Raw genomic sequence first — 128,241 nt, 5'->3', positions numbered from 1 at the left:
TGGATAACAACTGTCATAATCCTGACTTGATACAGGCATTTCATTATGTAGAAAATTGAGAGTAACTAAAAACATAATTAGCAATAATACATGATCAACAAAATATATATTTTCGTCATTTAAATAATGTTCTAGTCTACAATTGTGTCCACTGTTGCAGATGAACACAGACCTAGACAAGCGACGCATGTTCTGTAGTGCCTCTTGGTTTTTTTACGGTTGGTTTGTTATATGGTGATTATCTTGTAAAATATCTTTCTGTCTATGGTTTATTTTGGTATCATATGAAGTACATTTCCTTACAGACTGTACCTGTCCTTAAAAGTACAGAGAACGTTATACAATGTATATATACATGTGTATATATAATCTCGGAGTCCACTATTAGTAAGAGCTGTGTTAACTTTAACATATTTAGTTTAGAAAATTCATATATGGAGTAAATGAGGATAAGAAAAGGAAGAAGTATATTTCCATTAAATGGGCTCACAAGGAGCATAGCACAATACAAGACACAAATAAGACAATAACAAAAAGAAACAACAATAGTCCAATATACATATAGTTGAACATCATGAACTACACTCATATATAAATATATATATATTCCCTCTTACACAGGTACACTCGTCCGTCCGTCCGTCCGTCCGTCTGTCCCACTTCAGGTTAAAGTTTTTGGTCGAGGTAGTTTTTGATGAAGTTGAAGTCCAATCAACTTGAAACTTAGTACACATGATCCCTATGATATGATCTTTCTAATTTTCATGTCCAAATTAAATTTTAACCCATTTTCACGGTCCACTGAACATAGAAAATGATAGCTCGGATCGGCCATCTGTGTACTATGGACATATTCTTGTTTAATTTCTATTTCGGTTTTATAATTGGGTTATCTAAAAAACTTTTATTGTTATTGTTGTAATCAAGAAAAAACTAAACAAAGCATTGCAATTTCTTTATTTGACATACTAGAATTATATTATTTTTGCGAGATTCATTGAATTCAATCGTGCTCTGATAAGCAAATTATTTTTCGTTAATAAAAGAGGAGCAAAAGATACCAGAGGGACATTCAAACTCATAGATCATAACTTAAACTGACAGCGCCATGACTAAGAAATGAGACAAACAGAGAAACAATGGTACACAAGACACAACAGAAAACTAAAGTCTAAGCAAAAAATAAAAATCACAAAAATACTGAACTCCGAGGAAAATTCAAAACGGTAAGTCCCTAATCAAATGGCAAAATCAAATGGTAAAACACATCAAACGAATGTTAAACAACTGTCATTTTCCTTTTATTCTTCTTTCTGCTATATAGATGATGTTCTCTCACTAAATAATTCAAAATTTGGTGACTATGTTGAACGCATCTATCCCATCGAACTAGAGATAAAGGATACAACAGATACAGTTAAGTCGGCCTCATATATCTTGACTTACATCTAGATATTGAAAATGAGGGTCGGTTGAAAACACTAGAAAACTTTACGACAAAAGAGATGATTTCAGCTTTCTAATTGTGAACTTTCCATTTCTAAGTAGCAATATTCCAGCAGCACCTGCATACGGAGTATATATCTCCCAATTGATATCAACTTCACCATTTGGAACTCTTGGATTAATAGCTTCCTTGTGAGCAGCAATCCTTTATCAAGGAAATCATGATAGGAATTCCAAGCACAGGAATATCGTATCAATTAGGAGATAATGATATACTCTGTATGCAGGCGCTGCTGGAATGTTGCTACAAATAGAAAGTCAACAATAGCCTAGGGAAGCTGAAATCATCTATTGTCGTACAAAAGTTTTGTTTTCAAACGACAATAATTATGTCTCCGTTTACATTCAAAGAAGGACAACTCTTATCTATGAGTGAGACAACTCATAATTGTGAAATGATTGACTGATTTATTGATTGGCTGTTGGTTTCTCCTTAATACATATAGCATACTTGGCTATTATATTGCTGTCAGTTGTTTACTGATGAGGTTGACAGAAAACCCGGATATAACCATCGAACTTCGGTCAGAAAACTGGTAATCTTAGGCAATTTAAGATTCTGAGTCGAACGCACCTTGAATAATTCGCACCTTCAGGCTCAGTCCACAGGTATTTGGGGAATGGACCCCCCTTTTTTTTTGGACCTCACTAAAATAAAATTTTGGCGTTTTTTTTATTCATTTACAATTTTCTACAATGTATAAACATATATCAAGTCTCAACAATCCATTGCTAGTCGATTACAATATTTTTTTTACTATCCATACGAGCCCCAAGTGAAAAAAGAAGCTTCTTTTTTCACAACCATTGTCGAAGAAAAAGTGTACTGCTGAAGTTTGGATCAAGGAGGTGCAATTCACAATAAATGAAGCTTATACTAAAATGCATAGAACAAAATAGAAAAGAATAATTGTTTTTCTAAATTACAAGGTTCATATTATCCATGACACACAGGGGTTCGATACAATTGCCGGGTTTACTATCCATACGAACCCCTAATTAAATCAGAGACAAAAAAAAAATTATGAAGATATTTGCACAGGTATTTGGGGCATGGACCCCCCTTTTTTGGACCTTACTAAAAAAAAAATTGTTAGGTGTTTTTTTTTATTTATTTACAATTTTCATTGCCAGTCGATTGTTGAGACTTGATATATGTTTATACATTGTAGAAAATTGTAAATAAATAAAAAAAACACCAAACAATTTTTTTTTAGTTAGGTCCAAAAAAGGGGGGTCCATGCCCCAAATACAGTAACCTGTGGATATTTGTACTGCACTAAAGTTTGTATCAGGTCAAATTTTCATCACATTACAAAATTCATGATAGGTAACCAACAAACAATATATTTACAACTCTTATAGAAAAGTTATATACATGGTGAAATAATTGTATAAAATCCAGCTTAGCAGATGTGTGCCAAAATTAGCAGCGCAATTCAAACCTTTGTGGTCTTCAAATGGTCCTGGAGATAATGCATATGGTCCCCTTCTTTCTGCTTTCCATACTTTCAATTTATATATTTTGGAAGGTATCAATTTTTGTGGATCAAAATCTAGTGACAAAATACCTTACAGCGGCAGTGCTGGGTCCAAAGGGAGGGGGGATTGGTGGTGGTTCCAGAGGTTGGAACACCCCTTTATTTTGGACGATCAATGCATTTGAATCAGGACATGTGGTTGGAACCCCCCTTTGTTTTGGACGATCAATGCATTTGAATCGGGACATGTGGTTGGAACCCCCATTCTTAAAATAGCTGGATCCGCGGCTGAGGGGGTTAAAATTTCACGATTTTCAGTGAATAAGGCATACAAAATATTTTGGCATATTCAAAACTTCTATGAATACCTTTGCATGTACACTTTTAAATTGGTGGAATTTATTTTGCGATTTTGTACTAAAATAAGCGAAAATTAACACCCCGTGAAAATAATCCGCTATACGGTATTACCTACCCTGTAAACACTGGGAACTAGATCTTTTCAATGTTTGTCACATTGTAGCAAAGATGCTATCAATTATGGATTCACTGAAAAACACACTGGTCAGTAGTTAGAATAGAAATATAGTGGAAAAAACCAAAACTTCCACTCACTGTTATCATTTTTCTCCTTAAGTAGCCATCAACGAGTACATCAGGCTATAGAAGCTTGGTGTAAAATTGGTTTACAATATTGCTATGCCAATAAATTCCTGAATTACCTGAACTTCAACTAATTTTTTACTGTCTGAATACCTTTCTGGAACATGCTTATTTTACATCTTCATAACAGAAAGTCAGAATTAAATTTGCAAGGAATTGTTTGATATGCAGCACTTTTAAAAAATTTTACAAATTACTAAGCAAAATCAAACACAGCTTATCTTGATGTACACATTGAATGTGAATAGATTTGAGAAACCACAAATACTTATACAAAATTTGAGATGATCTTTTGTTAAACTCGTATTCAAAGTAGTAAAAAGATAAGCATAGTTTGGGAAAATGTAACATGCTAAAGTAAGGGATTTTTTTTGGAACACTCAGAAAAACGGTGACCTGAAAGAACTTTCGATTTTGTATGTAGATGATTTTTTCCATTTTTTCCTCAATATTGAGCAAAGATTTGCAGTTTTAAAATTTCAGTTTTTCAAGCTTTTAAAGCAATTATCTCTATAAATACTGATCATAAAACATTATATATTTGCATGTTTATTTCTTTAAACCAGGGCTTCCAAAATTTTTCTGAGCCAGCCGGACATTTGATATCTGATCCGAATTTTAATCCCCAAGACTAAGTCACAAAAGACAATTATGGTAATCAGATGGCCATCTAAACTGGACCCCTGCTGTTGTTTCAATCTTATCTACACAAACTTTAAAATTAGAAAGCACTGTAGTAGGGATTGTTTTGATAGTAATTAATCATCATGTCACTTTTATGACCGGAAATGTGTGGTTGTTAAATGCAAATGGTTTGGTCAAAAAGATCGTGAATTATATTAAAATGACCGAAAAAGCCTTGAAAACTAAAAAGTAGATGACCGTTTCATGCTTTGCCCAGCCGGTCTTTTACCGGACATTATACAAATGACCGGAATATATCACCGTTTTGGAAGCCCTGCTTTAAACTCTTTAAATATCTTTAAAATGTATAATTATCATTTAGTATCGTCACTGGTATTTTATTATTGACTTTCTCTTCTCTATTATAAGAAGAGTGAGTTTTCTTTTATTTTAGTTCACTGTTCAATAATTATGTATCCAAAGTAAAATAAAATAATTTTGAGTTATCTCCCATTATAAGGCAATTTTAATTTTGATGTAAATACATGTATAATGCCTTTTATTTCTATTGCAGTAAACAAACACCATATTAATCATGTTATAACTTAGATGTGACTGCATAAAGTTAAGTATGTTTAGAAAAAAAACCTTTGAAATCTACAGAATTTAGGAAAAAATAAAGCAATTTTATGGAGTGTATACAGACAACTGTAAAAATGTGCCATTTGATGATTTTAGTTCTCTGTTTTGTAACATAATAAAAACCCATGTTATCAAAAGAAAGTTTGATGCATATTTATGGCATTAATGTTAGAGAATAAATCATTAAAATTAAAAAAAAAAAAGGTTGACAAGACTTAACTAATTGGCTAATAGTGTAAAATTATTTGAAAAAAATAGATATTTGGTCTTAAAAAAATAGCATGCCGTACTTTTAACAGTAACACTATAAAATAAGGAGATTTGACATGATTGCCAATGAGAAGTATCCAAGACTAAAAAGATTGAAAAAGAAGTTTTATGTTTAATGGCAATACAAACTAACTGTGACCTGATTGAACTCTTTCAGTTCAAAGATACATTCAAGGAAATAAATTAGTCTAACACAGTGTATTGACCTCTTATAAGTTCATTGTGCACCCTGTTCAAAGAAATATTTTATTGGAATTATATTGACAGATTTATACATTTCTCTTTGAGTTTGAAGTAATTAATACATTATTTTACTAATGAAAATTCAGTGACCTTATAAGTCTAAAATTTTAAGACAAGTACAGTGGAGTAGACGGACTAAAAATATTTGTATCTAAAGGGAACTGACTCTATAATGACCTCCTTCATTTAAATTGTGCATGAAAGGGATTAAGGTCCTTCAAACGCATGTTCTTCATAAAGAGATATATTTTGAGGGTGCAATGAAATGATCATTTACTGATTTTTTTCTGCCAAAAGTGTGATAGATATTGTATATATATATATATATATATACATACATGCAGTGGTCTTAATTTCGTTAGCATGTTTTAATTTACTACAAAATTATGTATATAACAATTATGCAATTGTTAGTTACTTGTAAAGTGTCAAATGTAAAATGTAAATATTTTTGTCTAGTTTATCACAGCTTTCAATACATCAAATATTGACTTTTAAGGGGAAATAACTGTTTAATCATTTTTCCTTTCTCTTTTATCTTAAATTGCTAGCTAAGCTGAGAAAGTATCAAGTAGTTCATTATTTTTGCAATATTTTGATTTACTCCAAATGTATATAACAGTTAGGTAATTTTAACATACTTTTAGAATGTCCAGCCTTGATTTAAATTTATTTGTCTTTGATTGTGTTTCACAGCTTTTAATACATTAAATATTGACATTTAAGGGGGAATAACTCTAAAACCAATTCTATTCTTCTCTTTAATCTTAAATTGCTAGCTAAGCTGAAATAGTATCAAGTAGTTCATTATGTTTGAAAGTAAGATCAGCACATTAACAAGTCTACTTTTGTTTTATTATGTTCTTTGTTTAAATTCTGATCAAGTGAATTAACTTTCTATTCAAATATGTGTAGTGTTATAATAAGGTATTTTACCCTTCATTGGTCGTATTGTGCTGTCGGCAAACTATTATCAATAGTCATTTAATTTGGGATCATGTGAAAAATTAGCTCAATATCAGATCACCATAAGAATTATGGACTTACTGACTTACAAATTAATCATTGCGGAATGAGGATTTTTATTTACCGAAGTTAGGATTTATGATCGAAATTTGTTTACTTTAATATGCTTTACAAGAATTTCTGTCAAATAAATAGTGATAAATATTTCCAAGGATAAATATTTCGTCAAATGAATAGACAAAAGTGAATTGAATAGACTGCAGTAAATCTCATGTTGCCAGTTTTGTCTTTCAGATTTGTTATTTCTCAACACTTGTGTATACTTATATGTGATGGAGATTTTAAGAATTTTTATTTCAAATTAGGATTCAGGAAATGAAAAGATTAGAATGAATTCAGAAGAAGTTGAAAACAGATATGAAGAAGAGGAAGACCTTGATAGAGAAAGGTAATTAAATAAAATAAATTGATAATCGTTGAGGCCATAAATATTCAAACATTAAGATGTCTTCATTTCACAATTTGAAGTTGAATTATTAAATTATGGATATATGAGGGGGGAAAGGACCTTTATTGGGACTCCGGGATCGGGTGTATTTAAGCTTAGGATTTCAGGATTGAACCTTTCGGGATCTGGGAATTCTTTTTTTTCGAATTTCGGGACTCTCTGGATGTTGTGTTTTTAAGCCCGGGATTTCGGGATCAGGACCCCTCCTACCCTCTCTCATATGGGAAATGATTGTGAATGATATCCACCAGAGACCAAATGATGAAGGTTAGCAAATATAGGTCACACAGAATATATATATATATATGTCACAATATATCTAGCTAATAATGATGTGATTGAAACACAGTTCCGCTACCTCCAGTCACTGTACATGTACATCTATACAGCACACTTCATGTAGCTTAAAACAAACTGATTGCCTGCACAAGGCTCTGTTACTTTCAGTTCAGCCCTATAGTCCTAGTAACTTATGATTTGTTTTTAAAACTTTTTAATGGCATCCGTGTTAAGGAGGCTCGAGGGTGTAAAAATTTCAGAAAAAAATTAAACATTTGTTTTTCATTACAAATTTTATTTATTACCTTTTGTAGTTGTTACTTTATCATATGGTACAAAAATCATTCAAAGCAATCAATTTGTATTGGCCCCAGATGACTTTTAAAATGTATACATGATTGAAAAAGTTCCAAATTATCTCCCTTTGGTGGAAAAATGCCATTTTTTTGCTTTAAAATTGAAATATCTTTTTCAACTCATCGGTTGTCGCGAACCGCGATTTATATTCTTTTCATTTTCAATGTGCTCCATACTTATTATTATGTAATTTACAGATCCGTTCATTGTATTCATAACTCCGTTAATTGTCTATTATTTATGTAATTTATTCACGTGGCATATCTTCAACGGAGAAACGGAGTTGTATTTTGTTTAAAAGAAAAAGATTTGTAATTTGAAATTAGAGTAAAAATAAATGTTATACAGTGATTATGAGTTGTGTCTTAAATAAATTCCAATGATTGTGTTGACAAGGACTTACGCAACATTGTTTGGTGCCGGAACCCAGGAGTGAAAAACAAATTACAAAGTGAGTTAACAAAATATTGTGCAAAATGCCAGCTTCTAGTTATCTGAAAGGTGTTAGAACAAGATATCGTAATTGTCTTCAAGTGGAAATTAAATCAGGATTATCAATTCTACAGACAGAAGTGCCTCTACCTGAACATCAGCAATATGTGTTTAAGTCGTCAAAGTGTGTTGAAAAATTGAAACTTTATGTAAACAAATTGGAAGTTCAGAGCAGTAAAGTGGCCGATGCACTTGGAGAAGAAGAAACAGAAGAAATTGAAAAAGTAGTAGAAGAGGATTGTCAACTATGTTCTGCGGCTACAGATTGTTATCTAGAGTTGGAGCAATACAAAGAAAGGTTAGTTGAATTTATCAAACAGGAAAGTGGTGAAAAACATGAAAAAATCAATCCTATCCAAATAGTGGAACTTCAAAGAGAAATGAAAGATATAGTTGAAACTCAAATGAAACAGCAAAATGAAATATTAATTAGACAACAAATGAAAGAAAACGATGAGTCATCTGTGAAACTGCCAAAGATAGATATAATTTCATTTTATGGTGACAAAATTAAATGGATAGAATTCTGGGATTCTTTCGAAAGCACTATTGTCAAGAACAAAAAACTTTCGAAGGTTGAGAAATTCAATTATTTGAAAAGTAAACTTGGTGGTGAAGCAAAACAAGCAATATCAGGTTTAAACTTGTCAAATGATAATTACGAAGTTGCAGTTTCAATTTTGCAAGAAAGATTCGGAAACATTCAGGTTGTTATTGATTTACATTATAATGAGATGATTAATTTAGAATCGGCGTCAAACAAAACTTCGTCTCTGAGAAAGTTCATGGATACATTAAATCGTCATCTACGTAGTTTAGAGGTGCTAAAGCAAAATGTGAGCCAAGACATATTCGTATCTATGGTTAAAAGCAAGTTACCAGAGGAAGTTCTTCTTCAGTTAGAAATTCAAAAGGAATCACAAGAAAAATGGACAGTTATGAGTTTATGTGACAAATTACGTGATTATGTGGTTGCGAGAGAAAAGTCTGATAAAAAGGAGACACCCAAAGAACGATCCAACGGAGCGTCAAACGGATCGTCCAACAGAGCGTTCAACGGAGGACAGACATTCCGTCCTAAGAATAAACCTTGGCAGACAAAAAATTCCAGATATCAGAATGGTAATCGAAATGGTCAATTAGTGAATTCAGCTGAAGCTTTAGTGGCAACTACAGATAGTAAACCAAGTAACATATCTTATTTTGACAAATGTAGATATTGTTATCAACAACATTGGAGTGATGAATGCCCAAAGTATCAAAGTATTGAAGAACGCAAACGACAATTAAAAGGAAGTTGTTATAAATGTCTAAAATATGGACACCAATCAACTGATTGCAAAAGAAACAAAATATGCATCCATTGTAATGAAAAAGATTCTCACCATAGAAGTTTATGTCCTAAGAAATTCAAGTTAAAATTAACCAGTGTTCATTTGTCAGAAGAATACAATGGTAATGTCAACGAAGAATGTGTCAATGGTATAAATTTGGACTCTTATTCTGATGAAGGATGTGAAGTTGTTCATGAAAATGTGTTTATTTCATCTAGTGAAATGGTTTTGATGCAAACAGCTAAAACTAAAATTGGGAATCCTACTAATTCTATGCAACAGGAGACAAGAATTTTATTTGATTCTGGATCCCAGAGGACATATATTTCCCAGAAACTGGCCAACAAACTCAAACTGAAAGGTGAAAAAGAAGAGGAAATAAAACTTATAACATTCGGCAGTGATAAACCGAAAATTGTGAAGACATCTTCAACAAAATTGAACATCAAACTTAACAACGGGAAATTCTTCAGTATTGTCGCCAATATTGTGCCTGTCATTAGTGGAAGTATTCAAAGGAAAAGAATTGATATGTCATCTGTGGAACATTTAAAGCATTTCGTAAAAGATGTCGAACTAGCCGACGATATTCCATTACGAAGTGAGTCTTCTTCAGTAGAATTGTTAATTGGCAATGATTATTATTTGGATTTGATATTGTCTCAGAGAATAGAAATACAACCTGGATTATATTTGCTAGCTTCAAAATTAGGATGGATATTGACAGGAAGATCACAGGAAATGGATGATGAAAAAACTGAATCAGGATTGCTGATCCTTTCAAATACAGGTGATATGTTGATGACAAACCATAATGCAACTGATTCTTCGGTTTCTGTAATACCAGACATTACAGACCTTTGGAATTTAGATTCAATAGGAATTATGGAACAAATTGAAAATGTTGGTGATTCAAAGGCCATGGAAACGTTCAAAGAAACCTTGCAATATGAAAATATGAGATATTTTGTTAAATGGCCATGGAAAGAAGAAAAATATGAACTACCAGTGAATAGAGAACTTGCCATGGGTCGATTGAAGTCGTGTGTAGCGCGAATGCGAAATAAACCAGAGTTGATGACTCAATATAATTCAGTTATTCAAGATCAGTTAACGAAAGGTATAATTGAATTGGTAGACGAGAAAGGAGTTGATGGAAGAAAACATTTTATTCCACATCACGCAGTTATAACTCCACAGAAATCAACAACTAAGATGAGAATAGTGTATGATGCTTCTGCTAAGATGAACAAGGATGTCAACAGCTTAATTAAACGAGTGTCTATATCGTGGTCCAGTTATTCTTCGCAATCTGTGTGGTATATTAATAAGATTCAGGCTTTACAGAATAGCTCTAGTTGCAGCATATTGAGAAGGCATTTCTTCAAGTCGGGCTTCAAAACAGCGATCGAGATGTAACAAGATTTTTATGGTTAAAAGATATTGAGAATTTTTCATTGAATATATTTTTTAATATAATTTCCATATGACCTGTACTTATACTAAATTATTGTAAAATTTGAGCAATTTCTGTAATAAATGTCTTTTCTTATTTCGATATTAACTTTATTTCTCCTATTACTTCAACAGAAAAACCCACTTTTACAAAAAAGTATGCTTCTTTCCAAGGCAGATCGTGAGCGAAAAAATGAACGGTGACCCCACTTTTTTATTTTATTTTTCTGTTAACTATAAGATAAAGTTCATTTATAGAAAAATTTAGAGAAATCCTATATAAATGATTTAGACCCGTGAACCCCCTTAAATATTTATCTTGTGCACCTGATTAAGTTTTAAAAGAAAGGGAATACACTGGTGTCAAGTGAAAAGTGCTTCTTTTCTGTTTATGTAACTACATGTATATGCATGTATGAAAATAAGATATGTGGGCCATATGTACACAATATCAGAAATCTTGATTGTTCAATTTCTGCTCTGAGAATGCTTGAGATTTGCTCTCTAAGTTAAAAACACTATACATGTACTTGTCAATGAATGTTGGATTTAAAGAAATATGATTTAAAATTTTAAACCAGCCTTGCTTATTTTGATAAATGTGTGCCAATTTAAGTTTCAATATTAATTTTAATCACAAAAATAACATACATACATATATATATTTCTTTTTAATAGCTAGTTCACAAATGAATTTGTTTCTTTTTCCTGGACTTAAACATTTCATTTTACATTTGTTAGTCAGAAGCAGTTTAAATCGTTTGAATAGAAATCTATCAAACTGTGATTAACAAATTTTATTGATCACAGATTTTGATTTTCTATAATGAAAAATAATAAAAGGGTTAAGTTCTTACATGTGAAAAATAGATTTGTAGACATTTTTTTTGTGATGTCTTGATATTAAAAGTTATAAAAGGAACCGATAAAAACAGGAGTATAATCAATGTATAAATAAATAACAATATGAGTTGAAACTTTTATGTTATTAAATTTGTTTCTTAAAATAAATTGAAATTTTAAAATAAAATTGGAAATGGAAATACCTTGTGTTCTTTTAAAGTCAGTTATTACATTTGTTTTATTTAGTAAATTGCTCTTTTGTCCAGTTCTGGCAAAGTAGGAGGGGACTTTAAGTTTGAAGTCTGTCTGTCTGTTTGTCAGTCCAGTAAATCAGTTTTCAACACTTATTATTTACAATGTAATATGATCTTTTAAATTTTAATGTCAAATTAGAGTTTTGTGCCATAATTTTATGGTCCACTGAACAAAGAAAATAATAGAGTGAGTTCTTGACTGTGGGTCATCTGTGTACTATGGACATATTCTTGCTAGGTCATATGGTTCTAATATACTCCTCAGACTTATAAAATTCATGCTAGTAATTTTAATCTGATTTCTGCATTGGTTTTTGTTATGCTTGAAGATATTAGTTGGACATTTGTTATATAGTTTAATCATGACAAGTTGCAGCTCAAAATTTTGATTTGTTTCTGTTCGAATGATTTTTTTTGGCAGATATCCCCCCTAGAAATGACACTGTATGTTGATCTGTCTATATTATCTTTTTGATACAGAAAAACTTTTCATTTATATTAGCATAATTATTATGATTAAGTATTAAAAATTTACATGTGTCTGAGCTACTCAGGAACATTAACTCTAAATGATCTTTGTTCTTTAAAGAATTGGTGGGGGGGGGGGCCTTGTTGGCCAAGTGGTTTAAGTTGTTCTACTAATCAATCACTAGTCTACTTTTAAAGGAGGATTATAAGTATGCCTAACCTAATAATGACTTAATTATCACAGTTCAGCTAGCAAGCAAGCTAACCTAAGACAATAACCTTTACCTACACTATCAAGTCATTTTGCTGGAAGCAACAGAAAAGATTAAGATTTCTAGGACAATTTCTAAACTTGCTAGCTTTATAAATAGTATTATGATTAAAAGCTGGGTGTGCTATACTGTTATCAGTTTAGATAATTTAAATTAAAATATATAATAAAAAATGCTGTGAATATCCAATTTTTAGATCGCAGAATTTGATAATGTTTAAAAAGAAAAGGGTTAAGGTCTATTTTGTGAAAAAAAAATATGTAGATTCTTTGTGATATCATGAATTAAATGTCATAAAAAGAAATGATACCACTTGAACATATCTAAGTAAAAATTTAAACTGACAATAAAATGAGATTCAGAGTAATTAAATGGAAACTTTGGCCCTGTAGTGTCATGTTTAACACTTTCTGATTTAAAATATATACTTTCTCAGCAGTTCAAATGGATATACTGTTATTAAATTATGTATAGAAGATACTGGAATTTTCCAAGTTCTTTAAATTCGACTTGTGCTTCTCTTGCAATGATAGTAGAAATGGGAATATTTGCAATCTTAGACTGTTAAACATTTGGAACACCTAATGTCACTCTTAATATAAGGTCTAAAATACATAACCAGCGTAATTATTTTGGAACAACCACGAAATGATTTTCATGTTATTCTCAGGTTTTATGCTAAATACTGTGGATTCATTTATTTTCGTGGATACCAATTTTCGTGGTTTGAGGAAAACTTACATATTCGTGGATATTTAATTTCATTGTTTTAGCAAAGTCTACCATCATTCCTTTACAAAATTTGTTTTTCGTTGAACATTTGAATTCGTGGTTCTCTTGTACCCACGAAATCCACGAAAATTGGTATCCAACGAATATTAATGAATCCACAGTAGGTCAATAGGTCCGACCATTTTTTATTCCCCACCTACAATAGTAGAGGGGCATTATGTTTTCTGGTCTGTACGTCTGTCTGTGCATCCGTTCCCCAGGATTCAGGTTCAAGTTTTTGGTCAAGGTAGTTTTTGAAAAAGTTGAAGTCCAATCAACTTTAAACATAGTACACATGTCCCCCATGGTATGATCTTTTTAATTTTAATGCCAAATTAAAGTTTTGAGCCCCATTTTACGGTCCACTGAACATGGAAAATGATAGTGGGAGTGGGGCATCCGTGTACTATGGACACATTCTTGTTTCAATATAAACTATTGATGTTTGCTTGCTTAAAACAACCAGTGGCAAATGCTTCGATCATAATCCCATTTGTTTAAAAAAAAAATGGTTGCACTTGAAATGAAAATTATCTCTTGTAAATAAATTGATTTATTATTAGTTATATTTATGAACAAAAGAAATTGGGCCTAATTTATATTCGATCATATTACCAGGGTACATTGAGGATTTGAAATGGATAACAATATTATGTTATGGTAAAATGCCTTGTAGGCATTAAATTTGTTGAACAATAAAGTTAAATTCCTTTGACTAGGTGATAATTTATTGATATAAATATACTTTTAATTATCATGACAAACAGATTTTAATCTTCAGGTGATAAAAGTTAAAAAGTAAAATTAATATTAAAGTCATAAAAAACATCAAATTAAAAAAAAATATATGTATATGTTTTTTATAACTAAATGGATAGTTTTTAGTTTACAACTTATGTGCATATACTTTTTTCTGAGGATTTTTTTTTAGTTTGTCCACATTTAAAAGAAGTTTACTTATTTTTAATTGCTTGCTTCCAGGAAGCAATTCGCTGACATATTTTCCGTATGCATAGTGACCAGAGCGTAACCCTCCTAGTAAACATCTGGTGACCACAATACGCATGTATCTGTCATTGAAATAAAAAGATATCTGATTATACATGTTTAACACGTGCTCAATACCCATGCTTTTTGTGATTTGTTTACTATAAGTGACAATCGGTAAAACTCGGCTTCAAAACACGGCATTTAATGAGCAGTCATATTTGTTAAATCATAATGAACAGAGAGAAAAAAAATTGACGAATATGATATATTTGCGAAAATAATGATAAAATCGTGCACAGAGGACTAAGTTAATGGTGTATACATGCATTGGTTCAAGAATTGAACAAACATTATTTTTCACCACTCATTCGTTTCATATGACTTAAAGGCTAGTTTATACCACACTTTATAATCAACAATATAATGTTCATCTTAATTAAAAGTTAGAATATAAGTTGTTAGATATTTTTAAATAACACATAGCTCACTCAGAGAGAGTGAAAGAGTGAAAGAGCAGATTGTTACCTGAAGAAAACATTTTTAACTGAGGCAAAGTTTTTTGGGAGGGTAGAGACTAATTGTGTTAGATGAAATATCCTAAAACAGAATGCAGTAAGATTTCCAGGGTTGTTCCAACACTACTACCCAACAATTCATGGTTGGGCAAAAAATCTTCATTACTCTTTAGCAGCTCTAAGCAAAATTTGGTCAATAGCTACAAAAACAATTTTGAAATCTTTTGACACCTTCCAGTGTGCTAATTTTTAACCTTTTTCAACTGGACCAAATCACTACTTTCCTTTAAAATTCATGACCCAAATTATTTGACAGTGTCATTGCTATTTGAGGCATTAAAAACATGGAGAAATACATTTGGAAGTGGTATACAAAAACTTGACAATTAATAAGTAACAAACTGTTCACACTAGGGACTACATTCCTGAACAACGAAAAATCAAGGGACGACAATTGTGGTCTTGGACCATCTTATCTTGATCAATGTAGACTCGACAGACACTATTTGAATATTTTATATAGTCCATAGTCAATAATTTATTGAATTTCACTCGATGTCCAGTGACAAATATTTCATGCATATTCAGACCATGAACATGAATTCCAAGGTCAAAAGTCAGAGCATGCTCAAGTTCATGATCCCCATAGTGGTGACTCTTTATAGTATACAATTTGATTTAAATTCTCTTTAACATATCAATAGTAAGAAGTTAATTTACAATGACTTATATGAATGAAGGATATTCTCTGGCCAAAAAATAAGAGGAATGTCAAAAGTCAGGGCATGGTCCAGAGTATGACTGTCCTTATAGTGCTGACCCCATCATAGAACTTGATTTGAAGTCCATTTAACATATAAATAGTAAGAAGTTAATTTACAGTGACTTATATGAATGAAGGACGATCTCTAGTATTGTTAATTTTCAAAAAACTAAGTGGAATGTCAAAAGTCAGGGTATGATCCAGTGTGTCTTTATAGTGCTGACCCCATCATAGGACTTGATTTGAATTCCATTTAACATTTAAATGAGAACTTGATTTACAGTGACTTATATAAATGAAGTTCATTCCCTGAGTATTGCCAATACTCAATAAAATAAGTGGAATGTCAAAAGTCAGGGCATGGTCCAGAGTATGTCCTTATATAGCTGACCCCATCATAGAATTTGATTTTAAGTCCATTTAACATATAAATAGTAAGAACTTAATTTACAGTGACTTATATGAAGGAAGGACAATCTCTTGTACTCAATAAAGTAGTTCAGGTATGTTCATCAGATTCAAATCAATGGCAATAAATATTAAATGGCCAGGACTATTAGCCATAGGACTGGAAACTTATGTTTATTGGTAGATTAAATGGACTTTTATTATATGTACTTAATTTGAAAATATGGTGGAGAAATATAAAGTTAATTTTATGTTCTTAGTATAATTAGGGGAATGGTGTCATATTTAAGTTAAAAAGTCATAAATTGGAAGTTAAAATGATTTATGCTTTTAGTATAATTTTGAAATGTTGCTTTTATTTTGAATAAATTTCCATCAGAAATTTTACTGTGAGCAAGCACTTAACTTTGAGGTACATTGTTGTTGGGTCATATGAAACAATAACACACAAGCAATGAGATCTTATATGATTGCAAATGTATATAAAGCATATATAACTCATTATTTTAATCTTTTGAAGAAGAAATTAAGCACTTCTGATAAGATATATTATATAAATATATTTATAACAGAGTGGCCTCGTGGCAAAGTGCATGTGGTCTAAGTAATTCGACTACTGTAATCACTGAGGCAGTCAATACTGAGGTTGTGAGTTAGAGCCATGCTCATGCGGGTGCACTTAACTCCAATCTTAATTGACCTAAGATTTCTCATTTTTCCTCTTGAAGTTCACTCCAGATTCATCCACCCCAAAAAAAACTATCTGCCACGAAATAGCCAAAAATTAGTGCTTAAAAATGTGTTAAAACACCAACAATCAATATAAATACAATTCGTCCAAACATCAGCCCAACAATGTTATATTTTTATCAGATAGACATATTATAATGCAGATTTTGTCATAGAAAATAAAATATCGATGTGTCTTATAAGCTCGAGTGTCTGATTAATTTGCTAGATACATAGCAAAAACTTTCATTATGTAGCTTGGCTTAAAAACATTGTATTGAGGGGGAGGACAGGGGGGTATCCTTCTCCCTTCTCCCATCCTTCTTCTCCTTTCTCCTACCCCTCTTCTCCTTATTTTTTTTTTAATTTACCGTAAAAAAGAGATATTTTATTTTTTCATATTTTATTTTTTTCTCCAACTTTTTCTCCTTTCTCCCAGCCTTCCTCTCCTTTCTCCCACCCCCTTTCTCCTTTCTCTTACCCCCTTTCTCCCTGTCTCCCTTACCCCTGTCCTCCCCCTCTGTATTGGGCTAACTAGTATAATTACTTTCCACTTGAGACATGCTTCACAAGTCTCCCTGTCTATTCGGTCAGCTGGACATAGATAGGCAGTCTAAATATTTCAATTACTATGTACAGTGTAATTGAAGTCTTGATGACTTTTATCTTTTACTACTATCAAATTTTCTTAATCTATCCTTTATTCATTCTACAGGTAAACTCCAGCTGCTGGCAATAATTGAATTTTTAATGACTTTAAGATTGATCAAATGGACAATTTATCTTGTGAAATGACCAGTTATTTCTTTGTAGGTGTAAAATTGTCTTTCTTATTTTGATTGACAAATACCATAGGGGTCAGGTAAGCTAATTAAATATATTTCAAAAGTCATTCTAAACAGTAGTTGTAGAAAATGTTTAATGAATTGACCATTCTAATAACATTTTGAACAGCTTATTTTGGACCACCTCAGCCATAGTGGAGGTTTCAAGTACTCTAGGAGCTAAATTTTGCTACTGATTTACAGTTAATTTCCATGGAAAAATAAGGTATCAGATAGATAAATCTACAAACTAATTCATTTGTTGATTTTGTTTATTTCTCTCTATTGTGCAGTAAAAAATTGTTATTGGAAGAGATTTTAGAACTTTATAAGTGAACATTATATAAGACTATCAATCGCTTAGTCCTATTTATGGACTCATGGGAAAAGTTTCCCAATTTTTTTTATTCTACGCTCTTGTATAATTCAGTCTTTTAAGTGGTAAAAAGATATGATATTAATTTATGATTAATGAATAATTAAAAAGATTATTCATTCTAACACTTTTGAAAAAAATATTTGAACACATGTCTCCTAGTTCTAATACACTGGGCCAGGTTAAAGGTTGATGCCCTAGCAATGATATATATTTATATTTATGATAATCTTTTATTTAAATAAATTGTTCTTAAATCATTTAGGTAAGAATTCTTTCCATGTCATTAGAGTCTCTTTGTAAACTTTTGTAATCTTTGGTCTTTCATCTTTGTCATATTACAGAGTTTCAGTTTCTGAATGTTTGTATTGTTACTTAAGAATCTTTTTTGACAAATTGGATTAAACTTCAAATTAAACTTTCGGAGATACATTTCTAATTAAAAGTTATCTAGAATTTTAAAATGTTTGTTTAAAAATGTTTACTTTTAAGGTTGAAGTTAAAAGTTTTTGACCTGTTGATTCTTATTTTTTCAGGACTTCAAAGGATTCGTTTGAATTATAAACTTTTGTGTCCACATACACTGAAATATGGGTGGTTTATTAAAAGTCATTCAAATTTCAAAAAAAATATAAGACATTGAATTTCAAACATTTGATAGCATTCAAAATTTGTTTTAATGTTGAAGTCACAAAGTTTGAATTTTAACACTACTTTTTTTTTTTTTCGTTTTATAGCAAATATGTAAATTTTAGCAGTAAAAATACAGTATAAAAAAAGTAATGCATTCTGGGTATTTCCATGCAGCTTCTTCGTTTACATATTGAATAATTTATGATATTATAATTCAAAAAAAGTATTCACTATAGTCCAAATAACCACTGTTTGTCTCATATGTATGAATAATGCATTACATTATGACTGACAGATATACCATATCTGTTTAAAATGTTATAAAACAAGAGTTATGGCCCTTGCTCATCTGAAAAAAATGTACTGTGGATTCATTTATTTTCGTGGGTATCAATTTTAGTGTATGGTTGAAAACTTGCATATTCGTGGATATTTAATTTCGTGGTTTTGACCTTCTCTGTATACAAAGTCTATAAAAAATATGCATTTCTTTGAACATTAGATTTCGTGGTTCACCTGTACCCATGAAACCCACAAAAATTGGTATCCAACGAATAATAATGAATTCACAGTATTAATGTTGGAAGTGGGTTATTTGTCATGTTTGTGATTTTATGATGAATGATAAGATCACTTAATTTTTTAACTTCATTCATAGCATTAATCCCAGCCTCATTCTGTGTATTTTTTTTTTTTTGTATTTGAGGGTCCACTAGATTTTAAGCAAACAACAATCAATCAATCAATCCATTTGAGGGTATAATATTTCACTTAATATGGTCCATTTCATCAGGGCTAGTGAGTAATATTTTAAAGTAAAATGATCTAAGGTTAGGGTTAGGATTCTGCTAGAAGTCAGGAGATGTGAAATAAGAGATTAAATTAAGGCACTTATAATATATATCCATTCTATCAATGATGAGTGGTCAAATGATTTCATGGAAAGAAAATTTCAGTCCAAATTTAAAAAAAAGAAGTTTTGGTTGATGTACATGTATCATCTGTTTCATAAAGTATATATTTTTTTAGAAAACAATCAACCTTACATTGTTGTTTTAATTAATTCATTATGATGAATACCCCTACTACCTCGAAAATATAAGGGTTTTCCCTGATAATTAGGATTTACTTCACATATGTGATCATAATTTCACAGTAACTATTGGTGTCTAATGCATTTCTGATTAAATTTTTACTATACATGTCAAAAAACCTTCCATTCTCCAATGTCTGACAGACTGAATAACAAATATTATTTTTATCCTAATTGAAGAAAGATGAGCACTTTGACCTTTAGAGAGTACCTTTATTTTATTGTTTGGTTGATTCAGGTCCAAATCATAAATTCTAAAGATGTTTACAAGTTGAACTGTGAATAAAAACAGGTTAAATTGATTAAAGTACCCATCGAAATTTAACCCCAACTTAGATCAAAGTGGTTTTCACCTGTGTACAGGTATTTTGTAAAGATTGAACTCAGATTGTCTTGTGAAAAATGGCAAATTAGTGTTTTTGGAAATACCGATTCAATGTCAGAAAGTTCTGAAGGATCTTATATAATGTTTAAGAAAAGGTGAGGATGATTTCGATAAATATAAAAATGGAATTGTTTTTGATAAATTGAAATATATCATGTCATTTAATTGATATCATTCTGACGGTTATTATTAAATTCCTATACTTTTCAATTTGATGTAAGATATTTCTTCTGTAAAAAAATAAATATTGTAATATGTTTTAATTTTTAGAAAGTTGAAGGATAAATTAATTTAACTCGATGACCTGATTATTGTGGTTTATAAATGTTTCTATGATTTATAGGCAACTTTTGATATTGAATGTTTTATGCACGAACATACATATCTATTACATGACATATACATTTGTAATTTTGAATATGAATATCAATAGATAAGCAGATAGTTATGAATTTGCTGAATATGTTTATAATTTCCATTTTAAAATCAGAATGGTATAATACCTGTGTACTTTTATTTTGAAGATAAGTAAATAGACCATAAGATAAAGTAAATCTCATCAGAAAGATATAATCCTGTACCTGAAAATGCATGATATATTTGCCACTGGAAGTAAAAAAAACTTAAAATAAATCCAAAACATGGAATTATTACTTAAATATTAATAGATGTAGCTTACTATGGGAAAATAGAAGATATATTAACCTTTGCAACTTGAGACTTATCATCAGACTTCTGTGGGAAATGTCAGAATAAAAACAAAATTTATTCAAAATCTTGAAATTAGTTCCTTGCTTTGTAGAAACAACTAAACCAAAGTTTCCTACTTTTTATGTTTATTTTTACACTCAAACTTGGTGTGAAAATGCACCTAGTATATTTTTACAATGCACTTTATTTAAAAAGTCGTATATATTTTAAAGTTCTTATACATGTATGACACAATCGGTAACTTGTTGACTTGTTAATAGTTTTATTACTGTTTGTACAGTTGGCAACTTTCCACTCTATATTTTTTCTCAATGAACTTGATGATCTCTCCTTTAAAGTATTGCCAACATTGTTTTTGAAAGTGTTCTTAACATTCATTAGATAAGTTACATGGAGTCAAGAACTGGTTTATTATGGTAAGACATTTATTGCTCCTGTAAAACTGCATAGTCCTGAAGGGCTTAGTATTAATTCTGTCCTAGGCTAGTACTAAAGGCCTTTAGTAATACATGTACTGTTAACCACACACACAGTCTTTGGAGTCGTAGAAATCAGCCAATTCTTTCATTTAAAACTGCAATTTCATGATTTCAAATGCTTCCAACATTGTTTATGAAAGTTTTCTTACATCCACCAGATCTTACATGGAGTCAAGAAATGGTTCACTATAGTAAGATATTTATTGGTCCTGTAAAACTATGAAGCCAGGGAGAGGTTAGTTTAACTTCAGTCTTAGGCTAGCAAAACAGTCCTCCTTTAATAATGCTGTTGATAACTCATGTAAGAGCCACAAGTAGAAAATAGCAAATTATTTCATTTGAAACTTCATTAAGATCGACTCTTTATCTTATAGAAAGACTAAGATATTTAAGTTCTTAATTGGAAGTCAAGGGTCTGACGGCCTTACTCCAATGATAATTGTTAGATTGTGCTGCTCTGTTAAGGCTTATCATACAATTCAGAGAATTAGTTAAGAGAGACCTTCAACTAATCCAATGGTCTAGAGGGGTTATTGATAAATATACAGAAGCCAAAAGAAACCTGGCCTGGCCTGACTTGAGAGGGAGGGGACACGATTCTTACTTCCAGTACATTGCTCTAGTGGTAAAGGTCAAGGACACGATTCTTACTTCCAGTACATTGCTCTAGTGGTAAAGGTCAAGGACATGATTCTTACTTCCAGTACATTGCTCTAGTGGTAAAGGTCAAGGACACGATTCTTACTTCCAGTTCATTGCTCTAGTGGTAAAGGTCAAGGACATGATTCTTACTTCCAGTACATTGCTCTAGTGGTAAAGGTCAAGGACATGATTCTTACTTCCAGTACATTGCTCTAGTGGTAAAGGTCAAGGACACGATTCTTACTTCCAGTACATTGCTCTAGTGGTAAAGGTCAAGGACACGATTCTTACTTCCAGTACATTGCTCTAGTGGTAAAGGTCAAGGACATGATTCTTACTTCCAGTACATTGCTCTAGTGGTAAAGGTCAAGTAATCTGCAGTTTCACCAATATGAACATCTGATTTCAAAACTTGCATCATGATGAATATTAGAATTAAGATGTGGTTTTGCCAATGGGAAAGCTTTCCACCAAAGACTAAATGACATACCATTATAAGTTTTGTCATGCAATCATCTTGCATTTCATTACTTTGTTTTATATTCAGGTTATTATCTTGTGACCATTACCATCAAATTTGAATGAAGGTTACTACTCTTTTAAAAAATGAAGATCTATTATATTTGTAATGTGGGCTTGCTCAAATATAAAATTTTTCGATATATATTTGGTGTTCCTATAAGATTCCTTGTATACAAAAATTTAATGGAATGTTTTTATGTTGAAAGTTATTGTGTTTTAAGCTATTTGGGAAAAAGAACTTCCTTAATGATAAATTCTATTTTACTTTTCATTTGAAATTCATTTTTTTTGTCTAGGTTTTCACTCTCAACTCAGACTCCTTCCCCATTTAGAACATTATAAAATTAGAAGATGACTTGGTATGATTGCCAATAAGACAACTTTCCACCAGATACCAAATAACAATTGACATTTTGAAATACCTATATATATGTTTGTATGAGGGATTTATTGTCCGATAAGTTAAAAATACAGGAGTATACCTGTAATATCGGGAAATCTAATATCATGACAATATGTATTAAAGTTTGACAGTTTATATAACGTAAAATTTATGATATGTAAATTAGGACTGCTTATCTGTTCGGCTATTAGAAAGTTAATGTATAAATATATAGAAAAACTGGTTGTCGGGTTTGGTCGGTGGTGTATGCCGCCAAGAAAATCTCCCACTGATAAATAACTTTTGTTTGCATGTCTATTTATACACGGGCATGTAATGTAGGTCTTTGTTGAATTTAAGAATTTTAATTATTGGATGATAAATGTTGTTGTTGGAAGGCCATGTAAATACATGTGTAATTAAAATTCTCTTTGGATTTAAAGATTTTTAATTTGAATGGACAATGATATGTGAATTTTCACACGTTAAAGTTTCTTCTGTATATATATATGGACTATTATTTTGACAGAATAGATTTATTCATATGAAAATATATAAAGGTGCTGGAAAAATTCAGTAAAAAAACTAAACCGTTTTACAATACATGTGTGCGTCTCAGATTAGTAAAGAATAAATTGATAAATTAAAGGGAAATTACTGTTTGAAGCAACAAATCTGAAGATTTGGATAGAAATAGTGGATTTATTTTTAAATTTTCAATAACAGCTAGTGCAGTGTAAAATGTGAAATGAATTCATTAACTTATATGTGATAGTATTTGTAACTTTCTACAACTTAAAACAGATATCCGTCTGATAATTTACATTTAGATAGAAATGTTTAGAAAGAGGTAAGGCATAAATTTATATAATTAAATGGGTGTCTGCAAGTAGGCCAGGTTTTTGTCATTAAAACACATCCCTTCCTTTTAACTGAGGCCACAATTAAAAAAAATATTTTGGTTTGCCCAAACCCTACCCAAAGTTTGAGACAGTGGGTAGGTAGGTAGTAGGCATTTTCTTTTTTTTTCAAAAAGAGAAATTGAAGTATTGGGTGTTTATTAGTCTTCATGTCTATCTGATTAAAACAGTTACTTCTTCAAATCAGGACAATAAAAGAATTTGAGTAGGCAGCTTTTTTCTGGGTAGATAGCGTTTGGGCAAACAAACCTATTCTTTTTTATGGCCTGAGTTCCTTCTCTTGTTGACACTTGAGGATACACAAAGCAGCATAAAACATCGAGTTATCTCCCATTTTCAAGTTAGTATAATCTGTCTGTGAAAAAGATGAATATTGATATATTTAAAACACTGTTTTTGCGATCCTTTTAACTGAGTTCATCCCCCTTGCTGACACCTAGAGATACACAACACAACACATGAGATAGAGTTATCTCCCATTTTCAAGTTTGTGATCTGGTTGTGAAAAAGATAAATTCTGAAATATTTAAAACACTGTTTTCCTATCCTTTTAACTGAGTTCTTTCCCTTGCTGAAACCTGGGAATTCACAAGGCAGCATACAAGATAGAGTTATCTCCCATTTTGAAATTACTTTTCAACTGTGCTAATAATCAGGCCCGTAGCCAGGAATTTCCAAAGGGGGTTCGTTTGACTAACAAACTCGACTTTAACAGTCACAATTCGAACAGAGCATCGACTTTAACAGTGCTTATTAGTTTTCAAGGGGGGGTTCGTCTGAACCCCCCGAACCCCCCTGGCTACGGGTATGATAATTATATATATGAAAATAAGGCGATGATGTTTGATTGCTGATGAGACTTTTGAGGTTCTCATAAATCAGATGTAATCAAATTTGTTCCATTTGTGAAATAAACTATTTATGAAATTGAAATATATAAAAACAGATATTTTCTTATTTTTTAAGACGACCTGAAGGAAAGATTTCATTCAGTTCTGTTCATAGATATAGGAAGATGTGGTGTGAGTGCCAATGAGACAACTCTCCATCCAAATAACAATTTAAAAATTAAACCATTATAGGTTAAAGTACGGCCTTCAACACGGAGCCTTGGCTCACACCGAACAACAAGCTATAAAGGGCCCCAAAATTACTAGTGTAAAACCATTCAAACGGGAAAACCAACGGTCTAATCTATATAAACAAAACGAGAAACGAGAAACACGTATATATTACATAAACAAACGACAACTACTGTACATCAGATTCCTGACTTAGGACAGGTGCAAACATTTGCAGCGGGATTAAACATTTTAATGGGCCCAAACCTTCTCCCTTTTTCTGAAACAATAGCATAACATCACAACATATAAAAACATACGATAAAATATCAATTAGCAGACTTAACTCAATAAAAAAACGTATGATTACACAAAGAACGAATAAATTTGATCTGCGATATCTGAATACAAATGCACAGTTAATTAAATATTATAGACAAACAGTCATGACCAAAAGGCTATCAAACAAATTCAAACACACTGAGAAATATTTAACCAATCAATGTTCACTTTAGAAAAAAAACGGTTTTTTATAATCTTGAAGTTTATACAAATGTTGTAAGAATAAGTGAAAAATTGAAGATATTACAAATAATCAAAGCTGGTATACAGCCAAGATCCATATAAATAAAAAATGACAAAAAAGCATTATAAACAGTATCAACAGGTCGAATTAACAAGAAAATACGATTTGAGAGTACTCGCAGTTACTGACAGCTAGTTAAAAGCCAAAACCAATTAATAGTAAAAAATCATGCATCAGAGACTAAAATCGACTAAAACACATCACAGGGATTTAGTATTTTAACGTCATTAATAGTCAAAGAAGACATGACTTGTGCAATGCCAAAAAGAAATGTATCGACAGGTAGTAGTATAGTGAAGAGCGACTTCTATAGAAATAAAAGTTAATGTGGCTGTGTCCCCTATACATCTCGCCTCAAAAGATAATGAAATTTAGTTATGTTTTAATTTGCTAATGACAAAATCAATATTAGTGCCAATGTGAACTATATTCAGAGTTCTAATTACAATATTGGTACGATAACCCTTACTTATAAGTTTGTTTAAAGGTTCGATGAGTTTACAAGGATCACATAGTGATTTCCTCGCTTTAAGTACAATATTACCATAAAATTTAGGATGAGAAATACCATCTTTAATAAGCTTTCTACAGGTATAGCCAAATTTACTAATCAAATCTTTGTATCTATGAAAGAATTTAGTAAAAGTTTTAAGTAATTTATGGTATCGAAATCCCTGACACAACAATTTACCAGTGATGCATTGATTACGTTCGTTAAAATCTATGACATCAGAACACACACGGGCAAACCGAACGAGTTGCGATATATAAACACCGTATGATGGAGCCAAAGGCACATCGCCGTCTAAAAAAGGAAAATTAACAATAGGAAATGAAAAATCGTCTCTTTTGTCGTAAATTTTAGTGTGAAGTTTCCCGTTTGAAATTGAAATGTCTAAATCTAGAAAAGGACAACTGCTGCTGTTTATGTTAGATTTAGTTAAAGTAAGTTCGTTTGGGTAAATTTCTGAAGTATATTTAGAGAACTCTGGATTATTCAACGAAAAAATATCATCCAGATAACGGTAGGTATTTTTGAATGTATCAACCAAATGTAACAATGATGGGTCTTTACTGAGTTTGGTCATAAACTGAGATTCATAGCAATATAGAAATAAATCTGCTATTAAAGGGGCACAGTTGGTGCCCATAGGAATACCTACTACCTGACGATACACTTTATCGCCGAAACGTACATAAATGTTATCAAGCAGAAAGTTTAAAGCTTCAATCATATCCTCACATTTCCAGTAAGTGTATCTAGCATACTTTCCTTTTTCGTTACAGAAAAAGGCCTTAAACGAGTTACAGCAAATAAAATTACAATGAGATTTTTCGAAAGACCATTTTATCAAATACAAAAACTTTTTCTTTATAAGATTGTGTGGAAGTGTAGTGTACAGAGTAGAAAAATCATAACTGTCAACAGAATTGTAAGGACCATTGAAAGCATGTATTTTATCTAAAACCTCTAAAGAATTTTTAACACTCCAAAAATAATTAATACCATTATTTTCATAAGCTTTATTACAAAAGTTAATAACCAGTTCTTTGATAGTAGTAAGGGAGGTGGTTAGAAGCACTGATAGATTAGTAGTAGAACACTTACTCGAAGCGGAGATGAAACGGAATTTAAATGGTTTTTTGTGTAATTTCGGTAACCAGTACATGGTAGGGACTTTCAAATGTTCGGAAGATGCTTTAAGCTGGGCAGTGGCAGTGGTATGCTTGTTAACGATTTGACTCTCTGTGGTGCGCACTGACCTGAATGTAGAGGAATTTATTATTTCGTTTTGAAGAACTTTCGTGTAGTATATGCGTCACACCACCACTACATTATTTGCTGCCTTGTCTGCCGGTACGAACACAAACTGCTCTGCGAGTACCTTGAGTTTGTTTTTTATTCTAGAAATGGGTATATCATGGTTCCTATTATTAATTTCAGAATTGTTTTCTAAATGAGATATTCGAATATCAACAGTATTCATAATTTTATTCAAATAACTGTCTAAAGATTTTTTATCGGATTTTTCACGTTTGCACCAATTTTTACAATAGGCAGACAGAGCGTCTTTAATGACCTGACGACACTGTTTCCAATCTATTGTAGATGGAGGACGGTATTTCGGTCCTTTCTTTAGAAAAGTTATGACTTCACGGTCATCGACTATGTTGAGGTCTCCTGTGATAACATGACCATAGGGAACATATTTAAAACTAGATGTTTCGCAATCTCAAGTGGAAGGAACATTATTTTCTATATTGACGTCTGTTGTAATGTTTGCTTGCATAGATTTTATTCATTATTTCTTACAATTTATCCAAAATTGACAAATGATATAATATATTAGTTATATTACCTACTTTCCATATTCTAAAGGTAAAATACAAGATCAACTTAAAAATCATTATGGATTGTTGAATTTTAGCCCTATGAACTTGTTTCAGTAATTGTGGTTGCATTCTATGGTATCATAGATTTGTGACAAACCCCAATAATCTGGGGTCTACAGATTATGTTGTACTATCTATATAAATAGACTTATCATGTAGGTATAAAGACTGTACACTGATAATTGATTAGTACCTGGTGTTTAGGAAGTGTGAACAGAGTTCTCATCACCTCACCCAAGATATGTAGATAAAACAGGGACTGATTATTTACATGTAGATAGTCAATATCTGAGTTTCATCAAAATATGGGAAGTCAGGGAATTACTACTCGTCTTCTTCAACCAAGGATAACACTATATCCAGTCCCTTCCTCTCCATTCCAATTTACCCCTGGCTTACAGAAGAGGGGACTGGATTGTAATCCTTTGCTAGCAAAGATGTAACTAACTGCACAATACTAAGAAAGAGGGTGTCTCATTTTTTTTAATCTTTAATTTTTTTAAAAGACCACTTTTCTCAATTTACAATTTATTTATTGCGACTCATAATAAAAGATAATCTCCATGCCTGCATGAGATGGAGTTAAACAGAGTACTGGTATAATTTTAATGTACAATGTATGATCAGACCATATTATATACTGTAAACCAACTTATTTTCGTGAGAGATTTATTTTTTTGCGAATTTCACAATTATGTAAAACTTGAATATATATCCTTTATTAAACTACAACAAGCAAATTAGAAAATCGCTTAATTGAATAGTGGCAAAGTGGCCTAGAAAGGGTAGGACACAAAATAAAGTACAAATGTATCTTAGAAAGATAGTTTTCCTGCTAACAGCAAGATACCTGAGAACATTTTTCCATTTCATTATCATGCACCTCAAAGTCCTTAAAAAATAATTTGGAACCAATTTTTTCTTGCAATCACACAACATAAGTAAAAAGTATGTGGGTTTGGATAGTATCGATAAAAACAGGATTCATGGCTTAATTTAGGTGTTTTCTGTTCAATTTTAAATTTGAGAGATCCTTAAAAAATTATGTTTCTGTTTATTTTGTAGAGTGAAAATGAAGAAAACAGGTCGTACATTCAGTGTATATGATGGCAGAAGGTGGCCAGTGGTGAGTTATTAGTTATCAAGTCATATAATGAATCATTGAATAAATAAAATTGAGAATGGAAATGGGGAATGTGCCAAATGTGTCAAAGAGACAACAACCCAACCATAGAACAGACAACAGCAGAAGGTCACCAATAGGTCTGCAATGCAGCAAGACACTTCTGAACCAGAAGGTGTCCTTCAGCTGGTCCCTAAACAAATATCTATACTAGTTTTAAAAAAAGCAGAAAAAAAACACACTAAGAAAACCAATAAGGTCTCAGGTAGGGGAAAGACTTTTATAACCATGTACACCCAGGCCCCAATGGTAGCATATTTTTTTCTATTGAATCACACTGATAAATTTATGTTTTCCAATTAAAAAATTATAAAATAAATTATTAGACATATTAAAAATCTAAATATGGCTGACTTTATTTTGCAAAATATTGAGTTATCTCCCTTGCTGTGAATTCCTTATTTTAAAATCTTTGCCAAACTTAGTATTAAGACTCGATATATAGTTCCTGTAGGACAAATAAACATACTTTATTTTGACAGTATTTATATAAAAAGTAGATCAAAAGATGTCCAGGTAAAAAATATCAGGTGTTAAACAAATCTAATCTGATATTTTTCATAAAAAATGTCTTGTAATCACCTGAGTGATGAAGTTCTACTAGACTTTTTTCTCAGTTCAAATTTTATATAACAACCCTGCCCTTGTGTTGCTATTTTCTTTAATTCATTGTCACATATATAAGTATGAAGTTGTAAACAACCACAAAATTATCCAATAAACTTTCCTTTTTGTCGTGTTATTAGTCTTAATAGGTTACCGAATGTAAGTAAACTTAAAATTATTGGTCATTTAAATGGATTACGAATTCTCATTAAATTTTCATTGACGAAAGTAAAAATTTCTTGAATTATTGCCAGAACCTTGTGTTCAATTCATGAGATTTTATACTAAGACAGGCCCATTACAAAGAAAATGTTCTGGAAAATCAAATCACTCTTATAATACTCCCTTTGCACAGTTAGATTCTTTTTGATAAGATTTGACTGAATCTGTTTAAAAACAAATGAGTAGTTTTGATAGAAAAGGCTAAAAGCTGGGTTTCATTGGAATAAATTGGAATTTTTTATATAAAAGAGCATTTGTCTATAAATTAAGGTTTATATTGTTTGATTAAACACTAAACTAATGATGGAATTAAAGCCCTGTTTGTTGGAAAAAGCACACTGGTCTGATTATAGTTTTGTTGAAATAAGCACTGGTCATAATACAGGTTTTGTTTAAATAACAGCACTCCGGTCTTACAAAATACTTTATTGGAATATTAGCACTGGTCTGCATATAGAGTTGTTGAAATGAGATCTTGATTGAATAAGGAGTTGTTGAAATAAGAACTGGTCTGAATAAAGAGTTGTTGAAATAAGATTTGGTCTGAATAGAGTTGATAAATTGAGAACTGTTCTGAATAAAGACTTGTTGTAATGAGAACTGGTTTAAAAAAAGATTTGTTGAAATGAGAACTGGTCTGAATAAAGAATTGTTGAAATGAGAACTGGTCTGAATAAAGAGTTGTTGAAATGAGAACTGTTCTGAATAAAGAATTGTTAAATGAGAACTGGTCTGAATACAGAGTTGTTGAAATGAGAACTGGTCTGAATAAAGAGTTGTTGAAATGGGAACTGGTCTGAATAAAGAGTTGTTGAAATAAGATTTGGTCTGAATAGAGTTGATAAATTGAGAACTGTTCTGAATAAAGACTTGTTGTAATGAGAACTGGTTTAAAAAAAGATTTGTTGAAATGAGAACTGGTCTGAATAAAGAATTGTTGAAATGAGAACTGGTCTGAATAAAGAGTTGTTGAAATGAGAACTGTTCTGAATAAAGAATTGTTAAATGAGAACTGGTCTGAATACAGAGTTGTTGAAATGAGAACTGGTCTGAATAAAGAGTTGTTGAAATGAGAACTGGTCTGAATAAAGAATTGTTAAATGAGAACTGGTCTGAATACAGAGTTGTTGATTAGTAAGAACTGGTCTGAATAAAGATCTATTGATTAGTAAGAACTGGTCTGAATAAAGAGTTGTTGAAATGAGAACTGGTCTGAATAAAGAATTGTTAAATGAGAACTGGTCTGAATACAGAGTTGTTGATTAGTAAGAACTGGTCTGAATACAGAGTTGTTGATTAGTAAGAACTGGTTTGAATAAAGATCTATTGATTAGTAAGAACTGGTCTGAATAAAGAGTTGTTGAAATGAGAACTGGTCTAAAGAGAGAGTTGTTAAATGAGAACTGGTCTGAATAAAGAGTTGTTTGAACTTCACTTTGAAGGAGAAGTCAGGTCTGAATACAGAGTTGTTGATTAGTAAGAACTGGTCTGAATAAAGAGTTGTTGCAATGAGAACTCAGGTCTGAATAAAGAGTTGTTGAAATGAGAACTCAGGTCTGAATTAAGAGTTGTTGGAAGGAGAAGTCTGGTCTGAATAAAGATCTGTTGATTAGTAAGAATTGGTCTGCAATTGAATAAAGAGTTGTTGAAATGAGAACTCAGGTCTGAATAAATAGTTGTTGAAAGGAGAACCTAGTCTGAATAAAGAGTTGTTGAATTGAGAACTCAGGTCTGAATAAAGAGTTGTTGAAAGGAGAACCCAGTCTGAATAAAGAGTTGTTGAATTGAGATCTCAGGTCTGATTAAAGAGTTGTTGAAAGGAGAACTTAGTCTGAAAACAGAGTTGTTGAATTGAGAACAGGTCTGAATAAATAGTCGATAAATTGAGAACTCAGGTTCATTCTATTTTTTTAATCTTACCTTGTTACAATGTGAAACATGTATTTTGTTTCAAGACATCAATCTTTGACTGTTGTATTTATTTAGCAACCATGCAAGAACCTCCTGGGTTATGTCAAGGTCTTTAAACACCCCCTATTAGTGTATTCATTACAGGTTAATTTGCTCTATTGTAACGGAAAAAGTATAAACTTGATCTGTAAACATACTAAAGTGTATAAAAAATAATTCTTATAGGATCTTATTGCTGCGGTTAAAAAATGCATGAATGAAATGAAACGAACACACACTAACAAATTAGAAATGTTGATCAATAAATCACTTCTTATGAATGGAAGACTAACCAATCCTTTTAACAATGAAATTCCATGTGATCAGCTTCATTCATAAACTTGACATTACCATACAAAACTCATTTTGTTCAAGGCACATTAATGTACTTAACATAAAATCTATTATGTACAAACCACATGGGATTTCGTGTTTTATTTCCGACACTTCCTAAATAACAATACCCTATGTGTAACACTAATCTTCTTGTATAACTTTGTGTGGTTAATTGGCCACATCATTTGAGAATTTTTAACACCCCATAACAGGTCACCTTGGTTATAGAGATACTTGTAGAGTGAAACACTTAATTTTTATTGGAATAATTACTATTCGTAAATTTGGGATATTTTCCGAATGTTCATGTCATGAATTTAGTTACTTAAAATTATGGAATGATGTTATGCAAATTTATTTGATTTTATCAAGTCTCTGGAGCAGGACGGACATTACATAGGCAAGTTCAGTAATATTTTGTTTTTAAATTTTCTAATTTATCAAGTAATTTAGTAATTTTTTTTTAGTAGGGAAGTCAACATTGAGTTTTCCTATTTGGTTATAAAGTATAGCTCTTCAACCATGTCAACTATTACACTGATATTGTTGGCTTTTTTCAAAACTACCTGTACCCTTTTGTATTGTGAAAATATGCATCATTTTTATCGAATTTATAATTAAACATGAGTTTAACTGGAACTTCAATTTGCGGACCACTTTCAAGAGGTAAACCCTCATGTGAAATATGACCCCTTAGTGTTAGTGATGATACAAAAATAGACCTTCAAATATGCACATATAGTCATTTTAGGCATGAAAAATATTTAAATGAGTGTTTTTCAGTTGGTATTCATGTACAATTACTACCGAGACTGCACTGGTTGGGAAAAAAGTTGTCTTTTTGGGAATAATTTTGAGCCATTTTTTTTCAAATTGGGATTCTATTCCAGGGGAAAAAGCCTGAAGTTATTCTCCAGTAATTTAAGGCAAACAATATCACTGTATTAATAACTTAAAGGTTCTCATATACATTCTTCAACCAGGCTTTCAAATATAGGGCTTTGAGTGTTCCTGTTAAAGGTTATGATCCAGAAAAAAAGCTTCTGGTGAATGTAATGTATAATATGTTGTTTTCATATTTTGTTGACTGTCAAAGATTGATTTTGCTATTGTTTTAGATCACTTTTGGTCATTTACTTGTTGCTCTTAATGTGTTTCGGTATGTACCAATCATTGACTTTTCGATTGACTTGGGTCCCTTTGAGCTGAACAAAGTAATCCATCAAGAAAAGTGCTTTAGACCTTGAGACCCATAATATAGAGTATAATTTTCAATTTGTTGTATATATTACATAATTATGTAACTTAGTGTGACATTACACCATTATCTTTCTCTGTATGTGATTTGTCAGTGACTGCCTTGAAGCAAGGCAATTAGTTGGCTCCTCAACCTGTTTTAATTCTCACTTAAATACATGTTTTTTCACTGAAGGCATAAATAGTGTTACATAATATGTAATTGTCACCTTCAAGTTTTTGCTATATATTTCATATAAATTATGTGTTTTTAAAAATTGATTGTTACAAATTAAGGTACTTCCTGGTTAGACTTTTAATCATCTTGGAACCAATATATAAACAACAATTTGAAAGAAAGGTAATTTTCCAAATGCATTTTTGATGTACTCATTATGTTAATTATCTGATTTGTCTTGATCTGCCTTTAAGCGAGCTAATTTAGTTTACTTCAGCACCTTAAATGTTATAACTCTCACTTGTACTGGTACATGTAAGAAATGTCACTGACGTAGGCATGCAAACTGTTATGCAATTAGTATTTGTCACCAACAATTTTTATATTATTTTATGTAAAAAAATTTAAAAAAATCTCAAAATATTGTAAGTTCATTTCTGGTTGTGTTTTAATGAACTTGAAATCAAAACAAACAACAATTTTTCTAACATGTTTAAGAAGGGAAATTTTGCAAATGCAATTTGGATGTACTTATTATGTAATTATTTGACTGTTTGGTTATGCATGCCTTTATTAGCAAGCTTACTAATTTCATTCTTACTGAGAACCGGAACCTTTGTCTTAATTCTCGCACTTGTACATGTAAGAAATGTCAATGACGTAGGCATATATAGTGTTATGCAATAAGTAATTGTCATCTAATATTTTTTGCCTACTGTAAATCCAGAAATTATTGTGAAAAATGTGACAGGGTTTATAATCGCAATAATTTAAACTTGCATTTTGAAATATTTTATATGAATAAAAAAGGATTTTTCTCAATATCACAGAGATTTAAATAGCATTTGAGTTTTAAATGACAAAATCGCAATAAGTTCATGCAATAATTTCTGAATTTACAGTATATATATCATATAAATAATGTGGTTTATGATGATATAACAACAAGCAATTGTGAGGTAAATCTAGTTGGATTTTAATCAGAATGGTACCAATATAGAAACTCTCAATAGTTAAAGAATTGACAAAGGTTTGAGTATTGTTTGTTTAAGTCTTTTTGTTGTGAATTAATCTTCCTGATTTTTAAAATTCTTAAATGGGTTTGTTATAAACTTTTAAAGTTAAATTGATTATTATAGTTTGTAGTTAATTTGTTTAACATGATGACAGCAGATATTTTATGCACATTCAGGACAACTTACTCTTATAGATTAGCTTTTCAAGTTTCTGAAATAATAAAAATTGCAATGCCATAAAATATTTTAAAACTATATAACACACTGAAGGAGAAACATAAGCGGTATTATATTACAGCGCCTTAAAACAAAATGACAAACTATTATAGTGTTGCGTAAACAAGGGTATTAAAATAGATTATGTGATGTAAATAACATTAGCTGTTTGGCTAAATTCAGACTTTTGATTGTCAGTATTAAGTGGATCTTATCTGGAAATGTTAAGTCAGGTAAATTTCATGTGGTAAGGTACAAAAGTTCAACATGAAAATAACTATGCACTGAAATTTACCTGAGCACAAAAGAAGGAGTTGTGGTCCACATCATGTGGGAGTCTGTTCAACAGCCTCCTTGTATAGTAAGGGGAGATGTCTAGATGTCTAGATGTCTAGATGTCTGGATGCAAGCTCAAAATCATGTACCATTAACTTAATGGCCTGAAGATTTTTCAGAGTGGAAAAATTCAGCAACTTTATAAATATGTAATAATTAGTAGAAAAAGCTATAAAACATATATCTAGTATTTGGAGTTCAAGATGCATAGTTTTAACTTTTCGACAATCCGAGTAAATTATTAGCCTTTATCAATTTTCTTAGAGAAATAACTTTGGTCATTTTAGCAGTTGTAAATTGACATATTCTGCATTCTATTCTAAAACTTGATCTTATTTAAAAAGTGAGGGCCAAGTGAGCTTTTCCCATCACTTTGCGTCCGTCGTTGTTGTTAACCTTTACAAAAATCTTCTCCTCTGAAACTACTGGGCCAAATTTAACCAAACTTGGCCACAATCATAATTAAGGTATCTAGTTTTAAAAATGTTTCCAATGACTCTGCCAACTAACCAAGATGGCCGCCATGGCTAAAAATAGAACATTGGGGTAAAATGTAGATTTTGCATTTTATCTCTGAAACCAAAGCATTTAGAGCAAATCTGACAAAGGGTAAAATTGTTAATCAGGTCAAGATCTATCTGACAACCCATTTTTGGGTTGCTGCCCCTGAATTGATAATTTTAAGGAATTTTGCCGTTTTTGGTTATTATCTTGCATATTATAATAGATAGAGATAAACTGTAAACAGCAAATTTGTTCACTAAAGTAAGATCTACAAATAAGTCAACATAACCAAAATGGTCAGTTGACACCTTAAGGAGTTATTGCCCCTTTTAGTCAATTTTTAACAATTTTTCGTAAATTTTTGTTATGTTTTACAAAAATCTTCTCCTCTGAAACTATAAAGACAAATTTAACCAAACTTGTCCACAATCACCATAAGGGTATCATGATTAAAAAATGTGTCCGATGACCCTGCCCACAAACCAAGATGGCAGACATGGCTAAAAATAGTACATAGGGTAAAATGCAGTTTTTGGCTCATATTTCTGAAACCAAAGCATTTAGAGCAAATCTTACAGGATAACATTGTTCATTATGTAAAGATCTATCTGCCCTGAAATTTTCAGACCAATCAGGCAACCTGTTTTTGGGTTGCTGCCCATGAATTGGTAATTTTTAGAAAATTTGGCAGCTTTTGGTTATTATCTTGAATATTATTATAGATAGAGATAAACTTTAAACAGCAATTAAATGTACAACAAAGTAAGACCTACAAATAAGTTCACATGATCAAAATGGTCAATTGACCCCTTAAGGAGTCAATGCCCTTCATAGTCAATATTTAACAATTTTCATAAATTTTGTAAATTTTTGTAAATTTTTACGAAATATTTTCCACTGTAACTACTGGGCCGATTTTCATTATAGATAGAGATAATTATAAGCAGCAAGAATGTTCAGTAAAATAAGATCTAAAAACATATCACCATCACCAAAACACAATTTGGTCATTAATTCATCTGTGTCCTTTGTTTAATATGCACAATGACCAAGTTGAGCATAGTTTTCATAAAATAAAATTAAGAAAATATGGATTGATTGCAAATGAGACAACTCTCCATCAGAGATCAAATGACATATAAGAACTGACGGTCACTGTACAGCTTTCAACAATGAGCAAACCACATACCACAAAGTAAGCTATAAAAGGCCCTGCAAGAATAAATATAAAACAATAGACAACTTTTGAGTTCGATGCATTACCGTCAAAAACTCTGGTTTTAGTGAATGTCGTTTGTGCGTTTAGAGGCGTCATCACTTTCATTCAAATGTTGAGCAAGTGGTTGAAAAACTATGATTCTATATTGTACGAATTATTCGGCAAATTGAATTCTCAAAATTTACAATCAGCACTGCTGTCATTAGGGAATTGTCATTAAGTACCTACAGAACAACTCACTTTAGTGAATGTCGTTTGTGCGTTTAGAGGCGTCATCACTTCCATTCAAATGTTGAGCAAGTGGTTGAAAAACTATGATTCTATATTGTACGAATTATTCGGCAAATTGAATTCTCAAAATTTACAATCAGCACTGCTGTCATTAGGGAATTGTCATTAAGTACCTACAGAACAACAATTATTTCTTGATGAACGTTAATAGTGCAGGGATACAGGCGATCCCCTCTCTGGTAAATGATGTCATAAAGGTTGTATAATTGATCAGTTTTTTCCAGTGACAGATGAACTCGAAAGTGGTCTATTCAAATGAAAAAATAAAATTTACTAAAGAGATAAGGGGCTTGCTTCTCTGTGAGAAACATGCAAGAATTTAGGAGGACATTTTTCAGATATCACAACTGGTGAGTGTTTTTGTGGACATGAAAAATGTACAAAAACAATAATTTTTTCTATTAGAACCTGGTGAGTTGACGTCATCTGCTTATTCTTAAGAGTTTTGGACACACAGCAGGAATATCAGTTATCGTATCTGAATCATAGATTTACAATCAATCTCTTTGTCCATTTTGACATTTTAATCGTTTTAAATTGGTGAGATTTGAAATGATTTAAATTCTTTTTGCAACAATAGAGATTTAAACGATGTTATTTACGATTAGACATAGTTCAGGGATGAGGTGTGGTTTTTATGCATTTAAACATTTTCTGTTACTTCAAAAATACAAAGAAGGTTACTGCCCCTGTCTTTCAGTCTACTTTCAGGTTACTTCTGCATGGGAAACCTCAGAAGAAATTGTTTGATCATTATTTTGTTACTTGGTAAAAATTAAGTGAAAAAGAAATAATATTCAATAGTTATGCCCCTATTGTAGTGGAGGGGCATTAATGATTAGCCTTGTGGCTGAGAACATCTTTGTACTTATTGAAATTCGGGTTTATGTACTCTAACTTAATTTTACAGTAACCGAATGTTATTAAACTGTTTATATACACAAAACACCAATCAAGGAAAAATTTGGGTGGCATCACAGTTAAAATTATGCCTCTTTTCTGTTTTTGAACATTATTTTTTCATTGTTTTTAAAAGGGGGAATAGATAAAAAACACAGCAATTATCTGAAGCAAAATTTTTCAGAATTTGTTTCTTTTTAAAGAGCAGTAATGAAATATTTACCAAGAGCATCTAGCATCTAAGCATTCTTATATCTTGTTTGTATTTGATTAGGTTGTCTGGTTGCTGTCTCATTATTTGAAAATTAATATTATTACAAAGTAATAAAGCTCTTGCTGTTTTATTGATAATTTCATCCAAACGATTTTGTTAATTTAAAAGACATTTCAAATTAGAAATAGACTATATTTTATAAACTCCAGCTGTTTTAGTCAATATGTAAATTTAAATTAAATGGACTATAGTCTAGGGAACAGAGGGAATACCTGTGTGATTTCTGTTGGAGTATTGATAAGTCATAAACCTATAAGTTAACATACTTGTAAACATCACAATTTAATTGAGAGGAAAATCATAAAATATGAGTGTTTCTTGTCAACAAGGAAATTCTCTGATTTAAGGTAAGAAAGTTTTAATTTGATTTTTTCCACGTTTGGTAGAAATTTGTAGAAAATTATTAAGAAAAGCCATAGTTTTTACTAATAAACATGCTAGATATTTTTTTGAACAAGTTTAGTTGTGTTTCATGTTTTTTCAAAAGTTTATTTTTTTCAAGAAATGAATGGGAATCATCAAGCCAGAATTTTACTAGTTTTTTTATATATTGAAGCTGAGTCTAATTTTGTCTCAATTTAAACTTGTATTCATAACAAATTTAAATGTTTTACAACATCTTTTAAAACTTTATAAAACTTCTTTTAAAAAATTGTACCCATAAACTTATTCTAGTGTGAAATCCAATTATTTTTCAAGCCCATTCAGTCTGGCTATTTTAAGGAATGCTGGGGATAGAAAGAGTAAAAATTTGTATTTAAGATATACTGGTATATATTCAATAATAATAAGCCTCTAATAGGCGGATCCAGGGGGAGGGGGGCTGCCCCTCCTTTTATGGGAAAATTTGGTTGATTACATAGGGAATCACTGAAGCATGGCTGGAGCTGGCCCCCCTTTAGGTCAGTCAGCGGGCCCCCATTAGGAAAAGTTCTGGATCCGCCACTGGCCTCTTCTTATATGGTCAGTTAGATAAAGATATTTCTTTAAAAAAGCCTTAAGGGAAGGAATGTGTGCCTAGATGCCTGTTGGTATCTTTGTATTGTTAAGTCGGTTCCACTTGACCTTTAAAAGCCATCTGCTTTTAATTCACACTAAATATTTTGTGGATACAATGCTTTAATTCAACTTGTATTTGTATTTGTATTTAGAAGGGTTTTGATGCTTGACAGCAAAGGTCATTAAAACCAGACTTGAGATATGACAATAAAAAAATATATTCACACGATTGGTTGGGGGAAATGGTTGTGAACTGATTGAATTGTTATATTTTCTTTTCATTTCATTTTTGAATGTAGATTAAAAATACAATTGGTATAAAATTGTTCTGATTGCTAACAGGATAAAGATATTTTGAATGTTATTTGTCACAATGAACTTCTGAGAAGGGATAAGAGAACCTTGGGATGAGGGGGGGGGGGGGGGGGAGATATGGGAGTCTCAGGGAGGGAACAAGGAGAAGAGGGGCAGTAAAATATAGGTGTATGCCGGACAGAAGTTTAGATTATTTGAGTTGAGAATGGGAATTTGAAGAAAGAGTGGAGAAAAGTGAGTAAAGGGAGAGAAATAAGAGTTGGGGAGGGGACATAGAAGTTACTTTAGATGAGAAAACTCTGTCCATCCTTCCTTTATTACGCTCATTTGATCCATATGTTACATGAAATTTTAACAGCAGTTGTAGAAAAATGTAAGGGGCATGCAATCATGCAATTAAACTACCTGAAAAAAAGGTCTTTGTGGTGCAATGTCATTATAAACCAATAAAACCAGATGTAGATCAAATGTCAATGAGGCAGCCGCAATCAAATTACATAATTTAAAACTAGAAGACATCTAGAGGTCAACATCATTGTCTTCAACAATGAAGACATGTCTATACTATGTCAAGTTCTGAATGGCACGTGTCTCGAAAAAAAAAGAAGATTAAATTTAAACGGAGCACTCAAGCTTAGTACTAGTATTTAAAAAAAATTCCATGACTATTAAGTGACTGCCCTTCTTATAAGCCAAATTTTTACTCTCGTAAAACCCCCTTCAATATTAAAAACTCAGCATCTGTGACTGCCATTATATATGTTCAACTTATTTCACCCTATCCCCCTTTTTTAAATCCATTTTTCCATGATTATAAGTTGTTTATAATGTTTTGATAGGTTCTATAATACACAATAGTTCTACTCTTAGATTAAACTGAATTATTACTTCATACATTGAAAGATTACCCAAACATATATATGATCTTTTAATTGGATTAATCACTGTTTTTAAGAGGATTAAGATTTCATGAACTCCAGACTGAAATTTTCAAAGTATTGTTAATTTGGTTTCAAATAAACTCTATCAACAATAGATTTAACAGTATTAATTACATTTATGTGAGTCAGGTTTAATGTTTCTGTGTATTGTCAAACTTAATGAATATTTATTAAGTAACGACATGCGATGCATGGTATATGATAGATAGCAGGCCTGGATAGGCAGTATAGGTATGAATTAATTGGTTATGTAACCCCAAAGATAAAGAGTTCCGTAAAGGTCATCAGATTTTGGTGTGGTCTATTCTTGTGAGGAAGCTCATCAGGTTGTGGTATGTCATATATAGCTGAGCCTTTTTCTTTATTTAGCATGTTCTGGGAAATAGGATTCTTCATTGCGTAAACCCCTGAGGGTTTACGCAGTATATATTGGACGAGTGATGTAGTCTTTCGGAACACCGTTTGTTATTCGGAACACTTCTGTTCTTTCTATGCCCACCTTTCAAATACATGCGCAATAGCTATGACCACCTTTCAAATGCATGCGCAATAGCTTACTAATCTGTTGAATATGCATTAGCATCTGAAGTTGCTATAGAGATATTTTACGTATGATCTGAAATTTATTATGATATAATATTTTCTTGTACACGATTACAAGCTGCTAATATTAACCTACATGCGTAGTATTTTAATTAGTCAAACGAGGTAACCAGCTGTGTTTAGATATGAGATAAGATTTCATGTAAACAATGCGCTTTATATTCTGAACGAGAATAATTAAAAATTAAAAATTAAATCTTTAGAAAGAGTTTTAGTAGCATTATATTTTAAATTTTACGTTTAGTGAAGATGTACATGTTGTAAAAAGCAAGCTATTTATTTTTTTATACTGAAATTAAAGGGAAGTCTTTCTTGCATATGATTAATTTTTTTTTTTTGTGAAATATTGCAACTTAAAAGTCTTCAATAAAAAAAAATGGTTATTAAAGATAAAATTAAATAGATATCGAATATGAAAAAATAAAATATATTGAACGAGGACAATTAAAGATAAAATCTTTAAAAAAAAGTATTAGCACTTTTTGAAATTTTACGTCTATGATAGACCAAGGACATGGAAATATAATCATAAATACGTGCCTCAAATAGATGTAAAAACGATTATTTAAAAAAAAAATCTTTCATTCAGCTCCAGCGTTTGTCCAGCGCATTGCATACAAAAATACTCGTCGCCTTAAAGCTTTCATTCAGGAGAAGAAGTCCGATACGCGTGAAACTACATCAAAGGTGCATAGGATCGACCATGGTCCAGCACTAATAATACAAGTACCAACCAGAGTTACAATGACGTGATAGTAAGTCTTTAAAGGCCACCGAGCGGCCTCCAAAAATGAAAAAAACACTATTTTGTCTGCTATTAAATGCCCCGACCATTAAGATTTAAAAACAAAAATCAAAATCAAACAAAACTAAACAGCGTTATTGATAACAAAATAATTTACGAAAAAAACTTGACCGACATGAATTATGAACAACAACCACTGTACTACATGTTCCTGGCTTTTATAATGTACATTGGCACATAAAGAATGTGGTGGCCATAAACCCAACCCTCACAAATGAACCAAACCTTAAGGACATCACATCGCAAGAAAAAACTGTAAAATATTCGCGTCCCTAAAAATATGGGTACGGTGCACAATAATCACTTACATAAAAACAATAGACACAAATCACTGAAATAATCGCACTTACCGAAAGCTATTTCAAAGCTCGTGAACATGTAGACGAACCAGTGGACACAGACGGACTGGTAAACATGTAAACAGACGGGCGAATGTGACAGACTTATTGACAAACATTCACATATAGACAGACCTGCAGTTGGGAATGTACAAAGACTATGAGAAACGCTTAGGTACGCTTCACGCACACCCAATACACGCTGTAAGCTAGTTGTGCACACCATGCAGATATGATTGACAGGTTGAATGCATCAAAATTACTAGCGTATAATTGGTAGCGTGCATGATTTTTTTTACCTCGGCCGACGTACGTCGGATCTATACGTTGATGTGTGGTGCCGGTATTACATTAAGTAAACTGGCAATGTCAGTTTCTAATTCTTCTGCACAACAAAAGTAATATAAGACAATACATCTTTATTAAACAATTATCTAATATATATATAATGCCAAACAAGCATTTAGGTTTACGATTGCATTTCTTTTTTAAAGAAAGCAACTTGTTGTCTCTTTTTATTCACAACTTTTACATCATCTGAACAGATTAAAGGTTGGGGTATACAGACTGGATTGTAAGTTCATCCTAGGCAGCAATAATTTAATTTGGGATGTAACGCGTCTTCTGATTGGCTGAAGTTATTGTGTTATGTGCCCATAGATATAATTAAGAAATGTGACCGTGACGTCATATCTGGTTTTTCATGGTTTTCTTCGGTTTAAAATGGAATTTAGAATTAAATTATAAGAAATGACTGTAATATTTTTTCTGTCTATTCGAAATAACATAAAAAATGTGGTGCACTGTAGCACTGTTAAATAACCCGCTACGCGCTTTATTCAGTGTGTATCAATTTTTTTATGTTATTTCTGCATAGACAGAAAAAATATTACAGTCATTCAGAATTATTACCTTTCTAATCCTGCATTTCTTTTCACAAAAATCCTTTATGCTATAAGCACATTTCACAGGTAGGATCCAGCCATTTAAAAAAAGGGGGGGGGGTAGTTCCAACTATATGTCCCCATTCAAATGCATTGATCGTAAAAAAAAAAAGGGGGGGTTCCAATTCCCTTGGAACTCTCCCCCTGGACCTGCCACTGTTTTAAGTATAACTGATGATAATTTTTAATTGTTAGATATTTGGTGAAAAGAGTGACACAGTATTGTATCACATTTCATTTACAGTACTGCACAGCTTTAAAAAAAAATAAGTTAAAAGTGAAAATTTAAAAACTTGACCAATGAAGATATCTCTAATAACCTATGAATAGAATGAGTGAGTAATATGATAATTATGATATGGCCTAAGGGATGGTTAGTATTATCTTATAATCCATGAAATGTGATTCTCTTATCAGATAGGAACAATAAGACGACTTTGACTTAGTAAACATGAATTTCTAATATGGATATAAAATTCAATTTAAAAATTATTTATCACAAGAAATACTATCATTTAATTTTCTTTTAAATCCAAGAGGCAGCGTAAATTGTGGTTATAGTATATTACATATAGACATAAGTTATTTTAAATCTCTTTCCTTACTCTTAAAATTAAATGATGGTATTAACAAAAAATGTACTTGAGAATTAAAAATATTCACTTAAAAGGCTATGAGATGATGTTATTCAAGCAAATAGGATTTATATAAGCTTTGAACATTTATAATAGAAATCTTTGATGTTGAACATTCTAGATTTTTGTGTGAATTAAACCTTGAAGTGAAATTAAAAGGAATAAATAAAAAGTATTTTGGGGTTTTGGCTGGATAACAAAATGGTCCCTTTGTACTGTAAATGATAAAGGAGTTATGTGTACAAATAAAAAAATCCTAATGCCTGAAAGGTCAATGGATAAATACAATTATATTTTTCATTATTGTGTATTATATATATATGTGTCATAAGCCTCGTCAATTTTTGGTCTACATTTATGAGAGCTGGTTAAATATATTATTGCTCTTCATGCAGAAGAGCTGCCATGGATTATAAGGTTTATTTTCGTGTAACATATTTTCAATTCGTTATTTCACATGTTTCTTTGTTGAATCTTAAAAGTATCACATCACTGTACTTTGTAAATATAAGTCTTTTTTTAAATTTTTTGTACATACTGAAATTGATGTTTTATTTCCCCTTTTTCCAATACCATCCCCCGTTTACAACAATCAGAAGATATTGTTGTCATTTACATTTGTCTGAAGGCTGTATGGTGACTTATACCTGTTAATTTCTGTGTCATTTGGTTTCTCTGAGTTGTCTCATTGGCAATATGATACCACATTTTCTTTTTCATATATTATAAGCCCCTCCAAAAATAAATTGTTCGTGCCTAAGCACTCTGATCAATAGTGTCATAAAGTAACTGAACATGTGCACATTTACGAATATTTGATTATGCATTATGCAGTTGTATGCATAAAATAAGACCATAGTTGTGGCCTATGATCTTACTTTCTTCTATATATTTATATATAAAAATTGTATAATATATTGTTTGGATCAGTGTTGATGTTTTTCAATGGAAATTGAATTAAAGAATTTATTCAAGACTTAATGGAAAATGTATTATCAAATAAGGAAATTGATTTGATTTGTATGGATATAGAACGTTGTTGACAATATTTGTTCCTAGACAAAAGCCACATATAATAAAGTTTATATTGGGTAAATATCCAAGGCGTTTACATATTTGCTTTAAGTATCAAATATTAGAAGGATTTTATTTTGGTAAAGGTCTTTATGACATGTAGAGGTGAGGTATTTTTCTTTTAAAATGTGTGAAATATTTCACCTAGATTATTTAATTATTACTTTGATTTTAAAAGTATGTTAACATGTATTATATAAGTAATTTAGTCTGAAAGCTTTTCTGTGAAGATTTTTTGTGGTGTTTATTTTATTGAGAAAATTGGGACTGGATTATATAAGGTTTCGCATGAAAAAAAAGTGTTATAATGAATGATAAATTTTCTTCGTAAGCACCATTTTCTGAAATCGCTGTTAAATTTGCATTATTGTTTATTCTTAAAAATTCACAATGATAAAAATGCATGCAAAAATTAAAAAATCTTAAAAACAGACAAATTCAGTCACATTGGTAAATTAAATGTGCTAACGATAGAATATCAGAAAACACTTAGGTGCGTTGTCTCTTCCGTTCCAATGTTGAGCGAGTGGTGGGAAAACTAAAAAACTATATTGTACGAATTATACGCAAATGGAATTCTCATAATTGACACTTATAAGCACTGCTGTCATTAGGGAATTGTGATTAAGTACAGGTCTACAAAACACCTATTATTTCTAGTTTATCCTGCTAATGACGATCACTAAGAAGGCAGGAATACAGGTGACCCCCTCTATCTGGTAAATGAAGTCACAAAGGCGTGCATAATTGACTATTTTTTTCCGGGGATGGATGACCTCGAAAGTGGTCTTTTCACCAGACACACTGTATCATTATAGTACTATTGAAGACTAGTTATCCTGTTATTTGTATTGTTGGTCTGCTGTCTCATTGACATAATACTCAACACATTAGTTTTAAATCATAGGTCAACTTAAATTTTAAAAAAATGCTATTATAAATGAAAGAATAATGAAATAATTAACTAACTATGGCCTGTTTAAGATCTATGTTGACATGTATTGATTTTAGAATAACCATATATAAATATAATTTGATAATACAAGTTTAATTATGCATTATTCATGTAATGTTATCAAGGTACAATGTAAGATGACAGTCTATGTCAAATATTGATAATGTATGTATTCACACCTTATAGAATAATCTGATAAAGGGAATATTTAATTACTATATACTATATTTACAATTTGAAGCCATTATTTAATAAGATCATATTAAAATTTTGTAAAAGGGGTATGTCCATCCTCTTGTCCTTGTGTATTCAGTTAAAGATTTAGATAAATTTTCCCTTTGTTGCTAGTAGAATAGTATATAGTTATAAGCAGAAGCAAATCCAGAACTTTTAATATGGAAGGCTCTCTCGTAGTCATGCTTCAGTGATAAAATCAAGCAATTTTTTTTCACAAAAGGGGGCTCATGCCCTTTAAAAGGAAAATTGTTTTGTGAAAATTTGCAAGATGATGGATAATAATTGATCATGTGAAATTAATCAAATACAATGATTTTCTAGGAGATTTATGCACACATATGTGGCTATAATCTTAGTTTCTTCATTCAACTGCAACAAATTATACATTCATTGATTTGGGATTAAGATTCTCTTTTGATGATTTTTAGGACATTTACTGATACAAGCTTGTTTCACCTTCCAATTCCAACAAATTATACATTCATTGATTTGGGATTAAGATTCTCTTTTGATGATTTTTAGGACATTTACTGATACAAGCTTGTTTCACCTTCCAATTCCAACAAATTATACATTCATTGATTTACGATTAAGTTTCTCCTTCAAATCTTTTGCACCAATACATGTCAATTGCTCAGATTTATAACTCATGATAAGTGTCCCCGTGCTTATTGCACTTCAAATAGTACAAGAGAATATTACATTGATTCAATAATTTAGTCCACCATAAAACCGGTTTTACTTTTATCAAACGTAGTTATCGTAATCACCTACAAAATCATTAAATTGTTATTGTCAACACAGAGATGATTAGTGCGCTTTCATTTTTACCTGAGCTTGTTTATTTATTGCGGTAATTAACATGTATGGCAATCTATCAAATACTATAAGGGGAGATAACTCATTACATTTTTGTTTGGGAATTACATTCATACTGAGGTGAGGAATTTTCTTTTGTTATTTAATTTCTCATCAATGTTATTCAATGAAAATAAAAGAAAAATGAAGGATTTAAAGTATAATGAAACAGCTTCCTGCAATGAGCCACTTGAAGACAAAAAATATATGTGTAAAAAATTATTACAGTACTTGCTTAAAAAATGTATAATATGTTCACCTTGAAAGAGGATTTCTGAAGTTGCTTACGATCATATTATTGAAACAATGGCTGAGATAAGTTTTTTTGTAGATAAAGATGGATATTGAAGAAGATTAAGAACTAAATTAAACCAAGAATTAATGTCTTATTATACAAATGCTTTAAATATACCGTAGAACTTTTATAATAGTCTTGATCAATTGTTAATGTTGAAAGTAAACTTGCAAATTCTTATTCCTTTAATTTAATTAATGTTATTTTGAAACCCTGAAATGTTCACAAAATTTAATAGCAAAAGGAAGGGGGGGGGGGGGGGGCATCTAAGTTCTAACCCCAAGACCTCCCTCAAACTCCTCCACTTGGATCTGCCAATGCATGGTAAATAATATTAAACTAGTAATCAATTAATTCAGCATTTGATTGGTTTAAAATGTGGTCTGATAATCACTTATAATTGTGGTGTTACTTTAATTCTCATTATTTATACTGTTGCACATATATTATGTTTTTATCAACCTTTTTGATGTGGAAAAAGAACAAAAAATCACAACATAGTTGTTTGACAGTTTACAAGTTAAGTTTGATTGGATGGTCAAAATGTTATTTGACATACTATGTTAACTGTCAAAGTAGGAACAAAAAAGATGTCAAGGAAAAGATTGACAAATTACATACAAGATCTATAATGTTCTTATATTCGTCATATAACAGTATGAAAAGGTAATTTAAGATAGTTGAAGTTAAGTCATCTTTCAGTGGCAGATCCAGAAATTTTCATTAGAGGTGGCCCACTGACTGTCTAAGTCATGCTTCACAGTGATTCCCTATATAAGCAACCAAATTTTTCCCACAAAAGGGGGGGGGGGGCCTAGGCCCCTGAAAAACCCTCTAAATCTGATTCAAGATTTTGATGACGGTTAGTTTAGTATGATGTTATAAGTCACTCCAGCTTGATCATACTAAGAATAAATGTTTTTAAAAAAATCGAATAAGGGTTTTGACTTCACTGAAAAATGAAAATAGAAATTTGGGAGCAGGTCACATGGTAAATTCTGTGTCATTTGGTCTCTTTTGTGGAGTAATGTCTCTTTGGCAATAATTTTTTATTTTATTTTTTTACATAAATAAGGCCGTTAGTTTTCTCGTTTGAATTGTTTTACATTGTCTTATCAGAGACTTTTATAGCTGACTGTGCAGTATGGGCGTTTGCTCATTGTTGAAAGCCGTACAGTGACCTATAGTTGTTAATGCCTGTGTCATTTGGTCTTTTGTAGATAGTTGTCTCATTGGCAATCATACCACATCTTCTTTTTTTATACCACATATCTTCTTATTTATATTTAGAGCTTTAATATCATCATAATAGTATACCCAACCCTTTCTCTGCTGTATGTACTACGTACTGTGGTCTAATCATTATGACATTGTTTATAAACCTAATGATGAAACATGATGTTGTCTGGTCAAATCTGTTTCAATGTCATAACAGCTGGTCAACAAGATGATCTGACCAGGCTAAATAAACAGTATGATGTAGGTAAGGAAGTTTAATAAATGAAAAATTAAATGAATATTTTTAAGCAAAAACAACAAAAAAACTATTTATGATTAGAGAGAAAAGAAAATCCCAAAATTTTAAGTTTATGAAATTATAAAAAAAATAAAAAATGGCCATTAGTTTTGTAACATTTATATTTAGGTTTAACAATTATCATTTAGTTTTGTAACAATTTTTCATTTACAGAATGTAGTTTTGTTTACACAATTATCTCTGGTGATCTTTATATTTATCTTTGAAAGTTATACAATACTTATAATCAATAATGCTAGGTAACAGAAAATAGATTTTCTCAGTTCAAATTACATAATTTTTATTTTGGTCCTATTTTGATATTGGTTTTCTCATCTTGAAAGGACTCTGTCATATTTGAAATACCAATACAATTTATGTATAACCTAAATATTTGTTTTTGAATTTTGAAATATGTCATATCGATAATATACAACCTATTACAATCAAATTGGTTATTGTTTGAATGCCCTTTATAAACTGTGTGTTTGTGCTATAAATTCCTCTGAAAATACCTGAAAAAAGGGATATAACTCTTACTGAACTTGTGATTCAGTCTTTTGTCTAAATTGTTCAACACCACCAATCTAATTAAAAATTTGTCACGCGACATATCAGAACAGGAGCAATTAAAGGATTTAATTTTAATTAGATTGTCAACACCACATGTTTAATACTCATTTTGAATATTTCTGAAAAGGAGAAGTAACCCTTACTGAACTGGAGATTCAGTATTTGTATAATTGCTCAACGTCATATGAAAATTCCAGAAAAGGGGGAGTTACTCTTGCTGAACTTAGAGATTACGTTTTAGTACAAGTGTGCAACTTCATGAGAATTAAAGTCTGTAAAAAATATCCTAAGTGAAAGGCTACAACTGTAGTATAGAAAGTCCCAACTAAAAGGGAAGTAACTGTTTATATGACCTTATAAATTAGAAAAATATTTATATAAAAAAATTATAAAATTTATGACAGCTATATCACAGCCTTAAGTTACAAAGTTCACTGTCATGACAAATTTCCATTTTTTGTTTTGTCCCTGTTGTTGAAGCAGGTTGACAAAGGACATAATGTGTATTATCATTGACAAGAGGATCGAGTCACTTTGTTATGTTAGACATAAAATATGACTAGGTGTTGTGATTGGCCTCGTGCCCTGTTTTACCTGATGTATATACCTACCTGAAGGACAACACAGGTGTGTACAGATCCAAGATATAATCGGAGAAAAATGTGAACTAGCTGACATTTTTAATAATGAGTTTTGATAAAGACTGATAGTATCTTATCCCCAAGTATAATTGATCATGTAATTATACAAAAAAATGTTCTTTTGTCCTCATGCGGGACTCCTACTCCAAAACATGTATAATATATATAGTAATTAAGTTCTGTTGAGAAAGAGGTATGTGTTTAGATATACTGACAAAAAAGAATTATTCTTAGGTAGTGGATGCATTGTAAATTTGAATGTTATGATTGTTCAGTGATCTCTTGGTTAGGTGGAGATGGGGTTTTTGTTATGATATACTGACAAAAAAGAATTATTTTGTACCAATTATTCTTAGCTAGTGGATGCAACAATAATATGATCGGAACTGTTATGATTGTTCAGTGAACTCTTGTTAAGGTCAGTGGTGTGTTTAATGGTTCCCATCTGTTTGGGAAATACATGTATATTTAAAGAAACAAGATAACTCAAAATGATTTACTTTAAAACTTTTTTTACTATTTATAAACACATGAATTAAGAAAAAACAATTGTCATGTATATGTTTGAGTACATTATAAAAGATTATTCATTTGTTGTTCATGTAGATTAAAGATAAAGAAATCAAAGTTGCTTTGCAAAATCTGCCAAACACCCTCCCCCTTAAAAAAAGCACAGACTTTAATAGGCTCCATAAGGCCGTACATTGGCCTATAATGATTTACTTTTATAAATTGTTATTTGGATGGAGAGTTGTCTCATATTCTCCTATTTATATTTTAGTAACTTATTTTGCAATAAGTGGTGGTGATGGCACGCTGGAATATGTTACTATTCTAAGCTAGCACTCACACCACACCACATCTTCCTATATCTATTCAGATGTCTTTTGGTTTGTGCATTGCTGTCTCATTGATATTCCATATTTACCCTTTATCAATTTTTACAATTCATTAGCTTGCTGACTTTTTTGCTATAAATAATGATTATTAATAAGCATATACTCAAAAGATGAATATAAAAAACCTAAATAATCGTAAAGTTAGGAATGATAAACAAGGAGAAAAGTTATGATTGATTTAACAATATTGATGTTATGATTTGCACAGCTTGTCAGTTTCGCATTGTTGATTTCATTAGCTTATCAGTTATTATGCTTGAGGAGATATTGGACTGGGATTTTCCATAAATTTTGTAAACATTTATTCCATTGAACATAATTATTTTAAACAAAGGTTTAAATTGAGCTTGACTTGTTACTTTTTTATGATTTTTTTGTAAAAGTTATGAAATTGGTTGGTTATAATGTATGAGAGAATAAAGCTTCATCTGAGTGCATCTGGACCCATTCTCTGTATAATTGTTCATTCTTATTTAAGTGATTATTTTTACAGTTTCAAATATCAGTTATGTAACAGTTGTTAAAAGAAACCAAACATAGAATAAATCACATGCATAAATCATAAAATCTGCCCTTTTAAGAGCAGTAACATTGCAAAAGTCCATTAGAGTGTGGGTGAATTTATTAAGAAATGCAATGAATTGATTTTATTTTTTACAATACTTGAACTGCATAATATCAGATTACCAAGAAAATTGGATTTCCGGATAAACAGTTGTTTTCGAGGCAAAATCGTTTATAAAGTTTATAAGTTCTAAGCAGACTCCCCTAAAGTGTTATCGTCTCTGAAATCATTATTGAAGCTCTGTATTAACAAATGAATAAGTATTCCATATTAAATCATATTTTGATTTCATCTTTTTGTGTTAATTAGTTTTTAAACTTGAAAGGTTGAAAGCCTCTTTTCAACATATTCAATTACATCTCCAAAAATAATGGATATCTGCCCTGAGTAATCCCCAATACCTGCATTATTACATGTACAGATATAGAATAGTACATTGGTACCCAGCTAAACTTGACTAATGAGACACGTACTATATAATGCATTTTGTAAACTTAAAAAAAAATAATTGTGGAACCTCTTGTTGTAATTATCAAATTGCCACATAAAAGAGTAAGAATTTTAATAAAAGCAATCTACAATCTAATCTATTCAGAGTGTTACAAATCAAATTCACATTGTTATTCAATTATTTATCATTATTCAGTGATTGCCTAGGGGCAAAACAAAAGTTTGTTGTGAAGTAAATGTGTAAAAATCCTGATTTATTTATTTATTTATTTATTTTAGAAATTAACATTTTCTAATGGTCAATTGAGACATTAACACTCTTGACAACAGGCTTGACCAGATTAAATGTGTCATTTATAATCAAAAACTAAAGTTTGTAGTGGAGTAAATGTGTAAAAATCCTGAATTATTTATTTATTTTAGAAATTAACATTTTATAATGGTCAATGGTCATTTAACAATGGTCAATGGAGACATTAACACTCAGGACAACAGGCTTGACCAGATTAAAGAGATTATAATGTGTCATTTATAATTAAAAAGATGAAAAGAGTTTTATAATCTCTGATAATCTAAGTTTAGATAAAATTAATGTTATAACATCATAATAATGTTCCTTCATCCAAGCATATCTTGGATGTGCAGGATGAAGGTCATTCTTAGAATATGAGCCTGAGGCTCGAAAGTAATGAATTAGCTTAACTTCTCTATGAGGGATGAAGTTAACATGTAATATCTCTGTTTAAAGAAACGAACTATAGCCATCGGACTATAGATAGCCAGTGACCTTGACCCTAGTATATAAGCACCTGTTCCATAATAACTCGTCATAATTTAAAGCAAGTTTGTGTCGACCAAAAAACCCATAAGAAAAGGGTGGGTCTAACTCATAATCCCTAGGGTGGGAATTAATTACTTTCGAGCCTCAGGCTCATATTCTAAGAATGACCTTCATCCTGCACATCCAAGATATGCTTGGATGAAGGAACATTCTTATTCATATTTCGCCTTCGGTCTCAAGTAATGAATTAGCTTGTTTAAAGTGTAGACACAAACTAAAAACAAAAGCATACAAATGCAACATTTAATAAAGCTTAAACAAATACAAGATCAAGCATTAATAACTGCAGAAGCAAAGTCTGTATTGCCAATATCATTAAATTCTCTGTTATAAAACTTATAAAATGTATTAGCACATGTCCAATTAGCTGTTGCCATAATGTCTTTCACAGAACATCCAGAAGCTAACGCAGCTGAAGTAGAGGCACCTCTAAATGAATGTGCCTTGAAAATGTTAATATCTATGCCCGCTAAAAGTAACACGGTTTTTAACCATCTAGATAACGTAGAAGTAGAAACTTTACGAAAAGTTGCATAAGAAATGAATAAACTAGAAGTCTTCCTGACATCTCTTGTACGTAAAACATAATTAATCAATGTCTTCACCACGCAAAGTTCTGGTTTAACAAAACGCTTAAACACCACATTAGGCAGACTAAAACCAGGTCTAGTAGTTTTCAAAAGTTCCTGTATATGAAACACTATAATCCCTTGTCTTTGACTAAAAGACATAAAATTTAAATCTAGTGCTGATATAGATTGTGCTCTAGCAGCTGTGGTCAAAGCAACTAAAGCTACAAGTTTAAAAGTCAAATATTTCAATGTTAAATCCTCCAATGGATATAAAGAACTCAAGAACGAAAGTACTAAATTTACATCCCAAGTGAAAGAGTATCTTGCTCTTGGCGGATTCAGGTTAAAGCAACCTTTCAACATACGTTCAACAAAAACAAATTTAGTAACCTCTACTCCAAAAAAGGATAAAGTCTGTGTCAACATTGACCGAGTAGTATTTAACACTGAATATGAAAAGTTACTGTTTTTCAAAAAATTTAAATAATCTATTACATCCTTTTCAGATGGTCGAAAATAATTGGTTTTCCTTTGAACACACCAAATAACGAATTTTCTCCAAGAATATTGGTATTGCTTGATTGTAGAAGGTCTCCAAGATGCAATGATGACATCTGCAGATGATTCTGAAAATCCTCTATCAAGTAACGATTTCCGGATACAATACACACGGTTAAACTTAGTCTCTTCCTTAATGGATGGCATTCTCCTGTATGCGGCATCATTACTAAATCTTTGTGTTGAGGCAGTCTAACTGGCAAAGAAATTAACATTGGTATTAGTAAAGAAAACCAACTTTGTGCAGGCCAAAATGGAATAATCAAAATAGCCTTCTCAACCTTGTCACTTAAAATTTTCATTAAAATTTTCCCCAACAAAGTAAAAGGTGGGAAAATATATGGTCTAAAATTAGACCATGAAATAGTAAAAGCATCAACATAAGTAGCTTGTGGGTCAAATGACCATGATGCAAATCTAGGGACCTGAAAATTCAAACGTGAAGCAAACAAATCAACGTTTGGAACAAAGAAATGTTTACAAATTCTATCAAATATTTCTACTTTCAATTGCCACTCTGTGGAATCTGTAAAATTTCTAGACATATGATCAGCATCAAAATTTTCTATTCCAGGAATATACTGAGCTGTGATAAAAATATCTCTTTCTGAACACCAAGCCCAAATCTCTGCAGCAAGCCTGTCAAGTGACAATGAGGCCATGCCTCCCATTTCATTAATATAAGCTACTGCAGTAGTATTGTCTGATCGTATACCAATATGGCATGACTCTTTGTGACTAAAAAATGCTCTTAAAGAGAAAAATATAGCCAACAATTCTAAGAAGTTTATATGAAAAGAGCGTTCTGACAAGCTCCATCTACCACCAGCAAATTGTCCTTCAAAATTAGTTCTCCAACCTTCTAATGAAGCGTCTGTTTCAATCCAAAAGTTAATTTGTATGGGTCTTATCAGTTTTCCATTCTCAGATCTTAAATTGTTAACCCACCAAAAGATTTCAGTTCTTGACTCTTGTGTGATAAAAATTTTTGAGTCAAAATCACCATGACAACTATTCAGTGCTCCCACTTTATTTCTCTCCATGTTTCAGTAATGAAGTGGTCCCACAGATACTGCATTAAAAGCATGTACCACAAGACCAATAAATGATGCAAAGCATCTTACAGTAACACACTTCTGTTGAAGAATAGTTTTCCCAAGGGAGATAATTTTATTCAATTTCTCATCTGTCAGAAAAATCTTAAATAACTCAGTATCAATAATGAGACCAAAGAAAACAATGCGTTTTGAAGGAATAAGGACAGACTTCTTATAATTAATTCTGAAACCAAGTTCATCAAGCTTCTGCACCATTTTTTCTGTATTTACAATACAACTTTCTAAATTCTGATCCATAACAAGAGAATCATCAATGTAATAAATACATCTAATGCCATTTTTCCGAAAAAATGCATAAACAGGTTTTAAAACCTTAGTAAAAACTCTTGGTGCAGAAGCCAATCCAAAACAAAGAACCTGAAATTCATATAAATGTCCTTTCCACATGAAACGCAAATATCTCTTAAAATCATTATTTATACTTATACTAAAATAAGCATCTGTGAGATCTATGGATGTTAGATAATCATCCTTCTGAATTACATCTAAAACAAATGATAAATGTTCTTGTTTAAAATGATGATAAGCCACAAAATTGTTTAAATATTTTAAATTGATAACAGGCCTTGAAGACCCATCTTTCTTAGGAACTAAGAAAATATTGGAAATAAACTGGTTCTCCAATGATTCAACTTTTTTAATAGCTCCCTTAGCCAATAATTTTTGGACTTCTTCTGAAATAATTTCAATCTTATGAACAGGGAAATGTATTTCATGCATAAAAGATGAAGCTTGTGGCTCAACATCAAATTCAATTTTATAACCATTTCTAACTGTATCTAATATCCATAGATCACTTGTAATACTTTCCCATACGGGATAATTAAGTTCTCTCACCTTAACTAATGTCGATAATGGTTGTTCTGGTTGAACCCTCTCTGAGAGTTGTGACCTCTTTGGGACCCTCTGTTCCCTGTCTGGAAACCTCTCCCTCTGCCTCTTAGGGAGGGGAATTGTCGTCCGCCCTGTCGACCGACAGGGCCTCTGGAGTTTAAAGACTGATAATGGTCTCTACTAAAGTTGCTTGGAGCACTAAAGTTGTTGGACCTAGATCCTCTACCTAGGAACCTAGGACTAGCTATTGGAATCTTGGTGTAGTCACCAAGTTCCTTCATCTGCTTCATGCAGTCAGCCCCAAAGAGTGATGAATCCACCGGTACATCAGAATTACATATAGGTTTAAACTTGTCATTAAAATAAGGTCTAAGTGCTGAGCGTCTCCTCTGTGTCAGAGAGAGAAAACCATGGCCTAACAAACAAATAGAGTCAGACAAAAGCTTTCTAGTGTTGTCGACATCTAAAGGCTCATTCCTACAGCACTGATTGGCCAACTGAACAATAGGGGTCAACCCCTTAACAAAATATCTTTGAGTTTCTTGCATTTTGGAATCAACAGTGTGGGCCTGTCTAGGCAAAGCGGTCCAAATCTCCTTATTGACCCTAGGAACACAAAGGTTCTCACAATTTTCTGGCCGTAAATATCTCTCCTCGATCAATTTAATACTCTCGTAATTTGATTTAACCGACATTGCAGCATTAACAGCCTTTGAAAGCCCAGAAGATAATTTTGGCCCAGTCTTCTCTTCAGTATTCAACTGTGGGATTTCCCAATCAAAATCATATTGTTCACCCTGTTCAACAACAGGTTGAGAAAGTGGTACATTAACCTCACTAAGAGGAGCCCTAAAGGCATTAGAAAACCCTAGGGCTGGGTCAAAAGAAGTGTCAAAATCAACTGGTGCTGGACTGTCATCAGCCCTAGCAGAGACTCCAGAAGGAGGTAAATATACTGGATCCTCCAAGTAATCCATATCAAAATCCTGAACAGAATCTGTATTTAAATTAGCATCTAAAGGCAAAATTTGAGTGTTAGAGGATACAGCAGCAGGGTTCACAACCTCTGCTTGAATGGAAGACTGTGAAACTGTCTCACACCTAGGGGCCCTTACAGGCTCTTTCCCACAATTATTAATAAATCCTCTAAAAAGATGAGTCAAAGTGTCAATTGACTTGCCCATTGTAGATATGCCCATTTTATCCCTCAACACTGATAATTCCTCAGGAGATAAATCCTCAACTCTAGGAGATTTAGTGGCTTTACTAGTAGCACTAGTAGCCTTAGCTTTCCTTTTGACTGATTTAGGTGCCTTGTCACTCGAAATGGCAGTGCCTTTTATAATTCTATTAGGCTTTTAGGAGGTTTATTGACACTACCTCTAGTTTTCCTATTCAAATCATCATTATTTATTTCATTAGCAACATACAGATGCTGAAAATCATAGCCATCGGCTTCATTATCAATATCATTTTCATCATGCAAAAGCAAAACATCTTCATTTTCAGACTCAGTCATTTTAAAAGTTTGAATAATATAACGTGTACCTGTGCAGGTAAAACACGTGCTAAACCTGAAGAGTACAAGCGACCTTCAGTTAAAGAGAAATACACCTGTAATTATCTACCTGTTTAACAAACAGGAGTAAAATAACAAACTAACAACTTGCCGTACTACGTAGGCAAAAACTTTAATGAAAAAACTTGTCATACAACGTAGACAATATTTATTTATTTATTTACAACAACACTTGTCGTACAACGTAGACAAGAAATTCTTTATTTCTAATTAATATCAACACTTGTCGTACCTCGTAGACAAGAAATTCTTTATTTCTAATTAATATCAACACTTGTCGTACCTCGTAGACAAGAAATTCTTTAATTCTCAAGACAATGGGATTTAAGAAACTAGGAAAAAATAACTTACCAACCAAAAAAAAAAAACTATAACTATTAAGAAAAATAACTGTGAAGTAAGTGGTTACTTCACCCCTCTAGAAAAATAATGACGAGTTATTATGGAACAGGTGCTTATATACTAGGGTCAAGGTCACTGGCTATCTATAGTCCGATGGCTATAGTTCGTTTCTTTAAACAGAGATATTACATGTTAACTTCATCCCTCATAGAGAAGTTAAGCTAATTCATTACTTGAGACCGAAGGCGAAATATGAATAAGAATGGTATATTGACTTTTATACCTTCGCAAGCAGGTGAAATGGTAAACTTTAACAATAGGAAATTAGATTGGTTTAATTGATGTTCATTCATTAGGAAATTATTTACTGAAAGTTGTCTTAATGGTTTTTGGTAAAATGAACTAGCAACTTTATTCAGAGTTCATCATTATTTTCATGATATTGTAATAAAAGCTAAGAATTGGACGCTTACGGTGCTATTGTATTTGGATAGAATAGCAATTAGATATTTGCATTATTTGTGTTTCAAATTTGGACTGCTGTACTAAGTGTGCCGTATAAGGGGATATATAACAATTTAAGATATCTGATAAACAAGAGGCAATAAGAGAAATGTTTGCATAATTTTTGCTTCCAATTTGGACTCCTGTACTAAGTTTGCTGTTTAAGTGGATATATAAAAATTTAAGAGGTCTGATAACCAAGAGACCATTTAGAAATATTTGCATAATTTGTGTCTCCTTTTTGGACTCCTGTACTAAATGTGCCAATTAAGGGGATATAATTCCAATTAGATGTCTAATCAAGAGCAAAATATTTGCATAATATGTGCTTTGAATTTGGACTCCTGTTAACTTAAAGTGTGCCATTGTAATTCCAATTAGATGTCTGCAGACCCTGATAATTTTATAATCAAGAGAGATAATTGCTTCATAAATGGGATTTGTACCTTTTGTGGAAATTTTACCGTAATACAACAATAAAGGAACCATAAATATTTTATACATTTGCAATGCTACTGGTATAGTAGACATTTGTGGAGTTTTTTTTTTTATATTATATATAAAACATATATTGGCAATATATGCAACAATTGACGGACTTACATTATTGATATGTTTTAGTTTCTTGTGAAGAAAAAAATAACATCTGTTACCTAATCATATTAAAGATTTAACTTAGAGAAATTTGTTATTCTTATTCAAGTGAAAAAAGAGGTTTTAACAATATATGCGTATTTGTCAGTTACATGAAACGTGAAATTGTGGAATAATCTCCAAAAATGGTATTCCTGTAGACATAAGAAAATGTCATAGGGGATTGCTAATACATTGAGTTTTCGTAACTAAATATTGGAAAACAATTCGACAATTATCTTGCTATGGATGCAAAAACAAAACATATAAAGCAAAAGCAGTGATATTTTGTTGATTTTAAATTTAAGCTTATATGATGCATTTGACATTTGCTTCTACTTCAAAATTGAAGCAAGAATTATATATTCAAAATAAATTGGGATAATTAAAAGTTTAAATTCACATCCGGACTGTGCATGAAATATTTACGACTGGACATTATTTTACAATCCTAAGTACTAATAAATCAGTGGAGTTAATTGAGCTGACTGTATCCCTGTCTGCATCAGATTGTTTTCAATACAAAGACATCATAATTATCAGATTGAGTCTTTTGTGAATAATTAACATTTATTATTCATGAGCTATTACAAAAGAGATTATATTTCTTATAAATATTACATTATGTATAGTCTACAAAAATTGTATATAAGTGTTGTGTGATATTGTTATCTAGTGACAATTTTATTATCCCATGACATAAAAGTTTTCATATAGGATATACTGGAAATTTAAGATTTAAATAGAATACAAGAGAAAAAATCAACAGCTGAGTTATAAGACCTAGTTGGTAGTTTGTTAGAAGCCTTGTTTAGATAAAACAATTTAACATTGGTTCGTTCTTTTCTGTGATTGAAACAATACAAAGGAAATATTGAAAGGAACTAATTGACAAAAGGAGGAAATTTGTTAGTTGCCTTGTAGGATAAAAGTTTGTTCTTTTCTGTGATTGAAAGTTTGAAACAGAAATACCAGGAAAATATTGCTAGGAACTAATAGACAAAAGAAGGATATAAGTGTGTTAGCAAACTAATGTTTTAAAACAATTTTATATTGGTTTCGTTCATTTTTGCGATTTAAAACAATACAAGGAAAATATCGATTGGAACTAATTGACAAAGTTGCAATGATGTTTAAGTGTGTTAGATAACTTGTAAAGTTGAAACAATTTTATATTTGTTTGTTCTTTTCTGCAATGGAAAATATCAATAGAAACTAATTGATAGAGTTGTGATGATTTTGGTGTGTTAGTTAAACTTGTAAAGTTGAAACAATTCTATATTGATTTGTTCCTTGCATCCAGGAGATAATAGAATAGTCGATTTTAAACATAGTTAAATTGTGCATTCATCATGGTGTGGTTTGCTGCAGTTGCTCAAACTTGTAAAGGACCAGGAATTGTAGATCCAAATCAGGTCGGTAATTTCCTCATTTGTCTCGATATTGAATCCACTGTACATCTTTTATAATTGAAAATCCTACTGTTGGAAGTTTATTGGATGAGTACACTAACTATATTATTAAATCAGATAAAAAGGAAAAACAATCAGAGGCGGATTTAGGAGGGGGAACCCCCCCCCCCCTCCCCCCCCTTTTCTCGGAAAAAAAATGGTTAATTATATAGGGAATCACTGAAGCAGTCAGTGGACCCCCCACTTATGAAAATTTCTGGATCCACCACTGACAATTTTATTTTAAAAGGTATTTTATTTCACAGCTTTATCATTTCATATGTGATGATTGAGTGTAAAACATTTTATTTGTTTATTTGGAGACAGCCTTTTTGTGAAACTTTATCTGATAATATAATGTAAGTGCAAACTTTGAAGTCACTGTGTCTATGTCATGTATGTGTCTAAAAAAAATAATTGTGTATAGATAGAAACCTGCATCTGAAAACCTGAGTCTCCCAGCATAATTCTGGGGTCAGATCTTTTTTCTCCCTCTTTCATCAATATTTTGTCAGACATACATTTTTTTCTGACGTCCTGTCAAAATTTGGTTTGTTTGTACATATCATGCATAGTTCCTAAGCACTTCGATATTTTGTTAAAGCAAGTTTTGTATTTACTTTAATATAATACAATTTGACATTGTAGGAATATTTTAAAACACTGATGATTTAAGTGTAAAAATTAAGATAAAGTATTATGAAAAACTGTATAATTATCTGGTACTATATCACACCTTATAATGGTGAGAACTTAATATGATACTTTTGAGGTTAATAGAGGGTTAAAACCTTTGAAATACAATTTATCACAGTTTTATTCAATAACCAGGATAACTTACAGTATTTTTAAAATAGATACATAAAACTTTTAAGGTTATGTTCTATTCTTTGATTTTGATTCATTTTGTTTGACGTATATTCTTCCCACAATAATTTGTTAATATTTGTTAAAAAATATGAAAAAAACTTAAACAGATCATCTCACACAGGTGATAATTATATTCAGATGAAAATATCTGAACAAACCAACAATCCGAAAGTATTTGATAAAAAAAGAAGTGAAAAAAATCTAAGACATCTCACAGGTCATAATGATAATCAGATGAAAAGATCTGAAAAGATGAAACAGGCCACTGATTGTACTGACAAGACATACAAAAGATGAAAAGGTTAACTGACAGGTCTATGTATTGACAAAAGAATAGTCAATCATTTACCATCAACAGAAGTGTATCCCCTCCCTCTTACTAAACTAAATTAACCTTAATACTGGACAAGTGTATCCCTACAGATCTATTTGTCAATAATAAATCTTGAATTCCTTTCCAGTATGATATTGATTTGATTATAAATGCTTTAATCTATAAATATTTATGGAATTTGGAATATGGAAGTTATCAATTTTGACTCCTTTACATTGCAAAGTTGTTATTTCAACAGCTGTAGTTTTGTTTGAAATATAGTATTGATCATTTGTTGTTGATGTGAACATGGTCAATATACCTCATGATTAAAGTGAAGAGAAACTGAATTGAATTTATCAATTTTACTGATTTCTGAAAGGTTTTTATAATGACAGAAAGGGGGGATAACTTAATTTATACATAAGAATGTTGCTGAATTTGGAGAGGAGGGAAATGGTTAACATTGATTTTTGTTTGAACTCATGCTGGCAAAGTTGACCGTAGATCATGAGTTTGCTATTGTTGTAAGGTCACTTTTGGTAATGAATAGCTCTTAAAGTATTTTGTTCTTGAACATCCTTAGCTTTCAAATATTTAGTTGTGAATAATTGTTACTGATGATGGTATAAATTAAAAAAACAAAAGTACTTCATGCCAGAATAAAATTGAGATTGTGGCATCTATAAAACATTGGAATGGAATTGTAACTTCAGCCTTTCTCAGTTTACACTTAGAAACCATTGGTTCAAGCTTTCTTGTTAGCAGCAACAATTATTAACTACAATTAAAAAAGTGTTTATTTTCATAATTAAAATATATATATGTGTTAATAATGAATTTTTATTATTTTGTTTTTTAGATCCATTGTGGTAATGTGATTGTCTCCCCTGAAGAAAAAGTTTCTGATGTGAAGACCAGCATAGTCTCAGGGAATCTTACAAGAGATAAAAGGAAGAAAAGTTCAAAATATGCTCTGGCTGTAGCCTCTAGTTTTGGACATGGTAATTAATATATACATTTTAGATGCAATCACATGACATGGATTTCAATCTGCAATTTAAAGTGACACAAGGTGTCAAATTCGTGTTCACTTATTTGACTCAAATTTTCATTTTATTTATAACCATGTAAAATATCTATATAAATTAAAAAAAAAAAATTAAAAAAAACTATTAACAGGGCATGGGCTCAATAATATGTAGCCTCATTTCGTTTGTATTTTAGTCTTGACCCATTGAATTAACTATTGAGTTGACCTCTGAAGAACTTGATGGTCTGAATAATATATAAGCAATAAAAACTTAAATATAAATATGAATTAACAGCAAACATGTGCAATTTGATTTTTCTAAGTTTGTTTAATTTAATTTTATAGACTAATAAAACTATTATTATTTCACTCATTAATGATCGATTGAACAAAATAACATCATTCTCTAGGTTTTTTTTTTGTATATCTCATAGCTGGTCCCACATTAATCTTTGGATTATACATTGGACAAATTTTCATATGAAAAAAACAGTTTCTAGTTCTCTAGATTTCATTTGTGTTCCTGTTGTGAGATAGTGGAGAATTTTAAGAATCAGGTCCAGATGCACTAATAAGTCTGTAAATTTATTTTGTACTTTGTTACTGAAAAATTCCTACAATAATTTAATAAAAAAATTAGCTCATTTGAAACAAACCGTGTTCTGCCTTTGATTTAAGATAATTATGGTAAAAAAAAAAATGTTTGCAAAATGTATGGGAAATCCCAATTAAACCAGAGAAAGTTGGTTATATACTATTGATACACACTATATTCTCCAATACTGTAAAAAGTATTTCCCTTTAAACATGTATGCTTGATAGATGAAATAGAAAAGAAGAAAAAAATATAAAGTAATTAAATTTCTACTTTCCAAAAACTAGTCAATTGTAAAACAAATAAGGATGATTAAATTTTAGCTTTCATGAAACAAATTTAATTCTGCAAACATTCAGTTAAAATAAGAATAAAAGGAGGAAAATAATTACTGTTACATGCAGTGATACTTTGTGTATTTTGAAATCATTGGTAAAACCAAGAATTTCAGATTCTATGAAATGCATATTTTCCATGGATTCTTGCAATATCTATAAAACTTGACTCATAAAGTAACAATTTTAAAAATGCAGAACAAGAAAAATCTGATATTTAATACTAAATTCTTCTTTTTTTTCAGCTATTTTAATTTAATTTTAAAGTCCATCCTTATAACCTTAAAGGCCTCTTTTAATATCAGTGCCTGGCCCACTCATTTAATGTTTTTTGGGTCAGTCCTTAAATACAAAGGAACACGCGAATAAATTATGACAGATTTTTGTGTCTAATATCGCTGATAAATTTGATCTATCATTTAAACAAATGATCTTATATCAGTACATTTAATACTGAAAAAATATATGACATAAAGAAACAAGGATCACGAATTATATGTTTAGATGACAGCATTATATTGCCAAATTCTTAAATAATTGCCAATTTGTCGGTGCAAAATTACATTTTATACTATACTCGTCTTAAATATACTCGATTTGACAGAAAAAGACACCTTTCCCCCTCTAAAACAAATAGATACTTAATGCGTCTGATAGATGTCCTCCTTTTGTGAAGTTCTTGAGAGGGTCGGTGCATACGAAACAGTTTGAACGAGAAAAACTGTATTTACATAAATGACAAATTTTAAATTAGTTTGAAATCAAATAAACCCATTGTTTGTCTTTAAACGCGAAGAAACGTAGAATTTGTATTAGGTACTTAGAAGAATGATAATTTACTCACTTTCATGCACACAAAGTGTCAAGATAAAAATAAATAAAAGATTTAAATCTAGTTAATTATAAATCTCCTATCGGTGCCTCTCTAGGGGTCATCTATTGTCTCTTAGATACCCATTCTTTGGTCGGAATCTTGAGAGGCTTCAGTCAACGAAGTTTGGATAGATCTCTCAACAGTTTAGACAATAATATTTTACGTTGCAGAGTTTTTACTGACACTTCCATTGCATTGTTTTTTACGTCGTAAAATATTACAATCGGATTGAAAATTTGTGATATGGAATTGTCCGTGCAGTGTAATATTTTTGTGCATCATAAGATAATATACTAACAGAAGTTTTGTTTATAATATTGTTTGAAGCCTTACGATGCTTGTAGTGAAGTTGTTTGTAAACTGTTAAAGTTTACACATCATTATTGGAGATTTATTATTAAAATTCAAGCTTTGTATAGAATCACTTGAAAATATTTGTTTATCCTATTATGGAGTTTGAACTTTGGAAAAAACTTCTTGAGATGAAATTAAATACACTTCGTTTAGAGGAGGATATTTGTAAGTGGACGTTAATAACCTCATTGAATAAAATAAATATTCTAAAATTGAAGATAAGTATAATAATGGGAACATCTTGAAAAAATGTGATTTCATAAATGAGTTAAACAGCTACTGTACATGTGGATTCCATATTATTTTTGGGATACCAATTTTCGTTGATTAATAGTGGGAAAACAGGAACCACAAATTAAAATGTTCACTTTATAAACTTCTATGCAGACTTTATTAATACCATGAAATCATATATCAACAAAAAAGCAAATTTCCACCAAGTCATGAAAATTAGTTCCCACGAAAATATGTGATGGGGGATAGGACCTTTATTGGGACTCCGAATTGGGTGTTTTTAAGCTCGGGATTTCAGGATTTACCCTTTCTGGATCTGGGAATTCTTTATTTGAATTTCAGGACCAGGGGATTATGTTGTTTAAAGCCTGGGATTTAGGGATTTTGTGTTTTTAAGCCCGGGATTTCGGGGGCAGGACCCCTCCTTCCCTCCTTCATATGTGAATCCACAATTAAAGGAAACATGAGAAAACCAACGAAAGAAGGCTTTCCACATCAGGAATATTTATAAGGAGTCATATAAATACAGTGAAACCTGATTAAACCGAACCCTGAATAAACCAGAAACCTGTCTAATCCAAACTTGTTCTGAAGACCACTCATACCACATTTTATGCACTGTGAACCTGATGAAACCGAATACCTGCCAAATCCGAACAAAATCTCAAGTCCCGAAAGGGTTCGGTTTAGTCAGGTTTTACTGTAGTAAATAAAAAAAATAAAATGTTATCACAAATATTGTCATATCGTAGTATTTTATGTACATTATTATAATACTCTGTGATACTCTTTTTTTACAAACATCATTGAGATTTTTTGTTTATTTCAGTTCATGCATTTCTACAAGATGAAGACTTTGTTGTAGACAAGATAGATAGCACAACAGCTGAGGAGAAATGTTTGATGCTGATTAAGAAACCAAAATCTTCATCAAAGAAGGTATATTGTATACTTTGTTATGTTGTTAATAGGATGTTTGATTGCCATGTTTTGGACTTTTTGTCAGATTTTCGAAATCCTCTGCTTTTATCCATTTAACCTCATTTTTCTTTTTTTATATCTTTTACAATTGTATAATGATAAGCCATCTGTAAAAGTCTTATAAAATTTGAATTACTTTTTAACAGTTTTTGAGAACTTCAACTTGTCAATGATAAAGCTATGAAAAGTCAAGAGAGAATATTTTCCCACCAAAATTTCAATGGCTAATATCTAAAAAACAAGCACCGTGACCTATATATATTTTTTTGCTCTTTGGATTCTTTTATTAATCCCCTATCTATTTAAACTAGTGTTTTGAAAAGTTAATTACTATGAAACTGAGAAGCGAACTCCCTTAATAGGGGCCTGTATGGTTTTAATTTTGATATCCAGGTCTGAAGAGCACTGCTATTGTGTTTTGAAGAAATGTGTGATATGAGATTCATTCATTTGATAATTACATCTAAATAAACTTATCAAAGATACTAGGACTAAATTTTGTATATACGCCAGACGCCCATTTCGTCTACAAAAGACTCATCAGTGACGCTAGAATAAAAAAAAAAGAGTTAAAAATGCACACAAAAAAAAGTAAAAAGTTGAAGAGCATTGAGGACCAAAATTCCTAAAATTTTTGCCAAATACAGCTAAGGTAATCTATGCGTGAGGTAGAAAAGCCTTAGCATTCTAAAATAAATGCGTACGAAAAAATAAAGAGGTGGGATATTTGTCAATGAGTCAGCAATCCCCCCAAAAAACACAAGGAATTGCAGTTCATGTCTTTTTCTTTTCCACGATTTACAATAAAGACATGTGCATTGTCCCTTTAAAAAAAATCAGTAAAACACCCCTCCCTTAATGCCTATATATATAATACCTCCTTGTAAGGGGTATGTTTGTTTGAAGTTAGTGATCCGTATAGTAATAAATGTGATTCTATACAGGGGCGGATCCAGCCATTTTAAAAGGGGGGGGGGTTCCAACTATATGTCCACATTCAAATGCATTGATCGGCCCAAAAAAAGGGGGGTCCAACCCCTGGAACCGCCACTGCTCTAAGCATAATGTACCGTACCTCACATGGGTAGAACTAATTATACTGGTTTATGTGAGAAAAAATGCTACACAATAATAAATGTAAAATCATAGCTGTTTTAAAAAAAGATTGCAGACATGTTTTTTTTGTATTGAAAGTTTCATGTATATAGAAATAGGAAGATGTGGTGTGAGTGCCAATGTCTCTAATTTTGTTTATTTCAGATGTTTAAATCACAAAGTTGGGCCAATCTGAGTCTGTCTGACTCCCACTTATACAACCAACCAAACTACAACACGGAGGGACGAAAACATAAATACAGGGTAAGACAGCAATCCAACAAACATTTGTCAACCAAAAACACAAATTCAGGGGTCATTACATAGATCCACTGACATGTTTTCCATCTTTAGCCAATCATACAGTTTGGGATTTTCTCATTATTTAAGGAGATATTTGCTTACATCCACTTTTAATTATGTAATCTTTGATGGATGTTCATCTAAAAATAACACATGAAGAGTTCATGTATTTGTTTAGGGGCCAGCTGAAGGACGCCTCTGGGTGTGCGGGAATTTCTTGCTTCATTGAAGACCTGTTGGTGACCTTCTGTTGTTGTTTTTTCTATGGTCGGGTTGTTGTCTCTTTGACACATTCCCCATTTCCATTCTCAATTTTATGTATAGGACAGTGTGAAATTTTATTTTAGCATTATATTTGACAAAGTATTTGGTTTCACATTTCAATATTTCATTAAAGTTCATAGGAAAAAGCCATCATGCAGTCTTCCAAAACAGCCAGGTGTCCCATAAATATACAGTCAAGCTCTAAATTGTCACAAGTCTATGGAAATTGTGAATAGATTTAACAGGCTATAGTACTATAAGTTCACAGGAACCTAAATATTATTTTTTGGATCTACTCCAAATGACGTAATACTATGCTCATAATAAGTTGTTCTTTGAAAATAACATATATTATCAATACATGTACATTGTACTAGTATTTGTCACTGTTATTTTTTTTTCTGAGATTATTTCTTATCACAGATGTTAAATTACGTAAACATTCTTGGCAACTTTATGTAGGTAACTGTGCAAATAAGTGCAGCTAATATTATTTCCTGAACGATCAGTAGGATTTTGAAATTTGAGCTATTATCTCAATATAAAGGGCTCATTTTCTAAACAAGTTTTAAATGTTTGAGAACTGAAGAAATTGGTCAGCTTTAAGCTGATTCAATGTACATTTAAAACAAATAAAAATTAAAATGGATATACCTGAGACAATAATATAATGAAATATTACGTAAAGTTTCAAAATATAATGTGGATTTATTACTTTTCATGGGATATCAATCTTGCATATTCTGAATGAAGGCAAACAATATATTTTAATGATTAAAGTCAGAAGTACAAATTTTCTACAGGCTTGTATGCAGACAGATAAGTTATCATAAGGAAATCAAATACTTATGAAAATACAATTCTTCTTATACCCACGAAAATTAACACACAGGAAAATAAATGAATCCACAGAATAGCTTTTCATCCTAATATGCCATGTGTACCGAGATGGTTATTTAACTATAACATTTTAAAATAAGAACATGATTGGCTGCAGTACTTTTGTGAACACTTTGTCTGATTTGTCTTTTATTATATTTTATAGATGAGGAGAAAGCCTTCAGATCTACAGACAGTACCATCAGAGAGTATGATGAACTTAACTGATTATGGATTACGTGTAGACTCTTATATTCCACAACAGAGAGACATTAAAAATCGTGATTCTAGGAGTGGACATAACAGATTTACTGGAGTTGCTTCCCCTAATTCATGTCATAGTGATGATGTAACGTATAGAAACGGAAAGTCATCTCATAGCGATGATTTAACATATAGAAACAGGAAGTCATCTCATAGCGATGATTTAACATATAAAAATGGCAATGTGAAAGGGAATACTGAAATTAACAATAACAAGTTGGCTAGTCAGACAGGAAGTCGAATGTACAGTAGTCACATGGATATTTATAAAACGGCACCAAAATTGTCTTATATTAAAGAAAAAACAGAAAATTGTATTATTCGTAGTGATGAAATGTATACAGATACCTCTTCCAAAAATGGATCAGTTTATTCTAATGATCAAGATTCTGTATCGCGTGCTCATAGTGTCGGAGATTTGTCGACAGGTTTGACCTTTTCTGTTGTAGGTCAGCGGAAAGCTGACAGTGTACATTCTTTAGCAATTTCACAAAACTCAACATTTAAACCAGTGATAGAAGACAATGGGAAAGTAAGAAAATCAGAAGGAAAAAACTACTCGCACAGCGATGCAAAACGGAAAGAAAGTGCAAGGAGATGCATAGAAAATAAAAAAGATTTACAAAATACTCTACGTGATTTATTATCCAACATTTCTGAAAAGGAAAAGGCTTCTAAAGTTCAAAATATAAGCAATGATAAAAGGGACAGTAGTACACCTGTAAAACCAAAGAGAGCATTACCTTCTGTGCCTCAGGGTCAAGCAAATGACCGCAAAAAACATTATACTGAAATGGTCAAAATGAGAATGTCTCAGCACAGTAGATCAGGAGGTCAAAGCTCATCAAGTGGAACTAGTTCAAGTGTGCGGACAGTACAGGACACTCCGCTGGACAAAGAGGTGTCAGACTTACTCGGTTGTGAAAGAGAAAGCTGCCCAGGAATGTTAGAAAATTCTAAATATTCCGAAAAAAATGGCAATTCATCTTCGCATTTAAATACCACCTCTCATCAGGATACTCTTAATGTTTCAATACCTTCAAGCTTAAGGTCATGTGATTCAGGTCAAGCTACGATTACCTCCCTTAGTAGTACCGTTGATTCTGGCTACTTGACGAATGATGCAGATAATGATATGTACTCGTCTGTTTCTTACACAAAGAGCTTACAAAGGTCAGCACAAAATTTTTATTCAAAGAAGGCTCCAGTTGTTCATACCCAAAGCTTACACAATGAAACTGCCGCTTATAAAAAGCATCAGGGTTTACAAAAAGAGAGTGCAATAGAGAGAGGACCATTTGTTAAGGAACCTAAACCTGTCAATATTGTCAGCAGTGTTGAAGGTCAAAGAACGGGTACTTTCCCAAGGTCAAGTCAGTCAAGGGATTTAAGTGCAAGTGACATTACTCAGGAAAATCAAAAATTCAAACCTCAAATCTGTGATAAACTGGTCAAATACTCCTCAATGAAACATTTGCCAACAAATGACCTTATGGTTGAAGGTCAGTGGTCACAAAAAAACAATGTAATGGCTGGAAGTTCACAAAATCTAAACAAAATGCTTGAACCTAAACAAGTGATCAGGGTTCAGAGTGAAATTCCTGTAAAAGACAGTAAAACACTTAATACTGAAATATTGTCACCTCAGTTTGAAGGTGAAGGTGAAGTTCCTGTGATAGAATCTCATTATAATACACTGCCTGGAAACTGGAAATTTCAAAATAGCCAAAATAGTGATGGTGGATTTAAAAAATGTATTCCAAGCTTATACCAACTTTCCCAAAGTTATCGATTCATACCAGTAATTTTGACAATTGGACTAGAATATAATATTTTGGATCATATACATTTATGTGAAAGTTGTGTTGAATTACAAAATGTCAAAAAGACCCAAAAAAGAGAATCGACTGCCATGTCCCCACCACAGGGGAAATATGCTCAACTTGGCGGGCCAGGAAGTGCATTTAAACCAGTTAGAACATTGAGTGCTGATACAGCCATTTATTCTGTTATTTCTGTTCAGGAATTATCGACTGTGTTCCAAAATAAAGCTTCACTAAAAGGGGATATACTTATAGAGGTTTGTATATATAGAATTTAGGTCATTTATTTTACAATTATTATAATTTATTCATAATTTCTTTATTTAATCAGCAGCCAAAAACGCACATACTCGTCTTTATGAGAACATTACAACAATGTATTGAAATTTTAAAAACGAAACAAACAAAAATATTTAGCCACTATACATGCTATAAGGAACACTTAAATTAATTTCTGGATTTAGCGTTATCATGGTTATGGTACATTTAATGACATGAATTAAATGCTCCTTTATTTTTTTACATTTTGCAATTTAATTATACTTTGTTAATAAAAACTAAAAGAAGCTGCATTGAAATGCTCAAGGTCAAATATTGGAGAATCCAAACCTAATTAAAAAAAAATCAAAATGACAAAAAAATATTGTAAAAACTTGGCAATGAATTAGAGCTTCATATGAGGGAGATATTATATCTTTCTAATAGTAAAATGAAAATAAAAATAAATCAACAAATTTAGATAAGACAATTATACATATTTTCTTGGCAGTACTGAATTACTGGCTACTGGGCTTCCTGGTGATACCATCAGAGACCAACAGTCTACCAGTTCTAAAGCTTCATGTAGATAATAGTGTCTGAATTTATCTAGATTTCTCAATTTTCATTAATTTTGTCTTTTTATACTCATATTAATCTTACATTTACCTTGGGCTCATGAACACTGACATGATAAAAGATTTCTTATGTAATTTTTCGGTCACAATTGCTGTAGTTTCATTAATGTCTTTATAATGTTTAGTATTGCTTCTGTTCAATTGCATTTGCAAATTCTATTTATGTTTTTAAATTCATTGATTAGGTCAACCAACAGATAGTACTTGGAGAGCCACTAAATTCAGTAAGAGATTTGATATCAAGTGCCTCAGGAGAACTTATATTGACTGTAGCTAGAACTCCAGTTCATACTGCAATATCTACTCAAACAACCAATGAAATGGCAAAACAGAACATACCATCAACCAATGAACACTCAGCAATTAATCATGTTCAAAATGGCAGTCAACAGCCTAAAAATCTGGTAAGTTTAAAAAAGAAAGAAGATGATACAGGGCCAGTAAAATATCATAAATTCAATTGTAATAGTCAATACTTTGGCAAAAAATAAAAACAATAAAAAGACAAAACCAAAATATTATTACGTACGTACATGAAGAAAATAATATCACCAAAAACCAGGGTTGCTCTAAAAGGATCACCATTACCTGCTCTACGTGTGACTTCCATTTTGGTACTATTTTTAAAATAGTGTATAAACAGTCTACCCAGTAATAAGAATAAGGGAAATGTGGTTTTATTGCCAATGAGACAATTTTCACCAAAACTATATGATGAAGAAGTTAGCAACTGTAAGTGACCAATCAACAATGAGTAAAACCATTACTACATAGCAAGCTATAAAAGGACCTAACATGAAAAATGTAAAACAATTTGAAGGGGCAAACGTCTGACATCTACAAAATATACTTCTTAAAGGGACTATGGCATACCGCTGAACTGCATAAAATCTTTCTACCGTAGTCAGCATATATTCTAAAACAAAAATTCACCTTTTCAAAATGAAAAAAATTGTCCATATCTTAGATTTACTCAGAAATGAGCTGAATACTTGTTTGAGCTAATCAATCAACAGCTGTCATTCTTTTTGATTGAATTATTGCTACATGAACATATGAAAAAATAAGGAGCTGTGATGTCCCCAATGAGACAAATTAATATCCACCAGAGTTTGAATAGCATGGATATAAGTTAGATCATCTTACAATCTTCAACAATGACTTATTATGAGAAAAAATCAATGCCATATATTTTAAGCTATAAAATGCCCATGATGAAAAATGAGAATTAACTCTACATGAATGTTTTATTTATTACAGATGGATTCACAAGTGGAACATTTAAAGAGACAAGTTGCCAAGTTAAATGTAGAGCTGAAACGAAAAAACAAAGCCATTCGTGAACTGAACTGTTTGTTACCTTGGACACCAAATGATAACCAATCAGAAATTAATGGGAACAATGACATCACACTTAATGGACTAAGTGAAGATGAATTTATTGTTTAAAACATTTATTTTTATTGGACACCAAACATCACCGAATGCCAACTAAAAGTTGATGGAGATTGTTAAGCTGAATTTTTTGTTTAAAGCTTTTAAATTTGAATAACGGCTTTATTATTAACTGGAAACAAACAAAAATTAGAAATAAGCTGCGAATGTACATTATTTTGAAATTCCACATAATGAAAATACTGACATTTTTTGTAGAGAACAGAAAACAAAATGACAATGTAGTTACTGCAGATATTTTGTCCATGTGCAGGATTTCTTATATTTTATAATTTCCTTGGCAAAGCAAACTGCAATAGTTTACTTACTGATAGCTTAATGATCAGTTTCTTTGGAATACATATTGTCTAAACAGAGGAGATACAATTACTTACCTTGAGATACTGTGTCACAGCCTGTGCCTTCCCTTTACATTTATTGCTAGCAACAAAGGGGGAATAACTCTATTTATAATTTTTGAAATTCACTAATTTCAGATTGCCATACTTTTCAGCACAACTTTATTTGTTGCTTTCTTTAATTAAAGAGATATCACTGTGCAAATTGCAACTGATAAAAATGAAATGAGAAATGTTTAAATTCAATGATAATGAGTTTAAATCACTAACTAATAAATATTTTAGTGTGGATGGATATTAAGAGTTACCTCCCATGTACTGTTTACCCTCAATCGTAACTACTCGGCCATTCTCGCTACGCAGTACAATAGTTATTTCTTCGTGCAACCAGAAAGGCCGAGTTGTTCCGATTGTGTTTACCCTATTTCAATTTCAAAATAGAGAGATTTTTTTTATTAAAAAAGTATATTTTTTGTAATTGACAGTTGAAGTTTGTATTTAATTTCCTAAAAAGAAAAAGAATAATATGTATTTACTATTAAAAATGAAATAGCATTTGTTACATTAAATGTAAATGAAATTGATGTGTCTCTGTCAAAGTACATGTAGTAGTTAAAATCTTGATTAATTATATTTTTAAAACTTTCCTCCCCTCCAACAACAGCATAATCATAATAAGAAAAAATACAAAACTGTTTCAACCATTCACTCAACTGAGAAGAAAATAAACCTCAAAGATGAGAAAATGTTCGATTTATTTTTTATGTAGAAATTTCTAGTCAGATTAAACATTTGTTTCCTCCTTCTATTGTTTTATTGTAAAAAAGAAAATGATGAATGGGAAGGGGTTGAAAGTGGGTGTTTTTGTCAAATAGGAAGATTTTTTACCCTCTCTCTCGTGCTTGGGTCTATAGGGGAGATTATAATTTTAAATGAAAAAGAGGGAGTCCACCTCCTATAACTAGTGTGTTTGCAGGTATTGTATTAGGTGGAAAAAAGTAATGAACATGTTTTGTTATATCATGAATTTCTTTATTAATAAATTATTGTGAAACTATGCATAAATAATAGAGAGATAGTGTATGTTGAGAAAAAGGATATGATAACAAAACATATATGATTATTATTATATGTTTACATATTAAACTTCTAAAATAAATATATAAATATAATAACTTCTTGTTTATTAACCGGTTTAATTCAATCTTTAAACTTTCAATTTCACTCCATAACTTGTTTGTCAATATTTAATATGAAACCAACATTATGGAGAATTCATTAGTTTTCTGGATCAGGAAAACTGGTATTTTTGTGGATTTTTTTATTCCTGGATATGCTGAAGTCTGTATTTAAGCCTCAAGAAAACCTCTACTTAGTTCAACATTTAAAAGGTAAAATCACAAAAATATTGACTCTGACGAAAATTTGAAAGGGCAATTCCCTAATCTAATGACAAAATCAAAAGCTGAAACACATCAAACGAATATATTCCTGACTCAGAACAGGCATTTTCTGAAGTAGGAAATGGGGGATTAAACCTGGCTTAATAGCTAGCTAATCCTCTCACTCTTTGGCAGTTGCATAAAATTCCATTATATTCACAACGATGTGTGAACAAAACAAACAGACCTAATAGGTACAAATGACAAAATTAGTGAGTACAGCAGTCAAAAATGTGGTATTATCTTTAATCACTTTGAAAAAAAAAGCATAAAAGGCATATAGACAAAGCACAATAGCAAAAATGAAAGACAAGAATACAAGAATTACTAAAGCACATTAACACAATGACGGGATGTATAAGTACGGAGTCACATCATGACAAAAAAAAAACACAAGAGGCAATTACAGTCGACAAAGCACATTAACAAAAAAGAAATAAATGGTTTTAATACCTATACCTACAAAATGGACAAAACTTAGTACCCCTCTAATGGTAATGAATTAACAGTAAGTCTTATTTTGACCAGAATTGTTACCATCGAATTCTGCATACAATTTGATGAATAGCATCAGTTCATCGACATTGTTGTTTCCATGCAAACATATAATGGTCCTAAAACATATGTTAACCAATTGTGTGGAAAAGTAGATTTTCTAGGTACTAGTACCAGTTCAAATGTCAAAATCACTAGTATGACCAGCCTACAGTTTTGTAAACAATGAGGTTTATAGGGAGTATTCTCTAAATTACGATTCCCTTTTTAGCTCACCTGGCCCGAAGGGCCAAGTGAGCTTTTCTCACCACTTGGCGTCTGTCATCGTCGTCGTCGTCGATAACTTTTTACATTTTGAACTTCTTCTAGAGAACCACGGAATGGATTTAAACAAAACATGGCAAGAATGTTCCTTATGAGGTGCTGACCAAATGTTGTTACTTTGTAGCCGATCCATTATCCAAGTTGGCTGCCAGCGGGGAATTTAGTTTAACATAGGACTATACGGAAAAAGCATACAAATGACTTCTTTTAGAGAACCACTGAATGGAATGAAACAAAACATGGCATGAATGTTCTTTATGAGGTGCTGACCAAGTGTTGTTACTTTTTAGCTGATCCATCATCAAAGATGGCCGCCAGTGGGGGACTTAGTTTAACATAGGACCCTACGGGAAATGCATACAAATGACTTCTTTTAGAGAACCAATGAATGGAATAAAACCAAAAATGGCATGAATGTTCTTTATGAGGTGCTGACCAAGTGTTGTTACTTTGTAGCCGATCCATCATCCAAGATGGCCGCCAGCGGGGGACTTATTTTAACATAGGACCCTATGGGAAATGCATACAAATGACTTCTTTTAGCGAACAACTGAATGGAATGAAACCAAACATGGCACGAATGTTCCTTATGAGGTGCTGACCAAGTGTTGTTACTATGTAGCTGATCCGTCATCCAAGATGGCTGCTAGTGGGATGCTTAGTTTAACATAGGACCCTATGGGAAATGCATAAAAAAGTCTTCTTCTAGAGAACCACTAAATTGATTGAAATCAAACATAGCCTGAATGTTCCTTTCCTTATGAGGTTGTGTTGTTACTTTTAGCCAAATTTAGCCAAATTTTATATTTTTTATATGATTTCAAAAACCCAAGAAGAATCAGGTGAGCGATACAGGCTCTTGCGAGCCTCTAGTTATCACACTTCAATGATGGTGCTATATGGATATTCATGGATATCTTCCAATTGTTTCTTATTGGCAGGAGGTTTCCCCCATGAATGTTCACAAATTGAATGTGTGTAAGAGCAATTTTAACCCAAAAAATCAACTTTACCATGGCTATAGGTTTGTATAAGTATAAAGAAGCAAAAAAAACAAAAAACAAAAAAAAACAATTAAAACATTGAAGTAAATTTTAAGGCCCCTTTAAAGGTTTTGTAGGACTGTAAGATCCATCTTCCACATAAAACACCTATGGGCATTTTGAAATGCTAGCAGGTATGATTCAGACAAACATCGTTTGAATTTGAAAATAATAAGATTTGGTATATTATATATCTGTTAATGAGACAATAATACTCCAGAGTCCAAATGATTTTAATGTAAGGAACTATAGGTCGCTCACCAGCCTTCAAATTTGAGCAAAACATATATCATTTGTCTACAAAAAGCCCATTCATGACAAAAACATTTTGAATCAAAACTTCTTCAACATACATGAATGCATGAATACAACAGCTTGGAAGAGAAATATCAATAATAAGAATTGTGTAATTGCCACTAAGGTAGCTGCAATTACCCACTAATTCTCTAACCCATGTTTAAAAAAACCCAATTGAGATGTAAACTAATAAAGGCTAAAAAAGATACAATAACCCTACCAAAAAGCAGACAGCAGCCGAAGTTTGATTTTTGTTTGCCTAGTGTACAGTTCCATGATAGATAATGAAGGTTTATCCAGTAATGTCTATGTAACGTCCAGTGGCAAGTTAGATGAATATTTAGGACGAAAACATATTATAAAACTTATAATAACAATATCAACCCGCTTTGTGTTGGATCTACATACTGAGCTATATTTTAAATAAATGTGTGAGTTCACAAGGTAACAGTCCCCAGGATACACTGAATACTTAGACATTATTATTTTGACTCCGAACCTATATAAGTCTTTACTCTTAACCCTTAATGCCACGAATCCAGTAAAAGAGGGGCAGGCAAATAGGCAGCACCAACAAACTATTCAGAATCTTGTAGAAGTTTTTGCTGTTGATATATTGGTAATACTATCCAAAACCCATGCAAAATGAGACCTTTCCAGCTAGCTATTGTTAATTCAAATGCAAACATCCACCATATGCTCCTGAAACATTCAATAATGTACATGTTGACAGAAATTTCGATTTCCTTTGCAATCAATAAAATTGAGAATGGAAATGGGGAATGTGTCAAAGAGACAACAACCCGACCAAATAAAAAACAACAGCAGAAGGTCACCAACAGGTCTTCAATGTAGCGAGAAATTCCCGCACCCGGAGGCGTCCTTCAGCTGGCCCCTAAACAAATATATACTAGTTCAGTGATAATGAAAGCCATACTAATTTCCAAATTGTACACAAGAAACTAATATAAAAAAAAAAAAAAAAAAAAACAATGTTTTACGTTGGTCGAAATTTGCGCTCTACTAACAGAGCATACTCAAACTCTCCGAAGTCTGATTAACAATCAACTACTCAAACAGCTGCCATAAACAAAAAACAATCTCCAAAAAGAAAAGTGGACAGCAAATCAAATTCTCCTTCAAGCGACAACTGCCTCCATGAAATTCTCCAGTTCCAAAGAAACCGTGACACAGAAATACTTGAACTACTTGTAAAACAGAGAACAGATTAACAACATACAATATAGAAGGAATAAAACCTCCTTTCTGCATTCTCTTCTCAACAACTCTCACATAATCATTATCTGTCTTCAAGAACACTTCGTATGGGACTAGTACTGTCAGTCAAACATCTTACATAATCCAGAGACATATATACACATATAAATAAATTTTGTGTATTTACTGTCTTCTGATTGGTTAAAATTATTAGTTTATTTTCAATGTTGTCAATTTTGATGGCGACACGCCCATTCTGACGTTGTGTATTCATACGCTTACATGTGCGTACGTTGTTATTGTCAAGATAAATAATATAAAAAGTTCTTTGACTGCGGCATTATTTTTAATGGAAATTTATTTATAATGAATGGCAATAATTTATTTTGATTTTATTGAACCATAAAACTTTTTTTTGACTGTTCACATTTAACATAATCCGCTTCGCGGATTATTCAATGTGAAGAGTCAAAAATTAGTTTTATGGTTCAATAAAATCAAAATAAATAAAAGCCATTCATTAAGTATATATGTCTCTGCACAATCTATTACCTGATTGGGAGAACTGAACCAGATGCCATGACCTCCGAATGAACCACTATATGGCTTCAACCGTACTAGAGGGCAGGAATAGGAGTATCTATTCTCTTGTCAAAATTGTGAAACAATCAAATTCAAAAACATCAGATGGAAAAATGAAAGAAAACTCTCTACAATGATAACCTCAATCTGGAATATCTGATTAATAAATGTTTACATGTACATGCCAATTATGGACACTGACTAACAGTATGAATACGGAGTACATACGCGCGCAATTCAGACTGCATGAAAGCTAGTTAAAATCCCTTGACAGCTAACAAATAGTAGTGTAATTGTGATCCAAATTTATAATTAAAAATCAATCAGTAAACATGTATATCAAATGAATTTAATGAAAATTATGAAGTAGAAAAAACAATATAAAAAAACCATGACCTTGTGCAAGGCAAAAATATAAGTTTCGAACAGGGGCTTAAGTATTATCGACAGATCTACAATGACCATACGTTTATGGCAATACATATTTTCATATGCTCCAATATATCAAAAACAAAAACAAAATCAACCTCAGTATCTATATATCCTTTTAAATTATTTTTTTTTTTTTTTTTTTAAATCAAACTCTTTTAGAATACGTTTATTCAAACGGCCAATGATTTCACAATGGTTCTGTCTTACTTTATTGGTACTATAAACAACCGTGTGACCACCATATGCTTAATTTGTAATAATAATTCTACAGGAACTGCCTAACACCAAGTCCTAATCTCTATAACTAAAATGCAGGAATATAGACGAAATTCCTGACTTAGTATTTAGCAATTACAGGTATCATAGAAAGAGTATTCTAACAAAGGGCCGTAGCTGGTGCCTACATGTATACCTTTTTTATAGCAGGTAAAAGGCGAAGGCCACCAATGGGTCTAAAAAATATCGACCGTGCAAGTGCTGTATAGCCAGTCAAGGCTGTTAAAAACTTCCAGTTGTTGGGTCTTCAATGCAGCGAGAATTTCCCGCCCCCGGAGGCCGCTGCTTCAGCCGACCCGTAAACAAAAATGTTTCCTAGTTCCGAGTGATAATAGACGTGACACTAAATTCCTAAATATATAAAAGAAACTAAAATTAAAAATCATACAAGAACAAGAAAGGCAAGAGGCTCCTTACTTGGGACAGGCGCAAAATTATCATGCGGCTGGGTTAAACATGTTTTTTTTTAAAGATCTCAACCCTCCCCAGTCTGTACAAGTATGTAGTCGTTTTATCCAGATATGTCGCAAATGTTATACGTGAAACCTTGAAATTGTTTTTCAGTAGACATTTTTACATCACAGGTCTGCGAATATAAAAAAAAAAAAGCTGTGGTATGAGTGCCAATGAGACAACTCTCCGCAAGAGACGTAATGACACAGAAGTTAACAACTATAGGTCATCACACGGCCTTCAACAATGAGCAAAGTCCATACCGCATAGTCAGCGATCATGAAAAGGACCCGAAATGACAATGTAAACAATTCAAACGAGAAAACTAACGACCTAATTTATCATACAAAAAAAAAAGGAAACGAAAAACAAATCTGTAACACAAAAAGAAACGACAACAACTGAATTACAGATCCTGACCTTAGGACAGCAGTTATATTATATGATATTTTTAAAGTAAATTTTCTGTTTCTTTTCTCCTTTTCATTTATTCAAATTTGATGTTTTCTGGCTTTAATTTTTGCATACGATATTACAATAACTCTGCATGGAGACGATCATAGTCCTAACAGTCACAGGCCGAACGGGAGGGGGTGTCCCTATATAGTTACAGCGACCAACGTTTCGGGAAAAGAATATGCATTTATCCGGTGACTATGTGCACCACCAGGCCTGCTTCCCTTAAAATTCGCCTCTTGTGTATCACAGAATAGCCTTTTTTCTGCAGAGATATAAAACAGTACATAACGTATTATCAAGGAATTGTATATTTAAATCCTTGGTATTATATATATGTCTCAGTTTTCTGGCATCTGCCATAACAGAGAGGATCAGAGGGTCCTGATCCCAAAATCACGAGGTCCCGAATTCAAAGAAATATAAGTCCCAAAATCCCAAAATTCAAAAAAAGAATTACGGCATCCCGAAAGGAATAATCATGGGCCCGAAATCCAGAGCTTAAAACCACCCGATCCCGACGCCCCGACAAAGGTCCAGCTGCAAGTGCCCCCTCGGCATAAAAGATCATAAAAAGTGACAGAACACTATAGTTTTAGAAGTCTCAGAAATGAGAGGTGCAAAATATGTGAATTACATGTTTGTCATATCGTACAGTCATAGGACAAAAGTGAGTTTTCACTATAAAAAAATGTCTCATCATTTCAACTAAAATCGATATTTTAAAAAAAAATGTTATTGCGTAAGTCTATGAGCGATTTTTATAAAACAGATCATACTATAAGAAGAAAAAAAGATTTTAGTTGAAATGATAGGACATTTTTTGAGTGGGTACTCACTTTTGTACAACAACTTACAAATGCATTTAATATATAAATGAAACTAAGTTAAAACATTAGTTAGTTGAGGGTAAAAAATAATACGACCTGATGAGGAAATAAAGCTTTTTTGAAGTTCCCGCTAAAAAATACTTACTGATTTAGCAGAGTTATTGTTCTTGCAGGAAGTTGATGAAAAATATGGCGACATCATGAAAAGAAAAACAGACACTGAATATCCACTATTACAGAAGTTTGCCTTCATTTGAACTGGTAAAATTTGTGTTCAGGCAAAATTAAACACATCACTTATTATTTTAATTATAAATTTCCCTAGTATACTGCCTGACTCCTTTGTCGAAGTAGGCCGAACCTAGGGACGGTGGTTTCCCAGACCCTAAATCACAGACACAAAGTCCTCAAAGAATAACTACCTGTATGGGAAAGTGTCTCAATATCGGAACTTTAATATCATAAAAATTTCCTCAAAACATACATATATAATGGCAGTATGGTGACAGTGTATGACCTTCGAAAAAAATGTATGTGCCATTTATAACCTGTTATTATAATTTCCAGTACAAACAAATTAGGGTAGAAAATTATGCCCTTTACTGTCAGGCATCAAACAGTCATTTCCATCTACCGTTAGTGTCAAATTGATTAAAATTTTGACGTGATTGGCCAAAATATTCTTATTGTGATTTATCAGAGGTCTCAAATAATTATCGTAACCGTCATTTTTGGGACAAATAAAAGTGATTTATCAAAATCAATTATTTTTTTTACAGTGGGTCTCATTGGGGTCTAAGCATGAAGATTTTCTGTAAGCGTGACACATGAAAATCAAAATATTGTGCAGTGAAAACTGGAAAAGAAGTCTAGCGGGACACAGGAAATCACAAAAAAAATGAGAATTGCTTACGTATATAGTGTAAGCAGGATACAGGAATTTGACAAAACAACGAGCGGGATCCGGGATCAGAACTCCTCAATGAGACCCCCTTAACAATCTAGATGAAAGTGTACATTTCATCCTCATGTACCAAAAATTACCATTTACATCATTTGGCAAGAATTTTTACCGTTATTAAGATACCCCGATTTCCACCCTCTATTAACAAATGGGATACTGAAAACAAGGTTTAAGTTTTAAAGTTTAATTTCATGACTCTTGATTGATCGTATTGCTCATAAGGAGTCTATAACACTTTACTTGAAAAGTTTTGATCCTGATCCTATTGTTATGATTGACACCAACTTTTTAAAAGTTTTTCCATCCCCCAAGGGTGACTGGGGAAGAGAAATATGGTCACTTGGTCTTCTCCTGACCGACAGTAAACGCTTGCCGAAGTGGGGCGTCTGTTTGGCTGTGCGGGATGTATCAAGTTTGCAGTCACGTCTAGTCAGAATGGGGACATTAAATCCGATGTCTTGTGTAAAGAAAGTGCCACGCTCTTTGTACGTTATTTAAAGAACCCTTACAACAACTCTTTGGGGGCCCGTAGGTGGCCTGTTGTAAGGCAAAATTTCCCTATCCAATATAGTACCCTCATTTTTCAGTGGCAGTCGAAATTTCCCTGACCATCATTCCTTATGGCCTCTATTATGACAAGACCTATCTATTGTATTTATTGTAAACTTGTTCTTGTCCTGTATATGCATGAAATACTTGCCACTGGACGTTAAGCAACCAACAATCAATCAATCTAAGTTTTTCCTTTTACAAATGTATGGTACACTGTTGCTCATGGTAATTTATCAAGGTATCTAAATTTATATTTGTTTAAATGCATGATACAGGGCTTGCCAGTTCTTGAAATCACCTTCCTCTTGCAAGAATTGTTCTCTAAAAAAATGTTCAGAGTTCTCCCCAGGCAATGTCAGGATTTTTTCTCATTGCCCTCACTGCAGTTCAACATCAGAGCTTGCACATATTTTTTTCAATGACAATGATGCGGCACCAAGATCGTTTGTAATGGTTTTTTACTTTGCAAAAACTACTCATTGTTAAGTGTATTTGTGTAAATTAGCTGTAGGGTCCGAATCCTGAGCCCTAATCTTTTAAATAAAGTTAAATACATGTACTTGGCACTACTTGCATTATATTTGACAAGACATTTGTCTTCATCTACTTTATTAAGGCCAAAAAAAAATATATGTCTATTTCCCGACCGACTCTGACTCAAACCCCCCGGACACTAGATCTTTTTATTCAAATATGGAAAAAAAGCGTGTCCGATCCAGATCTTACTATGCCCAAACAATCAAAATGGCTGCTCCCAGCACAAATGTGCTACAATTAAGGTTTAAAAAATGTCGGCACTGGGAGGATTATTCAATGAAAGCTTCTTGAAAGGGATTTAATCATTTTGGGGTACAGGACCCTAACCAAACATGACATTTAACCGACTGCAAATCTGACAGGGAGTTCAAAAATTAAAAAAAAAAAAAAAAAATCCCGACCTACAGACCCTAATTTATTTGCCTTGGCAGCAGGAAACAGACATATATTTTTTTTGTTCTATTGACAATGCACATGTAAAAATGTACATGTACTTAAAATCATTTTAATAAAAGCGCACTGTTTTTCAAAAATTATCATAATACATGTATTAATCTGTATCATGTTTCTAAACTTATGACTCAATGACAATGTTTGTTTATTGTCATCATGGTCATATTGGGAAGATTCACATGTAGCTACTGTAAATAAGGAAGAAGATCACCATAAATCAGTACACAAATGATATGATTTTAGATACTGTCTATTTATTGTAAACACAATGCAAGAAGAAAGACATTTGATAATAAATGTCAGACTAACATTGGAAAATCCTTTTTTTTAATCCTGGAACTACCTGGTGTACATTTATTATACATACAATGAATATGTAAATAGGGTAAGGCTAATAGTATTAAATTTATACTCAATTACAGGAAGATGGGATATGAAGTAAACAGATTTCAGGGTGATGTTGACGAGGAGCTGATATGTCCTATTTGTAGCAGTGTTTTAGAAGAACCCCTACAGGTATATATGTGTCAAAATAAACAATATGTGATTCAGTTAGAAATGTATCTTTAAGATTTAAGAGAATGCTTCTAGTTTACTTTGAAATATCTTTTTGTATATTTGATGTGTATAAACATGTATTTATGTGTCCTTGTAGGTTCACCATGTTCACATGTCTGATGGCATGGTTAGATCTTCCTGATGAATTTAGAGGGCAGAGACATAGATGTACATTTGAATTTGTATTCATTGAAATTGAAGACAACTACATAGATATAGGAAGATGTGGTGTGAGTGCCAATGAGACAACTTTCCATCCAAAAAACAATTTAAAAAAAAAGTAAACGATTATAGGTCAATATACGGCCTTCAACATGGAGCCTTGGCTCACACCAAACAACAAGCTATAATGGGCCCAAAAATTACTAATGTAAAACATTCAAACGGGAAAACCAACATTCTAATGCATGCATGCATTGTAACATAGACAGTTCAAACATTAAAACATTGTAATGGACTCTTAACACCTGAAAATTATCAAACACTGTATTGATGGTATTGATTGCTCACTATACAATGTACATGCTATATAAACACACCATAAATTATTGCCATTGTACAATAATCTTGCATAAATCAACCAACTGAACACTATGAACTAATAACAATAAATAATATAAAAATGAAGATGTGGTATGATTGCCAATGAGACAACTATCCACAAAAGACCAAAATGACACAAACATTAACAGTTATAGATCACCATAACCAGTTTGTGTCAGTTTCACTGCATCAACAAAAATTTTTTTCATGGTTTTGCCAAAGTCTGTGTACAGTAAATTTGTTCTTCTTTGAACATTTAAGATTTTGGTTCATCTATAACATGTATAACCATGAAATCTACAATATATTGTTTCCTAAAAATGTAAATGTATCCATATTATGTTTTTTTTTTAATTTTTAGGCTCCAGCGTGTGAACATGCCTTTTGTGCAGCATGTATACAGGAATGGCTAACACGTCAACCTACCTGCCCTGTGGATAGAAACCCCATCACACCCAACCAACTTAAACCCGTCCCTCGCATCCTACGTAATCTACTGTCTCGTCTCCAAATCACATGTGACAATGTCGGTTACGGCTGTACAGCTGTGGTCAAACTCGACATGTTAGCAGCACACCTACAAGAATGTGAACATAACCCTAAGAAACCAGTCCATTGTGAACTTGGATGTGGTCTTGTTGTGCCAAAAGATGAACTTAAGGTATAGTCATGATATAAAGAGTAATATCACAAAAATACTTAACTCTGAGAAAAATTCAAAGCGGAAAGTTCCCTATCAAATGGCAATATTAAAAGCTCATGCACATCAAACAAATTTACAACTGTTTCAGTCCTGACTTGGTACAGGCATTTTGTAATGATGAAATTGGTGGATTAAGCCTGGTTTTATAGCTAGCTAAACCTCTCACTTGTATGACAGTCACATAAAATAAATGAGGCAACAGACAAGCAACACCAAGCCATCTGTAATAGGTTTCAGAAGGCTTATGATTTAAGGTAAAGGAACAGTAAATGGGCTATGTCGCAGATTTTGCTACAAAATTGCATACAACCTTGGCTCGTTGAACTACAACTGAAAATCGAAAAAATAATACATTTATCTCTTTTATTTGCTGAAAAGTTGCAGATTGATTTCTCTTAATATGGGTGAATATTTGTATAGAAAGCACATAAAATCAGCGAAAAACCTTCTAAAATTTATCTTAAAATCGCCAAATCTCTAATTCTACTCCATAGATTTTTCTTAAAAAACTATATATTGTTGACACATAAATTTCTGTTTTAATGATATAAAATAATCATAGGGTCACCGACTTCGTTTTTTATCTAATAATCAATTTGTTACCTTATTGGTAGTGAAAAACGTCAAAAATCAACGTTTTACGGCCTGCAACGCGATAACGCTACGATTATTTCGACGTTTTGATGGATTTTTTCACAAAGAACGCAACTTCGAATGATGTAAACTGTAAAAACGAAGTCGGTGACCCTATCTTTATTTTGCATTATTATAACGGAAATTTATGTATCAACAACATATAGTTTTTTAAGAAAAATCTATGGAGTAGAATTAGAGATTTGGCGATTTTAAGACAAATTTTAGAAGAGTTTTCGCCGATTTTATGTGCTTTCTATACAAATGTTCACCCATTTTGTAAGAATTCAATCAGTAATATTTCAAATGATAATTGAGATAAATGCATTATTATTTCGATTTTCAGTTGAAGTTCATCGAGCCAGAGCTGTATGCCAAATTTTACTGAAATCGAAGACATAGCCCATTTACTGTAACTTGACCTTAAGCTTTAAAAAGATAATGCTAAATTGTTAATTAAATGTACAATGTATCAGATCTTTTGATTATAACTCAGAATCATTAATATTTAAGCAGTATGTTATTTGCCAAGAATTGAATTGCTTTATTTTCTAGATGATTGGCTTTTGTAAATTTAAGAAAAAAAATATTGTATTTTTATTATTTTTATACGACCGCAAATTTTGAAAAAATTTTCGTCGTATATTGCTATCACGTTGGCGTCGTCGTCGTTGTCGTCGTCGTCGTCGTCGTCTGAATACTTTTAGTTTTCGCACTCTAACTTTAGTAAAAGTGAATAGAAATCTATGAAATTTTAACACAAGGTTTATGACCATAAAAGGAAGGCTGGTATTGATTTTGGGAGTTTTGGTCCCAACATTTTAGGAATTAGGGGCCAAAAAGGGCCCAAATAAGCATTTTCTTGGTTTTCGCACTATAACTTTAGTTTAAGTTAATAGAAATCTATGAAATTTTGACACAAGGTTTATGACCACAAAAGAAAGGTTGGGATTGATTTTGGGAGTTTTGGTTTCAACAGTTTAGGAATTAGGGGCCAAAAAAGGGCCCAAATAAGCATTATTCTTGGTTTTCGCACAATAACTTTAGTTAAAGTAAATAGAAACCAATGAAATTTAAAGACAATGTTTATGACCACAAAAGGAAGGTTGGTATTGATTTTGGGAGTTTCGGTCCCAACAGTTTAGGAATTAGGGGCCAAAAAGGGACCCAAATAAGCATTTTTCTTGGTTTTCGCACCGTAGCGTTAGTATAAGTAAATAGAAATCTATGAAATTTAAACACAAGGTTTATGACTATTAAAGGAAGGTTGGTATTGATTTTGGGAGTTTTGGTCCCAACAGTTATGGAAAAAGGGGCCCAAAGGGTCCAAAATTAAATTTTGTTTGATTTCATCAAAATTGAATAATTGGGGTTCTTTAATATGCCGAATCTAACTGTGTATGTAGATTCTTAATTTTTGGTCCCGTTTCCAAATTGGTCTACATTAAGGTCCAAAGGGTCCAAAATTAAACTTAGTTTGATTTTAACAAAAATTGAAACCTTTGGGTTCTTTGATATGCTGAATCTAAAAATGTACTTAGATTTTTGATTATTGGCCCAGTTTTCAAGTTGGCCCAAATCGGGGTCCAAAATTAAACATTGTTTGATTTCATCAAAAATTGAATAATTGGGGTTCTTTGATATGCCAAATCTAACTGTGTATGTAGATTCTTAATTTTTGGTCCAGTTTTAAAATTGGTCTAAATTAAAGTGCAAAGGGTCCAAAATTAAACTAAGTTTGATTTTAACAAAAATTAAATTCTTGGGCCTCTTTGATATGCTGAATCTAAACATGTACATAGATTTTTAATTATTGGCCCAGTTTTCAAGTTGGTCCAAATCAGGATCTAAAATTATTATATTAAGTATTGTGCAATAGCAAGTCTTTCAATTGCACAGTATTGTGCAATGGCAAGAAATATCTAATTTTACAATATTGTGAAATAGCAAATTTTTTTTTAATTAAGAGTTATCTTTCTTAGTCCAGTATAGTAAGCAAGAAATATCTGCAAGAATTTTTTTAATTGGAGTTATCTTTCTTTGTCCAGAATCAACTTAAATCTTTGTTGTATACAATATACAATGTATATTCACTTTTCACTACCAACTGATAAATTTAAATAATCTTTACCATTCAGTGATAACAAGCAGTTTTTTTACATCTTAATATTTTATGATGTATTTAAATGAGTAGTAATTGTTGCAAACTCCATTAGAATATTTTAATTGAAATTAGTTTTGGAATAAGGGAAAGGGGGATGTGATTAAAAAATTGGGTTCAATTTTTCTCATTTGAAATTTCATAAATAAAAAGAAAATTTCTTCAAACATTTTTTTGAGAGGATTAATATTCAACAGCATAGTGAATTGCTCTAAGAGAAAACAAAAATTTTAAGTTCATTTGAATACATTCATTCTGTGTCAGAAACCTATGCTGTGTCAACTATTTAATCACAATCCAAATTTAGAGCGGAATCCAGCTTGAATGTTGTGTCCATACTTGCCCCAACCGTTCAGGGTTCAACCTCTGCGGTCGTATAAAGCTATGCCCTGTGGAGCATCTGGTTTATGAATATTTTATTCAGGAACATAATTGTGTGAGAGAGTTACGGAACCTTGTACAGCAGCAGCAACACAAAATGGCAGAAATGCAAACAGAATTGACAGAACACAAATTACAAATAAATGAACAAAAACGAGAATTACAGCTTTTAAAGGTAACAGTAATAAATACTTAAATATGCATCATTATATATGTCATTGATTAACATGTGTTTATGAAAATAAGGAGATGCAACTTGATTAGCAATTAAACAACTACAGGTCTCAATGTTGCCTTCAGCAATGAGCAACACCCCTCAGTACAGTAAACTACAAAAGGGTCAGTTATGAAAATGTGTAAACAAAATAAAAAAGGAAAACATATATATGCCAAATACAGTTATGTCATCAATCACTAGATTACAAACTCTTGACTTAGGATAGACACATTTAAAAGAATGTGGGGATTATACTGTCAATTAAATTATCAACTTTGTATAAACTATACATGTGTTATAAGTGAAAGGAGTTGTTTGGTAAATTAACATCAAGAAAGCACCAACCCTTCAGCAAAAATGAACATATCTAGTTGTTACCATATGACCTTCACAACACTGGTTTATGAATATATTACAGGAGTACATGAGATCTATGCGAGTATCCAATCCAAGAATGAGAGAAATACAAACAGAAATGGAACATGCTGATGTTATCAGGTAATAAAGTCTTCACAAACCATAAGGCACAGGCTAACAAACTTCCTAATACGAAGCCTTACAAGCCATATCATGTTTAACAACATTTTTACTGATTGATTTTGAGCAGGTGGAGGTTGTATGGTACTTTTACATTTTACAATTCTTAATCATCTGAATAAAGGCCTGTGAGAACCATATTGTAAGAATATAGGTCTGTTTGGTTTTAAATTGTTCTGGCTTTCTTCTAAAAATTAACCAACACTGCTTAAATTTGAATAGAAATATTATACACCCAAATAAACTATTCTCAAACAGCCCCAATTAGCATACCAAAATCACATACTTGATGCATGGTGTGTGCATATTAACAATTATTTTTGTACGTAACAGATGGAGTAACAGTTTACAGGCTGCCAGAGTGACACGTTGGGGTGGAATGATATCTACCCCTGATGCTGTATTACAAGCTGTGATAAAACGGGCATTGATAGACAGCGGTTGTCCATCACATATTGTGAATGAGTTGATGGAGAATGCCCATGAACGACGATGGCCAACTGGACTAAGTACCTTAGAGACAAGACAGCTAAATAGACGACAGTATGAAAATTATGTGACTAAAAGGATTCCTGGTAAGCTTGATAGAACAAAGTTGTTGATGTTTTAAAAAAAAAATTACTTACATTAAAATCGTAAGACATCTGTTGGCATATGGTCCGAGTACACAGTTATTTCGTAGTGCATTTCTTTTAGACAATAAATGAAAATTAAAAAAATCCCACCTGCGCTTTCTCAATAATATTTTTACAGTGTGTTGTACTACTTTTGGGACAAATTATATCAAAATTATAGAAAACTTCATCAGCTCTAACTGAAAATATGGACAATTTTGTGTTAAGGGGGTCTTGCAATCTTTTGACAGCTTCCGAAGTGCTAATTTTTGACCTTTTTCAGCTGGACCTTATCACTACTTTACATTAATATTTATGACCCAATTTTTTTTACAGTGTCATTTGACCCCCCAACTTGCTATATGAGGCATAAAACATGGAGAAATAAATTTGGAAGGGGTATAACAAAAATTGACAAGTAACACACTGTCCACACTAAGGACTATATTCGTGGACAACGAAAATCAAAGGACGATAACTGTGTACTCGGACCTAATAGGATAGAAAAAGTTGACCAATCTTAATAAAACTTGGTATGACTAAAGCTTAATATATTCTAAGACTGCTTACAAAGTTTCATGGCAAAAGAATATATATTATAGACATTATGATTAAATCTATATTCAACTTTGCGTGTTAAATTTAGACGTTAAAATTGCGAAATTTCAACTATCAATATTTGGGGCTTTTAAAATTTAAATATTGCAAAAAAATACTTTTAAAATGCCTTTATATATAATATTTCATGTATTCAAAGCAATACAGTACTCATTTGATATATGAGACTTAGCATTATTATTCAAAAGTCAAATTTATATGAGCCTATGACTAAAATGGAGGTTTTCAAATGAAGGGGGGCCTTATATGAAGATGTAATATTTTTCAGCAATTTTAAATTTGTGAAGCTTTTTGATTATAAGTAATCCCTCCATATGTATTTAATGTACTTTAAATGGAAAGAAAACTTACAAATAACATATCATATTAGTTAAAAAGGGTCTTAGGCCAAGTAAGACTAAAAATATTTTAGTGTCAATTTAGGCTGTAGCACATATTTACATTTAAAAATGCATATTGAAGCTATAGGAAATAAAAATTTGTGTCTTTTCTATCATTTCTATACTCAGGTGACATGATACAATAAATCTGAGCACAAAAAGGCTCTTACATTCAACTTTTTTAGCAGACAGTATGGTCTGATACAAAGATTTTTCACTTTTTAGTGAAAAACTTGCATGCAATTTTATCACAACAAGCTTATATTTGAACCACATGCTATCCTACAGAAGTAAAGAAAGATATTATGTGAAATGAAACAGGTACAAAAGACATTGTTAAGTGCTTTTTATACAAATTTAGTGATATCTTCAATATGGACTTCAACTTTTATGTGCCATGCTCCTCACATTTAACTTGATCCAAACAGGGCGTTAGACGCAGGTCATTTATACAACACATTTTGCGCATATAGTCTGAGATAATCTTTTTTTCTGTAGATTCAGAGTTCACAAATGAGTAATACAACTGGATTAAAGCATAGAAATACAAAAATTGACACATAAAAACATGTCAGATAGAAAGTCAGAATGCCACTTATGCATCAAAATTGAAAAAGCTATGAAATGCTTATTTTGACCATTTGAACAAAGAAATTTTTAAATTTACATTTGAATATTTCTTATATGATTTACATATAAGGAAATACGTTAATATGATTGGTTGCCAGGAATTCTTGTAGTTGTTCTTGATGTTGTTCATTTTTTAATAGACAATGTTGATGGAATTTCTTTTCATAACCAATGTAAACAAGATAGCAGCAATTATAAACAACACAGATCGACGTTATTTTGACTTAGCGTTATCGCTTATTTTAATAATAAAGATAAAAAAACATTCGTTTCAAGGATAATAACAGTTTTTGTAGTTCATATTTTATCAGATAGCAAATTTCATGGAATACATACTTTTGGTTAACCAACAAATTGTTCATGCACAAGGTCTATTCAATGACACTTATCTACAATTTCATGTGATAGAAGTTATGAGTAGAGAAAAATAAATTCCTTATCCTTAATTTTAAAGAATTATAAGGATTAAAGGCAAAGTCACTCACAGACATATCATATAAGTCCTTCAGTCTTTTATTTTTTTGTGAGTGAGTTGGTCAAGTTTATACACCAATAAATTACTTTGAAAAGGGGCTTAATCTTATAATATCTAAATAAAATGATACTTGCTGTCTACCAACACCATTGAAATGTAATTTTCTATTTGTCCATGGAAAATACCTATTCAAATTTAAATATTCCTTTGTTTTATAGGTAAACAAGCAGTTGTGATGATATCTTGTGAAAATCAACATATGCCTGAAGATTTAATAATGGAACCTGGAATTGTCATGATATTTGCTCATGGAGTAGAATAATCATTGTTTAAAGTAAGTACATACTATACAATTGCTGTCTTTTGATGAGGTAAATAGTATACAGCTATTGACTGGGTGTGAGGGTAATAGCAAGTTTGTTGTCCCTGAGGTACCAACTATTGCTCGAGGCAAAGCCGAGAGCAATAGTTGGTTTGCGAAGGGACAACAAACTTGCTTTTACCAGCACAACTAGTCATTAGGTGTTTTATTATACTGAACAACACAACCAGATTTGACGTTGCAAAGCATACGTAACCAAGCAGAGTAGTCAATGACATCATTATCGTCCAATGAAAAATAAGCATGAAAAAGTACGGGAAAGATGATTATGAAACTATTAACCGGGGCAATAGTTTTTGAAACTATTGACTGGCAAATGCTTCTGTGGAATTAAATAGCATAACTATTTCATTTTTTTTTATATAGAAAAAACATACTGAGGTATAATAATATACACCTATTGACTTGTAAAGAGGGTATTAGCAAAAGGACAACAAACATGCTACTACTCTCATAACCAGTCAAGTGTTTTATTATACTAAACAAAACAACTTTCTAAAAAGTCGATCTGCATACACCACTTGGAAAAATAGTCCCATAAACATGCACAAGATGAACTATAAGGTTTGTCTGTGTGGTATTTGTCAATATTGTGATCACTGTATGACCAGGAATCCCTGTGTAAAAATTCCCGTGTATATAGTAAATGATAGCTATGCTACCGTACACCTAAGCAATCACAGATTATGAAGATTATGAAGACACCATGATGACAGACCCATTTGTTTATTATTGGATAAAATAAGTACATTTATAAAATAGTAGTCACTGAGATAAATGAACTGTACTTTGACCTATAATGGTCTACTTTTACAAATTGTCACAGTGACTTGGATTGAGAGTTGTCTAATTGGCACTTATACCACCTCTTCTTATATCTATGTCTTCATATTCCTGATCAGATAGAATACTCAATGGGTCAATAAAGTACAGTGCATGTTAGAAATTTTAAATCTGCATTTTGCTCTTTATAAAAAGAAAGATTTTGTAGGATTAGCAATGAGACAACTATCCACCAGAGTTCGAATGAAGGGGATGTAATATGTTGTCAACTATGTTGGCTTCACCATTTCAGCATTTCTTCATATTTTTATGGTGGTATCAAAATTTAATAATCTTCTATGTGCATGTAATACTTGCTGCTGAACATCACGCACTTGTCAATTATTTTGTTTCTATTTCAGATATTTTGTGATATCGACGATCTGATTAAACCATGACAGACAATATTTATAATGTAATTGTAGCTTTTTAGCTGCTTGATTTTCTTGCTGTTTACACATAAAATGTGAATTTAACCAATTTTATTGTTAATTTTGAGGGGGGAGTGTACATAATAATGTACATAAGATGCATATATTTGTGTGTATAAATAATCAATTGTATTTATTTTTTTATGTTTTCTCTATATCTCTCTCATATGTTAGTGTAAGTAAGCCAGGTTTGGGGAAAATTTTGAAAAATTAGTTTGTCAGCTTTAGGGGGTTTCAGTATTATAACTAGTTAAGTATCTTATCTTCTTAAAAAAAAATGAACATTTGTATAACATGAAATTCCACAATTTCCATATAGAGATGACTGCAGGGGCGGATCCAGTCGTTTTAAAAAGGGTGTTCCCAACCGAGTACAAAAGGGGGGGGGGTGTTCCAATTATATGTCCCCATTCAAATGCATTGATTGGCCTGGAGATGCTAATGGACTGCCTTGTTTTAGGATGATTGTTTTTAAAAGTACTATGTGCATTCATTGACATGAAGTATGTCAGACTCAGGAGCTCAAAATTAAATTAATTTTAGAGTAGGACCGCCTAGAATTTTATTTAATTTTAAAATCCGAGGTCTGATTTTCGATAAAGAAAAATTACATGTTTAAAATAACTTAAGAATGGAAGGTTCAGGACCACGCCCACCTGTAGAAATCAAGATCAACCCTGGTCATTAATTTGAACTTTTGAAAAGTTAGAAGGGATACATGTTCTTTGAAGGATATCATTATTTTGACAAATCTTATTAAAATTACACATGGATTCAGGACTATAGAGTCTGCTTCTTTCATCAAAGGTTGTCTGATTTGTATTCAAATAATTTGTATATATTTCTTAGACATGACAAAAAGTAAGTAGTGTAGATTGTTGTACCTCACACTAACTGTATACATGTATGAAAAATTTGAGAAATTGACTTTTTATTTATTCAAGTTGAGGAAAAACAAGCACATCCGAGGGAATAATTTATTTTTGATTTAAGAGGCTTCTTCTCAGTAGATTTCAAGTCAAAGCTTTTATTAAAAAGATTGCAGTCTGATGTCTGCAAAACCTTATTTAATTCTATGTAATTGAGATTCCCAGCATAAGTTCCATGTTCTTGGGAAAAAATTGTCATAAAAGGTGATCTTCTCGCCGCATAAAATTTTAGGTGTCTTGGGGAAATTTTGTGACAGCTTAAAATTATATTCACAATAAAGGAAGTTTGTTATTTTATTTTGATTAGGAGGCTAGAGTAAAGTTGCATAATAGGCATTTTTTTTATATTCCTGTTCTTATTATCTTTTTTATTTTTAAGTTGAAAAAAAATGAAAAACACTAATTTGATTTATTTCACAAACTCAGTCTTTAGTTTGTCTGATTTTTTTTAAAAATTGTTGGCAAATATCAAGTGGGATTTTACATAACATTGAACAGTTTTGTTTTTATATTTTATGTTGCATTTGTCTGTATTCCTTGAAAGAAGATGACCAATTGCAGAATACATGTAGTATAAATAAAAAAACTTGACCATGTAATATAATTAATATATATATGTACTCCATACAATGCAGTGATTTTTGTTTATATGTATTTTTTATTTATTTTATTATATATAATAAACACAAGTGTAAACTATAGACAGAATTATTAGAAAATCACAAACTGAATAGTAAGTATTATATCCTTTGATATTTGCAATCCAATTGAAATATAGATGCTGTTTACACTCTTTGCTTGCACTTATCTGCAACTCTTTTCACAAATATCTTACATTTAAAATTGATCATAAGTTAACTACAATGTGTATTTTTACTCGTAAGATTTTTTGTGTAAAAAAATGTACTGACAACGTTCCATTCTACTTTTTGTTTTAAAGACATTTCAGGATCTTCAGGTTGTATAGTAATGATACACACAACTGCCACTTCATTTGATGATGTAATAATCAACAAATAGAAAGTATAACAAAGTGTTGTCATATCATTGTTAGCAAAGTGTGGATACATTTTGTACATGGTGTGTATTTTATACAGATTGAAATATATGATAATGATAAGCATTTTAAAAACATATCTTAATGTCGTAGAGCTGCTATGTTGAAAGCATTTGTTTTTGTTTAACAACCACACTTCTGTCATTATCTGATTCTCATCTCCTTTTAATACTATAAATTCAGAAATTATTGCGTGCATTTATTATTGCAATTTTGTCATTTTAGACTAACATGCGATTTTAATTTTTGCAATATTCAGAAAAATCCTGTTGGATTCATACAAAACATTTCAAAATGTCAGTTTTATTTATTGTAATGATAACCCTGTCACTTCTTTGCAACAATAAATATATTGCAATAATAATTTCTGAATTTACAGTATATTGTAGAGCTGCTCTGTAGAATGCATTTGTTATGTATTATAACCACAATTCTGTCATAAACTAATTCTCATCTCTTCTTTTAGTAATTGATTTCTATTGTTTTATTTTTATGCTGATGATGATCCGTAGATAAAATTAATGCAATAAATAATGTATAATGGAAAGGTGGAAATAGTGTGTTGAATCTATTTATTTTATGCATGTGCAGCTCTTTCCATGTTTATACTATATTATAAGTTATCTACGTTCATATCCGTAGATATGGGTATTTTAAAACCCTGAATTACCCTGTACACCATGAGGCGTAACACCCTGAAGTACTCCAGAACACCATGAGGCATAGTCGAAGGGTGTACAGGGTACTGAAGGGTGTTAAAATAGTTTTGTTTTACCCATATCTACCAGTATAAATATAGATAACAAATTTATCCCCAGTCTGGGTCCGAATCGGGCGAGTTTTATGGAAATTCAGGTACAAAGTGTAACGTGAAAACAACGTTTTTTCCATTATCTAAAAAAGTTTTATTGAAATTAAAAAATGTGGCAGTCAAGTGATGCATTTAATGAAATGAGTGTAAATGAATAACATAATTGTTAATGAATTAAATATTGAGTTACAAACATGGATAATCTACAGAATTCAATATTTCACAAGGAGCAATCATGGAACTAAGGAAAACTAACGTGAAGTTCTCCGGGATAATGGTTAGCAACGTCTGGGGATATGGGTTAGCAACACCCAGGGGCTATGGGTTTTGTAACGACGTGAGTTGACCAATCAAAATCCTAGATATATACCTAGCCGGGGATAAAGATTTTTGTGCCTTCTGCAAATTCAACGACATAGGTTGGTGGTTAGTGCTTTTCTGTGGGCACTCTGGCTTCCTTCACCATTAAAAACTGACTGCCACAAAATAGCACAAAAGAACAGACAGTGGGGTATAACACCAACCAAGCTATAAGTCAACCAACACATGCAGAAGATAACCTGGTGGTGAGAACTGTGTTCTTTGCTAAGCATTATTAACAGAAGGCAAATGACAAATACTGTAAATTCAGAAATTATTGCGTGAACTTATTATTGCGATTTTGTCATTTTAAACTTGAATGTGATTTTAATTTTTACGATTATGAGAAAAGTCGTGCTTAATTCAGTTGAAATATTACAAAATGCGAGTTTTAATTATTGGGTTTACAACTCTGTTGCATTATTCGCAATAATTAAAACCTCACAATAATTTCTGAATTCACAGTTTACCTCACACTTTGTATAGATATGTTAAGAAGTTTCTGTCCATGAATTTCTGGCATATAAAAAACAGTAGAACTATATTTGGTATACTGTCTTTTCAATATTCTTATGTATGTTGAATAGGGCTTGGTGGTCATTTTTATATGACTGCACAACATTTTTTTGGTCATATATTGGTATCATGCTGTCGTTTTCTGCATTGTCCAAAGATAGATGGTTTGTTGATAATAACGTTAGTATAAGTAAATAGAAATCACTAAAATTTTAACCGCTAAAGGAAGGTTTGGATTGATTTTGGGGGTTATGGTCTTAACTGTTTAGGAACTAGGGGCCAATAAATGGGCCCAAATAAGCATTTATGTAGTCATTGACAATAACTTGAGTTAAAGTGTATGAATCTCTCTGAAATTATACCACAAGTTTCCATACTACAAAGCCTTTAAGGGATGGTAAGATTTGACTTTTACGGAATATGGTTGAAATCATTTGCGAATTAGAGGCAAAAAAAGGGAAAAACAATGGTTTTTCTGGTTTAAGGACAATTGAAACAATTTTAAAGCAGTGTAATGTTTGATTACCTCCCTTACACTGCTTGTCAATTATGTATTAAGAAATGATGATTGTCTTGAGATGATTAGCTATCAATTTATTTTTAGCAGTTACTATTATCTAATATTAATTTTAGCCATGACTATGTATGTCATTTTATGGATCAGTGAACAAAGTTAAGTTTTGGTGGTCAAGTCCATATCTCAGATACTATAAGCAATAGGTCTAGTATATTTGATGTATGGAAGGACTGTAAGGTGAACATGTCCAACTGGCAGGTGTCATCTGACCTTGACATTATTTTCATGATTCAGTAGTTATAATTAAGTTTTTGTGTTTTGGTCTATTTTTCTAATACTATATGCAATAGATCAACTACATTTGGTGTATGGAAATATTTTATGATTTTTATGTCAGTCGTGCAGGTTTAATTTGACCTTGACCTCATTTTCACAGTTCATTGCTCAGTGTTAAGTTTTTGTGTTTTGGTCTGTTTTTCTTACACTATAATCAACAGGTTTACTATATTTGTTGTATGGAAGACTTGTTAGCTGTACATACCTGCCTGGCATGGTTCATCTGACCTTAACCTCATTTTCCTAGTTCATTGGTCAATGTTTAGTTTTCTTGTTTAATATTAAGTTTATGTGACATTTGTAATAAAGCTTTATATTTAAGACTATCAACATAATATCAATGAATAGTAAAGAAGGCGAGACCTTTCAGCATGTGCACTCTTGTTTATATTTGGAATACGGGAAAGGACAATTTTTCTAGTTTCATATTTCATATGCAGAAATTAAAAGAAAATTTCTTACAATAATTTATTTGAGAGTTAATATTCAACAGCATAATGTATTGCACAAAAGCCAAAAATAAATATTTTTTTAGGCCCCAACATTTCAGGGTGCACATCTGCAGTGGTATCCAGCTGCCCTCAGCAAAGCAATTTGTTGTATCTCAGATGGTTTATGCAATAGGCTAATCATATTTGGCAATGGAACAATTGTTATGTATAGCTGTTTGTTTAACAGGATTCAGCTGACCTGTTTTATGGTTCATTGGTTAACGTAAGTTTTTATACGACCGCAATTTTTTTTGTCTTTTATTGGTATCTCGTCGTCGTCGTCAGGGTCGTCCGAAGACGGATGGTTTCCGGATAATAACTTTAGTATAAATAAAAAGATATCAATGAAATTTTAACACAATGTTTATAACTACTAAAGGAAGTTTGGGATTGATTTTGGGGGCTATGAACCCTAAGGTTTAGGAATAATGATTGCAAAAGAGCCCAAAACAAGCATGTATCTAGTGTCAAGACAATAAGGTGTGTACAAGTATTTCAATTGTTCTGAAATTGTACCACAATGTTTAATACCATAAGTAAAACCAATGCTTTATGAAACCTTCTTTGAAAATTGGAGTTATTTAGTTCTTTGTCCAGAATAATAGTTGAATTAACTTAAATCAATTCTATATTCAATATACATTGCAATATTCACTTTAACTACCAACTGATAAATTCAAGAAATCTTTACCATTCAGTGAATACAAGCACTTTGATTACCATCTGAGGGTTATGCCCCTTAACAAGTAAAAAAATTGAGATTGTTTTTGTTTTTGTTCTCAACTTTTTTTGCAGCTTCACTTTTACAGTTCTGGAGTTATGTCCCTTTATAACGTTATATGCTAGTGGGGGCATCATCTGTGTCCCTTTGGACACGTTCCCCATTTATTTTTATACGACCGCAAAATTTTTGCGGTCGTATATTGGTATGAAGTTGGCGTCGTCATCGTCGTCGTTGTCGTCATCAAAGACATTTGGTTTCACACTATAACTTTAGTATAAATTACTTGAAATCTATGAAATGTAAACACAAGGTTTATGACAACAAAAGGAAGGTTGGGATTGATTTAGGAAGTTTTGGTCCCAACAGTTAAAGAATAAGGGGCCAAAAAAGGGTCCAATAAGCATTTTTCTTGGTTTTCGCACAATTATCTCTAGTATAAGTTAACAGAAATATATGAAATTTTAACACAAGGTTATGACCACAAATGGAAGGTTGGGTTTGATTTTGGGAGTTTTGATACCAATAGTTTACCAATTAGGGACAAATAAAGAACCCAAATAAGCATTTTTTGGTTTTCGCACAATAATAGCTGTAGTATAAGTAAATAGAAATTTATGAAATTTAAACACAAGGTTTATGACCACAAACGAAAGATTGGGATTGATTTTGGGAGTTTTGGTTCCAACAGTTTAGGAATTAGGGGCCAAAAGGGTCCAAAATTAAACTTTGGTTGATTTCATCAAAAATTGAACTATTGATTTTTTTTGATATGCCGAATCTAACCATGTATTGAGATTCTTAGTTTTTGGTCCCGTTTTCAAATTGGTTTACATAAAGGTCCAAAATTTTTAGTTTGATTGAAATAAAAATTGAATTCTTAGGGTTCTTTGATATGCTGAATCTTAACATGTACTTAGATTTTGATTTTTAACGTAGTTTTCAAGTTAGTCCAAATCGGGGTAAAAATAAGCCTTTGTTTTATTCCAAAAATTGAATAAAAATGTTTTTTCTTCATATGCAAAATCCAACCATATGTATTAAGAATTTTGATATATGGGCCGAGTTGTCAAATTGGTCAGCATTGAGGTCTTAAGGGTTCAAAATTGAACTTTATTAGATTTTTTTCAAAAATTGAATTCTTGAGGTTCTTTGAAATGCTGAATCTAACAATGTATTTTGATTTTGGATATTGGACCATAATAGGTAAATGTCCAATTTAAAAGTTTTTAAGTTTAAGTTCTTAGACCACATTCATTCTGTGTCAGAAACCTATGCTGTGTCAACTATTTAATCACAATCCAAATTCACAGCTGTATCAAGCTCGAATGTTGTGTCCATACTTGCCCCAAATGTCAGGGTTCGATATTTGTGGTCATATAAAGCTGTGCCCTGCGGAGCACCTGGTTTTAGAAGTTACTATTAATTAATATCAATTTTAACCATGACTGTATGACATTTTATATTTTAATACTTTATGATGTATTTAAAAGAGCAATTTTTTTTAACCCATTAGACATTTGAATTGAGATAATTTTTGGTATTAGAAATTAAAAAGAAAATTTCTTCAAATATTGTTTTTTGAGAGTATTAATATTCATCAGCATAGTGAATTGCTCAAAAGCAAAGAAACAAATTAAGTTTATATTGTGTCAACTATTTAATCACAATCCAAATTCAGACCTGTATCCAGCTTGAATGTTGTGTCCCTACTTGCCCCAGCCGTTCATGGTTCTACCTCTGCGATTGTATAAAGCTGCACCATGCGGAGCATCTGGTTGTGGATTGGTGTGTTATATATCCGATACAATAAGCAATAGGTCAACTGTATTTGTTGTAAGGAATTATTATAAATTTTACATTTTAGCCTTGCAGAGTTAATTTGACCTATGCATCGTTTACACGGATCAATGATAATATAAAGTTTATGTTACTTGTATTAAATATTTACCATTAAATCTTAATTAGTCAAGCAGGTGAGACCTTCAGCTTAGTTATGTTCTTCAGTTGAATGTGCTTGCAACAAATGGTTAAGATAGGATAACACAGGCCTCGACACATACAACAACATATTTTAAGGTTCATCATAGCAAATGGACAAACATGGCTGTGTATACATCCCAAAAGCTGTTATGAATGCACAGTATCCTGTGCAGTCTAATCTTTTAATTACCGAACGTGACCCATTCCCGATTGTGACTGTTTTGCTGAGTGTGAATTCGCAAGACGTGTTACGGTACTTTTCTATCCCAAATTCATGTTTTTAGTTTGCTGTTATATTTGTAATTCTCATCGGATTGTGTTAAAATTTGCTGACGTCTTTTCTATTATATTCATGTGTTATGGTAAAGAAAATTAATCACCGCCTTCATTTATTAGATTTTGTTCAACGTAATCTGTACGATATTTTATGTTTGAAGTTAGATTCAAAACAAACCGGACATATATATGAAATAGTTAATGGCTATAAACAAGTATTGCAATGTGTTTTGTGTTTAAATGTAATGTATTTGTTCAATTGTAATCTTAAATCAATCCTAGTTCTATCTTATTTTTGACATATAATAAGTTTTTCAAATGTGACGTCATTTTTGTGCTGTTTTTCAGAAATTCAAATGTGATGTAATTTTTGTGCCTTTTCACCACTTCGTATGTTTTGTCATTTTTATGACTTTTTGAGTCTAGGCCTGGACTAAGTCGGATGTTTCTATTTTCTGTGCTGGTCTTTGTATTATGTATCCGGGTTTTGTTTTCTGTAATTGGTTAATACTTCCGATTTATTATGTATACCTTTAATATTCATTTGATAAAATTTACTGTTTGCAATAGCACAAATTGTTCTAAATAATAAGGATGTTCTTGTTCGAAGCCGTATTTGGCACAACTTTTTCAAGTTTTGATCCTCAGTGCTGTACAACTTTTATATCTGGGCGTCACTGATAAGTCTTGTGTGGACGAGGCGCGTTTTTGGCGTATTGAAATTTAACCTGATGCCTTTTGTTATCTATTATTCATGTGTTTCGTTGTCTAATACGTTCTCCTATTTATTTTCTTTTGTAGTCCTGTAATATTATGTTGTCATTTTAATGTTATATTTAACATTGCCATTTAAGTGCGAGGTTTGGCATGCCACAAAATCCGGTTAAACCCATCATTTTATTTCCTTTAAAAATGTCCTCTACCAAGTCGGGAAAATGGCCATTGTTATATCATAGTTCTTTTCTGTGTGTTTAACACTTTAACGTTGTGTTTCCGTTGTGTCGTTTGTTTTCTCTTATATTTGAGTGTGAATTCACATTACTATAAGACGTGTCACGGTACTTTTCTATCCCAAATTCATGTATTTGGTTTTGATGTTTTATTTGTTATTCCCATCGGATTTTGTTTTATGCTTAGTCCGTTTCTGTGTGTGTTACATTTTAATGTTGTGTCGTTGTTCTCTTATATTTAATGCGTTTCCCCCAGATTTTGTTTTTTTGTCCATAGATTTACGAGTTTTGAACAGCGGTATACTACTGTTGACTTTATTTAAGGCCCAGGACCAACTAGATTTAAAGAATTAAAGCTTATTTCGTGTTTCAGAAAGATTAAAAAAAATGATTGGCCCTTATTCCAGTCCTTCTTCAAAGGGTACCTGACTTGGTACATACATTTCCCTTATGTAGAAAATTGTGGATTAAACCTGGTTTTATAGCTAGCTATACCTCTCACTTGTATGACAGGGAATCCATGTCTGTACTAAGTCAGGAATATGACAGTTGATATCTATTCGTTTGACGTGTTTGAGCTTTTAATTTTGTCATTTGATTAGAGACTTTCCTTTTTGAGTTCAGTATTTCTGTAAGTTTGCTTTTTACGACCGCAAAAATTGATTAGGATCGTATAATGGTATGATGTTGTCGTCGTCTGCGTCGTCGTCGTCGTCGTTGTCCGAACAAAAACTTTAGTTTAAGTGAATAGATCTTAATTTTGTTTTTCAGAAGGTTCAATTCCACAAAAGGAAATTGGGATTTATTTGGTGGATGATGGTCCCAACCAATTTGGAATTAGGGGCCCAAAAAGGCTAAAAGCAAGATTTTTTCTAGTTTCAGGATAATAACTTGTGTGTAAATATTGCAATTGCTCTGAAATTGTACCACAATTTTTAAAAATAACAAATAGGAGGTTTGGATTTATTTTAGGGGTTATGGGGCCAAAGTTTAGGAATTAAGGGCCAACAAAGGGTAAAAAACAAGCACTTGTCTAGTTTCAAGGCATAAACGTGTGTGTAATTGTGGTAATGTATGGATCTCTCTGAAATTGTATCACAATGTTCCATATAACAAAAGGGAGGCTGGGATTGAGTTTTGGGTTAATTGCCCAAAATATGTGGAAATCAGGGATAAAAAAGGCCATGCGAAGAGAAGCATTGTTCTATTGTCCAGACAATTACTTGTGTTTAACTGTATGGATCTCTCTGAAATTGTACTACAAGGTTCCATATACTACAACGGAACGGCTGGGATCAAATTTGGGGTAATTTCTTAAAGGGGGGGGGTAAAAAAAGTTGGGGGGGGGGGTAAAAAAAGTGGGGGGGGGGGGGGTTCCAATTTATTTTAGGGTTTCAATTTATTTTTTCAAAATTTCTCAAATTTAAATTATTTGAAAAGTTTCAGAAAGAATCTTCAATTGCACAGTATTGCGTAATAGATTTGTTAGATCTTTACATTTATTTAGTGTCAGAAACTTATATTATGTCAAAAATGTTATCACAATCCAAATTCAGAGCTGTATCAAGCTTAAATGTTGTGTCCATACTTGCCCCAACTATTCAAGGTTCAACCTCTGCGGTCGTATAAAGCTGCGCCCTGTGGAGCACCTGGACCCATATACAAGATCATACTTTTAGGGATCATTTCTATAGTATGTATCGCCGGGACGTCAGATAACTCTGATTGGACTTACATCGGGCGGAATCAGTTGTTCCATAAGAGATAACAGTATGTTTTCTTCTAGTAATTAACATAGAGAATTATAATTGAACAACATAACGTATAGATACAGTTATTATGAGTTATTGCATACTATATTCCTTACACATGTCTCATTCTATGTTGTGTCTTATGTGCCATTGTTTTTCTGTTTGTCTTTTTATTTTCTAGCCATGGCATTGTCAGTTAGTTTTCTGTCTGAGAGTTTGACTCTCCCTCTGGTATCTTTCATCCCTCTTTTAAAAAAATTAATATTTAAAGTGAGTTACACTTTATTCAGTTGAAAATCTAAAATTTGAATAGAAGTCCATGATAAACGAAAATTGTTTGAAAACAGTTGCATGATATGCTATGAAGTACGACACTGATTTAAATATACTATTACAAGTAAATGGCCACATACGAGTGCTTTAACCTGTCAAACACATGAACGAACTAAAGGCCACTACTCGACATAACACCATTATTGCATAAAATACCTTCGATAAATGTCTGCATCAGGAAAATACAAACGGGAAAAGAATTACTGACCCACCGACTGTCCTTTTAAACTCCAATTAAAGAGAGAAAAAAAAAAATCAACAGGAAAGTAATAGGTTATATTAATCTTTAAGGAAAATATTTAAAAAAAAAATAATTTCCGCATACACCAACCTACTGCCATATTTCGGGGACTCTTTCTTCACAGATTTTATCAATAGAGCAATTTACGATCACGTGTTACATTCTTGAATATCATGAATATTGAATAGGTTTTACGATGGGAAATATTATTTGGCAGTCATTCTGTATTGATTCTTGAAGTTAAATGTTGTCAGTGGGATTTATATCAGTCCGCTCAGGCAAACAGATGTCCCCTGTAGAATCTTTTAAAATAACACTTTCATGAGTTGACTCCTTTTGCATATTCTGATAAATGCATCGTATTTAATGTCCCCAATGAAAAAATTGAATATTGTTAACTTTGTCAAAAGTAATCCCCTTTATCATTTTAGCGCATGGACTTAAATACTGTAAACTGACTTATTTTCGCGAGCGATTTATTTTCGCGACTTTCGCGAGTAGAAAAATAACGCGAATATAATTCGTCGCGAATATGTCAATGTTTGATCTTTCCTTAATAAACTTCATCAAGTAAATCAGAAAATCGCGAAATTAAATAGCTGTGAAGTGGTCAAGAAAGGGTAAAACGCGAAATAGAGTACACGCGAAAATAAGTTGGTTTACAGTAATTAGTAGCAAAAGCACACACCAAACAAATATACTGTCTACTTCCGAATTTGTTATTTTTTCCATGTTAGCTTGTATTCTATGTTTTAAATAGACGTGTTCTTTATTTCAAGATGAATCCTATATTACAAGATGTTCTTTTTTATTACAATCATTATAGTTCTAGATATCAAAATGTATTCCATACTATGAGCTGTCAGTGATAACCACTATCAGATGGAATTGATTCCGATGAACTATACGTTAGTGTAATATTTCGTCCAATACACTCTGAAGAATCAGTTGACATGCCACTTACATTTGCTAAATCATCTTCAAGTATTTCAAACATTTGTGACTTATTCGCCTCAGTAATTTCCATTCCTATCGAAGATCTGTCAAAGGGTGAACAAACTTTTTGTGGAAAGTCACAACCACTGCAGCTTGGCATTTTAATATTGTCCTGTACCATTACAGATTTAGTTTTTTGTGTTTTAGGTTTTCTGAAGTTTACCTGGCCCATACGTTCTTTTAATTTGTCTTGATACAAATCACAATCGTGTAAATTAACACCACAGATGATGACGTTGAGAATAATATCGGTACTAAGTATTGTCATAATGATTAGCGAAAACATCGTAATTTTCCACGTCGATAATTAAAACAAGGATAACAAGTAAAATGAGAAAATCATTAATTATGTCAAACAGTTTGAAACACATTATAAAAGACAACTTAAACGCATCACTCCAAAACGTTCGTTTATCCAAAAAGCGACTCAACGATCTTAGGCATAGCAACAACAGAACAGACGAACAGAACGTGAACAGTGTTGCTATGAAGACCAGTTCTGGTGATGTCGTATTGTTATTAACTGTATCTAAGTAGATAACAAGTATAGCTACAAATCCAAGAATGTTTAAGGTGAATCCAACAGCTATTCTGAAAATCAGAATTCGATTGATAGTTTTTTCTATTGTATATTTTCTCTCCAAACACATTTTCAACATCTATACTCCTAGTAACAACATTTTATTTTATAATCCCTTTCATGTTAGATGTTAATGGATAATTTTGTAATCATGCATTTATTAAATATGCATTTTACTAGTGGGAGAATCTCAACTGTATAAAAACAACGTCGGTGTATTTTCTGTTTTCTTTTTAAAACAGAAATATTATAAATTAATTTCATTTTTTACCCGTTTACATTCACTGAGACGATTAAATCACAAAGAAATATTAAGATTTTGTGGTTAATTTGGGTGGTTGCGTAGGAGTTGATATTACCATTACATAATTATATTTTTGCTGACTTTAAAGATCCGTGTACTTTAAACTTTGTTCACAATAAACTCATTATAGAAACCAGGACTAAAATTTGTATATACACCAGACGCGTGTTTCGTCTACAAAAGACTTATTAGTGACGCTCGAATAAAAAAAAGTTAAAAAGGCCAAATAAAGTACGAAGTTGAAGAGCACTGAGGACCAAAATTCCTAAACGTGGTGCCGAATACAGCTAAGGTTATCTATGCCTGAGGTAGAAAAGCCTCAGTATTTAAAAAAATCAAAATTTTGTGATCACAATTGATCGATCTTTTTTGCTGGTAGTTTGATATATGCCCCCTAGATTGACTCTGGTAGAAACTGTGATACTATGAGATTTTCTATTGTTGTTCGCTTTCTGATGTTTTACTTTGGCCATGCTATTGTCTGTTGTCATGGACTTTTGACTGCCCCAGCCGCAATTGTTTTATCTTTTTTCTAATAACTTACACAATTAAGGGGACAGTAGTTCACCGATGTTCAATTCTCGTAAATCGATTAGGAAGAAACAAATCAAGGCAACAATTTTTTTCAAACAAACCCTGACGGAATCGCATGAACACCAGATACGTAGCGAGACTAGGTGCATTGACAGGGCATGCATCACCCGTCTTTTGAAATCACACCCAGAAAAAATATCACACTAAGGAATAGGACGCCTTCAAAAAAAAATCACAGATAACTACAATGGTATCAAAAGATCTAAAACCGCGAAAACCTGTCCCAAGTATTGGAGACATCGAAACATTCATCGATGAATTGATTCTTGATGGTGACCATAAAACTGATGTAATTTTGATTCCAGTCGTTCTTCCTCATAATTCTGTAAGAACAATTTCTGTGTAAGGAACTTACCTCTCCTATTAAAGCCCGTATAGTGTATAGTAACGTAACATCTGGAATATGTAATCGTTAAACCATAGAGCATACGGTTGGTTTCTGTTGAGAAAGGGGAAGAAGACAATTGGAATGTTTGAAAGGTCGCGTGTTAATATCGAGAAAAAGATGAAGTACTTCTACTTTAGTTAGAATCCGTAACTTGAGGTTCACAAGGATGTATAATATTGACTTATTGAAATGTGACAGTTCAGCTTATAAAAATAAGAGTTTAGAATGATATATTTATTAGAGAACTTATTTAGAAATTATTTGGCACTGACTTTGTTTAACATCTTAATAACGTGTTATTGTATACTACTTTTACTGTTTTTGGCTATATTCATTTGACGTGACTCTGTACTTGTACATCCCTTCATTGTGTTAAAGTGTTATGAAATTCGGTCTTTCCACTTTTCTGTGGAAAGACCTATAGATTTTGTTTTGATTTTTATTATGTTTTTCTTCTGCCGGTGTTTGGTCGTTTCATAAGATGTCACTTAGATTTTTTGCATGGGATATCGAACAGTTATTGCGACTTTGAAACTGACCCTATTTAACCAAACACTTTTTATTGTCAGAGTTATCTCCCCAAACACTCTTGTGTGCGCATCTCCTTTGCAACAGTAAAAGATTACGACAAAATTATTTTACCAATTTGCTCTTTATATCATTAGAATCTTAAGAATAATTTCAATCGAATCGATCTGGAGCCTCCATATAAGAGTTATTTCCCCTTTTGTTTTTAAAATAGGTGAAATGTAACTGTATCTGGTAAACTATAAGTGATAGAGACTTCTTTTTTTGGTCTTTGGTCCAATCAAAAGAAATTAAGGCTAAGGTCAAAGGTCAACGTCATGTTCTGAATTTTGATTTTGGCTTATTTTTACTTCTTTTCAAAAATCCTACAAGATATCAACAACATATTTTGCTAAATTGTTAGTTGCTACATGTCGTATTAATACATCAATTTTGGTTGAAAGGGCACGTTGCATTTGGTTTTGTAGACATTTGACCTTTAAAAAGGTTAACCGGAAGTGACATTATTTTAACCGGAAGTTCCCTAGTTCGATGAAAAAATGCCTAGAATCTTATTTTTTTCCAAATCAGTTTGAAGTAACAAATAACACCAAAAGTGATAACTTGTAACATCGTTTTTTAAATTTCAGTCGTTATCATCGAAGTTCAGGATTTTGTCTAATACGTAGTCCGTTTCTTTGTGTGTTTCATTTTAATGTTCAGTCGTTGCTCTCCTCTTATATTTAATGCGTTTCCCTCAGTTTTAGTTTGTTATCCCGATTTTGTTTTTTGTCCATGGCTTTATGAGTTTTGAACAGCGGTATACTTCTATTGCCTTTATTTACCAAACCAGATTTATCATCGGGCTTGTATCGTGATGAACAACACATGTGTTACATATGGAGCAGGATCTGTTTACACTTCCACACCACTTGATATCACCTTAAAGTATGTTGGTGTTTGTGTTGCTTGTTCTTTATCTTTTAGGTTGTTTTGTGTACTATTGTATATAAAAAAGAAGAGGTGGTATGATTGTCAATTCGACAACTGTCTACAAGAGACCAAAATAACACAGACATTAACCGTACGGACTTCAACAATGAACAAAGCCTATACCGCGTAGTCAGCTATAAAAGGTCCCGATAAGACAATGTAAAACAATACAAACGAGATAACAAACGGGCTTATTTATATAAAACAAGAATGTGTCCACAGTACACGGATGCCCCACTCGCACCATCATTTTCTATGTTTAGTGGACCGTGAAATTGGAATAAATTCTTTAATTTGACATTAAAATTAGAATGATCTTATCAAAGGGAACATGCATAGTAAGTTTCAAATTGATTGGACTTCAACTTCATCAAAAACTACCTTGACCAAAAACTTTAACCTGAACCGGGACAGACGGACGCACATACCAGAAAACATAATGCCCCTCTACTATCGTAGGTGGGGCATTAAAATGAATGAACACCAAATATGTAACACATAAACAAACGGCAACCACAGAATTACAGGTTCCTGATAGTGGAGCGGCGGAGAGGACAATTTTAGAAATTTGAGTTACCTAAATACCTCATAGGATTTTAATAGCTCATTGGAAAGCTGAAATCCTATTCTTTTTGAAAATATGTGTCGTAAATATCAAATCTGGTACAATAATATCGAAAATCAAGGTCAAAGGTCATCACTTAAAAAAATCCTACTTTCATCTAGAGAAACAATACCATTGATATTTTTCAAAATTAATAATCTATTCAATAAATTATACGAGTAGTATTATGTAGAAAAACGTTAGTTCATACAATATCTTTTTCATATTTGCACATGACGTCAGAACAACGTTTTATTTAACTTTTTTGAAGGTAGTCCATGGTATACAAATATTAATGCCTAATGGAAAACAGGAACATATTAACATTGCTAATTGACATCGACAAATACTTGAATACTTTTATAGTTATTTTTTTTTCAAAGAGTATCTAAAATGCATAGTTAATAAATCAAACCAAATATGCAGCCAGTTTTCCAGGATTCGACGTGTCACCGAGTTTTCTTAAAATGAATTCAAACTATCTCAATACAAGATACCTTTTTATATAATATAGACTGTTATTGGAGTTTGATATATCACTCAATTAATGCAAGCGTGTTGTAGAACAAATTCCTAAAATTGAGACATGACCGTTGTGGTATCTATGATGAGTTTATTTTCATACCAAATGAAACGTCGAAAATATTATAGCAAAATAAAGTTACCAAATATTACAAAAACTATTTTCATGATATTTCATTACAACTACCTACATTTTGACAAAAAAATAAATCAGTGCAAGGAAGACCCTGCTCCTTGCAAACACGTGCTCCCTAGCATGGTTTCCCCCTTACATGAACTAATTAGATCTTGTAGAAAGTTCGATGCTATTTGTCCCTCAAAGAAAATTGGCTCTAATTTGTCATGTTGCGCAGTTTTCCAACAAAGGTACATGGGGAGCCATTATTTTGGTTGGCTTGATTTGCCGACAACCATTGCTTTGCCACATTGTACGTAGTACGTAATGCTTAAATACGAATTCACATGCCGAAAGCTTTTCGTTTGAATTGTTTTACATTGTCCTATCGGGGCCTTTTATAGCTGACTGCGGTATGGCCATTTAGGCTTTGTTCCTTGTTGAAGGCCGTAAGGTGACCTATAGTTGTTAATGTCTGTGTCATTTTGGTCTTTTGTGGACAGTTGTCTCATTTACAATTATACCACAGGTCTCCACAAATTTAAATCGTTGTGATAATTCTTAAATTTGTATTTTGAGTCGTATAAAGCAGCTTCAAGCACTCTAGCAGCAACTACAGCACTATCAACATCATGCGTTAAGGCTACAAGATTACCGAAACGGCTTGGTTTTGTCCTAAAGAGGTTGTCTAATGAATACCGACTTTTAACAGATCCAAAAGAACTTGAAGTGACACACCCACCCAGAGCATGAACGACCGGCATAAGACTTTAAATGGAGTAATTATGTTATAACAATTTGACACCAGACACCCTGCGAGAGTAGCACATTTTCTCCGAATGTCATGCGAAATATTCATTGATACTGAAGATGTTTCAAAAGACTTTGTCAAGAGACAAGTAACAAAACTTATCAAACAGGTTGACAGCATTGCTTCTGATATTTCCAACAATATACATATGTACTTGGTTATTTGCACGATAATAATCCCTAGGTATATAAACATTTTCCATTTTTTTGTCATAAAATTGAGGCTACTTCATAAAGTACATGCATACCGATTTGTTCGTTGGTTTTAGTGGAGCTACATGTGTACATGTACTTAAGTCGGATTTTATCTCAAGCGTTTCTAATTCTGCTTAGATGTTATTCGCTGTCTTAACAGCGTCTCCAATGAAAATATCGCTAGCAAATATAATGCTAGATTTATATTGTCCTTGTTGAGCAAAAAAGGCAATGGCATCCCTATAGTACCTCTCAAGTTTAGCCTTATGTTTAGAAGAATTACAGTATGTCTTACTTATTTTATCAGGTAAAAAAGACTGATACCTTGTCAAAAGTGATGATAAAACAAGAGTAAGGTATCTAGATATAGGAAGATGTGGTGTGAGTGCCAATGAGACAACTCTCCATCCAAATAACAATTTAAAAATTAAACCATTATAGGTTAAAGTACGGCCTTCAACACGGAGCCTTGGCTCACACCGAACAACAAGCTATAAAGGGCCCCAAAATTACTAGTGTAAAACCATTCAAACGGGAAAACCAACGGTCTAATCTATATAAACAAAACGAGAAACGAGAAACACGTATATATTACATAAACAAACGACAACTAATGTACATCAGATTCCTGACTTAGGACAGGTGCAAACATTTGCAGCGGTATTAAACGTTTTAATGGGCCCAAACCTTCTCCCTTTTTCTGAAACAATAGCATAACATCACAACATATAAAAACATACGATAAAATATCAATTAGCAGACTTAACTCAATCAAAAAACGTATGATTACACAAAGAACGAATAAATTTGATCTGCGATATCTGAGTACAAATGCACAGTTAATTAAATATTAGAGACAAACAGTCATGACCAAAAGGCTATCAAACAAATTCAAACACACTGAGAAATATTTAACCAATCAATGTTCACTTTAGAAAAAAAAACGGTTTTTTATAATCTTGAAGTTTATACAAATGTTGTAAGAATAAGTGAAAAATTGAAGATATTACAAATAATCAAAGCTGGTATACAGCCAAGATCCATATAAATAAAAAATGACAAAAAAGCATTATAAACAGTATCAGCAGGTCGAATTAACAAGAAAATACGATTTGAGAGTACTCGCAGTTACTGACAGCTAGTTAAAAGCCAAAACCAATTAATAGTAAAAAATCATGCATCAGAGACTAAAATACATCACAGGGATTTAGTATTTTAACGTCATTAATAGTCAAAGAAGACATGACTAGTGCAATGCCAAAAATAAATGTATCGACAGGTAGTAGTATAACTATAACTGCCTATAACTTAAACTCCTGGTAAATGCCAAATCATACGCAGATTGATCAGTGGATTTTGGTTTATATGCCAAGTTTGTGGTCAGACATGCTGTGTGATACACTGCATTATTGAGCAAATTATCTTGCTCTGTTCGATTAATCATTTCACCGTTGCATGCTCTAAAAGCAGCATCTATAAGATTGACGTACCTTTCAGCAGATGAAATTGTATGTAATGTTTTCACCCTTTTATGAGATTTTTTTGCAAATAATACACTTTTATGTATTGTGATAATTTTTTCAGGCACCAAACAATTAGATAAATCGGAATCTATATCTGGTGATTACTTTTCAGTTGTTACTGATTTTAAATTCTGCTTACTTGAAAGTTGTGTAGATTATATAACATAACCTATGATACCTAAATACGGGTAATTCACTTGCTGTTTCATTGCAGATTTCGTTCAAATAACTGAAGAAATCATCATCACGTCTCTTTGCTGCAGCAGTAATCAGACTTTTTCTTCCAGATTCTGTTGATGTTATTAATATTTCATCAACAACAGAATCGGAGATAATGCATTTGTCAACACAAACTTCCACTTTCTTTCTTTTTTGCATCTAGCGGGACCAGTTTTAACGAGATTGTTAAATTGTCCATGTATTTGAATAAAAAAGCAAATCAAACACACCTGAAAACTAAACGAGCCCTAAGTTAATGAAATCCCTTTCCCAGTTCAATTCAACAAAAACGAGTATACAACAATACCAAACAACATAAATTAATCACAAGGCTTTGGAAATTATAATTTGAACAAGAAATATGCTTGAAAATGACTACAAATGACCTTCGCTAAATCGCTGAATGTGGGACTATAACTAGAAACCACAACAATGTCGGTAAATCTGTGACAAATATTCGGACTTAATATCTGGATAAAAAGCAGTGTTTAGCCAAATATTTATATTATTAGGAATTAACTTCAAAAAGTAAATCGGGTCAATTGAATCGGCTTCACTGTTGTGCCTTTAAAATACACTTAAACTGCACGTGCAAATAATTCTAGATGAAAAACGATGACTTTTACAGTGTTATTTTCAACCATTTTTAGATGCATTAAGCATTAAATTTAGGACTATTTGGAAGTACCCTTGCATTGTATGAAGTTCACGAATAACAGTATTTACCAATTTCATTCAAAAATTATTTTAGAACGGGTTTGTTGTGAAATTTGACTACTGAATCAGCAGTGGGGTATTCGATGCAGGTTGGGTAACGTCAGTAAAGGCTATTTTTAACGTCATTTGTACCACATTTGATATTGATGACACATATTTTTCTAAAGCTGAATAATCGATAAACAATTTAAGACCTTAAAATTCCATGAGGTATTTAGGTAATTTAAAATCGTTAACTAAGCGACTTTTTCAACATTTGCCGCTCCACTATGACTTGTGACAGGCACATACATAAATAATGTGGCTGGGTTACACATGTTAGCGGGATCCCAACTCTCGGACAGTGGTATAACATTACAACATAAGAACGAAAAAAAATTATAGCAGAAATATGTCGTCATATTAAGTATTTGTGCAGTTCACACTTTTAACATAGCACTTACAATTTTCAAGATAACACACAAAAAACTGCGAATAGAAATAAATATTTAAGGAGGATAATTCCAAAACGAGTTTGTCAAGGTAGATACCAATTGTTGTGCTAATACAACCGTAAAACGAATCAATATACCAGGGCTAATTACCTCAAAATATGTAGCAAAGATTTTTCGACAATTTTAAGTATGGATAGAATTAGGAATGAAAACAGGCAATAATGGAAACATGCTGATCATATTTTGCACCCATGTTAAGGGAAAACGAAAAGAAGCTATAAAAGCCCCATTTAACAATGTTTAAGGGACTATATCTCCAAAAAGGAAAAAAAGCTCTCAAGACCCTGTATCGCTTACCTAGGTCTATGAGGACAACTTCTGACAAAAAGAATATTAGTAAATCCTGCCTAGATGACAATATTTTGGAATATAAACTTTATCTTTGACTATCATAGTTTTTCAGATAGTAGACAATCATAAAACGTCTGTAAATTTCGTCATTTAAGGCCAATAACTCATATAAGAAATCGTCTGACAGTCTTGAAGTAAATGGACAATATGTAGTTCTCATCAATTTATTTATTACCCGACATTCATCCGTTCATTTGTTTTTCAAGATAAAATATCAAACTTGCATTTTATCCCTTATGCTTTTCCTATAGCAATGACAGCCATTTTGGTTGTCAAACGGGATCATAGAAAGTATTCTTTTCAACTAGATACCCTGTACTCATGATTGTGAACCAATTTGGTTAAAACTGGGTACAGCAGTTTGTGAGTTTTTTTTTGGTCAACACAGCAATTATAGCTAATGTTTTTAAGGCAATGTTGCCATGTTGTTTAATCTGGACATTAACAAACTTTGATATTCACGCCCAATGAATATATCATACACACTTTGATTTCAATCTGCTGCATAGTTTCAAAAAAGAAGATTTTGAAAGAAAAGTTTAAAGATGTTAAGGACATAAGCAAAGTGAAGGCAAACGATCACACTGTCCTACAAGACAGGTGAGCTAAAATGTTTTCAAGAGTTTTGCTGTCTGTTATCTAAGACAGTATTTGGACCTATAAATGTTTTTATTAATTCTACTTTTTGATTTGCTGCCAAATTTACATATAACCACATCATAATGTATCCTGAACAAACTATTCCAAACAGGCACTTAATATTCAGCTAATAAATACTTTGAAAAATAAACAGCAATAATATAAAACTTTTTACAAAAAAGTATAAGAATAATTACTTTACAACTAATTTTATAAGTATAACAACTAATAAATGTAATCTGAAAAACAAACAATATTATAAAGTTACAACTCGTAAATCTAAAAAACAACAATATTATAAATTTTTTAAAAACAATGTGTATAAATTGCTTTTTACAATGAATTGACATGCAAGAGTAAGGAAATCCTTGTAAATTCTTATGTTCGGCAAATAAAATGATAGATACAAAGCAAGCTCCATAGGTCGTCAATTTCCAAAAATTTCAAACTCAGCAATAAAATCAGGAAGTGTTCTCGATTTCAGGTTGCACTTCTGTAAACATTTACAATGCAATTTTCCATATGAGCTCCTTTTAAGCTAAAACTGTGCAACACATACTACGAAATTTCATTTCAAATCATATCATGGAATGACAAGTTTATATGCACTACTTATTTTTTTAAAATTTGAGCCTTAATAACATTTATCAATGTTAACATGCCTTGCAGTTTATTGCATTTTTTTTTTTAGAAAAGTAACTTTTCAACCCCACTCTGAAATGAGGGAACAGTTTGTAATGCATATTAATTAAGCCTTTTAATACTGCAATTGGGTGTTCTACTATACAGATACAGCCCTACAGATATCTCTATGCTCTATCTGTATACTATACAGATATCGCTTGAACGCTCCGCCAACTGCCGGACTGAGTATTGTATGAACCTGCGTGACCTCAAAATGTGTATTGCAGTTGCATTCCAATGACGTATTAAATGCGAATTAACGATTACTTTTATACGTTCTGTTTGTTTTCAAACTTTTCTTTAGAGCAAAAAGAATCACACCAATTGTCTGATAAAATACACAAATAAACAGTAGTCTTTTCTACGAAGACAACAATCGATTTCAAAACTTGAATGTGTATGATTGTGTGACAGTAACACCAATGTCAATTTTAGCATGCATGCTTAGTGAATGTTGAGACTGACGAGTAGGACAACTCGATCACTCCTGTTTCAAATTGGACAATGTTTTGCTATTTATTTTTACTGTTGAAATTAGTTGTTATGTTAAATAGTTAATTATTCACCTTGAGCCATGTATTATAGTTGACCATTGGAGATTCTTTTTGTTTGCGAACCCATCTTCAGCCGTGTGATTAATGTACCACAACACTACACGTGCCTCATGGGATTTCAGATCGAAAATAAATGCAAAACACGTGTGTTTGTGTCTTTCAAAACACAAATAATATACAGAATTATTGCAGGATAAAGGCAATAACTGTTTAGTGTCTTTGAATATCAGCTGTATTTGTACTCGGAATAGGTGTAATAGCTCACTAAAAGTGCATACACCAAGTTTCCCAGCCTCGTACAAATACAGCTAATATTTAAAGACACTAAACAGTTATTGCCTTTATCCTGCAATAATCTTGGTTCTCGGACACATTTCATAAACTAGAAACCCGAATGATGATTGTTGACAAAATTTGTCTCAGTAGTTTTAGAGTAGAAGATTTTTGTAAAAAGTTTACAAAAAAATCTATAAACATGGCTATAAGTGGCAATATTTCATTAAGGGGTCATTTGACCATTACTGTTGTTTACAGTTTATTTCTATCTATTATAATATTCAAGATAAAAACTAAAACGACAAAATTTCCTAAAAATTACAAACTCAGGGCCAGCAACCCAAAAATTGGTTGTCTGATTCATTTGAAAATTCAGGGCAGATAGACGTTGATGTGATCAACAATTCTGCCCCTGTTAGATTTGCTCTAAATGCTTTGGTTTCAGAGATATAAGCCAAAACATACATTTCCCCCCTATGTTCTACTTTTAGCCATGGCGGTCATCTTGGTTGACTGGCCGGGTCACGGGACACATTTTTGAAACTAGATACCCGAATGATGATTGTGGCTAAGTTCCTTCAAATATGGTCCATTCGTTTCATAGTAGATTTTTGTAAAAGTTAACAATGTACAACGGACGACAGACGATGGACGACAAGTGATGAGAAAAGCTCACTTGGCCCTTTTGGCTAGGTGAGCTGAAAAGTGAAAATATCATTTTTGAACCAAAAGTGCTGTACACCATTTAGTTCCTTTAAAATTTCATTTAAATACAAATGAATCTAGGTAGTTGTTATTCCTAAAAACGATAGTGGTTGTAATGAAAGCCAATTGTGTGACCTTTATGTTAACATCAACAGCTAAGGTGCTGAAGGTTAAAGTTAGAGCCTGACTCCATTAAAGGGACTCGCGGGTCTAAATAAAAACAATTTCTAATATAAGATTTTGGTATATTTTTCTATAAACGAACTTTTTCTTAAACTTAATAGAAAATGAAATAAAAAAATGGGGTCACCGTTCATTTAAGCGCACAATCTGCCTCCGAAAGAAGCATACATTTGTGTTAATGTCCTTTTTTCTGTTGTACTTAAAGGAGAAATAGAGGTTATATCGATATAAAAAAATAACCTAATAACAGAAATCGCTTAAATTGTACAATTGTTTAGTTTATGTACATCTAATTTGAAAACATTAATAAAAAATATAGGTCACCGATGAGTTAAAAAATATATTTAAATTTTAATGCTAAAAAATGGCTTTTTTGCACCAAAGGGAGATAATTTTGCGCCTTGTCGATGATATAATTAAACACTTAAGTCATTTGGGGCCAAACCGAATCGATTTTTTGTTTGAGTTTTGTTCCAATATCATTAAGTAATAACTAATAGTGTAAGATATAAAATTTGTAATGAAAAGCTAAAATTTTTGTACCCGTGAGCCTCCCTAAACAGATGGTTCTTCATCTCATCTGTTCCAATTGGATATATTAATAGTTTTAAAACAATTATGATTTACAATTACATTGACTAGAATAATCCTACAAATCAGTAAATAAAACTTAGCTATAAAATTTACTTTCTTTCCTTTTTTGGCACAAAGTGTTAAACATAAGATATATCAGATTAAAAATTTGTGTTGCTCTTTACATCATATGGCAACGTATGTATACAAGTTATATATATATATTAGTTAGTGACAGATCTCAATTAATCCTTATAGTGAATACAGATTTCACTGTACCCCTTCAGCCCCAAAAAGGGAGGGGGCACAATTATTGGAAAGATTAACATTCCACCATACAATATACAATCAGTGTATTTGAATTTCGCCATTAAATTACATTATCGCTATTTTGTGCATTTTTCCCTTGATATATTAAAATAGCGATAAACAGATTATCAATGGTCATCTCATCTCAATCAAATTGAGATGATCAACGTTAATCTTTAAATATCAACAAGATCGATTGCTATTCTTTAGGTAAGCCCCAAATGCCCTGTATAAATGAGAAGATTAAATGGTCTGTCATCATGAGTCATTGTGGTATTATAGTAAAGATATGGTAAATCGCAATTTTTCAAATAATAAACCATATGTCTCACATTTAAACATTTGTAAACTAAGACACTTTCAAGGTCAATAGACCTTGACTGAGAAGGTAGGGTCAAATAATCTCCATAGAGACGAGCTGTGCCAATGCTAATACAACTGCATACCAAATATCATTGACCCTCCTAGACCTAATCACGAACACAATACATTTGTAACGACAACTCCACCGCAACCGGAAACAGCCTATATGTCTATAGACAAAAATGGTCAATAAAAATAAGGTAAAATATGGTCAACTACATATGATCACAAAAAATCCTACCACGGAGGATCAAAATGTCTCAAAGAAGATGTATTTATAAAATCTTATTATCACAATACTCCGATACTGTCCTTTTAATCAGTCTAAACAAAATGTCTATTCAAAACAGTCATCTACACATGATTGCAAAAACAATTCTACAAAGCATGATGCTTTTCTGCCAGTCAACTTTAGAGGAGTTGTAAACAAGATGTTTTGTCACAATACTAAAACAAAACAGTCAAAGTCCTATAGCTCCCAAATAAAATTATCCTATCAAAATGGCATTACAGTATGGTCAACTACACATGTACATAACAGCAAACAATCTAACCAAGTATGAGATTTTTCTGTAAAACTGACTGATTGAGTTCATGACAAAAGAAAAATTTACAATGTAATCAATACACACACTCGTGGTTTTAAGTACAATACATCTGTTGATTATTTATCTGAAATGAAATACACATTAAAACATTTCACTTGTTTATCCTTCTGGAATAAAAAATGAGCATAAAATTTACAACACATATGGTTCAGTCTAGTACCTTTTCTGATCAAGGCTTCCATTAAATATCACGCTTACAGTATAAAATGATACCTCACTGAAAAACTTTATAGGCTCAATTTGATCAAAATCATAAAGGCATTTTAGGAGAGCATATATATTATAAAGCTTGCTCAGAACTCATTTTCAGAATTACATAAATCTCTCTGCGTACCTTGCAATAAGAATATATGCATAATACAGCAACACATATCACAAAAATAATAATAACATCAATGATAACTACAGTTAGAAATGAAACTTTTTTGCTGCCTGATTCATCTGTATATATATTATTAGCTTGGTTGCAAGTTCTTTCTGAAACATAAAATTGCATATGTGTAGTTACTATAGTGATATCAATACGTTAACATATATTTGTGTTACCTAATAGCAATACCTATGAAAATTTTGTTTTAAACAAAGCCCTTATATCTTATCCACATTTGTATGCCTGTCCTAAGTCCGGATCCTTTAGCTGGCTAGGTTGAAGTTTTTTAATCTTGGATATTATATAGTTTTAGTTTATTTATAAGTTTTGGAGAAAATTACACATTTTTTAAGGGCCTGCATATAAGTGCATGATTTTCTCATTATGATGATACCCATACATATAATAATAATTGGTACCCTTCTGTTGTTTTCTGCTTATGTTGGATGGTTGTCTCATTGACACATTCCCCATTTCCAATCTCAAATTTATCATTACTGAAGAGACTCGAGCTCTCCATCAGTAATAAATTGATACAGGACATGACGGTCTATACTACCATGATGTCAATGGGATGTTTCGGCAATACTTTGAAAATTGAACACACACAAACATATTACGTTAAAAAGGGACATAACTCAAGAATGGTTAAACAGTGAGATTACCCAAATTTTTACTTGATGTCATTGTTGTAATAATAAGAATTGTGTATAATCTGATAACATAAGCTTGAGGCCAATGTAATAAGAAAAGAAACTAAAACTTCAGCAATTTCTTCTATTTGTAAAGGGGCATAGCCCTAGAAGGGTAAATATGAGTCACCAAAATGAAACCTGATCTGTGTTTGATGTTTATAAGCAAGGTGTATCAATTTTCTAGCATCGGGCTGAAGCAATCTAAAGTTAGAAAACGGAAACAAAGAATTCAGCAATTTGTCAAGTTGTAAATGGGTACAACTCTTGAAATGTAAAAATTAAAGCCACTAAAATTCAACCTTGATCTGCATTCTGCGGTCATAATCATTGTGTACATTATAAGGTTCATAACATGTGGTTCATGCAAAGTAAAGTTACAGAACAGAACAGAAAACAATTTCAGGATAGATGGAAATATGTACAGAAGAACAAGGGTGAAACGCTACAATGGGGGCATAAAAATCAAACTTTAACTGCGCTTTTTGTATTTATAAATTGTATTTATAAACTAGAGGCTCTAAAGAGAATGTGTTGCTCACCTTGGTCTATGTGAAAATTCAACAAAGAACACGGATGGATTCATGACAAAATTGTGTTTTGGTGATGGTGATGTGTTTGTAGATCTTACTTTAATGAACATTCTTGCTGCTTACAATTATCTCTATCTATAATGATTGGCCCAGTAGTTACAGTGGAAAATGTAAGTCAAAATTTACAAATTTTATGACAATTGTTAAAAAATTACTATAAAGGGCAATAACTCCTTAGGTTGACTTATTTTTAAGTCTTACTTTGCTGTTAATTATTGCTGTTTACAGTTTACCTCTATCTATAATAATATTCAAGATAATAACCAAAGCAAGAGGCTCTCAAGAGCCTGAATCGCTCACCTTAATTTTTTTGGTTAAATGTCTCATCAATGATTATTTTGGCTTTTCAATTTATTTAAATATTCTTTGAATCGTCCTATTTTCTTCAAAAGCAAAACAAATCATTTTCTCCTTTGTTTTATTTTAGCCATAGGAGCTATGTTTCTTGACATACAAGGATATAAAATTTATACTAGATACTTTGAAACTCATTTAGCCTAAGTTTGGCTGAAATTGATACAGCAGTTTCAAAGGAGAAGATTTTTAAAAGTAAATCAACATGATGAACAAATTGTGAAAAAAGTCTTTAAAGGGCAATAACTCCTTAAGGGGTCAATTGACAATTTTGGTCACATTGACTTATTTGTAGATCTGACTTTGCTTAACATTTTTGCTATTAACAGTTTATCTGTTTCTATAATAATATTCAAGATAATAACAAAAAACTGCAAAATTTCTTTAATATCATCAATTCAGGGGCATTATACCTGAAAAACCAGTTACCCAATTCGGCTGAAAATTTCAGGACAGGTAAACCTTGACCTTATAAATACTTAAACTTCTTGTCTTATTTGCTCCAAATGCTGGAGTTTTTGAGATATAAGCCAAAAACTGCATTTTACCCTGTGTTCTATTTTTAGCCATTACTGCCATGTTTTTTGACGAAATAGAAAATAAAACACATATTTTATTTTATACACCCCACTGATCATTCAGTTGAAGTTTGGTTGAATTTGGTTGAGTAGTTTTAGAGGAGAAGATTTATTAAAGTTGCTGATCAGTTTTGCTGTTAACAGTTTATCTTTATCTATAATAATATTTAAGATAATGACCAAAAACTACAAAATTTCTTTAAAACTAATAATTAAGTGGCAGCAATCCAATAATGGGTTGTTTGATTCATCTGAAAATTTCAGGGCTGATAGATCTTGACCTAATGAACATTTTTTATCCATGCCAGATTTGCTCTAAATGCTTTCGTTTTTTAGATATAAGCCAAAAACTGCATGTACTATTGTTAGTCATGGCGGCCATGTTTTTTCACAAAATGGAAAATAAAACACTATCTTTATTCTAGATACCCTAAGGATCATTCAGCTAAAGTTTGGTTGTAATTGGTGCAATAGTTTCAGGGGAGAAGATCTTTGAAATAGTTTACGACGACGACGAAGACGGACGACGACGACGGACGCCAAGTGATGGCAAAAGCTCACATTTCCTTTAAGGAAAGGTGAGCTAAAAAGGCAAAATTTCCCTAAAATTATTAATTCAGGGGCTGCAACCTAAAAACCAGTTGTCCAATTCATCTGAAAATTTTAGTGCATATAGATCTTGACCTGATAAACAATTTCACCTCCCTGTCAGATTTGCTCTAAATGCTTTGGTTTCTAAGTTATAAGCCAAAACAATTCATTTTACCCCTATGTTCTATGCTTAGCCATGGCAGCCATCTTGGTTGGTTGGCAGGTCTACGGACACATTTGTTAAACTCGATACCCCAATGATGATTGTGGTCAAGTTTAGTTCAATTTATCCTAGTAGTTTCAGAGGAGAAGATTTTTGTAAAAGATAACTAATAGTTATCAAAAGTACCAGGATTATAATTTTATACGCCAGACGCGCGTTTCGTCTACATAAGACTCATCAGTGACGCTCAGATCAAAATAGTTAAAAAGCCAAATAATTACAAAGTTGAAGAGCATTGAGGATCCAAAATTCAAAAAAGTTGTGCCAAATACGGCTAAGGTAATCTACTCCTGAGGAAAGAAAATCCTTAGTTTTTCGAAAAATTCAAAGTTTTATAAACAGAAAATTTACAAAAATTACCATATAATTGATATTCATGTCAACACCGAAGTGCTGACTACTGGGCTGGTGATACCCTCGGGGACGAAACGTCCACCAGCAGTGGCATCGACCCAGTGGTGTAAATAGTTATCAAAAGTACCAGGATTATAATTTTATACGCCAGACGCGCGTTTCGTCTACATAAGACTCATCAGTGACGCTCAGATCAAAATAGTTAAAAAGCCAAATAATTACAAAGTTGAAGAGCATTGAGGATCCAAAATTCCAAAATGTTGTGCCAAATACGGCTAAGGTAATCTACTCCTGAGGAAAGAAAATCCTTAGTTTTTCGAAAAATTCAAAGTTTTATAAACAGAAAATTTACAAAAATTACCATATAATTGATATTCATGTCAACACCGAAGTGCTGACTACTGGGCTGGTGATACCCTCGGGGACGAAACGTCCACCAGCAGTGGCATCGACCCAGTGGTGTAAATAGTTATCAAAAGTACCAGGATTATAATTTTATACGCCAGACGCGCGTTTCGTCTACATACGACTCATCAGTGACGCTCAGATCAAAATAGTTAAAAAGCCAAATAATTACAAAATTGAAGAGCATTGAGGATCCAAAATTCCAAAAAGTTGTGCCAAATACGGCTAAGGTAATCTACTCCTGGGGTAAGAAAATCCTTAGTTTTTCGAAAAATTCAAAGTTTTATAAACAGAAAATTTACAAAAATTACCATATAATTGATATTCATGTCAACACCGAAGTGCTGACTACTGGGCTGGTGATATCCTCGGGGACGCAACGTCCACCAGCAGTGGCATCGACCCAGTGGTGTAAATAGTTATCAAAAGTATACGAAAAATGGTTAAAAATTGACTATAAAGGGCAATAACTTCTAAAGAGGTCCACTGACCATTTTGGTCCTGTCGACTTTTTTATAAATCTTACTTTGCTGAACATTTTTGCTGTTTACAGTTTATCTCTATCTATAATAATATTCATGATAATAACAAAAAACAGCAAAATTTCCTTAAAATAACCAATTCAGGGGCAGCAACCCAACAACCAGTTGTCCAATTCATCTGAAAATTTCAGGGCAGATAGATCTTGACCTGATAAACAATTAACCAGCAGTCAGATTTGCTCTAAATGCTTTGGATTTTGAGTTATAAGTCAAAAACTGCATTTTACCCCTATGTTCTATTTTTAGCCATGGTGGCCATCTTGGTTGGTTGGCCGGATCAGCGGACAGAAATATTAAACTAGATACCCTAATAATAATTTTACCCATGTTTGGTTAAATTTGGCTCAGTAGTTTCGGAGGAGATTTTTTTTGTAAAAGTTAACGACGACGGACGCCAAGTGAAGAGAAAAGCTCACCTGGCCCTGTGAGCCAGGTTACCTAAAATAATATGTGGTTCTATGTTATCAGAATAGGGAGGTATTAAAGTTTTGAATGGTAGAGTCATTTAACTCAATGGATAAATTGATTAAAATAATACCTCTTTTTATCATGTTATTTTATTTTATTTTCAGAAAATGCCTTTATAAATTTCAGGTTAATTGATACATGTAAACAATGAACAGCTTGTGATGACAAAAAAAAGAGCTGTACATATATACATACATTCGAAAAATGAACTGGTAATTTTGTAAATCCTGATATTTCAAGTGTTCCAGGAAGTCCCACGAAGTCTTGAAATCTGCTGTCCTAATATTTCAGGAATTTCCAAGACTTCAGGAATTTCGGGGATATTTCAGGACTAGCAATATTTGATGAACACCAGTTTATCCTGATGTTTGAAGAACTCTTAGGACTTTAGATTATTAACAGGAATTACTGGGATATTTCAAGACTTCAAATGTTTGGGTTTCTTTTCAAAACTTAGTCTTTTTTTGCAATTTGAATTCCACTAAAGTATATTTACAATTCCATTTAAGTTCCAAGAATAGTTTGTGCACAGTTAAACTTGTATATGATCATACTGATGAAAAATGTAAGAACACAATTTTGGAAAATGCAAAACTCACATATCACAAATCATGTCACATGCCCCAAGCCAAAATATGAGTAACAACACAACATGATTTTTTAAAATTAAACATTAATATTTTCAAAGCCCAATTAAAGAGTATGATCGTGACAACCATAGATGTAATACCTAATATAATAGATTAACTGTAAATAGGTTTAATTTATATAATTGCAAGTACCTAAATGAACAAACAAACAATTTTCATGCTTTAATTCTTTATCTTTGACATGTGACCCAGAGTGAATGAAATGTATAAATGTGTCATACGGATTATATTTTTTTAGTGTAGACACTGGACAGGAAGTGTGAAACCAAATGAAGGGGATCACATATGGCTAAAATATTCATTTTCTGCAACGATTATTATAACTTTAAACATTAAGATGGTAAATAAAGAATAAATGTATATTTTCTTTTATTGTAATACATATATATATATCATGTATATCTAGTATTCAAGATAAATGTAATTTATTAAACCAGGGAACCTTTCAAAGAAAATGGAAATTTAACTCCCTTTAATAACCCCTTAAACAATTAGAGTTTGAACTTGGACAAGAAGCAAAGATATTTTATATCCAAAACACAAAATGAATGCAGATAAATGAAATTAACTAAGTTCCAACATTTCTATATTTTAACATTATAGTAATAGTGCAAACGTACCAATAAATTAAATTCCACCATTTTGAATATGTGCATATGACATTTAAAAGAGTACAGAAAACAGCTATATAATGATTACATAATATTTACTTTCATCAACATCATAAGGAATTAGCAATATATTGTTATTACACATAATGAAAACATATTCAAATAGTATTGTATGCTTTTAATAATAATATAAACAACTTAAACATGAACTGTGAGAAAACTCACATTGCGATATACCACAAACAGTTTGCTGCAATATTTCTGAAATAAGTTGGTTAATTCATTAAGATACATTCTTCTGGAATACTAGTTCATGTTTAATTTTAAAACTTTAAAATATATGATTGCATGAGTAGGAAAAAAAAAGCTTAAAATAAGATATTCTAGTCTATGATATAGGAACAAATTAAATGTCTTGGTCCTTAATGGCAGGGTTCATATATACATGTAAGTACTCATTTAAATAAAGAAAAAAAGCATGTTGACTTAAACAAATCTGACTTACTAATGCATCAGATTTGGTATTTATTATTTTTTTTATTATTAAACTTTAAATCCAGAACTTTTGTTTCAGGTTTACTGTTAAAGACCAGCAGCTCTGATTTATAAGAAAACTATAGTGAGGGCCAATATACATTTATGAGACCAGCTTAAACTAGTCAAGACAAGAGGGCTTTTGGGAAAATTGGAGAGAATTGAAGATGATAACAATAAACAAAACAGTCACTGTACTATAGAAAATAAATTTGTTGTCAAGTAATTTGATTTTAGAAATACCATAAATTTTGCTGTGAAGAAAAAAAGTCAGAAGGATGAATACTGTCGTTTTCATAGATTTTGTAAAGGATAAGAGTTTATGTTATCCCATGGGCTATTTTTGGATTTTTTATTATGTCCTGAAACTTCCCAGGACATCCAAGTTCTCAGGACAATATTCAAATAATTTACAGGTTAACAAGTCTTGAAAGTTTTTAAAACCTAGGACTTCTCAGGACATTCCTAGGATATTTCAGGTTTACTAGTCCTGTTAAGTCCTGAAACCCTGGGACCTCTCATGACAACCCTGGAATATTTCAGGTTTACTAGTCCTGAAAAGTCCTGAAATGTCCCAATTGGTCCTATGCTTTTTGGATCAGGATTTCCTGGGATATCACAGGAAAACTTGTTCCAATACTCTCCATAAAATTCCTGAAAAGTCTTGAAATTTCATTTCAGGAAGTCCTGGGATATCCCAAGAAAATATCTCAGGAAAATTCCAGGAAGGTCTTGGGATATCCCAAATTCTTGCAAGGGTTATATTAGTTTTACAAAGTACTAACTTTTGATCATAAACAAGCTTTTAAAAATCTAACCACAGAGTGAAGTCATATTGACTGACAAAAAAACCCAAAGTCTATGGATAAAGAAAAAAAAATGAAGAAAAAGTGTTTATTTTTTTACAAAATTTAATTCTAGATAATTGAAACATTTTACCTTATGTTTAAGTTTGGAAGAAATCCAGGATACCAGCTAAAGAAAGTTATTAATGTTATTAAAAATTCTTCTAAAGAGTGAATGTTATGTTGACTGGCAGAAAAAAAAACTTAGTCCACTTATATATATGCCACTGCTGGTGGATGTTTCGTCCCCGAGGGTATCATCCGCCCGGTAGTCAACATTTCGGTGTTGACAAGAATATCAATAATGTGGTCATTTTTATAGATTTCCTGTTTACAAAACTTTGAATTTTTCGAAAAAACTAAGGATCTTCTTTTTCCAGGTATAGATTACCTTAGTCGTATTTGGTACAACTTTTTGGAATTTTGGATCCTCAATGCTCTTCAACTCTTTACTTGTTTGGCTTTATAAATATTATGATATGAGCGTCACTGATGAGTCGAATGTAGACGAAACGTGCGTCTGGCATATTAAATTATAATCCTGGTACCTTTGATAACTATTATAAGTAAAATAAGGTGAACTTCCAACAAAAAAAATAACTTTAGTTCTAAATTATTATTAACA

General features: G+C 31.9%; 2 protein-coding genes and 1 pseudogene across 8 annotated transcripts; all 3 read left to right on the top strand.

The window, feature by feature from the left end:
- Window positions 1-6,692: 6,692 nt before the first annotated feature.
- Window positions 6,693-73,678, top strand: LOC134695414 (uncharacterized). Of its 7 annotated transcripts, none has more exons than XM_063556650.1 (8): window positions 6,693-6,843; window positions 28,907-28,967; window positions 62,429-62,570; window positions 65,821-65,930; window positions 67,233-67,331; window positions 68,680-70,857; window positions 71,682-71,900; window positions 72,757-73,678. In XM_063556650.1, exons 1-8 carry the CDS (start codon window positions 6,785-6,787, stop codon window positions 72,943-72,945), a joined length of 3,057 nt encoding a protein of 1,018 aa, XP_063412720.1. In that variant the 5' UTR covers window positions 6,693-6,784; the 3' UTR covers window positions 72,946-73,678. The 7 variants fall into 7 exon arrangements, with proteins under 7 accessions (XP_063412720.1, XP_063412725.1, XP_063412723.1 ...); XM_063556655.1 differs by lacking the exon at window positions 6,693-6,843 and adding an exon at window positions 17,591-17,695 and having other exon boundaries at window positions 72,757-73,677; XM_063556653.1 differs by lacking the exon at window positions 6,693-6,843 and adding an exon at window positions 17,764-17,883 and having other exon boundaries at window positions 72,757-73,677.
- Window positions 73,679-81,235: 7,557 nt separating this feature from the next.
- Window positions 81,236-96,269, top strand: LOC134695499 (E3 ubiquitin-protein ligase NRDP1-like). The gene is made up of 8 exons (XM_063556777.1): window positions 81,236-81,398; window positions 84,066-84,159; window positions 85,106-85,405; window positions 88,666-88,797; window positions 89,258-89,337; window positions 89,710-89,951; window positions 92,312-92,427; window positions 93,660-96,269. The coding sequence occupies exons 2-7, from the start codon at window positions 84,070-84,072 to the stop codon at window positions 92,413-92,415; spliced, it is 948 nt and encodes a 315-aa protein (XP_063412847.1). The 5' UTR covers window positions 81,236-81,398; window positions 84,066-84,069; the 3' UTR covers window positions 92,416-92,427; window positions 93,660-96,269.
- An 8,069-nt stretch (window positions 96,270-104,338) lies between these two features.
- Window positions 104,339-104,420, top strand: LOC134695552 (small nucleolar RNA U3; annotated as a pseudogene).
- Window positions 104,421-128,241: the final 23,821 nt, after the last annotated feature.

Source organism: Mytilus trossulus, chromosome 13 (genome assembly GCF_036588685.1).
Source record: "Mytilus trossulus isolate FHL-02 chromosome 13, PNRI_Mtr1.1.1.hap1, whole genome shotgun sequence".
In the NCBI taxonomy this organism is placed as follows: domain Eukaryota; kingdom Metazoa; phylum Mollusca; class Bivalvia; order Mytilida; family Mytilidae; genus Mytilus; species Mytilus trossulus.
The sequence above is the reverse complement of the archived record's forward strand: the minus strand, read 5'-3'. Positions and strand labels throughout refer to the sequence as shown.

What these genes read in the sequence shown, in the direction of transcription:
- LOC134695414 (XM_063556650.1), top strand. Translation starts at nt 6,785, where the DNA reads ATGAATTCAGAAGAAGTTGAAAACAGATATGAAGAAGAGGAAGACCTT. An exon ending in ATGGCAGAAGGTGGCCAGTG is followed by an intron (nt 28,968 to 62,428) that starts GTGAGTTATTAG and finishes TTTGTTTTTTAG; the next exon opens with ATCCATTGTGGTAATGTGAT. An exon ending in GTCAACAGCCTAAAAATCTG is followed by an intron (nt 71,901 to 72,756) that starts GTAAGTTTAAAA and finishes TATTTATTACAG; the next exon opens with ATGGATTCACAAGTGGAACA.
- LOC134695499 (XM_063556777.1), top strand. Translation starts at nt 84,070, where the DNA reads ATGGGATATGAAGTAAACAGATTTCAGGGTGATGTTGACGAGGAGCTG. An exon ending in TGCCAAAAGATGAACTTAAG is followed by an intron (nt 85,406 to 88,665) that starts GTATAGTCATGA and finishes TATTTTATTCAG; the next exon opens with GAACATAATTGTGTGAGAGA. An exon ending in TGTGACTAAAAGGATTCCTG is followed by an intron (nt 89,952 to 92,311) that starts GTAAGCTTGATA and finishes TTTGTTTTATAG; the next exon opens with GTAAACAAGCAGTTGTGATG.